This window comes from Carassius auratus, chromosome 11 (assembly GCF_003368295.1).
Source record: "Carassius auratus strain Wakin chromosome 11, ASM336829v1, whole genome shotgun sequence".
NCBI lineage: Eukaryota > Metazoa > Chordata > Actinopteri > Cypriniformes > Cyprinidae > Carassius > Carassius auratus.
In genome coordinates, this window is record NC_039253.1 from 5,921,216 (window position 1) to 6,065,394 (window position 144,179).

Below are 144,179 nucleotides of genomic sequence, written 5' to 3' on the forward strand. Positions count from 1 at the left end.
TTCTACCAGTGCCCATCCTTCACAGAACTTAATATCCACCACAAATGTAGGATGTTTCAATACAAGCATTTCAGTGAAATGTAATTTTTGCAATGTTTAAAACCTTTAAAATGAACCCAGTTCCGTGAAAAAAAAAGAAAAGAAAAAAAAAGTGGATTTGCAAACCCTGCATGCTATATGAGCTGAATTCAAAGGGATTTAAATACTCCACCACTGATAGTGGCTCCCTGATGCGCGATAGTTATATTCAATATCAGAATTGAAGCATCTTGGAGACATTGCCACAGATCTTCTGGATTGAGTCTCAGTTTGTTCTGTGTCTTCATGTTATGCCAGACAGACTGGATAATGATGAGATCAGATCTCTGTGTGGTGCACTGGCTGTTGTGCAAACAGAAATCTCTCTGGATTATTACAATTAATGGCAAAAATAATGTTTGGAAATGTCAATTGATATTTCCTACTGACACACTACGGCAAAAGATAGAAATAACTGACTTAAAACCATTTTTTGTTAGTGAAAATACTAGTGGCCAAAGACTTGTGCACAGTACTGTGTGTATATATATTGGACAGCTGACATGATGTGAGTAATTCCCGACACAATTTACATTTTTGATTGAACTATACCTTTAACAATGAATTCCTATTACGGACACATGAAAAGAAAGGAAATTATGGTGAGGATATTCAGGGATACATATATAGAAATGTTGATACTGCTGAATATTCCTACAGCGCTGGGGGTTTCCTATGAATAGTTATTTCATGTGCTGGATATTTGCATGCATGAATATGGTGAATCTGTGTTTGTCTTAACTTCCTGCGACCTCCTTTGCCCATTTACTGCAATCCATCTCCAATCTAAGCTCCTCTGGAATCGTTAAACATGACTCCAAAGGATTCCGTGCTACAAATATAGTGTCAGTTCATGGTACGTCCCGCAGCAGAACCACATTTCCATCATTGAAAGAGTCCAGTCGATACAGACATAGAGATCAGCAGTGGCCTGTCATTGTTGTGCTGTGCTTCTGACAGTCTTTAACACTCAAATGAATGACCCCTATATGGAATAAAGACCCATGGCACTCACAGCATTGGTGTGTCACTGTCTGGGTGTCAAGTCTTGTCAGTGATCTGGCACTGGGGATAACAACGCATGGGCAGAGAGACCAACACTGTCCATGAGATGTGCCTGCTGCCTGCACCCCAGACACTGTCATTGTGAATTTGCCAAGCAGCTTATACATGGGGCACAAATTGTGCAATGAATTGAGGCCAATGAGATGGATGATGAACAATGTTTTTTTTTTTTAGAGTCAACACAAAATACTCTCTTTGCTTCCATAATCTGATTCACAGTGTCTCCGAAAAGTATTCAGACACTTTTGCAAGCTTAATAATGTATTAAGTAGATTGAATTAGATTACTTAATGTAAATATATATGATTCAGAATGAATTCCTTATAGAATCCCCCAAACCATGACACTTCCTCCACCTTTTTTTTACGCACTTGGGCTTCAGTCTTTCCCCAGTTTGATGCCAGACAAAATATTTCAGATCCAAATAAATTAAACTGGCTCTCGTTACTGAAGTGAATGTTGGACCAGTTCTCCTCTCTCCACACAACATGCTCCTCAGCAAAGGTTAGTGGAGCTTTCAGTCTAACTTCTCTTAAACATGCCGAGACAGATAATGAACCTGTTCAGAACTGAACTGGAGAGCAATTCCAGCTGCAGTGCTGAACCGATTACCCATTAAAGGGGGCTGGGGGTGATATGCTATTTCATGCATACTGAGTTTTCTATACTGTTAAAGAGTTGGATTCCCATGCTAAACATGGACAAAGTTTCAAAAATTAAGTTGTACGTTTGAAGGAGTATTTTTGTTCCAAAAATACCTCTGCCGGTTTGTCGCAAGTTTCGGAAAGTTTTTTTCGTATGTTAGATGGAGCGGAATTTCCTTATATGGGTCCTAAGTCACGTCTGCTGGAAGAGCGCGCGCTCCCGTATAGCAGAGCACTGAGAGCACAACAGGCATTCACTGATCAGAGCAAGAGCGAAATGTCACAAAAGAAGTGTGTTTTTGGTTGCGAGGGCAAGACAACCCTGCACAGATTACCAAAAAAAAACAAAACATTAAGGGACCAGTGGATGGAGTTTATTTTTACAGAGCATCAATGAAGTTGTGCAAGTGTTTGTGTTTGTTCCCTGCATTTCGAAGATGCTTGTTTTACAAACAAGGCCCAGTTTGACACCGGATTTGCGTATTGTTTATTTCTTAAGGATGCATTCCCAACGAAAAAGGGTCACGATCGTGTGTTGGAACCGCATGCGGTGAGTAAAACTGCTTCAAATATCTCTGTGTTGTTAAATTAGCTATCGGCGCGAATGCAAATCAAGTAAACCTTGTATACCTTTAAAGAAAAAAAAAAAAAAGACGACATAAAGTGGAACTTAGTCATTTTCCAAAACCGCTAAGCAAATATATACAGTTTCAATACATACCACATAGAGACGTCGTTGCTGATGCTGGTCTTGTTAAATTTCAGCCTCTGGATCTAATTCTGGATCATAAATATACGCTGAATCTGACTGTTAGCCATGGTTTGTTTTGGATGATGGTTTTGTCCTCACGGTAATGTCACAGCTTCCACATGCTCTCAACGCAAAAGCCTACTCGCGCTCGTGATTCTTTAGCTCCGCCCACACGTCACGCCTCCAGCCGCTCGTGTTTTTTCCTGAAAATATCGGTACAGACTATCTTTCTCTTATAAATATAATAAAACTAAAGACTTTTTGGAGATATGAAGGATGCAGTACTACTCTATAGGTACTCAAGATTAACAGGAGATTGAGTGAAAATGAGCATTTCACCCCCCCCCCTTTAAGAGTCTCTACATTATCATATCTTCTCATTGTAAAACTGCAATATTTGAGAAATGACCAGCTTCTCTTGCAGTGGCTGAAAGGGCCATCATTTTGGCTTTCATATATATATATATATATATATATATATATATATATATATATATATATATATATATATATATATATATATATATAAACATTGAAAAATTGTGTATAGATAGACAGATACATAGATAATAATAATACAAATAATAATAAAAACACTTTTTATTGAAAATTTTTCACTGTAGTCCAAATACTTCTGTTTTCTCAAGTGAAACAGAATATTCAGTTTAGAAAAATAAAAAATAAGGCTGTAATCTGGGTTCTTTTTGATTTCATGTTGACCCAATCATTGTAAGGTTTTGACCTCTTCTGTCCCAGACATAGAAACACAGTTTAGTGTATCATCTGTTCCCCTTCCTTCTCTAGCCTTCGCCGTGTCCAATAACACACGTCACCTATTCAAATTTCCAGTCAGTGCACGGCTTGCTTGTACACTCTCTGAGGTTTTGTGTTCCTTCTCTTACAGTAGTGGAAGCCGGCGGACTCCTATCTTCAGCATTAGAGCTGGGAACAGAGATAAGCTGCTCTAAAATGCAGAGACAGATCGTCAGAGCTGCTCGTTGTTGTGAAAGATTAGGAACACCCATCCTCAGAGCCAGGCAAAGCTTTCATTTGTCCGCTGCGCTCGACCAGGGCCCCTTTTTCCCACTTGCAATTTCAACATTTGAGAAAAGTTCTGATTACAGCTGCCCAGGGTTTTTCTTTATCTTTTTGTTTCTGCAGCATGGGAAGAATGGGAAGAAAGGTCCTAATAATTGCAACTCGGCTGCTTTAATTACGGCAGAACGTTTGGCAGAGAATTCATAACATGCCTCCATCTTCTCCTTTTCAAGGTTTCAACAATGAAAACAACGATTCCTGTTTAATTGTTTTCCGAGTGGCGAAGCGTATTCATTAGTGATCCACATTCATTATATCCACACCTACAGTGCAAAATGCAATTTGAACCTCAAGATACAGAACGCATATTCAGAAATGGTCAATTTTATTCCTTTCAACCTTGAATAATACGATCACTCACTGCATTAGAAATCATAAGATGATGATATCAAAGCTTTCCTAACTTTCACACCTGGTACGCCACAATTACTCATCATGAGCACTGCATCTGAGCTTTATTCTCCCCAACAGACTGTAATCTAATGTTTCGTCTCCACACCAGCTTATGGGCCAGCAACAGCTGGTCAGATCATCTTGCTCCATCTGCCAAATGATGCTGGCTACTGCCCACAAGACCTTGGGCATTATTCTGTCTTCCTCTGTTTACGTACATAATGGTATTTATGAGTGCTTGGCTCCGTCTCAGATCAACAGTTTTGTGGCTGCCTCCCCACCAAAATCCATTTAGCTAAGATGTTTGTCGGCTTCTGTCCTTCTTGGATATTATGCTTAAGTTACTTCAGCTTCCGAAAGTTACAGGTGATCTTGCGGGAACCAATTAAATGGATTATTATTAGTATGTGTTTAGTAAGTCTTCTAGTTCTTTTAGCAGACTTAATAGTTCATATAATGAAGTATAATTTAGCCATGTTTCATGTATATGCATCCCCCCACTGGTTCATGCATGGTTCATAACTGATGTACCAAGTTTGAATATGAGCAAAATTGACTGAGATTTCCAAGATTTTCAGTGAATTTAAAGAACATAGTTTTGTTTGTTCTTTGGTGTGGGTTCAGACTTGAAAAATAATGCATAAAGTCATATAGATTACATTATGGTGACGTGCAACCAATACATTTTGCTTAACTGTCTCTAACAGTTAAACATTTTATGTGTTTGTTACAGTTTGACATGTTTCCATTGTATCTTTATTTGTGCTTTTATTTTCAGCAAGTAAAAGGAGGATCAAATGAGATTTTTTTGGGATCTGGATATTCTTCGATGCATCTCCTTTTGAGATCCCTTTGAGGAAGATATATTAAAAAAGCATAGCAGTTTGGAACAAAATAAGGATAAGTAAATGATTGATTTTTGCATTGTTTTTATTTTTTTAGGAGCGTTTTAGTCATGCTTTTCCCAAAAAATTTATATTTTTTCAATAGTCATTTCTCAAAAGATATCTTTTAAATTGAGTCAATATTCAATAACATTAAAAAAAAAAAAATGTGTTTAAATGGTAGTGTGTTCCACTCTAATTTTGGTTGATACAGTTTTAGTTGATGAAATTTTAAAGGAAAATGTAGAAAATTAAGTACAATTCTGTATTTACTGTCCATGTTTCAGTGCATTGTTGTGGAAGCAATATTTTTTTTTCCCAAATATTTTTGTCAACAGTATGTTTTAATTAAATTCAGTATCAAATTATATTCATATACAGTTCATTTTTTCATAGTAAGTAGTCATATTATATTTACCCATCTAATTTCAGTCAATGCAAATGTTAGATGAGAAAATACAAAAATTAGTACACAAATACAAATTCATTCATTTAAAAATAATAAAAAAATAATAATAAAACAATGTTTTGTTGTAGTTGTGTTTTAGTGGTATGCCGGCAGCGTGTTTTTCATTTCTGCTTTTTTCAACAGTATGTTTTTATTAAAATGGTTTCATATAATTTTTTGTTTTAAATTTAGTCAATATTTTGTCATTCATTAACTGTAGTCTATAGTCTAAATTCAGTCAATGAACAAAATGTTTAATACAAAATCAAGTATAAAAAGCTTATACTCAAACACTTTTTTTTTGCAGTCATTTAAACATTAATATTTAACAAAAATGTAAATGCTGAAGAAGTTACTGTCTGTGTTTCAGTATGTTGTTCAGGAAAAAGCACATATTTTATTTCTCTCATACATTATGATTGACAGAAACCCTTCGTCAACAAACATGTTTGTCAGTTATTTTGTTGTCGAGATTCCCTCTTTACAAAACCTCCCTTCCGTGATTTGAACCTGCAGCGTTTAGGTTAGAGTCCTGAAGTTTTAACCAATAAGCCACATGACCGCAAGCATCCGTTAAAGATTCAACCCCAGTCGAGTCTAATGAGTGATAACCATGACAATGCAAGTAATTAGAGAATGATGGGACATCAAAGACTTGCTTCAAAGGCTTTCGTGAGAGATTTGGAGGATGGCGCTTTGGGCGCTCGAGATGGATATCACACGGATGAGTCTCGCATCTGTCTCAGCTGCGCCAGCTGACGCAAGCCTTGTTTCTCAGAATAACCCTGACAGCTCAGCTCCATCCTGACACGCGTGTGCCACCGAGGAGGAGCAGCCTTTGCAGGAACAATGTTTCTGAACCAACTTATTGTTTTGGACTAGTGTGCATGGTAAAGTTCGAACTCCTATGCTGTCAAAGACTTGATTTGAAGAACCGAAGTATAACCTGTGTTCTTTCCCAGAGTTCTTCTAGCATGGCGCTCCGACCCGTCCGGCATAAACATGCGTGAAATCTTTCCATTTGACCCTTCAAGGCCGCGTTCCACTAGACCTGTCATATGAAAGACTCCTCAAATATTCCCATGTCGGAAAGGGTTGTCTTATCGGTGCAGAGGCTATTCCACAGTTCATGGGCCGTGTGACACTGTGTCTAAGGTTCTCATTTTCCTCTCACTTAAAGCAGCGCTACAGTGATGTCCCTGGTGGGTCCAGTCAGGGGAAAGCTGTCTGCTCCGAGGCCGGGGGTCGGCAGCTCCTTCAGACCACAACTGCCAGAACGCAATAGGGAAATGGCAACCCAGACAAGCGCCTGACTGAATACGCAATGAAGACGGCTGTGAGAAAGACATATATGTCAGATATTTGGGGATGTTAAAAACAAGTCGGCTGAATTTGACTGATTACGCCAGTGAAGACTGATCGTACGTGATGAGATTTACTTAACGGCGAAAAATCCCTTTAGTCATTTATGTTAAGGGAGCAGAATTAACGTTTAACCCTAACATGACAAAAAAAACAAAAAAAAACACAGATCCCGAGAGAGAGCGTGATGCATGTCAGAAGTTGCTAGGAAAAGTTGAGCTCTTAACCCAGAGGGAAATGGCATTGCTCATGGGTTGCTCAAGGAGTTTTATTGAAGTATAGATGCTGAGATTTAATAATAGACACAATTCTGTAGAGCTGTAAAGGTAAACGGTTAGACCTTAATCGGGTTAGATACTGTATTGAGTTTTATGTGGATGAAAATGAGGCTGTGAGGGCACGGACTGTACAAATCGTGTCATTTTAACAACTTTCAAGACTGTTTTATGGAGTTTTTGTCTACTGGAAGACTTTTAGAAAGATGCTTCATTAACTGAACAATCTGTATGTTGTTAAGCATTAGTACTAAAACGTGTACTTTTATCCATCAAAGCCTCCTTTTCAGTACTGTTAAAACTTTAGTAACACTTTAGTATAGAAACCATTGCCACTATTAACTAATTGCTTATTAGCATGTGCATTATTAACATATTGGATTAGGAAGCACATATTCTGCATGACTATATTCTACATCCCTAATCATACCTAATACCTACACATAACAACTACTTTATTAACTATTAATAAGCAGCAAGTTAGGAGGTTACTAAGGCAAAAATAGTTAATGGTTATATTAAAATTAGACCTGAAAATTAAGTGTGACCAAACTTACATATTGCGAAGACAAAGGTCTATAGCATAAGTTCACTTTAAAAAAACAAACAAAAAAACTTGCATCTGTTTTTGCTAGAACTTTACCATCACAGTTGTAGGTTTTACAAATTTAACCTAGAGTGCAAAGAAAAAGGAAAAAACTTTATTAAGTGAGATAATATACTAAAGTCTGTTCCAACCACATTAACTTAACTGTCACTCACATTTTTGAACATAGACTTTGTAGTGAACGATCCAAACTTACATTTTTATAATTCATGAATGAAAATATTTTTAACATGATATTGATGTACCATTATAGATTTTAAAATGGGTTTTAAAGGATGAATTTTGAGATTTTAAGTTTTCAGTTGATGTATAATTTCTGATGATTTCTAAAATGTGATAGAGAAAAAGGCAACAAAGAAGTCTTTTTTTTTTTAACAAAGGTCAGAACTCCTGTTATAATGTAGTTTTTGAGGGTGCACTCTTGTCATAAATACATTTTTAGTATTTTTCTTATATAATTTTTAACAAAAAACACTGGTAAAATATATATTTGGGAGTCTTAGACCTTTCTAACGATATATAGTTTGTCAAGATTATATTAGATTTAATTGTAATATAGTGAAGTAAATGTAGGTGTCCCGTATACGGGACGGGGTGACAGTAAAAGGGTTAAAACTCAGAAGATAAAGAGAAAGCCAAATGATAAATCAAAGTTGATCACAAGAAGTCTTTTATACTAATACATATACTTTATGGTACACATTACCATACAAATACAAAGTACAATAAAGTTAACGTGACAATATAAGCATTCATTCAACAAAATAAGATTTAACATAAAACCCTAATACACATAACTAATAAACTGAGAAAAAGAAAAAAAAAAACTAAGAAGAAACTTAGTTTTGAATGAAACCAATGAAAACCATTATATGTGAGCTACACAGTCTTTTATTATTATTATATTTTATTTTATTTATTTTTATTCATGTTTGCAGGAGAACAATCTGAAAAGTGGAAAATGTATGCTTGTCAACTCTTAATTTTCTGCCATTGTGTAGTAGAAAAACATTTAAGCCCTTCGTTGTAATTCACCTTTTTTTTTTTTTTTTTTTTTTTATAAAAAGGCCTCCTGTAACAAGAACAGAGATGTCTGATTGTGCCGGTGCTTAAAAAAGGTCAAATCAGGTGCACTTGTTGCAATAGAGAAAATTATTCATTGTGAAAACACAAATTTGAGTGTCATACTAGACTTTGTGCTCCATTCATATGCACTTGAAAATTAAGAGTCAGTATTTCACTGCATTCTGAAGTTCAGGTTGACCTGTGGATTTGTTTAGTTTACATTTGACCAATAGAAGCTCTAAACATCAAATATTGTCTTAATCTCAGGACTGAAATTGCTAACAAATGTGTTGAGTAATGAAGAGAAAAACATGAGAGTAAACATGCGTCATGGCAGTAAACAATTTTAAACATACTGTTGTTGAATATTATTTTTGTTGACGAAAATTGTATGTAATTTCAGTCTGAATAAAATGGATTGAAATCAACAAATATGGCATAACAAATACTATAAAAAATGCCCAACTACATATATATATATATATATATATATATATATATATATATATATATATATATATATATATATATATATATATATATATATATATATATATTCATTAAAAATGCAAACATTTACACTGCATCATATTCTTTTTGAGGTCCAAAGTATTTAGCAAGTTTAAATGCTGAACAATCAGGGCTGCATTTTCGAAAAGCGTCGTAAGCTTAAATACATCGTAGACCAATTAAAACCAACGGAGCTACGATCAACTTAGGCTTACGATGCTTTTGGGAAATGCAGCCCAGGACTCCCCATTCTCTTTGCCCACCAAAAGACCCACCCAACTTTAGTCTGAGGAGGAGCTCAATCACCCAAGCCCAATCTGAAAGCATTTTTACCTCTAGTTGCCATGGCAGCATCAGATCCAAAACCGTTTTGTTTTCAGCGGACATGAAAATCAATGTGAAAAGTTGCGTCTCTCACTCTTTCCTACCTGCCATCATACCATAGCCTCCATAAATAGTTCTTTTCATTTAGAGCTGATGGAACGAAGGGCAAAAGAAAGCATATTGGCCACTCCTAAACCCACCGCCTGAGCGGTCAAATCTCCAGCCTTAAGTATTTATCACCACCAATATCGATATGAAGTGAATTCAACAACTAGCTCTTTGTCATACGCCCCACATTATACCTGCCAGCGTGGTAAAATCCCGGTGTGCTACATCACGGATTCCCCTTTACTCCAACTCAGCCACTTTTGCTCCTTTATTCACCTCCTGTACCCATTTTATATCTAAATTTCCCCTCCCTCTTTGGTTTTTATATATTTCCCCATCTTTCCCCAGCGTTAATAGCCTTTAACATAGTACAGTGCTGCCCTGGTAACAAAGAGAGTCTTCCTCAAGCCATTAATCACGATGACAAGTCCTTTGTTGTCAGTTAGCAGCTGTGCGTGGAGGAACATTACTCTTCTATTCTGGCCTGCGGTGCCGAGTCGGCCCGCTCTGCTCCTCTATTCATGAGGAATCGGAAACTGGAGGGTCCAACCCCTGCTCGCTTATCAGCTGCTAATTGAACTCCCAGCTGTTAAGAAAATGGTCCCTGTGTGTATTTTCAGCCAAGATTTGGCAGATATAGCAGCCTGGAGTGAACTCGGGAATGTCTGCCAGCCGCGCTAGTTTTAAAGGTTAATAATTTGTTTTTGATGAAGGATGATGGCAAACTTTGAGTCGTGTGAAACACTATTTTAAATGACCGGCCCTCTGAGAATTCCCTGCGTGTTAACATCTCAACTTTATTTTTAGCTCTGGGGCTGTTTAGCAAACCTCTTCGTAGCAATAGTTATAGCTGTAGGCGCTAAAAAGCGCGGGCCTGTGTGACAGCTGTTATTTACTCGCCTGTTGGCTGGTGACTTTATTTGAGGTTGCGAACACTGCAGGTTTTAATTGCCAATTTTTGTATCTTGGATGCCTAATTTAGTTTCCCATTCCTACAGAACTGCATGTGTTGACACATTTGTGGGATATTCCTTGCATTAAACCCAAAATACAGTATGTGGAACAAAATCACTGTATGTCCTAATATTAGACATTGTGGGTCTGTGAGAATTATTATTATTATTTTAAGAAATTTAGTAATTGAATCCAGTCTGGTTCCAGAACACCTGAGAAGAGATGATGCTGACCCTCAGAGGACCTCAGATGATGCTAACCCTGAATCAACAAACAGAACTAACAATTATTGCTAAATGTGTGACTGAATCATATAATAACTTAACTAATAATATTGATAGTTCATCGTCTAGTTGACTACGTCTTGTATTATTATTATTATTATTATTATTTTTATTTTTTCTAAAATCCTGTCAAATGTGCACAAACTACTAGCTACTACTAAATATTGTAGAAACATAATTTTCTGTAAAGTTGCTTTGTAACGATTTGTTTTGTAAAAAGCTCTATACAAATAAACTTGAATTTAATTGAATTGAATTGAGGAGCCATTAAAGGGTTAGTTCACCCAAAAATGAAATTTCTGTCATTAATTACTCACCTTCATGTCATTCCAAACCGTAAGACCTTTGTTCATCTTCAGAATACAAATTAAGATATATTTTTATGAAATCCAAGAGCTTGACACTGTACAAAAAGTATTATCATAGCTTCATAAATTTAAGGTTGAACCACTGATGTAACAATATTCTTTTTTTAATCAGTTTTTTTTTTTTTTTTTTTTTTGGATGAACTTTTCCTTCAAATAATCAAAAGTTACGATAGATACATTTGTACAAAAATTCTGTTACAAAGGACTTGAATGCTATATTTATCAAATTCGGAAGGTGTGTAAAAACTGTATCATGTTTTCCATAATGATATTAAACATTACAACTTTGCTCAACATTGATAATAATAAGAAATATTTATTGAGCATCAAATCAGTATATTAGAATGATTTCTGAAGGATCGTGACACTGAAGACTTTCAATAATGATACTGGATTCAATTCATCTTTGAAACACAGGAATAAATGGTATTTTTAAATAAAACAGATGGGTTATATTATTTTGTAATAATATTTCACAATATCACTGATTACCGTGTGCTGTGTCAAATAAGTGCAGCCTTGGTGAGCATAAGAAACACTTTATTTTAAGGTGCTTACATGTAATTATGCATAATTTATGCATACTTTATTGTTATTAAAATAGTAAGCACATGTGCAACAAGGAAACCTTACAATACCAATAAAAAAAAAAAAAAAAAAAAGAGTCAAGTTTTGGAACAACATACGACTGAGTAAATAATAATAATAATAATAATAAATTATGATTCGTAAATTGAGTAAGGGTTCATTGATAAATGAATCCACAGAAATTAGTAGAATATGTAAAAAATGTGTTGGTGGTACAAGCGGTGTCACAATATACCAGTGTTGACAATAATTGTGATATTTAAATAATGAAATATCGTTATTGTGTTAATTAGGGGTGTCGCAAAATATGGGTATTGGCTATATTTAAAATTGAATAGTACACATACGATAAAATAATATAAAAATCCAGCACCAGTGCCATTATGGAGCATTAAAGTCTCACTTGTGAATAGTTTAATGTTTTATGTTGCAATGATAATCAACATAGCCTTTATCACTGTGTAGAATACTATAAAATAAGAATCAGTTCACAGGAAGAAAGTTCATTCAAACTCTCTATCATCAGAAATATTTCTAAATGGTAATTTTTCTCAATTTACCCCCCCATCGCAAGTGTAAATTAATTTCGGACTCTAACTGTGGACGGATGACCCACCTCACTATGTTGTAAAAAGCAAAAACAAATTCTAGCTAGTTTGCAGTGAACTCAAATTGACCGCCGAGTGTTTCACCAACCAAAAGTGCTGTCTCCTAATTGGCCCTGACATGTGGTTAGCGCTCCAGGTTTCCTCTCTACCATCATCAAACACGTGTGAAAAATAACCCCTAATGCGCAACAAAGCAACAAAACCAGCACGGCGATGTATAAACATGACTCATATTGCTGTTGTTTTGTCCTAACCGCTGTTGTTGTGAAGATTAGGTCTGTGAAAAGCACCGTGCGGCATTAGCCAGCTACGAGCTAACTGCTGTCGTACTGCCAAAAGCCTGGAGTCAACGCGGGTCTCTGGAGCTGTGTTTGGAGCTGAGCGCCTCCAGATGAACTTTCCCTCACCCTGCCTCCCACAACCGCTGTGACTGCCACTAGCTCGCTTACAGGCCTCCTCTGAAAGTGACAAAAAGCCTCTGCTGTGCGGTGACGGGCCTTGTTCTTTCTGTCTCCTTGTCCACCCCCATTTCCCATTCCCACTGTTTCTCTCACAAGATGGGAAGCACAAGAGTGTGTGCGTGTGTTTAAGACAGCGAGAGAGAGAATGAGAGAGAGCAGGGTGTCTCTGTCAGCTCAGCAGAAATCCTTCCCTAATGAAGTCCTTCCTGTCACCTATAGTGTCTGTTTACTTTGTTCTTCCTTTATTTTGCATAATATATGTGCATATAGGCTTGTTTGAGCGCGCATTTGAGTGTGTCTCGGCTCCAGCCATATGTGACTGAGATAACAAGTTCCACAAATTAATGATGCTGTCGTAAACAGATTTTTGGAGCCGTGCTAATTTCATATCATATAGTCTGCGTGTTTAAGTGTTCGGGTTCCAGAATGTTGCATTATATTAAGGAATGTTTTGTGAATTTTTTGACTGGTACTTGATCTGGTTTCTGTAACCCAAGAGGAAATCCTGATATAAACACTCAGAACAATGTTTTCATAACAACGCCATGAAAACCATTTGGAACACCTTAGCAACAGCAAAGCAACACCCTAATAAGCAGTCAGAACAACCTTTTCATAGCATCTCCGTGAAAACCATTTGGAAGACCTTCAACAACTTAACAACTTAATAGCAACCAAATAGCAACGCTCAGACAGCAGCTCGCAACATTTGAGTATTCTTGTTGGCAACTTTTTGTGTGGCAAACACCACTGACATTCCCTTTAGAAATTGTAAAACTGTACTAGTGGAGGCTACAGCTGCTGATAACATAAATGTAGGCAACAATGATTAATTACATCAGACAACAAAATAATCATGCCTTTCTGTCTGCTTCATAAGCTTGACTCATTAATGAAGAGTTCACAAGCTTTAGATCTTCTCTTGGGCTTTAGAGAGCTGTAATCGATAGGAAACAAGTCAGATAACCTCACATACACCCGTGAATGGCGGAAACATTAACTGTGCTAACATGTTGATGCTTCTGATATCTCTGATTCATAGAGTGAAGTAAATCTCACAATTCAGACTCTTTTGTTTTCTCGCAAATGTGAATTAATATCTTGCAGTTCTGACTTCTTTTCTCAGATTTGCGAGATCTACATTTGCAATTGAAAGTTTTAAAGTCAGAATTGCGAGATAGGAAATTGCAATTCTGACCTTTTTCTTGTACAGACTTTTTTTAATGCTCCCATGGGTTGCCAGATTGAAGACTTGCAACAGAAATGAGTGTAGACTATGGAAGGTGATGAGCCTTACGTTGTAAGTTGATGAGTCAATTCATTTGCATTTGAATGTTTCTGGTCATAGAGTTTTTTTTAGATAGTCGCCCAGGCTTTAGGTCCGGTAATCTGTGATCTTTGATCTCTGGCTTCCATGGCTGCAATACACTGTTTTCCAATAACTGGCAGCCCAGGGTATCAAAACACTATTGAATAAATTGGCAGTGGGTGGAGTCACACAGACCAAAACAAAAACAGACATTTTGACACAGATAACAAATTTTAAAGCCGAATAACTGGCTGTAGCATTGTTTTTTCCACAGGAACAAATATATGAGCTTAGCATGTTTCCAAATATCTGCAAATATATTATGGTAATTTTTTATGCTTTAGTACGATCGTAAAACTACATGCAGCACAAGTTTGCATATTTGAGGAGAGTATATATCTGGCCTTGTTTGTTCACCGGTGATAGGCTTTAGCATGCAGCACTATTTCTTCATTATGCCCAAAAGAACCAAAAGTTTCCAAGTGAATTTAATCAGAATAACTAGTTAAAGTAAATGTGTGGTTCTGTCCTAAAAAAGCTAATTGAAACTGTCTTTCTTAACCTGGATGAATGAATATGAAAGCTGTGTGTCATCTCAGAGTGATTAATCATAATTAGGAAGCTATTTAGTGGTTATACTTCATAGCAAGATGTCATGTCTCTGCCTTTGATAAAGTGATAATTAACCCCTAATCATCTTCTTTCTCAAGGAGCACCACCTTTATTATGATGAATATAAGGAAGTGGACAACTGGGATTGCATCCAAAAAAAAAAAAAAAAAAACCAAACAAACAGCAGAAGGTAAGAGAAGCGCCACGTGAGCAGAGTATAGTTTTGTCACCAGTGCATTGTATTGTGCCTTCCACATTAGTGCCAGACCAGGTCACTCTATATGAGATAAATATATAAAGTGCAATAAATACAAGGGCAACAATTTGTTTAATTCATACTGAATATGTAGAGTGACAATAATTACTTCGTCATTAAAATGTTTCCAACAAAGAAATGGATTGACAACAGTCAGCTTGTTGAACAAACACTTTATTGGGATAATCTACCTAATGTTGGCTGAAACAGTAGCATGTGTCCAGCGGGCAACACTGTTTTCAGGGTAATCAGATTAAAGTCAACGAAATTCTACAAAACTTAAGAGAAAAAATTATCATGTGTAGCGATAAAATAGCTTTCCTGCAAACGATCAAATGAAAAATGTGAATACTAAACATAAAGGCAAAATCAAAACAAAAGATTTACAGTTACAGTAAAAAAATAAATAAAGTTTGGTAATGGTGGAATTGAACCCGGTCGATCGCATCAAAAATGACTTTGGCACGCACATTACTATTTACGCCACTGGACTTGTTGATTAACTGTTGTTTTAATAGTGAACTGATGTTCAGCTGTTTTTTAAATAGTCAACTTATTTTCGAGTCATTGTCATAAAAGCTTTGTAAACACGGTCATGGACATGAAGATACATCTTTCGTTTCATCATGCTGAATGCTCAATAAATGACACGGTCATCACGTTTTCAGGCCATTGCAAGTTTAGTCGTTTAGCACAACCCTATAAACACACTCACTAGACCGAAAATCCAAGATGGCGGAGATGTGCAATTAGCCCATTACCCCCCTTTAACCCAAGTTCATTTTAATGACGCGTTCATAAATGAAGATCAGCGCAGACAAAGGCTGCAGACAGCACACCTTGTTTGTTGTCTTTATTTTATAAAAGCACAAAGTTTTGTTTTTATTATGTCTGTATACAAAAAAAGTAGACCCTTTACAGATTCGATTGATGTATTGCTCTTATCTGTACGATTAAAACTGAATGTGTAATTTTCAGTGTTATTTTATAGCAAGTTATTTTCAGGGTTACGAGGAGAAAATGCCTCATCATGCGTATACGCGTGAATTGACTCCAGAGGGTTAAATGGCTGGTAAGCATCAACTTGAGCATTTTGCAGTGTGCTTTCAGAGTCCATATGAAACCCTCCACCTTCCCCAGCTCCACTTGTCTAGGTCTGCTATGGGTTATTTCATCTGCTATTTGTGCAGCAGCAGTATCTCTTAAATACTCCCAGCACCGTAACACCAAAAGCACCGGCAGTACATTTCTGTACTCGATTGCAGCAGTAATCTACAACTACAGCAATAAACAACAGCAGCAGCAATCCAGCAGATCTATTCCGCCAAATACATTAACATTGTTAAATCAGTTAACATGCCGAAATCTTCCAAGTCTTGTCATGATAGAAATATATAAATATAAAACAAATGGACATTTATCTAAATATTGTTCTTGAATAAAGATTGATTTGGAAAAAAAAGAAGGAATTTACACCAATGTGATTTAAAAAAAAAACCATTTTTTTACCTGTTCATAAATTATCCATATGAACTCACTGAGAACAAAGAAATATGCCTTTACTCATATTTGGCTCTTAGGCATTAATTCTGAACCTTTTTTCCTGAAAGTCTTCAGCTGCACTGAATATTAAATTCCCAGGTGTGTCAGCTGAATCCATGAGGGGAACGGAGTTCGCAGACGAGCATGAATACGCCATATTTACAGTTTGTGAGGATTCTTCCCGAGTGCAGTATCACGTTCAGCAGAGCTGGGAGCTAATTTTCACAGTCTATGAGGAGGATGACCACATTAATCACTACTTTGAATTTTGAATCCTGGCACTTTCACGCAAGGCAGCTTTCCATGCCTTTGAGGGAGATAAGGCAATCTTTCACCATCTCTAATAGAAGGAAAAAAGAGAGGGGGTGAAGCAGATCGAAAAAGAGGGCGAGGGTGGGCGAGGAGTTTGTCCACCCTTGATTTGATCCAATCAGCCCAGTGGACCATTCATTTACAAAATAGCTAAAAATGTATATTACTCATAAAAGCAACCTTTAGTGCTTCGACGGACTTGCCGAAGAGAGACTCTATGCAAATGCGAAAGACAATAAGATAAAAAATTACATAAGAGAAAATCTCTGAACTCGGAGAGATAAGCCACTGATGGCTTAGCCAAAAAGAGAGGCTCATTTGCTGTGATGATTATTCACATTTCAACAACAAAAAGTTTCCCTTTTATAACTGAAACGTACAGTGAAAATACTCATTAATATGCATCAAAGAGAAAACTTAATAAAGCCACAGAATTCAGCTTATTTTCATAGACAGGTATGAACAAGGCTTTAACAAATAGTTTAGATAGGATTGAAGCAACATGCATTGTGCTTTTTTAATAATCTGCTTTTAAAAGATTTAATTTGTCTCTGCTATCTGCTTTTTTAAAAGACTGTTAAAAGGTTATTTGCCTCACAGAATAAAAATAAACCATAGGCTTTAACTTTACACTTATGATGAATAAGAAGAAGTAGTCAAATATTAAAGGATCACACGTTAATGAGAAACAAAGACGGTCTTATTATGATTAATTTCTGACTGAATAAGCAAAGTCCCTCTCGCTGTTGTTCCAGAGCTGAAGACAACATAATAAGATCAGCGGGCGGTAACCTGTCATGACTGTCGACTCACTTCATGCTTGGCCTCTAATGTGAGATGCTAGAGGTGTGGGATTTTTGCAGAGGGCTAAACTTTGAATGTCACATTGATCACACTTGCTGATTCGGCTGTCAGGATTGTAATTAATGTCGTTTTAGATGTTCTCAAACTGTCATCGCTGGTAAGAGTACAGATGTTCTGCATTGGGTCTGTGACTTGCGGTGTATTTTTACCACAGTGCCATTTATGTTTTAAAGGGCAGTTGACAGTCATATTAGCAGTTTATTTTAGGCATTTTGATACTTGGTTCCCAATAATGAGTTATAAGAAGTGGAAAATGAGGCCTTGTAGCAATGGGGATTAAAATCTAAATGCTATGTAGAGCAAATTATTAAAGAACAGTTATAAATGAAATAGATTAAACTAAAAATTTAAAATAAAATTAAAAAACTGTTACATAATTAAAAATATTACTATAAGTGGATTTTACAGTAAATAAACATTGAAGAGTAAACTAATATTATTTATGCACAGCAAATTATATACAAATAACTCAAATCAAAAACATTTGTTATTATATTAAAATGTTATTATTATATGAAATGACTTCAAATCAGAAAAAAATATTTTGTAAATACACAAATTATATATTTTAAAATTACATTTACAAATTCAGTGTATTAAAGTTATACACTGAACTTATGTTGAGAAAATTATAAAAGAAAAAATATAAATCAAAAAGATTAAACAGAAAATTATGAAAAATTATAAAATTAAACAATAGTGCATTTCTTTGTAAATACATTGAAGAGAATGTTAATATTGCTCATGTACAACAGATAATAAAATGACTAAAATATAAAATTATATAAAAAATACAGTGATGAGATAATATATGCACACACACACACACACACATGGGGTGTTGATGACACAGTGGATAAGACACATGCCTTTGGTGTGTATATATACAGTACAGACCAAAAGTTTGGACACGCCTTCTCATTCAAAGAGTTTTCTTTATTTTCATGACTATGAAAATTGTAGTCACACTGAAGGCATCAAGGGTTATTTGACCAAGAAGGAGAGTGATGGGGTGCTGCGCCAGATGACCTGGCCTCCACAGTCACCGGACCTGAACCCAATCGAGATGGTTTAGGGGTGAGCTGGACCGCAGACAGAAGGCAAAAGGGCCAACAAGTGCTAAGCATCTCTCGGGGAACTCCTTCAAGACTGTTGGAAGACCATTTCAGGTGACTACCTCTTGAAGCTCATCGAGAGAATGCCAAGAGTGTGCAAAGCAGTAATCAAAACAAAAGGTGGCTACTTTGAAGAACCTACAATATGACATATTTTCAGTTGTTTCAAACTTTTTTTGTTATGTATATAATTCCATATATAATTCCACGTGTGTTAATTCATAGTTTTGATGCCTTCATAGTGAATCTTTAATTTTCATAGTCATTAAAATAAAGAAAACTCTTTGAATGAGAAGGTGTGTCCAGACTTTCGGTCTGTACTGTATGTGGTTTTCATATCCTTTCAACAAACAAGTCAAAACTTCCATTTGTCTTTTTTCACCACTGAAATTAACAAAAATAAAAGACTTGCAGTAAATCAGCTTATTTACTTTGTTAAAGCCACTTGGCAAAAATGTGACTGAGTGTGTTATTTTTCCACTAACTTTGCATGTTTAGCACTAGCTTGTTTTGTGTGTCATAGCAAATTCTGGTGATTTTTGTACCTTCGTCATGGTTAGCAGAGCTGCAGGGTTTCCCAATGTGATTAGCTTAAAACTGGCTCTGAATCCTGCCATGGAGAAAGTGATTTGCTGGGGCGTTTGAAGTTGGCGGCAATTTTAGGAAGCCTTTGAGTGGCTGTTTGAACTGCATTTGACCCGTCCGTTCCATCCTTTCAGTGTTTGGTCTGGCATTCGGAGGGTGTTTGATTAAAACTTCACATTAGCCTTTGATGAGAACAGGCTTCTCCTTTGTAGTGCACTCTCCATCTGGCGCTCCGGCCACCATACGGCTGCCATCTTCATTGTGACATGCCCACATTCCCTCCAGTCACTGTTAAAGGGAGACTCCGCCCCCCCCCCCCCAAAAAAAAAATAGTGTCAATAGACTCACTCTCATTCTAAATCCATATGAAGTGTTCTTTTTGATTTTTTACACATTAATAATAGTATTATTATTATTATTATTATTATTATTATTATTATTTTAAAGGGGTCAAATGATGCAGTTTCACATTTTCCTTTCTCTTTGGAGTGTTTCAAGGTCTTGGTGTATAAAGAAGATCTGTAAAGTTACAAGACTAAAGTCTCAAATCCAAAGAGATATTTTTTATAAAAGTTAAGAGTCAACTATGGCCCCCAAAACACCCCCACATGTATACGTCACGATGTTGGAAGATTTGCATAATGCCGTCCATAACTTTTCGCTGTAGTATTGTTTTTGCCGCCATGTTGTTGAAAAGCTGTGTTTTGTTGTGAAAGCGAAACTACTTTGTTTGGTCTTCCAAAATAGGGTGATATCTGCTTTATCATGCCTAGAGCTGATCTGTGCTGGTCGCTGAGGAAATACATCAACTTCACGCTGTGAATTGCCAGAACGGCTTTCACCATGGAAGAGGTCCAGCCCCGGGGTCGTCAAATTTGCCTTTTGTTGAATCCTCTGGCCACACCGTTTTCTTACCCACCAGCCATTCCTCACTCAAGCCCACGGTGTGTGATGCATTTTACGGAGCTCTGAACCTGTAGACAAGCCTACAATGGGTTTGTGCTCAAAGGCTGTTCTATATAGTTTGCAAGGACAATCTAGCGCTTCTGACTCACAGTCTGTAAGTACTGTACATGTTTTATATTTAAAGAATTTGCCAATCACAATGAACTGGATAGCTGGCCAATCAGAGCACACCTTACTTTTCAGACCGATGAGCTTTGTAAATATCGACACGTTTCATAAAGGCGGGGCATAGAGCAGAAACAATAATGCACAGTATGTGGAAAATAATGTTTTTTTTTTCCTTGGTGGGGGGGGGGTGGGGTTGGGTGAAATGCTATTTCATGCATACTGTGTTTTTTACACTGTTGAAGAGTTTTGCAAGTGTTTTTGTTTGTTCCCTGCATTTCGAAGATGCTTGTTTTACAAACAAGGCCCAGTTTGACGCCTGATTTGCATATTGTTTATTTCTTAAGGATAATGCAGTCCCAACGAAAAAGGGTCACGATCGTGTGTTGGAACCGCAGGCGGTGAGTAAAACTGCTTCAAATATCTCTGTGTTGTTAACTTAGGTATCGGCGCGTAAGCACATCAAGTAAACAACATGCGATGTGGTCATCAAACTGCACGAGTAAAACTGCTTCAAATATCTCTGTGTTGTTAACTTAGCTATCAACGTGTAAGCACATCAAGTAAACAACATGCACTTTCCACATGTACACCTTAAAAAAAAAAAAAAAAAAAGACGACAAAGTGGAACTTTGTCATTTTCCAAAACCGCTAAGCAAATATATAGTTACAATACATACCACATAGAGACGTCCTGCTGTAGTCGTTGCTGTGGCTGCTGCTCTTGTTCAATTTCAGCCTCTGGATCTGATTCTTGATAATTAATATACGGATGAATCTGACTGTTAGCCATGCTTTGTTTTGGATGATGTTTTTTTCCTCACGGTTTCACAGCTTCCAGCTCTCAACGCAAAAGCCTACTCGCGCTCGTGATTCTTTAGCTCCGCCCACAAGTCACGCCTCCAGCCACTCGTGTTTTTCCGGGAAAAATCGGTACAGACTATCTTTATCTTATAAATATAATAAAACTAAAGATTTTTGGAGTTATGAAGGATGCAGTACTACTCTATAGGTACTCAAGATTAACAGGATATTGAGTGAAAATGAGCATTTCACCCCCCCTTTAAACAGCATAAACACATTGCATTACACCAAATACACAAAATAATGTTCTTTTTAGCGACATCATATTAACCCTTGATATACACTCACCTAAAGGATTATTAGGAACACCTGTTCAATTTCTCATTAATGCAATTATCTAATCAACCAATCAAATGGCAGTTGCTTCAATGCATTTAGGGGTGTGGTCCTTATCAAGACAATATCCTTAAGTCCAAACTGAATGTCAGAATGGGAAAGAAAGGTGATTTAAGCAATTCTGAGCGTGGCATGGTTGTTGGTGCCAGACGGGCTGGTCTGAGTATTTTACAATCTGCTCAGTTACTGGGATTTTCAGGCACAACCATTTCTAGGGTTTACAAAGAATGGTGTGAAAAGGGAAAACATCCAGTATGCAGCAGTCCTGTGGGCGAAAATGCCTTGTTGATGCTAGAAGTCAGAGATGAATGGGCCATCTGATTCAAGCTGATAGAAGAGCAACTTTGACTGAAATAACCACTCGTTACAACCGAGGTATGCAGCAAAGCATTAGTGAAGCCACAACATGCACAACCTTGAGGCGGATAGGCTACAACAGCAGAAGACCCCACTGGGTACCACTCATCTCCACTACAAATAGGAAAAAGAGGCTATAATTTGCACAAGGTCACCAAAATTGGACAGTTGAAGACTGGAAAAATGTTTCCTGGTCTGATGAGTCTCGATTTCTGTTGAGACATTCAGATGGTAGAGTCAGAATTTGTCGTGAACAGAATGAGAACATGTATCCATCATGCCTTGTCACCACTGTGCAGGCTGCTGGTGGTGGTGTAATGGTGTGGGAGGTGTTTTCTTGGCACACTTTAGGCCCCTTAGTGCCAATTGGGCATTGTTTCAATGCTACGGCCTACCTGAGCAATGTTTCTGACCATGTCCATCCCTTTATGACCACCATGTACCCATCCTCTGATGGCTACTTCCAGCAGATAATGCACCATGTCACAAAGCTCAAATCATTTCAAATTGGTTTCTTGAACATGACAGTGAGTTCACTGAACTAAAATGGCCTCCACAGTCACCAGATCTCAACCCAATAGAGCATCTTTGGGATGTGGTGGAACGGGAGCTTCATGCCCTGGATGTGCATCCCACAAATCTCCATCAACTGCAAGATGCTATCCTATGAATATGGGCCAAGATTTCTAAAGGATGCTTTCAGCACCTTGTTGAATCAATGCCACGTAAAATTGAGGCAGTTCTGGAGGCAAAAGGGGTTCAAACACAGTATTAGTATGGTGTTCCTAATAATCCTGTAGGTGAGTGTATATATCATGTCTGTGTGTGTGTGTGTGTTTGTGTGTGTGTGTATATATATATTGTCCGCATCCCAAGCAGCAAGCAGCCAAATGTCCCATCTCATCCCGTTTAATTCTTTTTTCTTTTTTTCTTTTTTTTTGTGAGATAATCATGTTTTTTTATAATTTAAAATTATTTTTGGATGAAATATTCCTTTAAATATTTTTCATACACCAGTCAAAAGTCTTTGAAAAGTGTATGTCTGCAAGGTTGTATCAGGAAAAAAAGAGCAAGAGATGATGTAATTGCAACAAGAGAACAACAAGTCCTGCCAAAAACAGATGACGTAAGACAACAATGTATGCCATGATGACTTAATACAGAGCAGTATTTTGCTAATACAATCATTTTTTTTTAAACCGTTATCCGTTATCTAGGCATGAGCATGATTTATCGCAATACTAATTATTACATTTATTACGTTTTCTCCATAAATAGGCGACTCCATTAGACTACACGTGAGTGCTGCTGCAGATTTATATATAGACCCGCATAGTGACCCTTACCATCTGCTGCCACATAGTGTCACAAAATGGCAGGCCGCGGGGAAGCCAGGCAGGTAATTCAAGGCTGTCGTGTGCCATACGCGCCACCCGAGCGTCCATCAAGCTCCCCAGCAGTGCCTCTCATGCTGCTGTATGTTGGAGTTTATGGAACACTTGGAGGCAGACACACGGCTGGTTAGTGCGGGCTGTCCCACATCACAGTGCAACAGGATGAGATGGGACATTTGACTGCTTGTTGCTTAAGGGATATGGACAAAGAAAATCTTTGTTTTAATTAGTACTGTCAAAAGATTAATCACGTCCAAAATAAACATTTTTGTTTACATAATATGTGTGTGTGAGGTGTATATCTACTATGTATATATAAATATAAAAAATTTGGTAGCACTTTATTTTACAGTCCTGTTACTCCTATTGTTAGTCCTATTGTTATAGTAATTACAATAACTATGTAATAACTAGGTACTAACCCTGAACCTACCCCTAAACCTAACCCTACCCCATGTAGTTACCTTGTATTACCAGAACTTTTTTTTAGATAAATATACTGTAAGTACACTATAAGTACATATTAGTACACATACTGTAAAATAAAGTGCAACCAAAAATCTTAAACATATTTACATGTATATACATTTATATATTTGTATTCTTATATTTTATATCATATAAACATTAAATATATAAAAATAACAGTTTTCTTAAATTTATACATGCATGTGTTTGTATGTACACTGAAAAAAATCATAAATGCAACACTTTAGTTTTTGCACCCCTTTTTCCTGAGCTGAACTCAAAGATATAAGACCTTTTCTATGTTGACAAAAGGCCTATTTCTCTAAAATATTGTTCACAAATCTGTCTAAATCTGTGTTAGTGAGCACTTCTCCTTTGCTCCACCTGGCATATCAAGATGCTGATTAGAGAGCATGATTATTACACAGGTGTGCCTTAAGCTGGCCACAATAAAAGGCCACTCTAAAATGTGTAGTTTTATCACACAGCACAATTCCACAGATGTCACAAGTTTTTTTAGGGAGCGTGCAATTGACATGCTGACTGCAGGAATGTCCACCAGAGCTGTTGCCTGTGAACTGAATGTTCATTTCTCTACCATAAGCTGTGTTCAAAGGCGTTTCAGGGAATTTGGCAGTACATCCAACTGGCCTTACAACCGCAGACCAAGTGTAACTGCACCATCCCAGGACCTCCACATCCAGCATTTTCACCTCCAAGATCATCTGAGACCTGCCATCCAGACAGCTGCTGGAACAATCAGTTTGCATAACCAAAGAATTTCTGCAAAAACTGTCAGAAACTGTCTCAGGGAAGCTCATCTTGCATGCTCATCGTCCTCATTGGGGTCTTGACCTGACTGCAGTCCGTCATTGTAACCGCCTTGAGCAGGCAAATGCTCACATTCGATGCCGTCTGCACTGGCTTGGTGCACTGGAGAGGTGTTCTCTTCCCAGATGAATCCTGGTTTTCACTGTAAAGGGTAGATGGCAGACAGCATGTATGGCTTTGTGTGGGTGAGTGGTTTGCTGATGTCAACATTGTGGATCGAGTGGCCCGTGTTGGTGGTGAGGTTATGGTTTGTCAGGTGTATGTTATGGACATCAAACACAGGTGCATTTTATTAATGGCATTTTGAATGCACAGAGATACAGTGACGAGATCCTGAGGCCCATTGTTGTACCATTCATCCACAACCATCACTTCATGTTGCAGCATGATAATACACGGCCCCATGTTGCAAGGACCTATAGACAGCATACTCACCAGACATGTCACCCATTGAGCATGTTTGGGATGCTCTTGATCGGCGTATACAACAGCGAGTCCAGTTCCTGCCAATATCCAGTGATAAAGTTAGAGTGTCAAATAAAGATGGAAGAGATGTGTTTTAAGCCGATTCTTGAAGATGGCTAAGGACTCAGCTGCTCGGATTGAGTTGGGAAGGTCATTCCACCAGGGGGGAACATTTAATTTAAAAGTCCGTAAAAGTGACTTTGTGCTTCTTTGGGATGGCACAATCAAGCGACGTTAACTTGCAGAACGCAAGCTTCTAGAGGGCACATAAGTCTGAATTAACAAATTTAGGTTAATGGCTGCAGAGCCAGTGGTATTTTTGTAGGCAATCATCAATGCCTTGAATTTTATGCGAGCAGCCATTGGAAGCCAGTGCAAATTGATAAACAGATGTGTGACATGTATTCTTTTTGGCTCATTAAAAATTATCTTTCTGCCGCGTTCTGAATTAATTGTAAATTATTGCAATATTCCAGCCTGGACAGAACAAGAGCTTGAACAAGGAGTTGTGCAGCATGTTCCGAAAGAAAGGGCTTGATCTTCTTGATGTTGAATAAAGCAAATCTGCAGGATTGGACAGTTTTAGCAATGTGGTCTGAGAAAGTCAGCTGATCATCAATCATAACTCCAAGGCTTCTAGCTGTTTTTGAAGGAGTTATGGTTGAAGTGCCTAACTTGATGGTGAAATTGTGATGGAACGATGGGTTTGCTGGAATCACAAGCAGTTCTGTCTTGGCAAGGTTGAGTTGAAGGTGATGGTCCATCATCCAGGAAGAAATGTCTGTTAGACAAGTTGAGATGCAAATAGCTACCGTCGGATCATCAGGATGGAATGAGAGGTAGAGTTGAGTGTCATCAGCATAGCAGTGGTATGAAAAGCCATGTTTCTGAATGACAGAACCTAATGATGCCATGTAGACAGAGAAGAGAAGAGGTCCAAGAACTGAGCCCTGAGGCACCTCTTTCAAGTGTTTTTGCAATGAAAGGAAGAAGAGAAACTGGAAAAACTGGAAAACACCAGTGTGGAGGGAAGTGTTGATGATGTGAGTGAGTGCAGGTATAACTGCAGGAGAAATGGCTTGAAGAAGATGAGATGGAATAGGATCAAGCGGGCAAGTAGTAGGGTGATTAGAAAGGATGAGTTTTGAGACTTCTGCCTCAGAGAGCGAAGAGAAGGATGTAAATGAGTGTAAGTTTGCTGGTGATATGAGCTTGAATGATTGTGGTGTGGAAAATTGTGCACTAATGTGTTTAATTTTATTAATGAAAAACGTTGCAAAGGCGTCAGCTATTAGAGATGAAGCAGGAGGGGGAGGAGGAGGACAAAGAAGTGAGGAAAATGTTTTAAAAAGCATGCGAGAGTTAGATGAATTGTTAATTTTGTTATGGTAGTATGTCTTTTTAGCAGAGAAAGAAGATAGGAGTGACTGATACACAATAAGGTCAGTAGTATTTTTGGACTATATATATATATATATATATATTGTTTTGGACATTTGTTTTGTAGATATGTTCTGCCAGGGAAACTACAGTAGCTTTATGAGGAAGAACAGACTCCATGTTGTGGCGGTGTTTACGAGAGACGTTTCAGTCCCACGTGATCCATCAATGTGTGATCACTTCTTCTTTCTTAGATCTCTTCAGCTCTTTCTCACAGAAGCACACAGTGTTTCTTCCACAAAATACCGCTTGTCGTATGTTATTTTGATCGTGCCTTAATGATGTCCCTTTGACAATTTCTTAGGAAACAAAGAGCTGCACTCGAAGAGAAAGGAAATATTCTTGATTTTAATGAGAGGTTTTGCTTATGAGCTATGAGATATATGGTTTACACTGATTACAAGTTCTATCACATTCTCTCTCTCTCTCTCTCACACACACACACACACACGCACACGCACACACACACCCACACCCACACACAAACAAAATGGCTGCTTTATTGTTATCTTAATTTTTTTTATTTATTAACCTAAAGTAGGGCAGACCTTGAAATAATAAAAATCCACCATATGTTCAGATTTGGGTACATCTGTATTTTTACTTAATTCTTTTTTGTGTGTTTTTGTTTTTGCTGTTAACTCAGAAGTCATGCAAATTATGTTTAACTTCAGTTATTGCTTATGCTAGCGTTAATAATGTAGAAATATATATCAAACAACCACTGAACTCTTTCATAATGCTGTAAACGCTACAGCAGCTTTGATGTTGAAATTTAGTTATATGCTTTAATCATGTGATTGTTCTTGTGGCACTTGTGGCAAGTTTTTATGGAGCATCATTTGTGTGTGTGTGTGATTCTCCACGTCTGGTGAAAGGCGAACAGCTGTAAAGCTCAGACGCCGGGCTGCTATCGTCTCCTCCTGAGGATTAGTAACTGGAGTGCTAAAGAAGCCTCTGCTGCTAAAACGCTAACGCTAGTGCATCTAAAAGCACACTGCAGAGGAAATGAAATCATTTTCTGTGCCTCTGTTAATCTGAACACTATCTGGATATTCTAGGTGCTAAAGGAGTCTATTTGAAAGTATGAAATCAATCCGTATGATTTAGTCACCCATCCTTAAAATGTTCTAGTCTCTTTACCACACCGCAGAGGCACAATAGATGTTCTTGACCTTAAAATAGGCATGTATAGAGGAAGGAGCCGTAAATGCTGCAAAAAGTATTGTTCCCTGTTAGAGCTTTGGTCTGGAAGATAGTGTATTATGTAATAAAGTTGTTTGCAATTTTTTTTCTTTGTCACAATACAGTTTGAATGAAAGTATATACGCAGCCATTTAAAAGTTTGAGGCTGGTAAGATTTATGAAGGAAATCTCTTATGACTTAAAGTCTTTTAGCTGATACTGTATATGAATGCTTTCTGCATTCATAATCATTTTTTTTTTTTTTTTTACAATTATAACAATTACCATCTTAACTCATGTATATTAATTACCTTACAGTATGTGACATTTACTCAGTAGTTGTACTTGATTTTGCTAAAAATCTATCTGACCAGTGCCACTCATTGCACATGTTACCATCTGGATGTTTTACATGCTCAGCTATTTGTTCCTTGTTGCCAAGCAACATGACACTTTTATAATATATTTGTGAAGGTTTATTGTTTGCCATCATTGAAGTCTGTTAAAAATGAACAGGAAAACCACAGTTTCAAGTGGCATGATTTGAGAAATCAAGATGTCTGCAGCACAGATGTTTAGTACTTTGAGTTATGGAATAGCTCAAGCACAAATGAACAGGCCATGCAAGAGGTAGATGAGTTTGTTTGTTGTTGAGAAATTGAGCATTACATCACTTGCTCACCAATTGTTATGAAGGGAGTCAGAGGCGTTCGGATCCAAATGTAGTATTTATTTAGCGAATGGCATCAGGGATAACCGGAATCGAAACCAGAAACAAGCAGAGATCGGGGCAGGCAGCAGAGAAATCAGAGTCAAACACACAGTCCAAAGGTCAAACATGGGAATAACAAACACAGGGGGAAAAAACGCTCGGAAATGTCAGACAGGCTAAATAAGACTTCACAGTGAGTGAAAGTAATTGTGCTGCTTTTATGTGTGTGTAAATGAGGTGCAGGTGTGGCAAGGAAATTGGCTGATGAATGAGGTGCAGGTGTGGCAAGGTGATTGTGATGCAGTGACTCATGGGGAATGTAGTTTGGGTGTGGTGCAACAGTATGAAAGGTGCTAGTGTCCAAGTGATGATATGGTGACATTTGGTGGTTGATGGGTGGAATGGTCCTGAGTGGAGTGCCCTCTACTGAAGTTCATGGGCACTCCATCTAATGATCGTGACACCAATGGATCCTCTCAGTTGCAGTAAATGGGTGCCATCAGAATGAGAGTCCAAACAGCTGATTTAAAAACAGATTATGGACTTATGTTTTAACCAGAAGAAACTTTTAAAGTTAAAAACATCTTAATGATGAGTTTGTTTATTGCAATCACAGCTTTTTTTTTTTTTTTTTTTTTTTTTTTTTTTTACCAGATGTTATCTGGAGTCGTGTGGAATACTGTGATGTTTTTTTGTTTTTTTGTTTTAGCTGTTTGGACTCTCATTCTTACAGCACCCATTCACTGCAGAGGATCCATTGGTAGGCAAGTGATGCAATGCAAAATTTCTCCAAATCTGTTTCAATGAAAAAAACTCATCTGTATTTTGGATGACCCGAGGATGAGAAAATTGTCTGCAAATGTTCATTTTGGGGTGAACTGTTCATTTATTTTTAAGTATGAGGAATAATAACTGAGCAAAAATAGCATTTGAACAACATATAAGCTCTAAATTGGCCTGGAGTTCTAAATAGAGACTCTAGACTCATCCAAATGTCTTGGCCCTCTTGCATGTAGGCATCTTGCTCACAGGAGCTAGCTGTGACCCAGCACAACATCTTCCCTGTGTTCTCAGCCTGAGCAGGAAAGACATTGGCAGGCGAAACGCAGACCCTCCCTTTGGCCCAGAATCCCCCCAGTGTCTCTCCTTCCCTCTTCCTCTCATCTTCTGTCAGTTTCTCTCGCCCAGCTGCAGAGCAAGAGATGGAGCAAGATCCATTTGTGGTAGCACTGCTTTACTACAAACTTTTATTAATGACATTTGAAAAATGCTTATTATAAAACAAATCATTCTAGTTCTGTTTAGAAGAACTGTATAATTCTACATGACCCTATGGAATACTTGACTTTGATCGGTCAATCGTAATATTATTTTTGTCAGATATTTTTATATAATGAAAAATTATTATAAAAAAATATAAAGATATACTGTATTTAAGTTTCATATCTCTCATGTGACTCGTGCACTTTCTTTTTGCATAGTGAAATAATTTGGTAACACTTTACAATAAAAAAAAAACACTTTACATCGATTCACATATGAATCCTGATTCTGCCTTCTAGCGATTAGCATCAATTCACAAATTTCTAAAATCGATTTTCTAGATAATATAATAATAATAAAAACATGATGTTGTCGGAAGAAAACAGCATCAGCAATGGAGGAGGTTTCAATGACTCGCAAATTAATAACCTCTCCCTCAGACAGGTGTGTTTTTATAACGAAATACTGGTGCGTTTGATGTCCACTGTGCACAAAAAATGGGATTAAAAATCGCAAATTTCTAAAAATGAATATAAATCGAATCATGAGGTACCGAAAGATTCCCACCTATACTTTCCACAAAGGTTCAGTTTATTAACATTAGTTAATTACATTACTTCTACATCATTTATTAATATTAACATCATTTATTAAAATTAATACATTTTTCAAAACAAAAGTTCTACAAAAATAGTTAACGCACTATAAACTAATTCAAATAAACAATGAATTCATATTTCCTCACTTAGAAATGTCAATAAACCATGATTTCGGGGGTTTTAATGACTTAATGAAAACAGAAAAAGTTACCAATTTTCTGTATTAGCCATACTGTATATGTACAATCAAACAGTCAAACATATTGGTTGATGGATTGTTTACATTTGAGAAGATGAGCTTTATGCATGAAGTAAATATGCTGCAAATAAGCATAATGTGTAAAAAATATATTTTCCAAAGCCAAAACGTTTGTGCATTTCAGCAGAAATCTGAAATCTGTTATGCAAAATGTGTTGATGCAGTGATACACTAGCAGAAAAGGAGTGTTCTGTAGTGAGAAATTGAGTTTTTTGTATGGATTAAGTTGAATCAATGTCAGCAAAGCAAATAGTGACTCCAGTTTGGAGGTTGGAGGTCTAACTGAATCAGATATTGCCATGAGAAATGCTCTGAGAAGAGATGAAGCTGCAAGCCGATACGCAGACATCATTTTATCAGCACCTGAAGCACTTAATCAGAAAATCCATCAGACGACGGCGACGGAGGTGGCCTCTTGTTCATAAATAATAACAGACTGATCTGAAATTGAATGTCCTGCTTTTTAAAAGGAGGGATGAAGGATTTTTGATATCCAATATGCAGCATCACTTTGAGATTTTAAAGATTATGAAAAAGTTGTACTATTCTTTACAGTACTATCACAGTAAACCAGTTTCGTTGACCATTAAATAATTAAAATTAGTGCTGTATTTTAAGCGTATTTGGAAAGAGTTGTACAGTAGATGCCATTTGAGATAAAAAAAAAAAAAAAAATACAAAATTATCTAGATATTGAAAATAAAGCAGGAAAATCTGAATACGGTATCTGGTTCTAATGTTTGCTATATTCAGTCAGATTAGACTGTGTGTATGTATAAGTGGGTTTAGTTAAAAAATGTAACATTGATATTTGCAGTGCTATATGCTGTCATAAAGGTAAAAAAAAAAATACCCCTTATATTTTATTATTAAATAATTATTTAGTATTATTTATTATTAATTAATTATTTACCTTGGTAAACTAAAAGTCTTTATTATGTAGAAAAAAAAAATAGAAATTATAATAAAACATATAACTGTCAAATGTATAATATATATGTACATATACATACATATACAATATATATTACACAATTGAAATTTTTTCTTATTAAAATCTGAAAGCAATCTTTTTTTTAAAACAAATAAAATAAATACATTCAAAATGTATTTATCAATTAAAATATGCATAGCAATGTGGCCAGAGATGTAGGAGGTGTGCGGGATGTAAAACTAGGGATGTGTATATTCCAAACCCTTGCCTTCTGATTGGCTGCTCTCTTTGACAGGCACTGCTGGACACGCCCCCATGCTGCGCCTGGTGGTGTTGCATGTGCCCAAGTGCAGGCAGGCAGTTTTGAAAGCAGTTTCTGATCGAGACTACTGCTCCGATTCTACACTGGCAGAGAACGAGAGAGGGAGTGAGCGAGGGCGAGGGGAGAGCGAACGAGAGAGAGACAGGGGGAGAGAGAGAGAGAGAGCTTTCTCCCCGTGCGCTGGGTCCACATTTGCACGATGGCATCAGATCCAGGGCTGCTGCCCCTCTTAGTGTGGACTATATCAATGCAGGTCCTGGGCTCCAGAGGAACATCTACCAATGAAGGTGAGCGTGGATGTGTGTGTGTGTGTGTGTGAGTGTGCAGCAAATAGAGACAGGAATTTATGTTGTCTTGCTTTCAGATTACAAATTGATATATATAGGGACACCGGGGCTAGTTGTCACAAGGGGAAGTTGTCACAAGCTTACTATGATTGTCAGTGTAAAGTTAATCAAATGTGTTTTATCTAGCAGAAGGTCTTGAATTTTAACAGTTTTTATTCTGCCCTCCAAACTAAAATTCCTTTATCATCTTATTTTTGTTACAGATGTTAGATAAATGCAGTAAAACAAGAGTGACATACATTAAGATAAAAGCCAGCTATATAATGAACATAGATTTGAATCATGCTTTTTAGGACAAGGTTGTTTTTCATAAACACTGTATGTAATTGGGGCAGGTTGTACCAAGTTGTTTAAATGTTGCAATAATTTAATATTTTTGCATTCTACGTTTTCTAGTTTTACATAATTTGGAATGAATTACACTGAAAAGCCTATAATAGGCTGTTTAAAGGTAGATTTCCGTTGTAACTATATAGTCTATAGTGTGACAACATGCCCCGCTATCACTAAAGGTAAATCTGTGTTCAGTAAACTGCCCAATTATGGTGCAAATGGCTTTTTATGTTTAAAAAATATTGATTTTCAAAAATCAACCTTCTTTGAGAAATATTCTATAAGTGTGACAACTAGCCCCGGTCTCTTCTTAGTGATACTTGGTGATGAAGTATTTGTATGCGTCAGTGCAAAAGCCAAGAAAACTTTATTTGAGAGAGACGTGCATGTCTGCGTATAAACGACAACAAAACGATTCTGATCATAGAAAGTCCTTGTAAGTCATATAATTAAATAGATGTGAGTGTGTGTGTGTGTGGGCTGATCTGTTGTTGTGAAAGAGGGAACACGCCGCCTGTTTGGATCTGTCATTGTGATTGAACTGATGCCGTCACTTTTTCTGAGTTCTGCTGGGCTCATCGGTGCGATGACATACACAGAGAGAGCGCTTCTGATTCTTCTCAGGGTTGCTGATGGAAGTCTACCATCATATCATACACTACATGTGATTCTTAATAGCAGCGATCCTATATTTTTAGCACTCAATTGCCAAAAAGAGCACTGTCTGGAAATATATTAGATGTACTAATGTTGTACAGCTTATCATACCTAACATCAGATCATCGCTTGAGTTGTTCTTTTACACACACACACACACAGACACACACACACACAGACATGCTGTGCATTGTTGTCTTGTTAAGTTGGCAGTGTCCTGTGTGCTCTGTCCGGCTCTGTCCAAAATAAAGGATGAAATAGTCTGGTGGAGGAAAAAAAGGTAGATAACCTCTGCTCTATACAAAAAACATTTACATTTGAAATGATTTAACAATAGCGTTACAGTCTGATGATGTCAGCATGCTAATCTCGTGCATAATGGAAGGTGTTTGTTCATAAAATGTGCATTTATCTTTTAGATAAACTAAAACAGAATCCTATGTACATATTTACATTCACCTATTTAATTAATCTCTTTTATTATAAATAAAGTATATTACAAATGATACATTCTGAATATATGTATATTTACTATGTATAAAAAGATATTTCTATGAATAAGTTTAATAATACCTAAATTGTTTTAGTTGATGTCAATAATTCTTTATTTAACTTCATTACATATTTACAATTACATATTTATTTAGCTTATTATGAAATACAATATATTCTTTATTAATATAAATCGCAAATTCATTATAAATTAATCTTATGTATTATTCTATTAATTTTCTGTTTACTAAAGTCTCAGATTCAGATTCACAAACAGTTGTACATACTGTATCTAAATTAGTTAAAGTAATACACAAAGTGTTTTAGTTGCTGTTAATAATTCTTTATTTATTATTTCATGAATTTAGTTTATTATGAAAAATATCATTAATTAAAATATATTACAAATATATTATGAATTCTATTCTATTCTTTGTAGAATGTAATCAGAGATCTGATTCAGATTCACAAACAGTTGTACATCTCTAGATTACTGTCAATATTTTGTTGTGATCAGTAAATAGATGTTAACCTACTGTATCTTTTTTTCTTAAATAACCATCCACAGACTCGCAACATTACTGTGGAGCATTGTTGAAAACCCAGGCTGTGGAATATTACAGTCGTCGGTGGTTGATTTCTGTTTTACTGTCATATCGTATTTGTTTACTATGAGGACAGGACACAGTTTTGACCTGGTGACCTCATCCAGCCTCTGGATACGTGACTGTTTTCCCCCGGTTTCCAGCCGTAGCATGTTTTTGATCTCAGGGAGAGGGTTTGCGTGTGTGACAACGGATGTTCTGCTCAGACACACTAAGTGAACACACGTTTCGCGTGATGTCTCTGCCTCCCCAGTCACTGTCACAGACGGTTCAATACAGCGTAAAGACCGCTGAGGTGAGAGAGAGCTCGAGAGGCAGTCTGGAAAACACTCCAGACGAGAGAATGGAGGACACGCAGGAAAGTTCTCACAGTGGCTTTATCTCTCCGTTTTTAAGACAGAAATCCAATGCATAAATGATATTTAAGATCAAGACTTGAAGTTGTGTGTCTTTACAGGAACTGGCTTTCAGAAACAAACCCATCCTTGAGAAATATCCACTGAAGAAAGATGTGTGACAACTAGCCCCGGTCTTCCTTATGCAGTATAAAAACAAATAAACCTTTCAATTTCAGCTTTCATTTAACACCCGATGCTTTCAAAGACTTCTCTCCTGAAATTTGGTGTGAACGAGTTGCAGTGACAAAAGAAAACAAGGCACCTATTTTGAGCTCTCAATTGATGAGACGCATGTTTGAAATTCAAAATAACTGTGTTCTTTAATGCTATGCCGTTCGGTGCATTACTGCTGATGCATTTGGTGTTTCGCCGAATTGTTCCATTAACCTACACAAAAGTCCTTTGAAAATTCCTGTCGAAATGCATTTTTACCTGCCCTAAAGTAATGTAGCTGTTGTGCGAGTGCAAAATTAAGCTGGAGATGTGCAGTGCAAGTGATTTTTCTCTGTCGTGACAATTGTTAAAGATGAATCGTTTGGTATGAGACGCTAAAACTCAATGCATGTTTTGTCATCATTTAAAAGGACATTAGAAAATGTTAACATCAAATACACTAACAAAGAGAGAGAGAGAGAGAGAGAGGAGTGGTTATGAACAGAGCAAAAAAATTTACTTTTAATTATATGTTTTAATCATCGGGAAACCAGTCAAATATACTTATAACTATAGATTTGGATAATTTTAGAGTTTGATTGATAAATTGACCCAGTTCTAAATCTTTCTTTCTTTGCTGAAAGACATTAACAGAGGAAGATATACCCAGTTAATTTCACATTTCTGTTGACGGAAGGACAAGTGCAAGGAAAAACATTATTAAGAGACAAAAAAAGTTTGGTTAAGTGCCTTCTTGTCTAGAGTTTAGTTCTCCGCTGTGTAATTTTCTAGATTGGCCCTTAATCCAGAACATCATTGGAATACTTATCAGCAGATCTGTGCAATCCATATTAGAAACCAAATCAATTTTAGTCAGACAGTTTCTCAAAGACTCCTTGCATGGTGATAAATGAATGAAATATTGTTTGAAGCTAGACCTTTTCCCCTACATGATTGGCACCTTTCTGATTAGAAAAGATTAGCGTCAATGTTGTTTCGTCTAATATTAATGCTCTGTTCATACACTGTAAAAAGATTATTTCAGTATTACATGCTTAATTTAATTGTTTACTTTTTTCAGTGTATATGAACTGCTCTTTTCTAAATCTTACTCTAGAAATTAACTGAATTTAATTCGGATGAAACTATCTCCTTTTATCCAAAGCAACTTACAAAAGAGGAAAATAGCAAGCGATTCATCATAAAGAGATAAATAAACATAAGAAGTGGTCACAAGTTTCGGACAAGCACTTAGATTAGTATTATTATGATATTTAAGCAGCACTGAGATATTATTATCGTTTGTATTAATATATTGAATTTTCTGTTTTCATTATAATTTTAGTTAAGTTTTAGGTTTGTTGTGTTTTTAACAGTTTTAATAGTTTTAGTGTTTTAATGTTTATTTTATGTAGACATAAAGTAAACACTAAAACACTTAAACTATTAACTATTAGTTTATTTAATAAAGTAAACCTATTAAAAACATTTTCAAGAATTGAAATTATATATATATATATATATATATATATATATATATATATATATATATATATATATATATATATATATATATATATATATATATATATATATTTTTTTTTTTTTTTTTTTTTTCAATTCATGAAAATGTTTTTGAATAGATTTAGTTTTAGTTTCTGTTTCAGTTAACTATTAACCCTGGATAGATTATAGTAAATATCACGAGTTCATGAGTCATGGTTATTTATTTTTTTATACATTAAACAAGTGTTTAATTCATAAAATCATAATTGATGTATTATGTCTGTAAAGTCTGAGTATTTTGTAAAAAAAAAAAAAAAAAAATGAATGCAAATTGTGTAAGGTGCTTTGTTTTCTAAACTTAAGTATAGACTTAAGTGAAAATTCTTCGAGTGCAACTAACAAAACAGAAAATTCTACTTTATATTTTCTACTTGTGCCGTGTGCGATCTAAATTCTACACGCTTCCATTTCTGCATGTAAGTTACATCAAAGCTTCGATGCCTTTAAAAGAGGGAAGAAAAGTGACTGTTGAAGTGTGACAGTGGGAAAGAAAAGATCCCAAAGCAAATCCTTATCTTCCCATGAAGGAAACAATAATTCCCGAACAAGACTGTCAAATCCCTTTCGTCTCTTTATATCCATGCGGGAGGCCGAGGAAAGAGACGGCAGTCCTGCTCTGTAATTGGGGTCTCAGCATCACAGGGTTCATGCACGATTTCAGGTGGGTTACGCACAATTTCCCCGATGTGTCCTGCTGTTTTGAGGTCTCGCACTGCCCTGCTTTTGCAGGATGCATTTGCTCTGATCTGTTTAGTGTTTTTTTACAGAGCGTCTTGTCTGAGATGCATTACGATTTCTTACATGTCCGTCCTCGGCGTTGAGAAAAAGCAGAGCCGAAAACCTGCATGTGGCTCTCGCCGTCTTGGGAATCTGATATTGATTGCGGTCCGTTTGTGACTTTGGTAAGTGTGAATTCGGCAATGGGTGAGAGACACTAGGCTTTTCAAGGGAGGCTGTAGTGCTTTACCATCTGACTGATAACACAAAAGGCTGTGGGTTCAGTTCCCAGAGGAGAACAAGAGGGACACTGAGAGCCTGTAAAGATTTACACTGCATATAATCATCTTACTCAGCCTGGGTTTTGCTTGCTGTTGCTCCAAAGTTTGGGGGAGTAATTTTAATGCAGTAAAATAGTGCTTTTACTCAAAAATTTAATAAAACAAATAAAAACAAAAAATAAAATAAAATAAAATAAAATAAAATAAAATAAAATAAATAAATAAATAAATAGAAAAGAATCATGTTTTCTACAAAAAATAAAAATCTAAATAAATAAATAAAATAAATAAATGAATAAATAAGAAGCACTACTGTTTTAACATGAATAATAATAACAATTACAAATGTTTATTTGCGCAGCCTTCTGAACGATCATGTGACACTGAAGACTGGAGGAATGATGCTGAAAAATCAGCTTTGCATCACAGGGATAAATGACCTTTTACAATATATTATAAATAATAGAAAAGCGTTATTTGAAATCGTAATGTTGTTTCAAAAATAGAATTGTTTTTACTGATTTTTGATGATATACATGCAGCCTTGGCGAGCATATATTTATTTATTTTTTTATTTAAAATAACAATCTAACCAATCCCATGCTTTTGAATAGAAGTGTAGATCATGAAAAAAACTTGCACGTAAGCAATTTGACTAAACCTGAGCAATTACAGTATGTATTTACTTCAAGTTCACCAGCCATTCAGGATCTTGCTTTGCTGAAACGTTTGTCTAAGGCACAGTGTTATCTGTGCAGCATCAACAGATAGAGAGCATCTTTAACAGACAACACTGTTGACTGTCTGGGTTTGCAGCTGTGTGTTTGCAGAACTGAACTTGTGTTACAAGGATTTCTAAATCAATACAGGCAGTTTGGCGCTCGTGTTCAGTGCAGCCAAGGCTTCAGATCGCGAAAAACAATGAGAAGACTCCAGTTTGGAGACTCGATTCACAGAAATAGCATACGTTATTTGATGTTGCTGAATGCGTTTTGCATTTGTTCCCGACCCTATAGTGAAATGATGTCAGTCTGTGCAATTTGCTCTCTGCCAGCTGCAGTACAAGCCTGACAGAGACGAACAGACCTGACAGGGAGAAAGAAAGAAAGAGCCACTTGCTGCTGTTTCTTAGGAGGAAGGGAAGGCGATAGAGAGTGTGAGAGCACTAGAACGAAAGGAGATAGATGGTGGAAAATGGAGTGGCCCACAGCAGACATAAACGAATGCCCGTGTTGAACTTTGTGGCAGTGCTTGTGCCGTGACAATCTACTGCTCCAGCCGGAGGGCCTGTTTCTGTCACGCTGACCAGATGCACCTCAGCCTCTCTGCGTGATGGAGAGCTCCTCAAATAGTGATTCTTCACCCCGCAGAGACGCTTCCTCCAACTAGAGATCAGCCCGCTCTTCGATGAAGGAACTAATCTGCTTTGAAATAATTGGATTAGGTTTCGTCCCAAACATTTATTAAACCGACAGTCGCCATTAATTGTGCCAGGCCAGGATTAGGCTTTATCTGAACGGACACCTTTTAAAGTTTGGTTTTTGCCAGAATTGGGCACAATCTCATTGATACACATTTATATACTGATTTTTATTTTTATTTTAATTATTGAAAACTTTAAGAATGCATTTTTTATGTATGATGACATACAATAAGAACATAAATACAATAAAAGTGTGTATGTTTTCATTCAATTCATGTATGTTTTCATTCAATTCATTCTTATATTTAATTAATAAAAAAAAATGTCGAGGGATTAAGAGATGTATTGCTCATAGTTTTTGAAAACACATTTAGATATATAGATACAATTTTAATACAATACTTCCATATTTTATTCGTTACAATCTAAATATTTTTCAATACAAATACAATACAATATATATATATAATTTATTTATTTATTTATAAATTCAACACTTTTACAATATTGTTAAATAAGCATCTACATTATTAGGAGAAAATTGATAGCCTGAATGCAATGTAAGTCACTTTGGATAAAAGCGTCTGCTAAATGCATCAATTTAATTTAATTTAATCTACATAAAATATTATTATCATTTAAATATTATTATTGTAATATATAGGAGTTCATGATGATGTTAAGATCGGTATGTTTCTTAAAAATGTCTCTCTCTCACTCACACACACACACACACACACACACATCCACACCCACATATTATAGATATTATTTTGAAATTATTTTATGATGTTTTCTTGAGGTCATACTATTTAGCCATGTTGGTAAAAAAATTTTTATATGAATATGTGTGTGTGTGTGTGTGTGTATGTATATATATATATATATATATATATATATATATATATATATATATATATATATAATTTGACTTTAAGAAAACATCATATAATGACTTGCATGTTTAAAATGAGAATATTCTGTTACATTACTTTTTTGCCTTTACAGTTTGACATTTGAGTGTTTTTTTTTTAGAGTTTAATAACTCTATGTGTTCAACATGAAAACAAATACTGAACTTCTAAGAACTAATTTCTAAGTACATTTTTCCTTTCTTTTCATCATCTTGGACGTCATTGACACGTTTATAAAGATTTGCAGATGCATGAAATGAGATTTGAGTTTAAATACGGATTTATTGTGACATCAAGTCCTATTTAGTCTTTTTTGGGGGGGGGGGGGGGGGATGTGGAGGGGCTCTTCAGGTGCTCTCTGCTGTCGGAGATTGAATTGGGGAATATTTTGAGTCTGGAAGATTCCTCTGTGTTCCACCGCGCTCTGCGTCGTAACGCCAAACAGTGTGATACAGCGTTCCTGAAACTCTCTCTGATCCTCGGTGATGGATCTCTCCCTCTTTTTTCATGGTGGAAATGTATTTTAAACCTCATAATCTGCACATAAATCAAAGGTTTAACCTAATTCAGTGATGGGGTGAAGGTGGTGGAAAGTCTACAGTGAGATCTCCACAACCAACACGCGCGCCGCAATATCGATGCTTCGCACTCTCGCACATTCATCACATTAAAAAGTGACGAATAAATTCATCATTTAAAGCAAGCGCAGATGCTACAGAAGGTAGAGAAATTAATAAAGATTATTTGAAGGAGAGAAGAGCAGCAAACGGAGCTCATTCTGAGGAAAAAGATTTATTTAATATCTCTTTCAACCCGTTGCATCAGCGTACAACAAGTTTTTCAGGCTGCGGCTCAGATTATTGGAGAAATTATGTAGCTTGCGCTCGAAAGGTTTGATAGAGGTCTAAACGTGGGGCTTGGTGTTTCTCACAAGCGAACGTGCGTTAAATAATCGCCTGTTTACGTAAACAGCACGCTTTTCTGAGGCCTGCTGGGAAATCAAGTTTAGGTGATGAAAGAAATAATCTCTTTTTCCAAGCGTCGAGTTTTTTTTTTTGTTGTGTCGTTCAATTTTAGCCGTTTTATAGTGTCATATTGTCATATCAGTGGTTTTGAAAGGCATTGGGCATTTTCAGTCGAGCGTGTCTTGTCATTTCACGGGGTACGGCTGAAACTGTCACACGCAGACGTGCCGTTCTATCAGCGAGCGATCGTTTAGTATCTGCTCTATTGTACTGGACTTATTTCCATTAAATGCTAGCAGAGTGTATAGATTCACCTCAGTGCTTCCGATGAATGGCAGCCCAACACTAAAACCTTTTATATGCATTAAAATATGTCTATCTATGACTGTCAAAGACTTATCGCTGTTCATCTGAGATAGACTCGTGTCGCGACTTATCCTGACATAATGCTAAATGAGAAATCCCACATTGCTGGGAAGGATTTACTCATTTGGACTAATAATTTTGGGCTTATGTTTGGAAACTGTGAGAGAGACGTGAAGTTTAAAAGAAGGCTTGTTTATGAATTTCTAAGCGATGCAGATGTCCGTCCCCCGCAGGGACACCGCAGGCCTGCGAGAGAGTGTAAAGATGATCACTCTGTGACTTTGAGGAGTATCTTTTAGAAACAGACGGACACATGAGTTATCAGAGAGCTTGGTGGGATCAGTTATTTGCCAGTGACATGGTAATGGTATCTATTTTATATATTGTTTTTGTTTAAATTAACGAAAAGTTACTGTATATGTTATACCAGCTTCATTTTTATCAACTTATTACTTTTTTTTCTTTTTTATGATTCATAAATACTCCCAGTAGGTTAACTTCTTTCAGCTATCTTTACATCTAATGTCAAGAGAAACTCTCTGTAATTCATCTAAGATGGTTCTTTCTAATAGTGATTCAGTAGATGCTAAGCGTGCAAAAATAAAACTTTTGAGTTAAATTATTGCTGATTTCTGTATTATAGAATATAATACAATATGATTTATTTCTATTAGACAGTATAAAGATGATATAGTGTTTTAAACTAGTACTCTGGCGTTGTAGTACCTTTTATCAACGTGTTTCATAGAGAAAAACAATACAACGTCTACAAACACACGCACGCACACACACACACACACACACACACACACACAAGTGTGCTGGTGTTATACAGAGTGAAACTAGTCCATAGTTTAACTTTGATAGTGTGATATTTATATGAAATGTGATTTGAAGAGGAAAGAAATCAAATATGCCCTTTGTCTGCAGGCAAGTGATTTAATTATGACTTTTACTTGTGTTGTTCTATTTGTTCTATTGCTTAAAGCCATGTTTAATTAAAAACATAAAGGAAACATGCATTTTATTTTATAATTAAATTAAATTTAAAATACCTGTAAAAAAAGAGAGGAAACTCATTTTTCTGTCTTCTAACATTTTCTTTCATTTAATTCTTACTTTCTTTTTTTATTAACATTTTGACTTCTATCATTTTTATTTCTTTAATTATTATTTTATAAAAATATTTCTGTTGATGTTTCTAATTTACATAAGTTATGAATAAGTTTACCCTTCTTTTTTTTAACTTTGTAAATAGTGTTCAATACTGTGGTATAGTGTATATTTTACCGGCATTAGAATAGAAATGTATATAAATTTCCACATTTTTATTTGATTTAATCTTTGTCTTGGTCTGATCAGTCGTATTGGAACAGTGTAGGCTGGGATTTAGGTTTATCCACCGAAAATTGATTGGCTTGTGCAAAGTGGGTGTTATTTTCTTAAATTGAACATGAGACGGTCAGTGGTCTGTACCGTTAAAACCTCTATGAACAATAGTGAACATTCATCCTCATCTCATCACTGCTAACTGACTCAAGTGATACTAACTGAACTGTGCTCCACACAGTAGTTCAGCTGTGCTTTCCCTCTTCCAAAAAATAGCTTCGCAGGTCTTTCCATCCCTCCAGCAAACAAGTGCGCAAACACACCTCAGGGACCGTCCGGCTTTGACGCCGCGTGGCCGTTTGTGCCACCGTGTCCTCCAGGGAGCGACGGCGCTTGTGTTCATGTATCTTCAGGTCTGCGCTCACCTCAGGCCGAGGAGAACACCAAGCGCTGGCATAAACCGATCCGTCAGACAGACAGTCTCCCAAAATAATTGAAGTGTCAGGAGAACAGACAGACGCATGTCGTACAGTGGGGGAATTTATCTCAGTTTCTGAACACCATCAACAATTCATTACAGTTCACTGAAGTAGTCCTGCAACTAAAAGCAGCCGGATATCAGACAAATAGTGGTGATATAATGACCGTTTCCTACAGGTGTGATGTGTTTTCAGCGGAGGGCCTCTTCGGGGCCTTGAAGAAAGATCATGAAATGAGTCTTCAAGGATTTCTCCGCTTCAGATGATAAGCTGAAGCAGAACGTTGTTTCAAATGCACGTGTCGTGTCGCTCGCAGACTCCCCGCAGCAGCTCTCTGTCGAGCACGAGGGTGTTTAGACGTCCTACCTTTGTTGTTTTCCTTCTGAAGTGTTGAAAGGATGTGTCATTTCAAACGGAGCGAGATGGCCGGTTTTCCGGCTGAGAAACAAAAGCACTGGCACATAGTCGCTGTGTGAAATCTGAAGTCAACTTAATTATAATGGAAAACAATATTTGTCAGATCGGCTTCCTGGTTAGGAGTCCTAACGTGAAATTTGCCTTAATCAGTCACAGCATGCTGAGAGGATAGATAACTAAGCAGCTGAAAACAACGGCCTGGTTAGGTAAGCCTGTTAAGTTGGTACCACGGCAAGGTTTTCTTAAACTTCTGAATGTTGATAATTTGGTCATTATGTTAGATACCTGGTTTACTGTTAGCAGTTTTGTCTGTCTGTGTGTGTATATATATATATATATATATATATATATATATATATATATATATATATATATATATATATATATATATATATATATATATAAAAAAAAAATTTTTTATTTTTTTTTATTATATATATTTTTTTATCAGCTGAATACAAAGGCCTTGACCAGTGGTTCTCAATTCTAGTCCTCGCGCCCCCTTGCTCTGTACATTTGGTATGTTTCTCTATCTTATCAAACGTATATGTTCCATTCAAAGTGCATTGAAGTGTGCGAGACGTGAATTTAAATTGTATTTATTTACACAGGCATATGATGTTACACTTGTCTGTGTGTGAAGATGTTGTGCAGCGCAAATCCGTGAATGAATGTTCCGAAGTGAGGTAAACTTGAACAGATTTCCCCTGCTTAGGGAGTAGGGAGCAATGAACACTGTGTAGGGACCATATCAATGGGAACACAGTTCATAAAACGGAGCTCATTTCTAATATAAACTTGTTTAGATTGTGACCAGATTAGTAACTAGTCAGGGTTTTCTTTTTTTTTAAGTTTAAAAAATTAAGTCCAGATGCTGTCTTATTTTTACGTATAATCAGCTTGGTTGTAGTCATTTCAACTTACATTACATTACACCAACTTAAAAGATCAAGTTGGAAAAAAAAAACTTTGGATGTTTCAATACTGGGTTAATATGTGTTCTTTCATTTTATTTGTTCAATTTTTTTAAAGGAATGTTTTATTAATTTATAAATATTTTATTTTATTTTTAATTCAATACTTGCCAAAATAAGGATCAATTTACATTATAATCTATTTTATTGTGTTTATTTGTTATATTTGCAATTATTTGAGAATCACTTATTTGAATTTATTTAACATGAAATATTTTATTTTATTTTATTTATTTTAATATATTGTTCTCCAATTATTGACAATGCTGTTAGATTCCTAATAATGTAAAAATCAATTTCCATTATAATCTGTCTTGTATTTTCTTTATTTGTTCTATTTGTAAACACTTGAATATTTTATTTCAATATTTAATAAAATATTTTTTGTGATGTTTCCTTCAAAATATTTCTCAATTAATTAAACATTGCTAATTTATTTAAATAATATTTGAAATGTCAAATTAAGAATTGTATTCAATATCATATTAGTTTTTGATACTTACATTTTTTATTACGAAAAAAATTACATTTCACCAGCGTTACATACTTCTGACATTTTCAATGTCGGCCTGAAATTGATTTTATTCATAGAGAATTGATTAGAAGTGAGTTGTGGTTGTAAAAAAACAACAACTGAACTTGTGCATCTAGAACAGAAGTAAGAGCTCAGGAGAAGTAACCATTGTCTCTAACCATGAACATGGCCAATTAGAAAGAAAGAAATATTAATAATTATAATAATTCATTACATTTATATAGCGCTTTTCTAGGCACTCAAAGCACTTAGGGGGTATCTCCTCATCCACCACCAGTGTGCAGCATTCACCAGGATGATGCGACGGCAGCCATATTGCGCCAGAACGCCCACCACACACCAGCTTCTTACTGGTGGAGAGGAGACAGAGTGATGAAGCCAATCAGCAGATATGGGGATTGTTAGGAGGCCATATAATGACATTTTCAACACGTTATCCCCAAGAAGGGATAAAACTACATCTTTGCTTATTTTTAAGGACTTTGCTTTTTCATGTGTTCCTTTCGTGGAGTAGAAGAGCAAAGGAAGAAGAGATAGATCAGTGATTTGACTGATCAGAATGGAATCAGTCAGCTGTGGAATTACAGCCATACGGACGTCCTGCCCATCAGAAGTCATCTTAAAACCTTCATCAGTACTTTGCAAAACTGCGTCTGTTGATGTTGCTCCATCTGGTGCAGACACGGAAGGAACAGATAGTTGGTTCAAAACTAGAATAATTTTTGCTCATCTTATTTATCTATGATTTATTTGAAAAAAGAAAGATCAGAGATTTATTCTGTACTTCTGAATAACATTGCAAGTCTGATCATTTGAGTTAGGTACCAAAGTTTAACATTTAGCATTAAACTTAATTCAAATCCCTAACCTTAAGCGTAAGCGATAATATTAGCGATTAGTGCTCAGAGAACTCCATTAATGTACTGCCCTACGTTGAGCATTTGAAAATATGCTTTGAGTAATAAAATATTCAAAAGAAAACAAACAAACACAGGTATATATTGTAGAATCCTCCTCTGTTTGCATCATTCACACGTCTGTTCATTAAAAATACATTCCATACTAATGATAAACATTATGGTCCTATTCCCATCAGGATGGCATGCTGTACATATTCCTGACTCATTAAGAAAAGCTTTACATTTCTCTCCCAAAATGCATTGTGCTCAGTAGTTCTGAGACTATGGTGATGCATTTTCTGAACTTGCTGAGACGAATGCTTCACCCTGTATCGTGTTAGACACTGTAATTTCTCCGTCAGTGACCCTGAGTGTTCGGGCAACAGCGGCCCTCCATCAATCCTCAGGTCTGATAGACACTTCCGCCTGAAAAGCCAGAAGGACTGAAAATTGAGAACAGTTTTCAGGGTGTAAAAAGAAAAGATGGAAAAGTTAACCACTGCCTGCGGGACGTCTCCGTTTGTGAATGAGCACAACTGTAAACTTATTTCACAACTGGTCTGTGACTTTTCTGGTTTTGATGGATAGACTCTTTAAAATTATATTTTCTGAGGGGGCAAAATATTAAAAATTGTTTTAAAAAATGTACACCTAATTCCCTGCAGAGATGCTTTTGTTGAGGAAAGGCATTTGTCACCGCTGACAGGCATCTCCATGTGTAAGTGGGACACGGGCTTCTGAAATTGGCTGTAGTAAACAGCAGGACATTGATATTAGAATTGGTGAAACTATCAGGGTAGTCTAAAATACCTGTAGAAATCACTTTACCCAGATATGCAATGTGATAAATCTGTCAGTATGAGGAAAATAACTATTGATTGGCTGATAGCACTACAAAAACACAAAGGTGAAAGGTACTTTTCTCTTTTTTTCTGTCTTACCTGGACTGAGAAATTTATGTTTAATTGCTAGCAAAAGTCTGCTGGTTGACACAAAACACAATATATTATATTAAACCAAATATGAATCCTCAGAAAGAGTCTTTAGATATGAACATGTTCTATGTTTCTCTGTGTGAATGAATGGCACGGTTTCGTCTACCACACATACTGTAGCATGCTGCTCTGAGAGCATTTTACCATTTCAGTGGACAAAAATGACCATCATAACGTTTATGCATAGAAACTTAGAGGTCTTAACGAAAACCAGTCAAAATAAAACCTCACTCCCAAGGATTTGACTCTGGTCAAGGCCTATCCAATAGGAGTAGACTGGGAGTGGCTTTGGGCAACAACGTGCCCAGTGCATTATGTGTCCTGAAATTTTCCTGTCTATATATATGCAGGATTGCTTGATTTATAGAAGTGTAATTATGTGTAACAATATAAGTTTATTCACTTTTGACCAGTTTAATACACCTTTGTTGAATGTTTTAATTAAAAAAGATATAATAATTCTTAAAAAAGAAATACAAAAAGGGAAAAAAATTCCACTTAAAATTATGTAATGCATTAAAATTATATTGTAGCTTTTACCAAAGTTTTACCAAAACTGTAAGTGGGAAAAAGAATAGATGTAAATCAATAAATTATGAATAATTTACTGCTACTATGAAATGTGAATAATTGTAATAATGCAATCCATAAAAAGTAACGTCTCGGTTACGTACGTAACCCTCGTTCCCTGATGGAGGGAACGGAGACGTTATGTCGACCGACAAATGGGGTCTCACTTGGGAGGCCAATCATCTCTGATTTTAAGAGAAAACGCCAATGAAATTGGCAAGTGGATTAACACACCTGAGCCACTCCCCGTGCCAGCGGGTATAAATAGGGCGACAGGTGCATCCACTCATTAGGTTTTACGCTGAGGAGCCGAGAACGTGTCCCGGCAACAGCGAATGGTTCAAGGTTGTGGCATGGGGACATAACGTCTCCGTTCCCTCCATCAGGGAACGAGGGTTACGTACGTAACCGAGACGTTCCCTATCTGTCGGTCACTACGAGTTATGTTGACCGACAAATGGGGTCCTATGGAAAACGCCATAACCTGAACCTCGTCACAACCCTGAGGCGCTGCAATTGTTGACAAGCCTTGGCGTGCCACAAAAGCTACGCTTAAGGTCGTAACCTTCCCAAAGCCCCAGCGCAAATTCACTGACCTTGGTACCGAAGGGGCCAAAGGGTGAAGTACATCGCTGCTGGAGAAGGCCATGCTGCTGTTCCGCCCACATAAAGTAAATGGAAGGGATTTCAACCTTCAGTGAAAGATTGCTTCAAATCTTATATATATACCGATATACAGATATACCGATATGGACTGACCCAGGGGGCAGTACTACATATGGAAAGGATCTCTGAGGCAGGTCCTACCTTGGAGTAGGGATGGAACGGCTGCCAGAAGAGACCGACAGAGCGATCTGTCAAGGGAAGACACGGGTTTGCCAAGAGGGAAACCTTACCGTGGAAGAATACACATATGGGATTACCCGCAGGGAACCCAGCCATATGGACACCTAGCCCAGTACAGGGGCTGACCGGCTCCGGGCATGCTAACGCCAGTACTGGGCCTGGCGACAGACTGCTCCGCCAAGTCTGACGCCGAGGGTGCTGGAGGATGCTCGACCAGGGTACGCCAACCGGGGAACTCTACTGGGAGAAGAAGGCGCTCACATCCCCGTGTTAGGGGGAATGGCGCAGCAAGCGAGACACCCAGCCAGCCCTTCCCGCCAATTACCTGTTACCCAACACACGGGAGGAAACTGGCTCTACACGGAGGTTGTAAAACCTCGCAAAGGTGTTAGGTGTCGCCCAGCCCGCAGCTCGACAAACGTCTGCCAGAGAGGTGCCGTGCGCCAACGCATAGGAGGAGGCCACACTCCGTGTGGAGTGGGCCCTCACCCCCAGGGGGCACGGCTCGCCTTGGGAATGGTAAGCCAAGGCGATGGCGTCCACTATCCAGTGGGCCAACCTCTGCTTAGAGACAGCCTTCCCCTTCTGCTGACCTCCAAAGCAGACCAGGAGCTGCTCAGAGCTTCTGAAGCTCTGGGTGCGGTCCACGTATATGCGAAGCGCTCTTACGGGACACAGCAACGACAAGGCTGGATCTGCCTCCTCCAGGGGCAGCGCTTGCAGGTTCACCACCTGGTCTCGGAAGGGAGTGGTGGGAACCTTGGGCACGTATCCAGGCCGGGGTCTCAGGACAACGTGAGAGTAGGCCGGCCCGAACACAAGGCACTCTTCACTTACCGAAAATGCTTGGAGGTCCCCGACCCTCTTGATGGAAGTGAGCGCGATCAGGAGCGCTGTCTTGAGAGACAGGAACTTCAGCTCAACCGAATCCAGCGGCTCAAAGGGACCCCTCTGAAGTCCCGCCAGGACAATAGAGAGGTCCCAGGAGGGAATCAGGGGTGTCCTAGGAGGATGTAACCTTCTGGCACCCCTCAGGAACCTAACAATCAGGTCATGCCTCCCCAGGGACCGGCCGTCCACTGCATCGTGATGTGCTGCAATGGCAGCCACATACACCTTCAGGGTGGAGGGTGACAGCCCACGCTCCAGCCTACCTTGCAGGAAAGAAAGCACGACTCTGACCGGGCATCTCCGGGGGTCTTCTCGGTGAGAAGAACACCAATTCGTGAACAGACTCCACTTCAGAGCATAGGCCTGCCTCGTAGAAGGGGCTCTAGCCTGAGTGATAGTGTCTACCACTGCTGGGGGCAGATCACTTAGGTCTGCCGCGTCCCGTCTAGAAGCCACACGTGGAGGTTCCAGAGATCTGGACGCGGGTGCCAAATGGTGCCAAGCCCCTGAGAGAGGAGGTCTCTCCTCAGGGGGATGCGCCAGGGAGGGGCTGTCACGAGGAGCATGAGTTCCGAAAACCAGGTCCGGGTGGGCCAGTAAGGCGCAACCAACAGGACCTGTTCCTCGTCCTCCCTGACCTTGCACAGTGTCTGTGCGAGCAGGCTCACTGGGGGAAACGCATACTTGCGTAAAGCCCGAGGCCAGCTGTGTGCCAGTGCATCTGTGCCCAGGGGGGCCTGGGACAGGGAATAGTACAGCTGGCAGTGGGAGGACTCGTGGGAAGCAAACAGGTCTACCTGGGCTTCCCCGAATCGACTCCAAATCAGCTGGACCGTCTGGGGATGGAGTCGCCATTCCCCGGGGAAAGTGAGCTGTCGTGAGAGCGCGTCGGCTGCACGATTGAGCTCCCCCGGGATGTGGACAGCGCGCAGCGACTTGAGCCACGTCTGACTCCAGAGGAGGAGATGACGGGCGAGTTGAGACATGCGACGTGATCGTAACCCGCCTTGTCGGTTGATGTACGAAACAGCCGCAGTGTTGTCCGTGCGGACCAACACGTGCTTGTCCAGCACTAGCGGACGAAACCGTCGCAAAGCTAGATGCACTGCCAGCAACTCCAGGCAGTTGATGTGCCAAAGCAGTCGAGGTCCTGTCCAGGACCCTGAGGCTGCCTGCCCGTTGCATGTCGCGCCCCAGCCCGAGTTGGAGGCATCTGTTGTGACAACAACGTGCCGGGACACTTGTTCTAAGGGCACGCCGGCCCGTAGAAAGGCAAGGTCCAACCAAGGACTGAATAGGCGGCGACACATCAGTGTGATGGTGACACGATGTGTACCGCGGCGCCATGCCCATCTCGGGACTCGGGAGTGTAACCAGTGCTGAAGTGGTCTCATATGAAGCAACCCGAGCGGCGTGACTGCGGCTGCGGATGCCATATGCCCCAGGAGCCTCTGAAAGTGTTTCAGCGGTACCACTGTCCTGCCTCTGAAGGAACTCAGGCAGTTCAGCACTGAGTGGGCACGCTCGCTGGTGAGACATGCCGTCATACTCACCGAGTCTAACTCCATACCGAGATAAGAGATTCTCTGCACAGGGGAGAGCTTGCTCTTCTCTCGGTTGACCTGAAGCCCCAACTGACTGAGGTGCCGAAGCACGAAGTCCCTGTGATCGCACAACTCTTCTCGGGACCGGGCCATAATGAGCCAGTCGTCGAGATAGTTGAGGATCCTGATGCCCACTTCCCAAAGTGGGGCAAGGGCGCCCTCCGCGACCTTCGTGAAGACACGGGGGGACAGGGAGAGCCCGAAGGGGAGGACCTTGTACTGCCATGCCTGACCCTCGAAAGCAAAGCGCAGGAACGGTCTGTGACGAGGGAGGATAGAGACATGAAAGTACGCGTCTTTCAGGTCGATCGCTGCAAACCAGTCCTGGGGCTGAACGCATTTGATAATGCGTTTCTGCGTCAACATCCTGAACGGGAGCTTGTGTAGGGCCCGATTCAAGACTCGCAGATCCAGGATAGGTCGAAGGCCACCGCTCTTCTTGGGCACGATGAAGTAAGGGCTGTAAAACCCCGTCCTCATCTCGGCTGGAGGGACCGGCTCGATTGCATCCTTCGCCAGGAGGACAGCAATCTCCTCGCGCAAGACAGGGGCGTCCTGGACTGCCACCGAAGTCTCGAGCACGCCATTGAACTTGGGGGGTCGCCGGGCGAATTGAATCGCATAGCCGAGTCGAACCGTCCGGATGAGCCAGCGTGACGGGTTGGGCAGCGCAAGCCACGCTCCCAGATACCGTACAAGTGGCACCAAAGGGACAGTCGACATACCCGCAGTGGTGCAGCGATGGGGAGTCGTGCCGGAAGGCCCAGAAGGCACAGCGTCCTGGGTCATCGCAACCACACTCCTCGTGTTCCCGGAGGAACTGGCCAGAGACGCGTGGAGAGGCGTTGCGTCTCCGAACCGCGACCTCTTGGCCGCTGGCGAAAGGAGGCGTCGTGGGTGAGAGTGAGGAAGCTGTGCGTCGCTCATTGTCAAGCCACGAGCCTTGCAACTCGGAGGAAGGAGAATTTGCTCTTTTATTGAAAATGTGGGTACCACTGGCCGTCCGGCCAGTGGCGGAACAAAACAAAACAGAAACTGAAGATTCTCCGCCCGGCCCTCCTCCGGGGGAAGGAGTGGCGCTGTCTTCGCCATCTCCTGAAGAGCAGTTCTCCGCATCTCCGAGTTGCCCGTGTCAGGGCCGCTTGGTCGACTTCTTGGAGGACTTCGCAGCCGGGAGTGACACGGGGGGCGCAGCTCTCCTGCGCGGGGCTTGACGCGCCGGCCTCGAAGAACTCTCAGCACGGGGCGGAGCTGGCGTAGAGGACGCAGGGGGGCGCCCACGGCGATGAGCAGGCTGAGGCGCTACCCGCGACGGAACGGTGGCAGGCGGAGAGACACGTCGGGGCAGGATGTGCTGGATGGCCTCAGTCTGCTTCTGTACCGCCGAGAACTGCTGGGCAAAGTCCTCGACAGTGTCGCCGAACAGGCCTGCCTGGGAGATGGGGGCGTCGAGAAAGCGCGCTTTGTCCATGTCCCTCATCTCAGCCAGGTTCAGCCAGAGATGCCACTCCTGGACCACCAGCGTGGACATCGCCTTCCCGAGGGACCGCGCCGTGACCTTCGTTGCCCGTAAGGCGAAGTCGGTCGCCGTGCGCAGCTCCTGCATCAACCCCGGGTCGGTACCACCCTCGTGCATGGTTTTGAGTGCCTTGGCTTGGTGTACCTGCAGGATAGCCATGGCATGCAGGGCAGAGGCAGCTTGGCCCGCAGCACTGTAAGCCTTGGCAGCGAGTGCGGCCGTCAGCTTACAGGCCTTGGACGGGAGGCGCGGACGATTCCTCCAAGTGGCGGCGTTTTGTGGGCACAAGTGCACCGCAACCGCCCTCTCCACCTGGGGAACCTCTACGTACCCCCTGGCTGCCCCGCCATCGAGGGTGGTGAGGATGGAAGAGGGAGAAGAGCGGCTTCTGGCCGTGAAAGGGGCCGTCCACGACTTCGTCACCTCTTCATGCACCTCCGGGAAGAAAGGCACCGGAGCAGAACGAGGTTGTGAGCCGCGTCCCGCGCCGAGAAACCAATCATCCAGCCGTGAGGGCTCGGGACTGGGCAGTGTAGTCACCTCCAGTCCGATACTCACGGCTGCCCGGGCAAGCATGGCCGACAACTCCAAGTCCGATTCGGCAGTAGCGACAACACCCGAGGGGGGCAGCCCCGCCGAACCTTCATCCTCAGAGGTCGATAACCCATCCCCCGATGCAGCAATCGACATCTGGTCCTCGGGCGGCGCACCGAAAGACACGCTGGGACCGCTGTGAGACGGCCCAGCAGAATCAATCGGCAGCTGCACGGGACAGTCGCTGCGTGAGGAGTGAGAGGTCCGTGGGGCGTGGCCCGGCGGAGAAGCTCTCACTGTGATCCTCAGATCTCCCAGAGCGCCAGCCGGCGGCCCTCTGCTCGAGCCAGAGAGACCGGGACGGGTGGCGACAGAGGGGTCTGCTGCACTCCCCTTGAGGAGTGAGAGACGCGATCGCAGCGCTGCCATGTTCATACGCCCACAGTAGACGCATGAATCATCCACGAGCGCAGCCTCAGCGTGTTGGACGCCCAGACACTGCAGACAACGCTCGTGACCGTCAACCGAAGACAGGAAACGACCGCATCCAGAGGGACACGGACGAAACGGCATCTTGAAAAAGACGCGAATCGTCCGTGATTTGCTCTTTTAGAACTGTCTCTTTTAGCCGAAGCGCCCAGGGGAATCGCCGACTCGCAGGGACACCGCTGTAATGCGCCGTCACACCGACCAGGAACAGTAGAACAAAACAAAGATGATGGCTTTGTAGAGGTTTCTTCATCCACTACTCGGCTCCGAAGCAAAAATCTAATGAGTGGATGCACCTGTCGCCCTATTTATACCCGCTGGCACGGGGAGTGGCTCAGGTGTGTTAATCCACTTGCCAATTTCATTGGCGTTTTCTCTTAAAATCAGAGATGATTGGCCTCCCAAGTGAGACCCCATTTGTCGGTCGACATAACTCGTAGTGACCGACAGATAGGGAACTGTAATATGATTATGAACATTTAAAATGTAATATAATTTAATTACAATTACATTATTTTTTTTTATTTTTTTATAAAGATAACGTTTATTTCAAAATTTGCTTTGATGTTTTCGGTGATGTGAGCTCCAAGGCGTCAGTTAAGAGCTTATGAGCCCATTGAGAGAAGACTAAGATCGGCCAGATCTTCTGAAACCTCTGGCTCTGATGTCTCTATAGTGGTTCAACATGAGATATAATCTGTTTTCTGTAAATCTAACGGGCAGTCTTTCGTCTCATCAATCTATTATTTTTATATCAGAGTGCTGCCTTTGTATTTTTGACTGAATTGCCTTGCAAGTTTAATGATGGCTGTTGTTGTTGTTTATTAAATAATTTAATTAAATAAATACTATTTTATATAAACAACGATAGTATTTAAAATTGAGAAATGTGTGTGTTCGTAATGGTTTAGTTCGTTCAGATTTTAGTTACAATTTTCTGCCCTTAGATGGCGACAAGAGACTTTTTATAAGTGAGTCACCAGTAAAGACTTTTATATTGAAAGAGACTGAAACAGGGTTGTAAACAAGGATGCTTATTTTACTTTTTTAATAACAGTAAGATGCAGCCGACACATGCACTGAGCCGCGCTGTCATCAGAAATCACTCATAACAGATGAAAGGATAGTATGACAAAGATATCGCTTTCCTCAGTGTACATTAAAACTGTTTTTTTTTTTTGAGAATATGAGATTGAGTTGAAGGATAAATGCTGGATCAGATACAGGTTATCAGTCACTCAGTCCATCTCTCTCTCTCATAATACTCTACTCCAAATACAGTAATATACTGTAAAATTGAGATTTAAAATTGAGATTTAAATCTGAGGTGGAAGGAAGTAGTTCTGCACAAAATAGGGTTTTTATAGACACGCCATCGTTGTCTCTTTTTTTATTTACATGCTTGTGCCATCAAGCTGTTGTATAAATGCAATACCACACTCGTAGCAGTGCAATATGGCTATATATTGGCATGCTGCATGTGCAAATTGTTTAATATTGTTCATAGATATTTCTAATTTTAGTATATGCAAAAAACTATAGCATAAATATGTATCAACTATATTGCATAAATGTAATAAAATAACTGCCAGCTATCTTTGAAGATCAGTAATAATGATTTTGCATAATAATCACATTTTATATACATTTCACTGTCAGAACTCATTTTAATTATAAAGTCAAGTTAGACGGTTAGACATTTTATGTATTGTCCCTTTTCAATGCAGTGTCATTACAAAATGACAAGGACTTATGCTGATATTGTCCCACTTTATAAATCCCATTTTGTCTATGGTATTTACGGACTTTTGGAGGTGACTCTATATGTATACAGTGTGTATGACAAACTAGTTTGCTTAAACAAAACCAGATTCCCAAAGTTTCAGGAGGTTGTGTTTGATTGTCATGTTGGATTCCTTGGCTGTAAAGCTGCATGTGCATAAAGCAGAGTGACAAAAAAGCAAGGTTTTGTCATGCTACATTGACACACACACACAAACACACACACACACAGAAGATTGTCACCCTCACTTTTTGTCACTTTTTGTTTTGACAAAAAGCCCCAGAATGTAGTTAACTTGCACAGTGTCATTGCCAGTGCACTTCCAGTGTATGAAACATGATGACATGCAGATGCTAGAGCTTCTGTCCTGTAGTGTGTACTTGGCATCGCTATTTTGAAAGCAGCTGTGCTACTGTCACACTACACTCCAAATACAGTATTTATAAATGTTAAATTTATAAAACTTAAATAAATGTTAAGTTAGTATCAGCACTACTTGTAGTTAGTACGGGTTTCTACGAAGGAGCCAAAGAGCGAGAAGGAAGGAAACCAAGAAGGAGAGAGAGAGAGGCCATCTGTTCTTACTTTCTGACCCAGTGCTCTCATCAGAAGCAGCCTTTCTAAATTAGAAATCCAATCACATGTGCACTAATACTGCTGATTACAGCCTGCAAGCGTGGGACAGAGACAGAGAGAGATCAGAGAGAGCTAAAATAAAGTTCTCTAAGTAGAAAATTAACCAGGGTGATGACATTTAAAAGAAACTGAAAGAAAAAAAAAAAAAAGAAAAATTGCACGGACAGCCTGTAAATGAACAAAATTTGAAAGGTTCCCTAGAGTGTTGTGTTGCTTTTACATGTAAAATACAAGAAAGAGAGCTCACCTATGGCCTGATGTACATGGGTGGTTCTTCTGTTATACAGTCAATTCACGTTCATGCATTCAGGCAAAGGCAAAGAACAAATCTAAATAACCTTAAATAAAGAGATTTTATCCCAACACCCCATCATGAAGACGTCTCCTATGACATTTGCTAGTGGTGGTATGTTTTTGCTGACTTTGAGGATTGCTTGGCTCATAACAGTTTCATAGTAAAAAGATTTTCCCTCAAATAAAGATCAGTCTGTTATGTTTGTTTCCCTGCATAATGACAGACACAGCAGTAGTCAGACAGATCACTGGTCTGTGGAAATGTCTCTTGATGGTTGTCTGGATAGGTTTGATGACATAGTCCTGTTGTGGTTGCACTTTATTTTACAGTACGTGTACTTACATGTACTTATAGTGTACGTACAGTGTATTTATCTTAGAAAGTTCTGGTAATACAAGGTAACTACATGGGGTAGGGTTAGGTTTAGGGGTAGGTTCCGGGTTAGTACCTAGTTATTACATAGTTATTGTAAATACTATAATAAGTACATAGTATGTACATGAGGAACAGGACTGTAAAATAAAGTGCTACCCCTGTTGTCAAGCAGGTGTGCTGTATTGTGAAAGTTTAGCATTAAACCAAAAAAAAATGAGTTCTTAAACCTTCAATTAAACCTGAAACTGATCACAACAATAACCCGAATGTGACCTCCACGATATTGTCCCCCCAAAAAAATCATTGTGTTTGAGCCACATATAGGCGTAATGAATGGAATGTGGAGGTAACGGCAAGCTTAATTTGTTGTTTTGTGGTACCTATGGGATGCTGAAGCCGGTTTGTGTTATCTGTTAGCGCTCTACCCGACACACGTCCATGTGGCAGTTGGCATTTTTTCAAATTGAAGGTGACTCCTTGTTTACCCATTTCCAACTAGATGGGTGCACTGAATGTAAAGCAGCATTCAGGGTGTCTGGGCTTATGGGGGTAAAACTGGGTCAGGTGAGTGGCTCACGCAGACTCCTCCTCGCGCACAGATGGGCGCATCTGTCACAGCTTCCCGCGTCAAGTGTCACGCCGGCAGCTCAGGGCCAGATGCGCAGCTCCTCTCGTGTTTCATAGATGGATGGGAGCAGGAAGATACAGTTTACAGTGTTTATCCGTGAAAGAAATGTAGCACGATTTGGCCCTCGGCTACAGTCACAGAGAAAAAAAAATGCTTGTTTTGTGGTGACCTTGATTCGTACCGAAAAACAGGCTGTAAGTGTCTGGTCATCAATAAAGCCGTGGGACGGCCCACTGCACATGCCAATGCTACAGCTTAACATACTTCATCATGCTACATGTGGACCCCTGTATAAACTACACTGCAAGAAATGATTATCTTAATTGTTATTTTGTCTTGTTATTGTGTTTTTTATTATTGTAGTAAATTTTCTTTAAAACAAGACAAACCTACTTAGGAGAAACTACATTATCTGTAAACAAACTAACTGTTGTTTTCATATAATACATCTTTATTAAGTTATTTTTTCATAGCCTTTTGGTAAATTCTTTCTAAGCAAAAAATAATTTGGAATATTTTAAACAGAAATTATGTTGTAATGGCGCTGACTCTTGCCTTGAGAGCATGATCCTTGTGACCCATTCTGTCCTGTACAGACAGTCAAGATCATGTGTTGAGGTCAAAGGTGAGCATTGTACGAGCAGTTTGTTTGAATGAGAAGTGTATCCTTGCAGTCTATCAAAATGAACTCAGATGTGCATCAGCTCATGTAACTGGGTGTGCTTCAAGATAATGGAGTACCAGGAATTATGATAAAACGTTCTTTTGAAAGCTGTTTGTAATGTGTTTTGTGTTCAATTTACAGTGAATCTCCTGGACACAACCAAAATATCAGGAGACTGGGGCTGGCTCACGTATCCTTCACATGGGGTAAGAGACGTGTGCTTCTTTATTATTGTATGTGTGTTGTGAAACGTTTTAAAACTGAAGTGTGTAGTTATTTATGATACGATGCGTCTGAAGAGTGCAAACATTGTGGCTCCATTCAACTCTCCAGCATGTCAAATTGTGCTTTAACCTGTGGTGTATGATTAGCAGGTGAAGTGTTTGCAATCAGAGATCCTTTGAAAACCACTAGTAAATGAACTTGCTCTTCCAGCTCAAGCCGGCTGGCTTTCAAATCGGCTTCTTTAGTCATTTTCATTTTCATTTGTTTGCCTTCGTCCATTTCTTTCTGGCACTAAACCTGCGGTTTTGTTGCACGATTTGCTGTAAGTTTTTTATGATGAGTACGCTATGTTATCAAAACTTATTGGCAGTGGTTTAGGCCGGTGGCACAGAAATTACATAAAGCAGCTTTAAAGTCAGCATGAAATAAAAAAAAATGACCTGTTTATGTTCTCAGTTCACAATATAATATGGTAATAATATATAATATGGTGCATATTATTCCAAAGAAATAATAATTTCAAAGGTCCTTGTAACCATTCATCAGAATCTAATTATTTGATTCACCTGTGAAACGGGGGTTAAATTGGGCCAGATTGTGTACATTAATATATAAAATATGCAAAAAAAATGCACTTATATAAATGTTTATTTTCAATTAGGCCATATTTAGACTCTAAATATATATAGGTTTTAAATTTATTTATTTATTTATTTTATTTTACATTTTAACGTCAAATATGTTCAAGACGCACCCTGTCAGCACATATGCAAACACACACACACACACACACACACTTTCCCTAATCCCAGACTCCTCTGTCCCACTTGTCCCTTTGACACATTATTCAACCACTCTCAGCCGTACCATGAGAGAGAGAGAGAGAGAGAGAGAGAGAGAGAGAGAGAGAGAGAGAGAGAGAGAGAGAGAGAGACAGAGGTGTGTTTGTGGGTGGCTGAGGAGAGGACAGAGCAGGAGAACAAAAAAGCAAGGTGATGTTCAGAGTTGGGTGCATTTGCATATTCTAATGGAGAAAATGATGCATGGGGTATTGAATTAGCGGCGCACAAAGTGATCTAAGTGTTGAACTGTCGCAATTAGCTTGGGTGGCTGTCAGAGTCTGATGGTGGTGTGATGTCCCTCAGAGCGAGGCAGTACATTGCAGCCGCTAAAGTAACAATCCCTCCAATATCGGCTCACATGTTTAACACTGGCGGACGCAAGTAAATTCCTCAAATCAAAGCAGGAGAGTCTTTCAACTGGAAATTAGAGGTTCTTAGATTGATCTGCTACCGATCGCTATTGGACGATAATCATGTTGGATTGATTGATTTTTTAGTCTCTAAAAATGCAGATCTGAAAGAAAAAAAAAGAGATCTCAAGCTGATGACGCTGCTGTGAGATGTTTGGCATGACATGCAGCGGCAATGTCTCTGTCTGGCACAAGTTAAATAATTATGCTGAAGGTGAGGTAATAACTTATAAAGTAATTTGAAAACCTTGTGTGAGACGTAATTTCACAAACAGCATGAGTGAATCTCTGCAAGCATGCTCTCTCTCTCTTTCGCTCTCAAAATACGCAAATGGCCATAAATCCGCACACATCGCGTCTGTCTATAAGCGAGCTGCACGCTGCACAGTTGACACACGAATTGTCACTTGCACAGTTGAAGAAATTGCACAGTTTATAAATCGCATTTCTTTTTAATTCTTGCCAGTGTTTAAAGGGGTGTGATTTCAATTTTTCCTTTCTCTTTGGAGTGTTACAAGCTCTTGGTGCATAAAGAAGATCTGGAAAGTTGCAAAGACTAAAGTCTCAAATCCAAAAAATATTCTTGATCAAGGTTAAGACTGCCACGCCCCCCTAAAACAGCTCATTCAAACACACCCCCACATGTCTACATCACTCTGTGGAAATATTTGCGTAATGCCACCCAACTGTTCACGCAAAGAAAGAAGGCATGGATTCAGTAGCAGTTAGTCATGAAGCAGCCATGTCAGGGAAATCCTGTGTATTATATATATATACGGACATGAATATGTATATATATATACAGACATGTGTGTCTGTATTTATATATACATAATAGATATACACAGTACACACACATATTTTGTACACAAAAACGTTTATTTTGGATGCGATTAAACGTGATTAATCAATTGACAGCATTATTATTTTTTTATTTTATTTTATCATAGTTACAGTCATTTTATTATTATTATTTTTAATTTTGAAGAAAAAGTGTGTATTTCTATAATTATTTACAGGTATGGTTGAGAATGTAATTTTTACAAAAGTCAGTATAAATGTAAGTTGCACTTGCTAATAAAGTTACCTGCAGAACTATTTTTACTCCAATTTGGCACTTAGTAAGTGCTAAGTCTGTTTCCTCCGTGAGAAAGAAAGAGAGAGACAGAGAGAGTTTCTGAATGACTATACAGTCATAAAGGTGCTCAGATGAAATGGATTTCCTCTTGTACAGAGAGCACATTTACTATGACCTGAAAGCTAGAAAATGGGACATACATAATTCACCGAAGAGCGCTTTCGATGCAAGTCAACAAGCCGTACCGCAGAAAAACTGCCAGATAACGAGCATCCCCGTTTGCATTTGCCCTCTAATTACTGTTTGTTAAATGTATTCTCAGTGAATAATGCAAGCTATTTACTTGAACTTTGCCACCTTTCTCCGTTCACATCCACTCAATCACGTAAATAGCGAAGGCCTGGAACAGCGATTAAACCATCTCTTGCGGGAAACAGGCAGTTATTTCCTCTTCTCTCAACTGTAAAAATTATTTCCACAAATAGATTATGGTAGTGTGCATATTCACACTGGAACTGCGAACACATCCTCCCCAATTATTACTTGACAACTCGCTAAAATTAGTGGCGTACTTTAACAGCTCGGCATTAGTTAATGTACCTGTCTGATGTGAGCCCCGACGAATGCATCTCATTTACACAACGCAACGCTCTGCTGCATGTTTGCTTCTCTAATCGCTGTACTTTGCTTTCTTGTGTAAGCATTCAACTTCAGATCTGTTGACTCCAAACACAAAGTCAGCAAAGAGGACGATGTCATATCTTTAAAATCTCAGTTCTTATAAGCTGGATGGCAATGAGATCAGGTGGAGAGCCATTCTGAGTTTTATTTCTAAGTGTGTGTGTGTGGGTTTGGTTTCAAGATAACAAAAGCTTCATATTAAGATCTCGGACTTTAGATTTTCATATTACGTGAGAAGCAGGACATCTCCAACGTTGTTACTCTTTTCTGTAGGTCTTTTAATAAGAGCCACGGTCATTTAGTCTTGACTGAATGAGAAATATTCCCAAATAAAAAATGATATAGTAATATTAATAGTAGTAATAAATATTACTGTTCATATTAATATATAATTAATATATAATTTATTATATAATATATATTCATGGACGCATAATGCAATGTTTTATTTTATTTATATTATATATATTTTATTTTACCAAAGTTATAATCAAGAGCCTTTCTTTCTCTTTTTAGTTTATTTGTTCTCCTTTAAGAAAATAATTTTATATTTATAAATATAAGTAGATCATATTGAGATCGCTTTTGTGTCCTAGCAAATGAGACTAAAGCATTTACATTTGTTCAGTTTAATCTCATAATTTATTTTAAGCAAAAGCAATTGAGATAATATTTAAAAAAAATCATATCAGTAATTTCATATTAAAAATATCATAGATAATTTATTCTGGAAAGTATTTGATGAGGGGAGTTTAAGGAAACATGATTTTTTTTTTCTTTATCTAACATCATTGCTATTTATAAATTATAATGTTCTAGATAATTTATTCCTTATATAATCTGATACTGATACAAACTAAGGTAGTGCTGAACGTAAAATAAAGTGCAAGAGGAAGATCTGGAATAAATGAGGAGTTTACTGACTACGAAGGGAGAATTCAGACAATATACTAGATAACATATAACATTAACATACAGATGCACATTCAGGTAAGGTTACAATACTTTTACATTCAGACATGCAAACATCTAAACAATCACGGAAGAGGGAGAACTCAACAGAATGGGTGTTTAAACAATCAGGAGGTGATGAGGGAACTGGAAACAGGTGGGAAGAATCAATTAACCAAAACTAGGAGGAAGGTGACCAAAAAAGGAAACAGATTCATTCATAAACGTTACAGATACGATGTGTATATATATATATATATATATATATATATATATATATATATATATATATTTTTTTTTTTTTTTTTTTCTCTCAATATAATCTTATTGGTTTTTAGAGAAAATAAGATATCTCATTAGTAATTTTTCAAAAATTAAACTTTCTATTTATATTTCCTAGATAATTTGGTTTTCAAACAATTTGATGAGGAGTATTCATTGGCCATTGTAACTTGAAAAAAAAGAAGAAACAATAGAAAGATTACTCATGAGATCTCATAATTTATTATTTAACTATTTATATTATCCTAAACGTTAATAAATATATGAAAGAATGAGTGAATGATCGGAGACATGCTCTACGCTTTCACTCTACACTTTTAAGCTCTAAACTCAACAGTTGCCTCATTTGTTTCTGCTCGGTGTAACACACATGTTGAGATCTCCATCTGAGCAGTTCATGATTCCTCCGAGACTCGACACACACTTCCTGTTGTTGGTCTGAACAAAACGCCTGTGCATGCCGATCACGTAGATAGTAAATACAGTTTGGTAGTCACAGGCCTGACCCTGATGTTAAAGCGCTACGCCGCTGTCTGCTGGAATCGCTATTGATGGATTAAATACTTCAGCCTGCATTGTGCCTCTGATTCCCATTTACAGAAGGATTTGCTGCATGGACACTTTCTTCTATATCCATCCGTCTTTTTCCAGGATTCGCCACTTCCATTTCCTTAAGATTCAGTCTTCCTCTGAATGCTGTGTGACTTGGGTGATGTGCGCCTTGCCTCACAATGCATGTTAACGTCAGGGACAAAAAGAGCAGAGCACAAAGAGATTGCACTTTCTATTTGACAGTTTTTTCCCGGTGTGTGCTTGTGACGTATTCATTGTCACCGCGGAGGGGCCGCGGCGGCGTGTGTGTCTCGTGGGTTTGATGATAAAACGTTTTCCGTGGCAGATTGTGTCTCGCGAGGAGGACTTCTGTAACTCCGGGTCGCTTTATACACTCGTTGAGCACAGCTAGGAGTAAATGTAGCATATGGTTAAAGAAAATCTGTCATGTGTCTTATCATGTACGTTGGGGTTGATGCTTGTTTGTACTTGATGAGAGTCTTAGAGACCAAAATGAGTTCACTTTCTCTGGTGTATAGTGCAAAATGATGTCTTGAACTACTAATCGTATGTAGTTCTTTGACTAGCGTGTACTGAAAGCATCATCTCACTCGTGATAGTAACTAATAGCATGTTGACAGCTGTTCAACGCATTTCATTTATATCTGCTTCTTGGCTCTTGGGAGGTCTAGAAGCTTGTCATATCTCAGTTTAGTGGGCCATATTTCAAAGCAGTTTCAGTGGAAGGCTAGAGCTTGATGATTTTATTAATGAAGACTGCCACATACAGTACATGAATGCCTTTGTATATCCTGCCTTTTTCTTTTCTTGCAAGAAATTGTACATGCAGTATTTATTTATTTTTTCGGTATATTATTGAAATATATTTTAATATAGTAAAATCATATATATATATATTATATATAAATTATATTATAATTTATATAATTATTATATATAAATATATATATATATATATTTGTCATTTATATATTTAATAATGATAATCATAATAATGATAATAATAATAATTTTTAATCTATACAACTTTACATACATTTTAACATATTTTTTTTTCTTTTTATTTAATTTGCACATTTATTTAAAATGTATAATTAAACATATCTAAATAATAACTAAATAAATTATAATTTGGATGTATTTAAATATATTTAATAAGTCAAATGTTTTTATTTATTTTTCTTCATTTAATATGCAAATTAAATGTAAATAAATAAATAAATAATGTTTACAAAGTTTAGTGCGTTTGTATATATATATATATATATATAAACAAAATAGATTTTCATACATTTAGATATTTAACAAATACAAATAAGAATATAAATACATAAAATTTATATAACGTTTTATGATTTAAATATTTTCTTTTTCTTTATTTAATATACAAATTTATGCAAACAAATAAAATGTATATAAAGCTTAGTATATCATTTAAATATATTTGAACATTAAAATAATTAATAAATAAATATAATTTTCATATATAATAGTCATATATTATATGTATTTTTCTTTAATATAATACAATTTTGAAAATGAATGAATGATTGTATGAATTAGTTAATGATATATACAAAGTTTAGTATATGATTTAAATATAATTTATAAAATGTTCATATTTAAATAAAATGTAACTAAAATTGATTTACATAAAATAAGGAAATAAAAATAAATATATCAAATTTATTCAAGGTTTTACATGATTATATTATTAAATATAATTAAATATTATCTTAAATCTTTTCTTTTTAACAGTTATATAAAACAAATTTGTTTACAAATATAGATTAAATATATACAGCATGTGGCTTGTTATATATATTATTATCAAGCTATTAAAACAAAATAATTATATATATATATATATATATATATATATATATATAATTATTTTGTTTTAATAGCTTGCACTACACTTATTAAATTAATTATTGTATATCTTTTAATGCACTTTTGTGTGCATTTTGTGTGCAACTCTTTTGTACACGTTAGTATGAATGAAAAATGAGAATGGGCTGCATTCTCAGCAGTAACCTGACAAAAGGAATAAAAGCCTTCTCAAACTCCGGCCCGGGGAGATGGATTAAAATTGGATTAAACCAGCACCTTGACTATGAAATCCATCACGTTCCTTCATGCAAGCAGGAGGCTTATGGAAGTTTGTGCGAGCATAAAGCAGAAAGAAGTGATGAGGAGCTGACATGGACTGAAAAGTGAAGAATCGGCGCTCTTTTTAACCTCCTCTTGTGTGTGCAGTTCACACCTGTTGCATGTGTGATTAACCTAGGGTTTGACATGGATCAAACCAGGAAATTTAATTACAAAAAAAAAATAAAAAAAATTAAAATCGTATAAAATACAAGAAAATAAGAATTAATCTCTATAATATTTTGAATTAGCTTCAGTTTTCATCTTAATTTTAGCCATTTTGTTATGTGCTTTTGTGATTTATATTAGTTTTATTATTATTATCATTTTTTTATTTTTTATTATTTTACATCTATTTCAGTTTCATTTTGAATAATGTTAGTACCTCAACTTATTTTACTTCAGTTAGCTGCCAAGACAATATTTCTCATTTTTGTGGTGATCAAGGTAGTGCTTTTCAATCTAATATTTATATTGATTTGTATTTGATTATCATTTACAACTGAATCGAGGATGCTTTTAAATTCCAGTTAATTTCCAGATTTCTAATTGAATTGGAATGGATTCCTAGCAGACATACATCATGCAGAATTTCAGAATGCAGCAAGTTGAAAAATATAGTACGTGTGACGTATTTTTTGGACTATAAGTTAAACCTAAGTATAAGTCGCATCAGTCCAAAAATACGTCATGACGAGGAAAAAAAAACATATATAAGTCGCACTGGACTATAAGTCGCATTTATTTAGAACCAAGCACCAAGAGAAAACATTACCGTCTACAGCCGCGAGAGGGCGCTATATATCTTCAGTGTAGACTACAGGAGCACTGAGCAGCACAGAGCAGATGGTAATGTTTTCTCTTGGTTCATTTCTCATTCATTTCTCTGGTTCATGTCAAATTAATTTTGGATAAATAAGTCGCACCTGACTATAAGTCGCAGGACCAGCCAAACTATGAAAAAAAATGCAGTGCTGAAAAAAATTCAGAAAATTCAGTGCGGATCATCGATAGTTATAGTCAGTGTTGGAAGTAAGGCATAACTAACACGAGTTACATCAGATTACTTTTTTTCAAGTAACTAGTAAAGTTATGCTTTACTTTTTAATTTACAAGAAAATATCTGAGATACTTTTTTTTTTTTTTTTAAGTAACGCCAGTTACTTTGTTTTACCATTTATTGACAGACAAGTCCCCATATTGGGATAAATCGAAAGTGTTCACTGTGTGAACATGATGTAGTCCTAGAGTAAATGTGAATGTGCATTAATTCATCTCACTCACAATTTAGATTTAGTATTCATCAGAATAAATTAAAACTGTGAAATGACGCACACCTGCAATAATTAAATATGTTAATTAACACAAGTGTCTAATCCCATTTATTAACCAGTGACTTTGCATCTGACCTTTGATGATCCAGTTCAACCATACTAATTAGACTTTAGATAAACCGACAATTGTGCTTCATTGTTTTTTATTGCTGAAGAGTGTTGAACCTTCTTCTCTTGTGTTACAGACGTGAACAATTTTTCCTTCAGCCTGAGGTTTATTCATTACACTTTTTAGTGTGAATGGGCTTTTGCATTTGCTATAAATATAACTTTTTATATTAAAAACAATCAAGCCCTACTCATAATTATAAAGTAATTTGAAAGTAACGTAAAACATTACTTTCCATTAAAAGTAACTAAGCAACATAATTAGTTACTTTTTTAGGGAGTAACGCAATATTGTAATGCATTACTTTTCAAAGTAACTTTCCCCAACACTGGTTATAGTGATGCTTACCTTAGCGGACGTTTTCTCAGTTGCTAGGCCAATCGAAGTATTAAATATTTAATCCAGGCTTACTAACATAAATGTGGCTCTAATGATAGATGCCTGGTGCTAGGTTTGTGTCTGAATGTATTGTTATGGATCCTCACCGCAGTCAGCCGGCCCTGAATCATTTATGGAGCTTCATGAACTCATAGTGAGATGTCTTTTTACAGTCCAATTGAAGCTGGCAGTGAGACGGCTGACCCCGCGCCGACCCCTGGCAGATATCTCAGCCTTCCGCACATTCCTGCAGGCCTCCAGTCGCCTTCGGCTGTCACTAAGCCAAATCAGTCAGGCCCTTGACAGCTGCTGTCCGATGACTTCATTATGCTCCTATCTGGCTCATGTTTGCCGTGACACGTCTATTGACACCCACCTCCTTTTCCACCCACCCACCACAATCGATAGCAGTGATAAGGCAGACGGAGACGATGAGAAATGGAGTTTGAGAGGGAGATGATATGGATGGATCTAGATGTCCGCCCACTCCCACCGTTCCCGCCAAACACGTCTCCAGATGTCACCCTGCGCTGTCGCATGGATACACAGCGTTACTTTGGGAGTGAATGCAGCACCTGAATGCCGTCGGAACAGTCATGCATGTTTCGCGTTCACAGACGCGCAATGATTGCATCATGCTGTATCCACGTCAGGGCTGCTTGCAAAGGACTAAGAAACACCCTCGGGTGCCACACAGCAAACTTTAATGCATTAAAAGTGAGTAAATGAATGCTGGGTAAATGCGTGACCAGCATTCAAACTAAGCAAGCAATAAACCATAGTCTCAGATAATAATAAATTGTAAAATATAATATGATTTTATGTTTTCTGAAAATATTTATATATATATATATATATTTATATATATATATATATATATATATATATATATATATATATATATATATATATATATATATATATATATATATATATATATATATATGTGTTTTTATATGCCTTGATAACCAATCATAGCCTTAGCATCATCAAATTTCAGTCAGAGTTGTGCGACATGCAATCGCCATTTTTTCAATTCAATTTGTGCTTTTTACGATACAAATCATTGCAAAGCATCTTTACAGAAAATGTAGTTATAAAATATACGATATTTAGTAGTATAAGTGGTGACTGTCAGTTTGTGCGCATATGACAGGAATTTTCAGAAAAAATGTATACAAGACGTGGTCAGCCAGACAATGGACATTATTAACAGCAATTATTATATGATTCATTCACACTTATAGCAATATTTGTTAGTTCTGTTTGTTGATTCAGGGTTAGCATCCTCTGGGGTCCTCTGAGGGTCAGCATCATCTCTTCTCAGGTGTTCTGGATCCAGACTGGAGCTTGTGTAAATCCCGTGGCAAAACATAGAAACAAAATAGAGACATCATTAGCATAGCTGCTGTTCCAACAACGTAAGATTAATTAGTTTAACCCAAGCTAAAGAATAAGAATGCACATTTGATCAGATGCAACTGCAGTCACAATTTAAGAGATACATTATTTGAATGCTTGGTGAAAGAGATGTGTTTTTAATCTAGATTTAAACAGAGAGAGTGTGTCTGAACCCCGAACATTATCAGGAAGCCTATTCCAGAGTTTAGGAGCCAAATGTGAGAAAGCTCTACCTCCTTTAGTGGACTTAGCTATCCGAGGAACTACCAAAAGTCCAGCGTTTTGTGACCTTAGGGAGAGTGATGGATTGTAGCATGGTATAAGGCTAGTTAGGTACGCAGGAGCTAAACCATTCAGGGCCTTATAGGTACGAATACCATAGGACCTGCCCCAGATTGCTCGCAGTCTTCATCGGAGTCCACACTTTTGGGATGAAATGTTGCTTTGACCATCGGGTAGAAGTCTGCCGTGGAGTATACAGAGTGCAGGGTGTGCATCGAGGGTGCACAACAGCCACAAAAGCAAGCAAAAATGATGAATTGGACACCCTATAGGCTTTGAAGACACTTGTTGTTGTTTCTTATGTATTTATAGACTTGTGCCATTGAACCGTTGTTTAAAAGCAATATCACACTTGCAGCTGTGAGATATGGCTGTATATTGGCATGCCGTGATTACCTCTTAATCACAGCAATAGCAATATACAGCCATATCGCATTGCTAAGAGTGTGATATTGCTCATATATGGTATGGAAATAATGTATGAATACACTATACAATTGTAAAAAGTAAATTTACTGTATTACTATGAAGGAATTTTCTGTAATGTTTTTTTTTTTTTTAACAGGTGTTTCATCTGTATTTTGAAGTTTAGATTTTTCTAAACTTACTGTATCTTGTCTAAACACAGGTCTGTGAGGTTCTGATAGTTTAATGGTGGTTCTCTTTTGGAGTAATTACATTGAGAAAAAAAAAAGTCTACTTATCTACCTGGAACAGCTTCATCTTATTAAAAGGAGCAGGACATCCTCTCTCTCTCTTTCCTTCTGTCTGCTCAGGAACACAGGAGCTTGAATAAATACTGATATTTCATCACCTCTGAAGTAGTGAAGGGAAAGCAAAGGTCTTGAGCAAATATTTAGTAGGGTCCAGAAGGTTGGTAGATGTTTGTTGTCAAGAAAATGTGTTTGTACAAGAGCATTATATCAGTGGTCAGTGAAGACATCTGCTCAGAGGAAAATTTAATTGCTATTTCATAGCACAGGAGACTTACTGGAGTTCTGTGTTTAAAATAATAGTTCACCCAAAAATAAACATTTACTGAGAGTTTACTCACCCTCAGGCCATCCAAGGTGTAAATAAATGTAATAAATGTATGCATTTAGCAGACACTTTCATCCAAAGTGACTTACAGTGCATTCAGACTATACATTTTTTCCTGTACGTGTATTCTCTGGATGAGTGTGTTTCTTCATCAGAACAGATTTGTAGAAATGTAGCACTGCATCATTTGCTCACCAATGGATCCTCTGCAGTGAATGGGTGCCGTCAGAATGAGAGTCCAAACGGCTGATAAAACATAATCCACAAGTACTGTAATCCACATGAATCCAACACGTAATGTCTCATAAAGGAAAAAGCCATATTTCCATCATTAGCAGTGTTTCCATCATTAAGATGTTAAAGTTTAAACCATTGTTTAAAGTTAAAATAAAAATTCTCTATCTATAATGCTTTCTTTAGTAAATAATCCGTTTAGTCTGAATCAGATGAGAACTTTGCACAGATCAAGCACGGTCTAGAAAACGAAACCATTTAAAACAGCTCTAAACAAATGGTGGATTTTGATTTGAGAGGAAAACAAGGGCTGGACTTTTTCCACTTGAGGAAGCTTTATTATTAATCATGGACTCATATTTTTGCCGAAAGTTTTATCTTTAAATGACATAATGATTTATTTGTTTCTTACAAACATGTAGATTTTTACTTTGAGGCATTAACTGATGGACTGGAGTGGTGCGGATTACTGTGGTGTTTTTATCAGCTGTTTGGACTCTCATTCTGACGGCACCCATTCACTGCAGAGGATCCACTGGTGAGCAAGGAAAGGAATTAATCTAAGTACAACTTAGAGAAATAAAAGCAATCTGTAATGAGTGAATAGTTGACATGCAATGTGAACATATAGCTCTAAAATAAATGTGGATAGCTGCATAAATCATTTAATGTTTGCACGAATGTAATATTGAGAGACTTTTGATGGCAGACTTTGGTATCTTAGCAAATCCGAGCACCTTATTTTCATTTAATAAAGCACTTTCAACATTGAGAAATGTCCCTAGAGAAAATAAAATCCCCACATTATTGGATAAGAATACACTGCAATCTGTTTTTGCCTGTTTTTACAGAGATAGTTCAACCAAAAAATACTTTTGTCATAATTTACTGACATTAATGTCATTTCAAACCTGTATGACTTTCTTTCTTACAGCTAAAAAAAATCTAAGAGTGTAGTAAAGGATGACAGAATTTTCATTTTTGGGTGAACTGTGCCTTTAAGTTAACCAGCCAAACCCTGACACCGTGGTACTTCTCAGTTAGTGTTATTTGCACATTATTTTGGGAAAATGCTTACTGTAGATTTGTACAGAAGAAGTGGGAACAAATGCTGTTTGTGTGAGTATTTTTGGTGACATCTTCCATGAATGACTCCTGGGATGTGTTTTTGAATTGCTTTAATTCTCTAATGACTGCATGTATGTCTGCAGCTGTTTGTTCAGTGCTGCGCTCGTTCCAGGAACAACGGCACGGATTATGAATGGATGTATTCAGGAGAACGATCTCCCCTGGTTCTGCACTGACGGCTTTGACATGTCCCATAAAAATAAACCAAAAAAAAAGAAAAAAAAATGAGACACTACAATATTTTATTCATACAAGGATGGCAAAAGTGAGTTAATGAGGGCCCCTGCATACATACATAGGGAGAATTTGGACCTATATTAGTTTTTTATTTTTTTTATTATAATTATATTTCTGTACATTATTGTGTTTAGTTTTATTATTATATTAATATAATTAGAAAAAAAAATGTAATCTATATTTTCTGTAAAGCTGTCATGAAGCTGTGAATAATTTATTTATAATCCATTTTTAATGTATAATATAATGTAATTATTTAATGAATATAAGTTAACATTACATTATTATACTAATAATATATAGTTAAACACATTTTATATATTAATTAATTTATAATGAATTTATAATGTAAAGTATTTTTTATGAATTATAATTTTTTTTTGTTTTGTAATTCTTTGTAATAATGTTCTTCAAGTGTGAGTTTCTCATTGAATAAAAGTTTTTTGTTTCCCATGATCTGAGAAGCCATGGATCTGCATTTAAATAATACCTTTATATCGATATGGAGATTATGCAGATTAGTTCAATTTACATAAAAAGTGTCTCTATTAGATGAAAAATATCGGAGCAGCAGGATTTCCATTGTGGCTCATTGTACCGTCACTTTGATTCATTTCAATCATTTTCTCTCACTGATCGTCTAATATGTGATGTAGCTAAAACAAAAAGCAGACTTTTATCGGAAACCTCATGAAAGAACTAAGCGAATTACCCGCAGCCCTCGAGCCGACCTGCAAAGTGTTAGATTTGAACAGACTCTCTAATCTAATCATTAGTGAAAGGACAAATTAAATTTAACTGCTAAAGACTCAAAGTGGGAGGCTGGTTACGGTGTTCGCTCGAATCCAACATTTTAATTACCGCATCGGGCTTTTCCTAGTTTCCCCATGGGAAGCGTGGGCCGAGGTGAGGCCAGGGAAGCGAGGAAATCTGCTGCTTTGGAAGATGTTCTCGTGAGGAGAGGCCAAGTTCACGGTGGCCGAGCTCAAGGCTCCTCTGAGGTCAGCGGTTTCCCTTTCAATTAGGACGGTCCTGTCCGTAATGTATTCAGAGGAGGAGATCTACCCAAGGCCAGTGGGAGCTGAATGCTAGTGTACTGGCTTTACTCTGACGGCCTTAAACCTCTGCTTTTTCAACCACTGTTTATACATTAACACTTTTGCCCTTGTTAGCAATGAAACGATTTAGTAAAACATGTTTTGACTGATAAAAAAGCAATGTATGATTTTTACATTTTAGATTTCCATTTTTCTTTCTTCCTTTCTTCCAGTTTTCGCATTTATTTTAGTACTTCAACTTTTTTTCTCCGTTTGGTTGTCAAGGTCATTGCCAATAGCAAATTTTTCTTAAGGGGTTTGAAAATATCATATATATATACATATATATATATATATATATATATATATATATATATATATATATATATATATATATATATATATATATATATATATATATATATATAATTTCAGTTTTATTTTGAATTAACTAAACTACTTTTAATAATATATTATGATGCCTTGCCCACTTGTAGTATCTGTTTAAACACATCCCAGCCTTGTTTTATGTCTCCTGATATTTATCTGGCTGTATATCATGTAAGGGTTTGTAATAATATCCATAGATGAGAAAATAGATGTGAGATTAGCCTTGAAGAGTATCAGGCTAATAACAGAACATCCCGAGGCTCTCCACAGGCCGCAAAACCATAATTTTGTCATAACAACATAATGCTACGTGATGCTATTTTGCTGCTACTACTACGACTAAGGCCATAAGTGCACAGATGCAGATGTGAAACCTTAACCATTATTTTAGTATTGTTTATATAATATTATTATATGTATTAATATTTTGATTTAGTTTTTTTTTAAATGTATTCATTTATAGAATGACAAATTTTCTGTTTTTATTTTAATTGTTGTTTTTAAATTAACTTATTTAATTATTTATTTATTTATTTATTTATTTTAGTGCTGTCACATGATTAATCGTGATTAATTGCATCCAAAATAAGTTTTTGTTTACAGTACATAATGAATGTGTATACTGTGTATATTTATTATCCACACATAATTACACACAAAATGAAAATTTGAAAATAATTTCCATGTATTTCCATGTATATATTTATATTAATATAATTGATATTATATATAAATATTTGAAATGTAAAAACATAATATATTTTTCTTAAATATATACATGCATGTGTGTGTATTTATATATAAATAAAAATATACACATTACACACATATATATTCTCTAAACAATTTTTTTTTATTTTATTTTGGATGTGATCATGAATAATCTTGACAGCATTAATTTATTTTGATTTAATTTATCTATAAGTTTTAGTTGCTTATTTTATTTCAGTTGGTAGCCAAGGCATTGGACAACTGGCAATTTTCACTTTTTTATTTACAATTATTTATATTTACATTTAATTTCAGTGTTATTTCAATTTTAATTGTATTATTTTAATTAATTAATTGAATTGAATTTTAATATTTTTTTTAAGCACCAAAAACAAATGTATGGTAAATAAACTGGCAGCTGTGCCTGTCAGAACTTTACTGTAAAAAATACAGTAGCAATATTTTAAAATATTACAGATTACATTTTTTTTTAAATATTTTTAACTGTGTGCATAAAAAAAAAAAAGTTGCAGTTAAACTGACAGCCAAAAGATGTAGCACAAAAACACATTTGTTTCAATTAAAAACAATCTACAAATGTGAGCAGTCACATACTGTAGGCAGTTCTGGGAATTTTCGCTGCAAATTATAAGATGACTTGCTCTTTTTCACTTCCAAAAACTGTACATTTAAGAATATTTTACTCTAAAACTATGTGGATGTATTTTAATTCAAAGTTGCTAGCTATAAACATTTAGTTTTAATCATTAGTAACTAATCAGAAACCTAACCACAGAAGATGTCATATTGTTTGCACATTGTAATACAGCAATATTCATTCTTCACAGTTTTCCTATAGTTTTCTGAGCTTCATCATCTGTCCACTCAGTCTATCCAGCAGCGCTCTGTTTGTAATTAGCAGTGAATATTCATTGCTGGCTCGCAGAGCTCCAGAGATGAAAGCCGTGCTGTGTGGCGGCACGTAGTGGTCCTCCTCACGAGGCTCTACGCAGTCGACTGGATGTCTTTCACAGCGCCGCTAGCCTTCAACTCTCTGCTTCACTATTTCATGAGCAGGACCAAAGAGAAGAGCTAAATACCCACAGACAGCTCTATCAAAATAAGGCCTTCACAGAGGACGGCCGTCCATACACTCTGCTTACACCGAGGAGAGAAGACTGCTGTTGTTCTTGACCGTCTACCTGAAAGTCACTTGTGTTCACGCTCATGGAAGCTGTAAAGCATATTTCAGCAGTGTTTCTGGAAGTCTCGAGGAACCCAGATTTTAATTATTTATCATCAGTGTTGAGGAAGCTGCTTCATGAATGGCAAGCTCCTGTATTTATTTCAAGCAGGGATAGAGAATAGTTACATGCTGCTGTTTTTGACTCTGTATATCCTGTGAAGTGGCATATTTTCTTATTAATTTATAATAAGATATATATACTGCAAGGGAAGGGAGGCAGTGTCTCCTCAAAAAGTTGGATAAGAAAGGAATCGATATAATAAAATGGCTCAAACATGACTAAATATGACATTAAAAGTCTAAAAGTCACTTGTTTTTATAAAGTAACACTGTCCAACAGTGAAACCAGCAGGTATAGTTACAGCGGAGTCTTGTCTCCCTTCGGTCCATTGACTTTCTTCATAGACCCTGAAGCTGGAGGCTCATTGAGATGAATGGAGAGAAGTCACATGAGAGGAGGCAATGCCTTCGTCGCGCTATAGTTGGATATGTTCGGTTATGTTGGTTCCTGCAATTTTTGTGTGAGCTTTTGGTCTGAATTAAGAAAATTATGCCGTTATTGGCTAATTATAAAGTAAGTAAACAACTAAATATCACTACTTTGTGTCACGTCAAAATAAAACTTGAAATGGTCTGAAAACGTGATGACTGCATCAGTTTTAGAGAGCATTCAGTATGATGAAATGAAAGATGTATCTTTGTGTCTGTGGCACAAAGCTTTTATGATGATGACCCGAAAATGAGTTGACTATTAAAAAGAACAGCTGAACATCAGTTCACAAATAAATTATATATATATTGGTAACATTTTACAATAAGGTGTCATTTAATGAGTTAATTAACATGAAGAAACAATGAACATTTATTACAGTATTTATTAATCTGTTTACATTAGTTAATACAAATACATTTGTTCATTGTTAGTTCATGTTAGTTCACAGTGCACAGACTAATGTTCAGAAACACAACTTTGCATTTTAATAATGCATTAGTAAATGTTTAAACTAATATTAACTAAGATTAATAAATGCTGTAGAAGTAGGCTATTGTTTATTCGTAGTTCATGTTAACTAAAGTCGTTAACTAATGTTAACTAATCAAACCTTATTTTAAACTGTTTCCAGAATATTTTTCAAAATGTTACTGCCTTTATTATTTTGGAGTAAATATAAAAGTGCAAAAAACACTATAAAATATATAATTATTATTAAAATATTAAATTAAATAAAATATATATTAATAAAATGCAAAATATAATTATATTTGTTAAATTTTTTATGTAATGTGTATATATATATATATATATATATATATATATATATATATATATATATATATATATAAAAATAAATGCTGCTGTTTAGCTTTGCATTTGCTGTTGTGTATTCTGTATACTACTTTATTGTCTTTTTACAGTATTTTAGTGTAAATTTAATTACGAGTTTAATTCTGTAACCTGAGATTTATTTATTCAATAACCCTTATTGTTTCTGAACCAGAACTTTGCAGCGCTTGCAAGTTTTCAATTGAATATTTATAATATAATATAAGCTTTCTTAAATAGCTTCTTTGTAGTTAGTTTCAAGTAAGAACTATTTGCATTACAAACAATTATTATGATAATAAATTTAAATAATATGATTACAAAAAGTAGTAAAATAACTGGATTTTGGATTTTAGTATTTTGAAAACAGCTCATGCTACTGAATAGTGTAGCAACAACTTTTAGTTATTTTGTCATCTGGCACAGTCATGTATTGGTTTGGTGTTCTGTGACCAATACAGTTGATATTGTGGACGGCTTCATTCACATTGTTCAGCATTTCCAGTTTTGCTTCAGGCTCATGATATGAATTTTTAAGTTCATTTGCAACTCATAATAAAATATTTATTCATGCCTGATTATTTGCACTGCATAAGAAACTGCTTAAACCGCACAAAACCACCCATGAATAACAAGGGATTCTGAACGTTATTAAGGAAATGCAGGCCACATTCATCATGATATTAATCTTATGCACTGCAATGCATATGTAAACGTTTTAAAGAAGCTCTCACGCAGGTTCGTGTGAAAAGTGATATGCTGCTGAAATAATAATGGACTGATTTGTAAGAATCTTCACACTGTAAATAAGTAAATCCACGAATAAGTCCTCTGTCATCTTAAAGAGATGTTTTGCAAACAACACATTTCGAGCGTGTAGGTTCACTTTTTTTCTATATTCCACTGGCTTTATTTTATTTTATTTTATTTTATTTTATTTTATTTTATTTTATTTTATTTTATTTTATTTTATTTTATTTTATTTATTAAGATTTGATAGATAGATAGATAGATAGATAGATAGATAGATAGATAGATAGATAGATAGATAGATAGATAGATAGATAGATAGATAGATAGATAGATAGATGCTTTATTTGTTTATTATGTTTTGAGCACTGCCTAAAATAACTATACACACACACACACACACGCACACACACACACACACATACATATATACACGTACACACACACACACACGCACACACACACACACACACACAAACACACATATATATTGTTTTAGGCAGTGATCAAATCATAAACAGTTTAATATTTAAACAAATTAATCATCTATCTATCTATCTATCTATCTATAAAAAACTATAAAATAAATAAAATAAAACTTAATTGTAATAACAAAATACAACAAAATTAATTTTAATAATCAAAAATTAATTTTAATAATGAATTATATATATATATATATATATATATATATATATATATATATATATATATATATATATATATATATATATATATATATATATAAATCAAAAAATGAAATAAATCTGAATTAAATTAAAAATTAAATTTTTTATTGATTTTAATTTTATTTATTTATTTATATGCTATTATACTATTATTGTTAATATTTTCTGTTATCTTATTTTGATCTTTTTTGTTTTTATTTAAAGTTTTAGTAATTTTGCTTTGTGTTATTGGCATTTTTTTATAATTATTACTTTTTAATTTTTATTTAAAGTTATTTGTGAACTTTAACGAAAACGGAAATGTTGCAATGCCAACTAGCTGAAAAAAATACTTTTTTAAAATCTGTTTTTTAAATGTATGTTTATTTCATTTAAAGTAACGATAAAAAAAAAATATATATATTTTTTTTAGTTTTAGTTAGTGCTAACAACCCTAATTATCTTTGTTTCTTTGCCAGTGGGATGCGATCAATGAAATGGACGAGTATTTCAGCCCCATCCACACGTACCAGGTGTGCAACGTTATGAGCCCGAGTCAGAACAACTGGCTCCGGACCAACTGGATCCAACGAGACGGCGCGCGGCGCATCTACATCGAGATGAAGTTCACGCTGCGAGACTGCAATAGCATGCCAGGCGTGCTCGGTACCTGCAAGGAGACCTTTAACCTCTACTACTACGAGACCGACCGCGATGTTGGCACCACCATCTGGGAGAGTCAGTTTTCCAAGATCGACACCATCGCGGCCGACGAGAGTTTCACCAACGTGGACCTGGGGGTGAGGAGACTCAAGCTCAACACTGAGATCCGCGGCGTCGGGCCGCTCAGCAAACGTGGCTTCTACTTGGCCTTCCAGGATATAGGAGCCTGCATCGCAGTCGTGTCCGTCCGAGTCTATTACAAACGCTGCACGGGAATGGCTCGCAACCTGGCCATCTTCACGGACGTAGTCACGGGGGCAGACTCGTCCTCGCTGGTGGAGGTCAGAGGTCAGTGCGTGGACCACGCCGAGGAGAGGGACACTCCTAAGATGTACTGCAGCGCTGAAGGCGAGTGGCTCGTTCCTATTGGACGATGTGTGTGCAGCGCCGGCTTTGAGGAGCACAGAGACAACTGCATTGGTGAGTGACAATATTATTTTGCATACATTTTGAATAACTCAGACCAATGGATTTTTTTACATTACCCAGTCCAACTGATGATATTCTGGTCACTAGATGCAGCTTGAGTCTCTTCTTCAGCTGAAGGAAATTGTTTCTGCCCGTTATATTATCTGCTAGGATAGGAGGGTGTGAGGATGTTGAGGATGTTGCATGTGTTTGATAATTAGGGATAGAGGTTTGTAAAAATCAGTAGACTTAGTCTATATGTGTGGGTGTGGGTATACACATTTGTGTGTGGATGAAAATGTCTTGTTGATGTCGGAGGTCAGAGGAGAATGGGCAGATTGGTTAAAGATGATAGAAAGGTAACAGATGGGCTGCAGCAGCAGAAGACCACACCGGGAGCTGCTCCTGTCAGCTAAGAACAGAAAACAGAGGCTACAATTGACACAGGCTCACCAAAACTAGACAATAGAAGATTGAAAAAGTGTTCCCTGGTCTGATGAGTCTAGATTTCTGCTGCGATTCAGATGGTAGGGTCAGAACTTGGCGTAAAGAACATGAAAGTATGGATCCATCCTGCCTTGTCTCAATGGTTCAGGCTGGTTGTGGTGTAATGGATTGGGGGATAATTTCTTGGCACACTTTGGGCCCCTTAGTCCCAACTGATCATTGTTTATACACCACAGCCTACCAGAGTATTGTTGCTGCTGACCATGTCCATCTCCAATTTCCCAGATTCAAATTGTTATCTTTAATTATTTTATAGCTACTGAATTCAGTTACTTATCCTATAGTTACATCATTAAGCCTGGAACCATCAACATTATCTATGAGGTTTCTAAGGCTTATTTCATTTTGTAATCAGAGAGAAAAGACTCCCAAAAACTTTCTGAGCATAAGTTTATCATAAAAAAACTAAATGTCTCTACAGTCTACTCAGACTCTCAGTGCTTTTTGTAAACTCGACCCACTGGCATAAAGTTGGTTTTACGCTAGACGCTCGATATTCGCAAGTTTTATATCTCAAAGGTTACATACGACATTGGTATATGCATTATAGATTTTTTATATTTATAAAATAACCTCAAATCATATGTAAATATTACTGAATATACCTGACTCATAAAGGAACACTTTACGGTTGGTTTTGTGACTGTAAGCTATTCTCTTAAAATGCTATTGGAATTAGAAACGTGTATACTAATGGCATATTTAACTTTAGAGATGGTCCCTGAATTTGCAAATACTGAGAGTCTAATATCAAGCCAACTTTATGTCAGTGGGTCGTGTTTCCAAAAAGAGTAGACCATAGAAGTATAATTGGTTTACGATAAACTTATGATTACAATGTTTTTGGGAATGAAGATTTTCTCTGTGATTACAAAATGAACACACGTCGTAGAGACCTCCTCTGATCGTGTCTAGAGGCGTCATCAACTTACACCATTGACTAATGACCAATGTTGATGGTTCCGGGCTTAATGATGTAACTATGAGGATAAGTAACTAAATTCAGTCGCTATTAAATAATTCAACATAATAAATGGGAATCTGTGAAATTATATTGGAACTCTTCAGTTAATCTGGCACATTCCACTCTCAAACTCTGATCTCTATTATTAGTGTAATCTGAGGCTTCTGCGTGAGCTCTCAACCAATGATTCACCTGCGATCCACAGGGATTACCTCCCTCATTTAGCAAAGTAAAAATAAATAAATGAATAAATAAATAAATCTGGAAATAAATACACGTGGGAATAAATAAATACGTAAAGTAAATAAATACATGAACAAATACATTTAAAAATAAATTAATTAATTATTTAAATATGAATGAAAGTATAAGTAAATAAAAGTTGAAAAGAATAAAAATAAATGTAAAATAAATACATAAAGGAAAAAAGTATTTTAATATAATTCAGGATTAAATTTTATTTCAAATGAGCTATTTTTGTTTTTATCACATCATTTATGTATTTATTTTCCTTTTAATACATTTATTTATTTTTTTATTTCTGCAGGTTTGGTCCTCCATAATAATGATGCCCATGTAATTATATTATATTATATTATATTATATTATATTATATTATATTATATTATATTATATTATATTATATTATATTATATTATATTATATTATATTATATTATATTATATTATATTATATTAATTTTGGTCCTAATTTATAAGACTTTTATTTTGTCATTATCTAGTTTATCAGTTATAGTTACCAGCTAATTTTTGCAGTTTTCATTGCACTAGAATGAGCAGTCACTGTATATTTTAGAGGAAACATGACTAAATGCTGTGGAATTGTTAGTAATTCAATTTCTCTCGTGTTGCCAGTACCGCTGCATTCTGTTTTGACCATATTACTCAAACCGTCTCAAACTCATAGTTTGTCAGGTAATTTTCTGCTCGATCTGTGGCTAATAGCACCCACGGCAATCCATTTCCTTTTCCTCTGCCTCCTTTCTAAAGGGCTGCTGCTGTCTGCGCGTGTCAGTGAAGGTTAAGTGTCTGAGCCGCAGAGTCAGGCTTTTGGTGTCTAAACTGGGTTGCTGTGCTAATTCTCTCGGCGAACGTGGCCTCCTCTAGTCACGCACATCTCAGGGACAAACCCGGCACAGCAAACTGGGCTGATCTTGGAAACCGCAAAAAAAAAAAAACACAAAAAAAAACCCTCAAAGTCTTTGGCGCAGACCACCATGGACGGATTGCATGTCGGCGCAATAGAAAATGTCAAAAGGCTTCCTGTTTTCTTTGGCCGAGAGTCAAGCGATGGGCTTTAAGTGGCGATCAAAACAGAGCTGTAACTTTACGTCTCATTCCTGTCTGTTTCATTTTGGGTTTCTAGTGGCAGCCATTGCTCCCGGGCCTTCCGGTACAGCGTGAAAATGTAGGAAATATCCATTTCGGAGGCGATGAGATAGTTCATGCTCATTGGGGTAGCAGGAGCCTTGTCAAATCCACTCCATTTGGTAACTTGATTTAACCTACTTAGATTCAAGGGAGAGCATCTTCCCCACATGTTCAGCCACCGCTGTGGGCTAACTTATTCATGAGTGCTTGTAAACAGGCTTCTATGCAAAACAAGTGTGTTTGGAGGGCTGATGATGCTGTGCTGGGGTCAACAATCAGAAATTACTGTTGGCTCCAGAGGTCTCAGTTCATGCTTACTGTCAGGGATTGAAAATCCTGTATATCATTTTCTTATTCCTGTTCTTATTTGTACTTGAGTTATGTGTCAGAGATCATATGTTATTATTGGGGACTTTCACCAGCTTTGGACTGATTTTTTTTCTAAGGCTTTAAAATACAAAATGGTATTTCATATTTCACATACTGTATGTGCCAGTTTGGAATCACTGAGTATGTTAGAAAAACGGCATTGATTTTAAATTGAAATCTTTTTGTGACTTTTAAAATGTCTTTACTTAATTCGATGTGTCCTTGCTAAATATATGAATATAAATGAAGTATTAATTTCATTTTTAATTGCTTCACCTAAAATATCTTAAACTAAAACGGAAAAAAAAATCGTAGACATATTTTATGTCAATCATAAAACACATGACTACGGAGCCCCGTACATGACATGCAAGAAAAAAAAAAAAAAATTGTGTGCACGATTTACTAATTCGTTCCCTCAATGTACTAAAACGTGCACACAATTACTATTGCGTTCCCTCGATTTACTATTTACACGATTTACTAATTTGTTCAGTCGATTTGCTAAATCGTGCGCACGATTTAGCAAATCGCTTGAACGAATTAGTAAATCGTGCGCACAATTTATAAATAGAGTGAACAAAATAGTTAATCGAGGGAATGCAATAGTAATCGTGTGCATGTTTTAATTCAATGAGGGAACGAATTAGTAAATCGTGCACATGATTTAGCCTACTATTTTTTCCTGCAGGTCATGTGAGGGCACCAAGTGAAGCTTAACAAGAATGCCGTACGTTGCCTAAGAAGAAATAGCGTTTTTTTTTTTTTATTCGAAGGGCTTCAGAGTTCAGAGTTCTTTATTCAAGTCTTTTGTTTGTCGTTGAGTTTTGTAAAAAGCTTACAAGTCTGACTTCGTAACATTTCCTGACATTAGATGATTTCAAAGCCAATCAAAAGCTACTGTACATTGTTGAAGAGGCCAGCTTTTCACAATCCAAGCCACCAATTTCCACTTTTCTTGCACTCACAGATTATAATTATAAACTCCTCCATACAATCTAGTGTGTGCTAGTGATTGTTAGGCATCTCGCTGGCTTTCATGAGGCGACACATCAGCAGCCCGCTGGCGTAAGGGAATTTCAGAACGCTTTAGTCTGTCACTCTTAGATAATGATATTTATTTTCTGACAGCGTACAATCGAATGAAAAGGAAATCAAGAGAGCTGTAGAGTTTTAATATATATTGCATTAGATTATACGTCTGAAAGCAGTCAATCAGTTTATGGATTTATGTCACATAGACACTTAATAGACCTCCAGCTGTAAGTTATTTATTTGCATGTGTCATCTTTGTTGTTTTAGGTTTCTGTTCACTGTAATACACATCTCACAGATCGGTTTTATGTGGCGCGATGAAGTCTGTTTACATAGGAGGACACCATATGTGCTCAAACAGTAAATAAATCAGCTGTATAAATGTATTTTGCAACACACTTCGTTTGAAAATGTAATAATCAGAAATATTTCTTGAGCAGCAAATTATCATGTTAGAATGATTTCTGAAGGATCATGTTACACAGAAGACATGATGCTGAAAATTAAGCTTTGTGTCGCAGGAATAAATTACATTTTAAAATATATTAAACTACAAAAAGTTATTTGAAACTGTAAAAAAAAAATGTTTCTCAAAATTACTATTTTTACTGTATTATTTATATAAAAGCAAAGACCATTTTTTAAACCTCATTCAAAAACTTTTGAACTACTGTATAGTGTACATATTTTTTCCCTTTATGGATAAAATGGGAAAAAAGTTTCTATGGATGAACTTTGTTATGTAAAAGTCCACTAGTTGTCTTAAAACTACTAAACAGTTTCGTTCGGCTATTTTTTGCATGTCATCCAAAAGTGACCTGGACCTGACATTTTACATTGATTGCATTACACTGCTTATTGTCTTTTGTAAAAGTTAAACATGTTTTTCTCCACATTTTACTGACAGAAGAGTCCAGACAGTGGCAATCAGCAGCATGTCACAGAACTTATATTGAGCCCAGAATGTGTCTATATGTCTGTCGGCTCGTAGTTAATATCCTACATGCAAGTAGTAATTTACTGTTTCATTTGAGCCACATTATATGTCAAATAAAGCAAAACAATAGCAGCCAACAACACATTGGTGGCCATGATAACAAACCCAGATACTGCGGCAGTAAATGGAAAGAATGAGGATTTGTGAGAGGGGGCGGAGTGGTAGGGTGGGCGACTAATTAGCCTTTTTTGTGTCTTAGCTGGGCGTGCATTGTGTACAGCATGAGGGTTTTCTGGCCAACATATTACATGGGGATTAAATGAGGAAACGGGGGTCTCCAGTGGACAATATTAAAGCCCTGCACGCAACTATGCCATTGTGGTGACGCCGTTTAATCTGTCAGACCACCACGCAGGCGGGCGGACGGAGGAATAGTGCTGGAGAAAGGCAGAGGAAAGGGCTTTTTCCTGATAAAGGGATGAATTTTATCTCGGTAAGACTGAGCCACACCATGTCACTAAAAATCTCGGCCCCCTCCCCAACCATCAACATTGGCACTTGTATCAGAAATAGTGAGAAACAGTTGGCAAACAAAAGCTACGTACATTTATTCCATGCAGTTGCCATCCATATATTGAGAGATAATTTATGGGGCTCTGTAGATTCAAATTCATGTGTTTGCCAATGTAATGACACTGGAGGGACGTGAATGACAGTGTGGTGCTGATAATGAGAGAAAATTATTAAACACGTTATATAATCTGATTTTTAGATTGTGATTTTCTTTCTCGCACCCTCTTTTTTTTTTTTTTTTGCAGTTAATTTAAACCAAACTCTGCAGACGTGAAAAAAACAGGCCTGCCTCCCCGTTCGCATCCCAAAACCGAATGTCTTATCAGCCTATTTGCATTGCCATTGTTCTCACACAACAAACGGGCCGTGTGATAAAAATCCACAAAGCTGCAGCATCACAGCAACTTCATAAGATAGATCAAGTCTGTGTAAAGCCTAGAGAACAAGAAAAGCATGCTCGGCTTTTCTCTGGTAATTGCCACACACAAAACATCAGAGTTTCTCATTCAGATGACTTCTTCTTGTCAGAGGCACTGTAAGAGCCTCACTCCGCATGCTTCAATTAGACACGCTTAGATAGGTGACAGCAATTCAATCAAACAATTAGCAGCCATTTAATGCTCATTAACAGACATGCGTTTGTCTCATTTGATGTGGCTGCACAATATTTCCAAAGGAAAATGCTGTTGGATTTTTGCCGTACGCTTACTGTTACACAAAACCAACATGAACACCTATTGAACAACACACTTTTAATAAGTTATTCCCATCAAATACAAAATGTGAGAAAAAAAATTGACATGCTACGATGAATTAGATGAGTTAAACATTTAACAAAATATTATTTTCAAATGTAATAATATTAGAATGAGATCTATAGCTAATATAACACAACAAAATGACATATTTTTTATTATAGAATTTGTATAAAATAATATTAAATTAGAAATAAATGCTAAATATTTAGACTTTTGGACTCCACTGTGCATAATAATTGAAAATAAATCATGATTCTTTCTCTTCTCTTCTAAGGAAAAAAGTGAATATTATGGCAAGATATAATAAAGGTTATTTAAATCAACTGAGTGACTAGTTTTGCTAAGCCTATTGCACCAGAAATGGAGATAAATGCTCTTTACGCTCTGTGCCAAGTGGGGCGGCATCTAATCATGGACTCGCTTTGCTACATAGCTTACACACTTCCATAGCTACTAAAATTAATGCCAGCCCGTGAAGATTTTAATATCTGTGCTGAGGTCCCTTCTTCCACCAGGATTTGTTAACGTGGTGCCATGTTTCATTTTTGCCTATTAGTGCATGTAAGAGACGTTTAAGAACATAATTAAAGTGGGACGCCCCTGTGGGAGCGTTCAGGTAGATTAAACGACTTCATTAGCTTCACGCTACAGCAAGTGTGCGATGTAGCCACCGGACAGAAGCAGTGGTCCGAGGTGCAGGGCTTCCCTGCTGGGAGTCGACTGTCAAGGATCGCACAGCACGTGCACATGCATCTCGTTAGTGAGAGTTTCGACGGCCAAGCAAATTATTACCTCGCTGGTTGAGATATTTTTGAGAACTTTTCAAACCAGTTTGGACTAGTTTATAGCATTTTAAATGGCCAGTGCTGGCCCGTTCAGAATTTAAAAATAAATAAATAAAATGCCTAAGGTGGTTTGCTGGTCTTAAAAGGTTTGATTTAAAGGGCTAGTTCACCCAAAAATGAAAATTCTCTTATAAAAGTTTCTTTCTTATGTTTAACACACAAGAAGCTTTTTTGGTAACCAAAAAGTTGGTGGTAGCCATTGACTTTCATAGTATGGAAAAAATAAAATAATCAATGGCTATAAACTTTTTGGTTACCAATATTCTTTAATATATCTTTTGTATATGTGTGTGTGTGTGTGTGTGTGTGCGCGTGTGTGTGTTCAACTTCATAGAGGTTTGGAACAACTTGGGTAAGCAATGATGACAGAAATTGTCATTTTGGGTTGTACTGTTCCAGTAATGGTTCTATAGGGGTTTGGAGCAGACTGGGAGATCAGCTAGACTATAGCTAAAATCACATAAAACCAGCAAACCACCTTTGGCTGGTTTAAGCAGTTTACAGCAGGTTTACTGAAACACGTTCTTCCATGCATGGGACAATTTTTTGATATTAGGCTGGCTTTTCATTGCATGTTTTTTTTTTAGACTAAATGAAAACCTAAAAAATTTTGTTCCCCTTTATGTTTTTGTATTTGCAAAAGTAATTTTTCAAAATGAGTCATAATTCTCCACTTCAGTAGCACTTACATCCATCAGACTTTACAGTTTTATTCTTAACTATATTCTGAAGGTTTTTACAGAGGGGTTAGTTCATGCATCAGTTGCCTGCTTTTACTCAATTTTACAACTTATTTTATTTAACTGTCTGTTGACAGTATTTTATGATTTATAGAGTGATAAAAACTATTAACAATCCTTTTTGTAAAAACCTTTAACTCTAGTATGGTATAATAATTTAATAATACTTTTTGGTAGCACTTTATTTTTCAGTCCTGTTCCTAATGTACATACTATGTACTTATTATAGTAATTACAATAACTATGTAATAACTAGGTACTAACCCTGAACCTACCCCTAAACCTAACCCTACCCCATTGTAGTTACCAGAACTTTCTTAGATAAATACACTGTAAGTACACTATAAGTACATGTTAGTACACGTACTGTAAAATAAAGTGCAACCGACTTTTGAACCTTGCTTTATCTCATGTTCAGATTAGATACCTTGTAATCAATCAACTGGGGAAGAATGGTAATTTCTATTAGTAAAAAAAATAACTTTATTCACCTGGGGTGTTTTCCTGAAAATGTACTCTGTCTCAGGCCATCCAGGATGTAGATGACTTCATTCATTACATCATTTTCTCACCAATAAATCCTCTGCAGTGAATGGGTGCTGTCAAAATGAGTCCAAACAGCTGATAAAAAAAAAAAAAAAAAAAAAAAAAAAAAAAAAAAAAAAAAAAAATACTTCACTATAATTCTTAAGTAATCCACACAATCTTGTGAAGTGAAAAGTTCCATGTTTGTAAGAAACTAATACTGGTATTTTCAAACCTAAAAAACTTGTCTGAATCAGGAGGGAAATATGCACAGATATATATTGGTAGAATTACTGTAGATTTTTGAGTGAACTGTGCCTTTAAGATGGATTTTGTTTCCATAAGCCCAACTTGACCAGTCAAAAGTCTTTTTAGTCTTTTTAGCTCATCCAGGTTTTTTTTCTTTAGTCAGTAAGTAGGAATGATGTTAAATGTTTAGCATTACATTTCAAATGAATTTGTAACAAATCATTTGAATTCTGTTAAATCATTTATTCAAGTCTTTTTGCATATCACTGGCAGTCGAGTCTATCTGCGCAATCACAAGGATTCTCCAAGTCAATAAAGTCACCGGCCGCATTTCTCCTTCTACTGTTAATGACTCTTCAAGGTCGCCCCCAATTTAGACAAGTTGGTCTCCATCTATCAAGCACTTAGAAACAGGCGCCACTTTTCTTGAGTAAATTGATCTGATAGCAATTACCCTCCTGCGCTTGGAAAGTTTAAGATGAGATCTTTGGAGGACACAGCCTAACCACAACTACAGACAATAAGATTAAGAGCCAAAATAGAAAACCGAAGCAAAATTGGATGCACGTCCACACAGACCCACACACACATATATCTATGTGTATTAATGCAAGTATTTGAGAGTAAACTAGATAATAGACTTCTCTGCCCTCGTGCTCTATGCCACACAGTGTAGTTAATATCAGATTGCGAGCCACAAACAATTAACTCCTTACGGCCCTCTTATATATCCATTAAAAGCCTCCCTCTGGGATAAACAGACATTTTTACACATGGCCGGTTTCGAATTAGGCTGCTTTCTTCAGGCCAGCACAAGCCATTTTCACAAATTAAGATATGCTTGTGTGTCAAAGGTATATGGCTATTTTATGCATAGGGGGTTGTGTTTATTGGCTTTATAACTCATGTACTTCTTCTTCTTATAGCCTTGGGATCAATTAAAGGAATAGTTCAATGAAAGTTTGTCCTCTTTTAGCCCTTTATTACCCCAATCCTGTATTAGTTCCTTTTTTTTATAGATGTACATATACGCATACATTTAAGATTTATCTATATGAATTGCATAAAAAAATAATTTAAAAATTATATTCTATCTGGATTACAAAAATTTTAACATAAACCTATCAAATTAATGTAATGCAGATACTGTAAAATAAATAAATAAAAGATTGTCAAGTTATGAATAATAATGAAAAATATTCTCTTTCTAATTTAATTTGTCACATTAAATTAATTTTCTGTAATTATTTGTCAAATTTCTTTGTATAAAATGGTTTCTATACCATTTTTATTTCCAGTCATAAATAAATGAAACATTTGCAGCTATTTGACAAACCAAATGCATTTTGGAAATATTCATATTTTAAATAGTCAAAATATTTCCAAAATGCATTTGATTAATGTAACAAAATAATAATAATAATAATAATAATAATAATAATAATAATAATAATAATAATAATAATAATAATAATAATAATTAAATTCAATTATATGTAAAAAAAAAATTGTGAAAACAATTACATTTATTTATTTAAAAGTATGAACATAATTAAAATATGGATATCATTTTATGCATTAGTGACAAATATGCATTAAAATGAGTTTATTAGTTTATGTTAAAACTGTCTAATCCAAATGAGTATGCAAATTTTAATTCATAAATCATAAATATTGTTTAAAGTGTATGTGAATGTTACAGAGCCTGGCCCAGACGTCCACTCAATGAGAAAGAGAAACCAGAGTTGGATGGTTTTTTTTTACCGGTTCTCTGTCTTGTTTTGATAAAAATTTACTTCTATTAAAATAATTTGTGGTCAGAATGAAAATGGGGTGGATAACAAAATGTATTTTTTGAGTGCACTGTGCCTTTAAATCCACAGACGATATATTTAATAAAACCGCAGACGTTATTATGACTGAAGTCTAATATGCAGGTAAATCCTTGTATTGTAATGCAAAATACGATCCACGCTTTTTGAAATCAAAGACCTGTCTATTTAATGACTATCAAAAGGTCATGTCTGTATTCGCTGTTATTGTACTCTTGGTTCTGCTTGAATTTCATGCATGAATTGGCCTTTTGATAGTCAAAGACGAAGCTTGAAGGCCCAACCGTTTGCGAGCAATTCATCTTCTCCCCTTCTTATCCGTCCTTATTTATTTCTTTATTTATTTTTGCCCTCTGGATGTTCGATCTTGAGACGCGTTCCCTTGTGGTTTGAGGGCCAGTCGGCATTAGGTCTTATCGTGGCTGCACGGCTTCGGGATCTGGACGGTGCCAGTCATGCTCGGTATCACTGTTGCTGCTGGGATTTTTGCCTGGGGACGGATTGGCCGGCTCCAAATGTCACTAACCTTGAATAATGTCACCCCTAAAATTGCTGTCATGGAAAAAAATGGCAGAAGCTTATGCTTTATGATTTGGGAGAAATAATACAGCAGGTGCACAACCTGTGGAAAATCTTTTTACCTTTTGATAGTTAAAAGACAATGTGCATCGCAATGCAGCTTCCTCTTCAGTCCATCCAGGAGTTAACTCGGCATCAACAACGGGTCTTTCAGGAATCTGCTTCATGGTAAATGCTCCAGAGAGAATAGATTTTTAATGATAACATTCAGTGGGTTCAAGGATTTCAGTCTTGACATGAGCATGAGCTGATATGCCTCAGAGGAGCATTTATTTCTGTAGGTATGAGATTCTAAATGTTTTAAAGTAAATAAAAATATGTTTTTGCTTGTATACGCAAGTGTCATTCAAAAGTTTTTTTATAAAATGTGTTTTTTTTTTTTTTAAGTAAATCCTGTCCTTTTGAACTTTCTATTCAAAGAAACTAGTATTGTAGAAAATATTGCACAAAAGTTTGAACCGATAATAAATTAGAAATGTTTATTAGCATATTAGAATGATTTCTGAAGGATAATGTGACACTGAAGACTGGAGTAACGATGCTGATTGAGTTTTATCACAATAAATAAATTATATTGCATTAAATTGTATACAGAGTTGGGTTATATGTTATAGGTTATAGTTTACAAGTTACCCTATTTAAAATGTAATAAGTAGCGTAACTGTTTTAATGACTTCATTAAAGTAATGTACATCTGACTACTTTTTTATTATTTTTTAATTGTTTATAATAAATAAGGAAAAGCATTTATTTTGTTTATAGGCTTATATTCATTATATTTAGTAAGCCACTGTTTATTAATATATTCCATATTATTTCTTTAGCTGTGTCTTGTACCTATTTGTTCTTTCCCCAGTTTTCTAACACTTGAACTTTTTAAAATCGAAAATATAACTAAAAATATTACTTTTATGAAATCGCATGGAAAAATACATTCAAAACTCTGAAAGTTCACTGTTGTTCTCTACATTATTCATAAGCTCATTAACATATGACCGCCCGCTTTAGATATTTATGCCTATTCAGCAACTACTACTATGGTTGTGATGGGTTATCCAATCATGACAAAGGTTATTTAAATATTTTAAAGGATTCTTAAATGTACAGTAACTGTTTAATAGAGTAAAAAAATGCATTAAGAAATTATAACTTATTGGACTTAATAACAGTGCACTTTTGTATGGCTTTTAAGGATTTAGCCGTTATGTCATGTTAAAACAACACAGCAGAAGTGTCTGCCTTGTAAATAAAAGGCTGAATGGGAACATCTGTTTTATGGCTCTCACAGGAAACAATCATTACAGTAACAGTACAGCAGGTCTCCATGCATCTTTAAAATGGTACACTGCTGTGCTGTACATGTGGCTGGTCCAAATCTAAAGGAGGACAGCAAGTACAAGGCGAATGACACACTAACATGAGTGTACTGGATGCGTCTGGACCCTGAGCAATCAGTAACCCCTTCAGTGGAGATGGGGACATTTACAACACGTGTGTTTGGAGGACCTGTGATGGAGTGCCCCATTTCCAGCTATGATTTCACAGACAGAATCATTCATCACTCAGACAATCCTCCCAGCTCATTAGCAGCTGTTGTTTGGCTCCCATAAGTGTTCTGAGCTGTTTGTGAGGAAGAAGAGTGTTTCCGTGTGTGTTTTTGTGTGTTTTCAAGGATACTCATTGTTAGTCTCTTAAAGAAACTGTTTGCCCAAATTAAAGTCCTATAGTTATTTATTCACACTCATGTCACTGCTTTTGTGTTCCACAGAAGAGAGAAAGTTTGAAACAACATGAGGGTGTGCATGATATATAGTATTTTGACGAGATAATTTTCATTTTGGGTGAACTATGCCTTTAAAATTATATGGTCAGATATTTGACCTGTTAACTCTAAATTTGGAAATTCACAGTTTCAGGACATTTTTAGATTTATAATCAGACATAATCTTTTGCGTAACACCACATCTTGTAATCATTGGCCAAAACAAAACAAAACAAAAAAAAACAAAAAAAAAAATTAAAAAAAAAAAAAAAAATATATATATATATATATATATATATATATATATATATATATATATATATATATATATATTATTTATTATTATTACTATTATTATTATTATTACTATTATTATTACTGTTGTTGTTTTCAATGATTTACGTTATTTTGGACAAAAAAATACATTTATTGAATTAAATGTATTGTATTTCTGCAGTGTAATTGTGGACATGTAAACGCATATATTATATTATATTATATTATATTATATTGTGATTTATATACTTTTTAGTACTGATTAATCTTTATCAGTTGTATTTTTTTATTTTAACATTTGTTATCTTTTTTCTATAATAAGGATAATAAGTAAACAGTAAGAAAATATTTTTTTAAGTTTTATTTACAAGTTTTAACAATAATGATATTATATTGTATACTGATTAATCTTAAAAGTTGTCTGATATAGTGCATCTCTTTCAGTCTTGTGATTTTTTAAAAATATCTTTTATTATGCTTAAAAAAATCAAGATAAGTAAACAATAAGTCAGTTCTAGTCAAAATTGTAGCTAAATTCTGTTGTTGGGGTTGCATTTTTAATGTAATTAGATTATTTTCAAGTTTTATATTATTGTTACGGTGTGTGGCTGTACAAAAGCGCACGACTCAGAAACAGTCTTTAATTCCAACTAAAACTCAATAGACAGGAGATCTAACAACTATTATATTATATTATATTATATTATATTATATTATATTATATTATATTATATTATATTATATTATATTATATTATATTATATTATATTATATTATATTATATTATATTATATTATATTATATTATATTATATTGCTTTTTCTAATCTTGACATCCAATCCATTAGTAAGGAGAATAGGATATTTATTAATGAAATATATAATTCCACCACAGTTTTCAACACTTACTATGGAAAGGCACCCATTCATGACCTTTTAGTTGAGCGTGTGATGTCACTCTATGGTTAATAAAAATATTGTACGTTTTGATGCTTTAATCACCTTGTTCTGCTACAAGACCTTGCATAGTCTGGTAATGAAAAACACATTGGCGGTTATTATTTTCAAACCATATTTATTTTACCGTCTACGCAAAGAGTAAAAATCAAGGTCAGTATACAATGGCTGTAAATATTCATTAAAATTCATTGTAATGCAAATGTGGATGCAATGAGAGCGGTGCTCTGACAGGGGCTGACAAACCAAACAGTGTGCCAATGTGCAGGAAAACTAAACAAAATACCAGAGAACAGCAGCCCTTATGTAGTGTATGTAAACACTGCTGAGTCTCTTCTCACCCCTCAGGCTTTTTTCTTATCTTATCTGCTTTGAAAAAAAAGAGTTACTAAGTAGAAAGAGTCCTAAAAGAAGGATTTCAGCCCAAACAGAAAAGGTCACCGAAGTTCATCATGATTAAGTCACGTCTGTCTGTCGGTGTGTATGTCGAATGTGTGCTTCTGATTGCGTTGCCAGAGGTATTCTGTCAAAAACTTCAAAGCGCTTAGACGTCACTGTACTCCATGAGCGTACGGCCCCAATGTTTATCTTGACCTGCTTTTCAACTCAGGAGCTTTTCAAAAAAACATCAAGGGAGGGAAGGATTAATCGGATCAAGCCAAAAGAAGAAAAAAGAAAAAAAAAAAATACAAGAATAAATACTGCAAGAAGGAATACTTTTTGGACTCCCTGGGGTTTCTGTCAGTGGAGATAAAGAACTTGCTATCACTCGATGTTAATTCTCGATTCTTCCACTCCCCAAAGCTCAGATTCCTCACCCTTGTACTTGTTGTCCTCACTTGAACATTCGTTTTGCAAACTCTGAACCGCTGCACTTGAGAGTGACTGTGCTTGCTCACAACCTGTTGCATTTCATTTCGTTCAAATAATGTTCAAAACGATAAAAAATGGCAATTTCAACCCTTTTTTACTTGCATAATGTGATGTATTTCTGGGTTAAACAGGATATTCAAATGACAAAGCATGTACAAATAAAGGTTCATCATTTCTCCAATCAAATAAAAAAAATAGTTCAAAGCAATTGCAACTTTTTAATCTCACAATTCTTTTTATTCTTGGAATTGCAAGTTTATATCTTGCAATTTGGACTTTATTTTTCACAATTGTGACTCCATTTCTCAGAATTGCGGGTTTATATCCAACCCATGGCAATTTGTACATATTTTACAAGGTGGCAAATTTTTGCTAAGTCATATGTATTTTACAAGTTCCCAAATTCATATGAATTTGTATGAATGACGTACCTCTTACCCCTGTTACTGGGATCTGGACAAATTGTGTGAAAAAACACAATTGTGTGGGATCTGGACAAAAGTGTGAGGTGAGGTCGTACGAATTAGCAAATTCATAAAATATGTAAGAACTGGTTGTGAGAGAGCATTGTTATATCTCAAAGTTCTTGAAGAACCAGAGTGAACCTTTCAGTGAACCATTGTTGAAAGAACCAATTTAATTTATATATGTATTTATTTTAATTGTTAAAGGCCCCCCCCCCCCTTTTTTTTTTTTCACTGCAAACAACATTTCGTGTAAAGGTTCCATGGATTCTTTAAGGAAACACCTTTATTTTTAACACCTTAAAAAATGTTAGTGTATCTTGTATTTTTAACACACTAACCTCTAACCCAAACCCTTGTCATCCAAGATGTTCATGTCTTTCTTTCTTCAGTCGAAAAGGAATTAAGGTTTTTGAGAAAAACATTGCAGGACTTTACTCCATATAGTGGACTTTAATGGTTGATGGGTTAAATTGCAGTTTCAGTGCAGCTTTAAAGAGCCAGTAAGATGAAAATTATAAGCTTCCTATCACTGTTTATAAGTCCTGTACATTAGGTTTAAATCCATCCAAGGTTAAAAAACATTGTCATTTTGTCAAAATTATCATTTTAAAATTACCTCAATTCTCAGAGATCCCCAAACGGTTCACACAAAGCTGTTCAAAAGATTCAGTTTCCTTAAACCCCACCTTTCGGTAGCATACTGTGTTCTGATTGGTCAACTGACATAGTTTTGTTCCGCACACAACTTCACGGTAAACAATCCATTACCGTCTTTTTGGGGTGAATTATGTCTTATTCCTCTCATCGCGAAGCAAACAGTAAAATAAAAAAACTTGAACAGTCTCGATGCTTTTTCTTCTGTGTGGGTGTATTCAAGTTATTCATTCTGGAAGTGAACTAATCCTTTAAACCTGTAACAGAACATCTGTCATTTTAATTTTATGTTGACTTTAAAATACTTTAGGAATATCTAAGTGGCAAAAAAGCAGATTGTGCTGAGTTAAACTCTGTTTTTGTGTTTCTATTAGCATGTGAGGTGGGTTTCTACAAGCCGGTGGCAGGAGATCAGCTCTGTGGGAAATGTCCACTCCACAGTCACTCTGAGACACGAGCAGCTCTGACCTGCCCCTGTGATGCCAACTTCTATCGTTCCTCTACAGATCCATCTTCATCTCCCTGCACAAGTGAGTCTTCATGTTTGCAAATCATTAGATCAAGAAATCTTCAAACTTTACATTTCTTTAGAGACCGTGGCCTAGAAAAGCATTTGAAAATCCATATCTGCACTCAAAAAAATGATTTTTCACATTTGTTCACTTTACCTGAACAATTCATGTTGAATTAATGCCATTTTGGCTATTTTTCAGTTCAACATGATTGTGTCATGTTAAACTGACTTAAAACTGTGACTCGTTGGTTTAATATAAAGTTTTCATTTTGAAAGAACATGTTTCAATCAAGTACCTCAAAATAAGTTTTACACTTCCCATCATGCTTTGCACAGGACTGGATATGGGGAGAGAAAATGTTGAAATAAAGTGTTATTTTATGCAGTTTTTAGTAAAATGTGATAATGAGACTTTTTCATGTCTAATACTCTATTATATTGGCATTTTAAAAGACTTTATATTGGTGTATTTTGTGCGAGTTACCGTTGTGGTGAAGTGTGGAGCTTGTGGTTGGGTTGAGGACCTGCCAAGTTAGCTAAAATTATAAAAATAGGGAAGTTGCGGCCCAATGGTTAGAGTCGAACTGGCAATCAAAAAGTTGTGAGTTCGAGTCCCGGGCCTGCAGGAATTGTGGGTGGGGGGAGGGCATGTACAGTTCTCTCTCCACCTTCAATACCACGACTTAGGTGCCCTTGAGCAAGGCATCGAACCCCCAACTGCCACCCCGGGTACCGCAGCATAAATGGCTGCCCACTGCTCCGTGTGTGTGTTCACTGCTCTGTGTGTGTGCACTTCCCCCACTGCTCCGTGTGTGTGCATATCGTATGGGTTAAATGCAGAGCACAAATTCTGAGTATGGGTCACCATACTTGGCTGAATGTCACGTCACTTTCACTTTTGTCACTTTCAATTACAACAATAAAGGTTTGAAAATGTAACATGTTTTGTCCATTTATTCAATAGAATTAAGAAAATGTAAGGTGCTTATATAAAGCAAGTAACAATAAGTTATTGAAAATTAGTAAAGTTTATGTATTATACAAGCTTAAATCACAGTTCATCAGTTTTCATAAAATGTATTTAATTCATTTACGTTAACTGAACATGAAAAGGTGAAGCTTAAACAAATATTAACTTTTGCGTTGGATTTATGTGATTACATTGGATGGAAAATTGACATCTAATTGAATTAAATAAGTTTTAACTTTTGGGGTTAAATATTTTTTTGAGTGTGGATGCCGATCCGTAATATACATAATATATAAAACATTTAAAATGCTGCAGGATTTTTTTCTCTTTACTCTCTGCACTTTATCATTTTTTAAGCCTCAGTGTATTTTAATCGTCTGGTGTTTTGTTGGTTTTTAGAAGATGTACCGGTGTAGATTATTGGATTAACTATGTACTTTATTTTATTTTATTAAATGTATTTTATACATCATATAGCTGCCGTATTACGTAAGTAATTTTGATCAGCCTGATGAAAGAAACAAAACAAAATAAATAGATAACATAAAATTAAGTAAAATAAAAAATGATTTTATTTTATTTTATTATTTTTTTATACATTATGTACGTAGTATATAAATAATTGTTATCAGCATGTCTGAAGAAATAAAATTATAAAAATATAAAAAGATAAAATTAAGCATATGTCTAATTTTATTTTTATTTGTATTTCCTCTTATTCTATAATTTATATAAATGTCTTATTATATACATCATTTTGATCAGCATGCATGGTGCAATCAATTAAATAAAAAATTAAAAATAGAATTAAAAAAAATTATCTTATTTTTTATTTTCATTAATTCATTTTTAATTCATCTGTAATTTATATTTTACATTAAAAAATGTGTGCTTGTGCAGTCTGCAAAACAAACAGAAATATTTTAAATCTAATTTAATCATAATAGTATTTTTTTAACTGCTTTGAGATTCCAAATACCTTCTGGTACCATACATCTAACTCGTTTTCTTTTTCTTTTTTTTTTTTTACTTTTAATGAGTGGAAAAATCGTAAGGCAAGATTACTTGTTGAACCGTGGTCGCGCGGTTACTGAAGTGCAAATTCAATCATTCTCTTTTGATCAGCTAGCCCAATAACCACCAATTCCCTCAACCCCACTGATTAACCTATAATTAAGAACTGCCTAACTTCATCCTCCCCGCAGGACCTCCGTCAGCTCCGGTAAACATCATCTCATCTGTGAACGGCACCTCGGTCAGTCTGGAGTGGGGTTCACCTCTGGACACAGGAGGCCGCAGTGACATCATCTATGACGTCCTTTGTCAGAAGTGTGACAAAGTTGGGGCGCAGTGTGAGGACTGTCGGGTGGGTGCCGGAGGGGGTAACGGGGCGGGGAACAGCAATGGGGGTGTTGCAGACACCAATGGAGCTGTTAGCGGGACAGTTGGAGGAGGAGGAATCATGAATGGACTGGTGGTGTCCCGGACAGGAGTGGCCCTGGTTCGCTTTATCCCTCAGCAGACAGGACTGACAGAACCATGGGTGACGGTGCTGAATCTCGCAGCTCACAGTAACTACACCTTCCGTATTGTTGCTCTAAATGGAGTCACGCACCTGAGCAACGAGCCGCCACACTCTGTGACGGTCAATATCACCACAAACCAGGCAGGTAGGAGACTCTACTGGGTCATTAAAGTTTGATTCCATTAACTCTTCGCATAATTCCTAAAACACTACTGCTCAAAAATCAAGGTCTTACTAGCCTATGACGTGTAGTCTAGTCTAGGCTTTAGCTTACTTGCCTAGTCAAACCTTAACTGACTAGTCCATGATTTGTTTTGAACCTTGGTCAACCTCAGTCAAAGTTTTCTAAAAAGATTGAAATAGGCCCTACCAGCTAGTAATCTAACTTATTAACCACCTAAACTAATTTGAACATGCTAATGACCATATTGACCAGTTTTAAATAGAATAGTCAATGTAATCTAACCAGGTGGTCCTCCAATAAACCAGCTGTTAATCTAATTGATCTAGCTCTTAGACAAGTTTAAACTAGCCAAAGATCATGAGTAACCAGTTTTGAACAGCTCAGTCAAGTTTGTCCACCAGTTTAGGCACCAGTTTAGACATCAGCCCTAACAACATTGAACTTAAAGTAGTTTGAACCACATAATTAGCATAAATAACTAGTTTTGAAACCATCTAAAGCTGGTTTGAATAAACAGTTTTGAACTGCTTAGTCAAGGTTGTCTACCATTCCTAAGAAGGATGACCTATGGTCCTTCAGTAAGCTAGTCTAGCAGACTAACCCGTTGAAAAAACAAACAAAAAAACAGCATATGCTAGTAGGTACTGTATGTTTTGAGGCATGTTAGCTGGTTTGAGCTGGTTTAAGCCTTAGCAACTATGCTCAGGACCAGTTCATTACCAGTTTATAACCAGCTCATGAACAACTAAGGACCAGCTTAAGTCAGCAAATCTCAGCTGCCATGCTTCAAAACAAACCTAACCAGCACATGCTGTTTTTGTTTTGTTATTTTTTTTCACCTAACCACCTATAGTTTTAATCACCTAATAACTATAAATAGTAAGTTTAAACAGTTTAGGTACCAGTTTAGGCATCAGCCCTAACCAGGTTGACCTCTGGCCATCAGCAAACTAGTCTAGGTGATCTGCTAATCCTAAACACATTCATCTTGACAGAGCAGTGGGCAGCCATTTATTCTGCGGCGCCCGGGGAGCAGTTGGGGTTCGGTGCCTTTCTCAAGGGCACCTCAGTCTTGGTATTGAAGGTGGAGAGAGGGCTGGACATTCACTCCCCCCACCTACAATTCCTGCCGGCCTGAGACTCGAACTCGCAACCTCACTGAAGGGCCCTTCATGTCTTTGTTTTCACAGCTCCGTCTCAAGTGATGGCCATCCGACAAGAAAACGCCAGTCAGAACAGCGTCACTCTTTTCTGGCATGAACCAGCGCAGCCCAATGGAGTCATATTAGAATATGACATTAAATATTATGAAAAGGTAATTTCTTTATCTTTGTGATTACACTCCAGGTCCCAAAAGAGTGATATTTATTCATTAACTGAGAAGGTCTCATCACTGAATGGCTTAAATGCTTAATGAAGGTTCACATTTTATAGACTAGCCTGGAGTCAAATATCTCAGTTTAACCACTCGGTTTATTGGCAGCTCAGGCTAATTGAAAGGAAATTACCAACCAATAGTGCTCTCAGACTGATTCGGCGAGATTATTTAAAGTGACATTGAAGGCAAACACAGAGAGCCCTGCCAAACAATGGAGGGAAGTTAATTGTTGCGTGAGCTGGGAGCTTTGCTGCCTAATGGTGAAAAAAGAGATCTCAGCTGTGACAGAGAATTAGTATACAGTGCCTAGTCAACAATGTCGCTATGTAAATGTGATTTACGTGCATTCCCTGTATGTGCTGGATCCTGGGGAATGGTGCTTAACAAAGACCACGCAGTGGTTTTTGATGGATATACGGCGCTGGCAGTCTCCTCAGGGGACAGAGGAGCATCAAAGGCTTTTTAACAAAGCGAAATGCTTCGGAGGGGACAGAGTTCACGGACGCAATGGGGTGAAGCGGAGAATGCTAACAGATTAGTGAGCACTTCAGTTTAATCGGTCCAATCCTCCAGCATGGGTCTCAAAACAATGATTTTGTCAGGTCCTGGTGTGAATTGTCCATTATTGTCTATATTTATGGATTCAATGACCTTCAATAGAATCTTTATTTGAACATAACCACTCACTGACTTACTGGTCCGTTTTCACAGGACAATGAACAGCAAAGTTATGCTACGCTGAAGTCAAAGAACACTAGCGCTAAAGTGTCAGGTTTGAAGCCAGGTACGAGCTACATCTTTCAGATTCGGGCCAGAACCTCGGCTGGCTGTGGACGATTCAGCCAATCAGTGGAGATACAGACTGGTAAAGCACGTGAGTGTTAAATTATTACTAGTGCCTAGTGCTACGGAAATAAATAATACTTAAGTCATGTGTATTGTTGAGGAGAGATGTGCCATGTATATATAGATAGATACGTGTGTGTATGTATGTATGTATATATGTTTAATATTTTTAATGCATAAACCTGACACATGAAAATGTAAAATAATGAGTTAGAAAGAGTGAGTTAGAATAGTAATACAAATTGAGTCAGTAAACAGAAAATCCAATGAAATACATTTCATTTAATTTTGTTACATTTAATCTCTTCTTAATCAGCATATATTTATAATTGTTATTTGTTTTGTGTACATATTTATATTTGTTTATGATCATTTCTTAAAATATATATTTTAATGTTTTAATTTATTTATGTATAAATTAGTTTATTTTTTAAATTATAATTTTAAATCATCAAAATTGTGTTTTATATTTAATTCTTTAAAAATATGAATTTAATATAAATATATTATATATCCTGTGATTCAGTGTCATTGCGTTAGCAGCGCAAAAGGTTGTGGGTTCGATTCCCAGGGAACACGTTAGATAAAAAATATTAGCCTGATTGCACTGTTAGTAGCTTTTAATTTTAATGAAATTTAATATTTAAAATGTTGGCATGAATATATATTGGAAGAAGTGAGCTTTGATATAATGTCAGCGTTTTATTTATAATTGTATTATATGGTATATTTGTGTTTAGAAAACTAGTATTTCTCATTAATCTCAAAGTGTCTCAAATCAGTGTCCTATAACAGACACCAAAAATGATTTGAAAAGTACAAATGTGTACAGTATACATTCAGTTTGCATATTCGTGATGCACCGCATACTGATGGTTTCATGCTGATTTAGTTGTACACAAACATGCCAATTCTGTCCGAAAGTCTCCTGCAGTGAGAAAACTGGCGATGATTCAGAGTGTTTAATGACGCGTTTGTGTTGATATTTGGGTTCTGTTTTTCTTCGCCAGCTCCCCTGCGAAATACCAACATGACGATTATCTGGATCTGCATGGCTTCAGTAACGGGACTGGTGACATTTCTAGCCGTTGTCATCTGCAGAAAACGGCAAGAGGAGTACTTTGAATTGTCTGCATTCATTTTCCCTGCTATATTCTGTTACATATGTTAAAGGGATAGTTCATCTAAAAATACATTCTCTCATTAGTTACCCACGCTCACGTCTTCCAAACCTGTATCACTGAATCACTGACTGAATGAGCTGAATTTTGAATTATTCTGAACTGAAGCAAACGATTACAAAAAAAAAAACAAATGAAACATCTCTAATAAATGCTTCAAGAAGAGTAGGGTGGATGTTTAGATTTTAGTTAAAATATTTTCTGTTGCCATTGCAGAAGTAATACAGGTTTAGGACAATGTGAGTGTGAGTACAGTTGTCATTGTGAATTGTTCGTGTAAAAGAACATTCTTGCCAGCGTCCCATCCTGAAATGATCCCACTTAAACCCCTCTATGACTCATTCTGTAATTATCTATGAAAGGGGCTATATTTAGGTATGTGTACACCCTCACAGAGGAAACTTGACTTAATTGATTTTGGACTAATAACACTGCAAAAATATCCTTAAGTCACATATAGCATAGAAATAAATTATAAATCATTTTCTCCATATAAAAAGAAGCTGCAAAATATCACTAAAATCCTGAAGCACTGTGAATGATTCAAAGTAATGCTTGCGTAAGTTTGAATATTCTGTTATTAAGTTCTAATGTATTTCATACATGCAATAGTATTCCCAATAGTTCGGTTTTATACCATTGTTTCTGATTTAATCATTTCTTTCATCATTTAAAATACTTTTTTTGCTTCAAAACATATGATTCATCTCAGAGCTGCTTGATTTGGCTCATAACTTGAACTCTATTGAAGAAGTTTATGGAATCTCAGTGGAGAAAACGAATTTGAAAACGCTGAAAAGTGGGTGGTTTCTGTTGCTCTGTTGCTTTTTGATGACCGCAACTTAAAGTTTGTGTTATTATTACACTTTATAATCACTTACTTCAATGGACGGACACTTTCTCAGTTTGTTTGATATCTATAAGGCACTGGATTAAGTCACAGAAGATGTCTGGTATCCACATGTGAAGCAAAAATGGCTTGAAGTTCTTTGTTAATTAAACATCGAGTTAATTAAGTTTTATTACATTCTTTATTATTAACATGTGGGTTGTAAACCACAAGGCTCTTTAAAAAAAAAAACACTATTTCTGTTTCTTCTTCTGGTTTGCGTTACAGACGTTGTGGATACAGCAAAGCTTTCCAGGACTCAGACGAGGAGAAAATGCACTACCAAAATGGCCATGGTACGAGAGACACACTTTTCCCCCATGATTTCTCTTTTAATGAATTTTAGGCAGGAAACTATTGCTTTTTTGGTCCAATATCTTGCTGTAGCTGCTGTCTGGGCCCTTCAGAGATTGTGGCTGTGACTGAAAATTGCTTTCATGCCGCAATATGTGACCAAATGCTAATTCTGTTTATTCTAGTATCATTTCCAGAAGCCAGATTTTATATTGATCCCCACACATATGAGGACCCCTGCCAGGCTGTCCACGAATTTGCCAGAGAAATTGAAGCGTCCAGGATCAAAATAGAGAAAATCATCGGTTCAGGTACAGCTGTCCTCTGTGATTGCGTGAAATACACCTGGGCATCTGGGGAATACGTGAGGAATGTTTGGAATAAGATCAACAGAATATAAAGTTCTGCTCAAAGAATATGCAAGATGCTTATCAATTTTATTTGAAAAGGGACAAAAAGCCATGGAAGAAAAATATGTTACTTGAAATAAAATAAACATTAACTGCAATAAAATACAGTATATAAAAAACATATGCAGCTTCATCAGGGCAGTAATAAAACAACAACAACATATTTTTTGCAATTTCTATGATTTGTTTCTTATTTAAAAATGCTTAACATCTCGTGAGAACCAGTGTGTTTAAATGTATCGTTTTGGTATCAATATTAAAGCGGTCAGAAATCATGAGTTTCATTGTGAAGGTGTTTGAATGTAAACCCAGCACAAGTGGACACTGTCCAGTGTCTGATCTTCTTTTCTGGCACACTTCAGGGGAGTTTGGGGAAGTGTGTTACGGCCGGATGAAGCTCCCGGGGAAACGTGATATCCCGGTGGCTCTGAAGACTCTTAAAGCTGGCTACACCGAGAAACAGAGGAGAGATTTCCTGGGAGAAGCCAGCATCATGGCACAGTTCGATCATCCCAACGTCATCCACCTGGAGGGAGTTGTTACCCGCAGTGAGCACTTTACAACACTATCAGTGAAGGGCACTTATTAATGGAAACCCTTTGAAACGCATTATTGTGTGCAAATGTATTCTCTACATCTCAAACACATTATTTGATTTTGATTCTGATTCTATTATTGAATAAAATATAAATAGATTTTATAAGAATATAGGTTAAAACTTTAGTATAGGGACCAATTATCACTATTAAGTTCCTTATTAGCATGCCTATTATTAACACACAGTATTAGCTGTTTATTAGCGATTATAAAGCACATATTCTACATGACCATTATTCTACATCCCTAATCATACCCAATACCTTAATAACTACCTTACTAAAACTAATCGTTAATGGTTTGTTAATAGCAAGAATTGGACCTTAAAATAAAGTGTTACCAAAATATATAATACAATTATTATACAAATTCTGTTTTTATTATTGATTAAATAAAAGTTTCATTAGTACAAAAAAATGAAGATGATGGGTTTTACAATTGTGAAATAAATAATAAATATTTTATATAATTATATAATATACAATTATTTAAAAAAAAAATTATAATTTACAAATAATTCTATACTATTTAGTAGTAATTCAATTTACGTTAAAAACATATATTCTTTTTTATGACTTTGTATATATTTTAATATACATTTTATGAGAATTATATATATATATTATTATTTTTTTTTATAATTTTATAATCAGTGTTGTATCTTTTTACCAAATTAGTTTTGTGTATTTTATATAAATAATGTGTATAAAAATAAGAAAATATATAGTTTATAAGATATTAAATGCAATAGTATATATCATTAATAGCTAATTTATTTAATCATTTTTATTACATTTTCTTATTAGAATAAGATATATATTACAATATTTTATGTGTTTGTGTGTTTAAAATATTATATTTCTTCTGTGTGTGCATGTATGTGTGTGTGTGTGTATATATATATATATATATATATATATATATATATATATATATATATATATATATATATATATATACATATATACATACATACATACATACATACATACATACATACATACAAATATACATATATTCTGAATAACTTTTTAAATATATATTTATTCTCACACACTCAAGCCAGTTTATCTGTGTGTATTTATTGATGTATGTATTTTGTAAGTAGTCTATCCCTTGAAGTTGATATAGACCACTTCACCTCACACTGGGGTCCTGATCACCCTGTCAAGGTTTTTTTCACAATAACAATCTGATAAATGTACATCACTACTTCACCCAGTAAATAATTCACCCAGAGTTGGGTAAAAAGAAAAGAAAACCCACAGTTCTGTTTCTCTTCATTCAAACTTGCATCACCTCTAGCATCTCTTGACAACTTTCTCTCGTTCTTGTTCTACCAAGGCAAACCGGTAATGATCATCACAGAGTACATGGAGAACGGCTCTTTGGACTCTTTCCTGAGGGTGTGTAAACATGTTTGTGTTTGTTCTCGTATATCTCTGTAGTTCCGCATTGCCTTGCTGAACCGCCCTGACTTCACAGATCTCTCTTCCTCTTCCTGTTTCCCCCCCCCCACCCCCCCCCCCCCCCCCCCCCGAAACAGAGACATGACGGTCAGTTCACCATCATCCAGCTGGTGGGGATTCTGCGTGGCATAGCAGCTGGCATGACATACTTGGCTGATCTGGGGTATGTCCACCGGGACCTGGCTGCCAGGAATGTTCTGGTCAACAGTAATCTGGTGTGTAAGATTTCCGACTTCGGTCTGTCACGCGTGCTGGAGGACGACCCTGATGCGGCCTACACCACCAGCGTGAGTTACTCTACAATGCCTGGTGTTTTTCAGACAGGCTTTGGTTGTGTTTTCTCCCTAATCGTTGTGGTCTTCTGTCTTCACTGGATTTTAGGGAGGGAAGATCCCGATTCGCTGGACGGCGCCGGAGGCCATCACATATCGGAAGTTCTCCTCCTCCAGTGACGTGTGGAGTTATGGAGTGGTGATGTGGGAAGTGATGTCATATGGAGAACGGCCATATTGGAACTTGACCAACAGAGATGTGGGTCTAAACTACACTACTGACTACATATATGTTCAGAATAATGCAGAGTTATTATAGTTACAAAATAAACATTACCTTAAATAAACAAACATAACTATATAAATAAACATTCCCTGGGCAGTGATGATTAGCGTTTCTCCTTTCAGGCCGGAACTTTGGAGCCCAGCTAGACTGTATTACAATATTAAAATAAGAAAATTCAAAATATTAATAAAAACAATAGCATCTCAGATATACTAAAATAACACTTAATAAACTGCAAAAAAAACAAACAAATCTTAATGAGTATTTTAAAATTTAGCGTACTTTTTTAAATATTTCAACTAAAATGCTATTTCTATTCTATTTGGCCATTCTGAGTTCAAAACCTGACTTGAGGACCTTTCCCGACCCCCCACACTTCCTATCTTAATAAAGATCATAATCATAATCATAAATCATAATCATAATAGTAATTAAAAGCATATATTGCATGAAACTGCATTTCCAGTGTAATCCAGAAGTAATATCTGCTGCAATTTATTGCATTTTGACTAATACCATTTAAGACGTGTAGACAAATATTTGATCAAACAAATACACACCTTTTAAATGAAATTAGCATAAAGTGATATTATAGCAGTATACTGCTCTTTGTTAATTATTGATCATTGCACAATACAGAGTGCTGCTCATATTATATATATATATATATTGTGGCGAGTGGGGCGGGGCCGAGAGGTGTGGGAACGAGGAGTGAGGCCAGGTGTAGTGAATGAAGATGACCTGCACCTGCGCCCCACTGCCGGTATCGAGTCCCACGTAGGAGATGGAAGGATATAAAACTTGAGCGACTATAGTGAAGGGAGAGAGGACCAGGCCTGGGACATTATTTTATGTTTGCTTTTTATTTATGCGCACCAGTCGTCCGTGAGGGGCTGGTGCGCTGTTTTGTATGTATTTTTGATTATTAAAATGTTTTGATTGTCCGCCAGTTCCCTCCTTCTTCCTGATGAGTATGGAGTGTGAATATCGTTATATATATATATATATATATATATATATATATATATATATATATATATATATAATTTTTTTTTTTTTTTTAATAGGTATTTAGTGTACTTTGTACTGTGCAGCAAGCAGTGTAGTAATTCCATTCCAGACATAGCGAAACATCAGCCATAGTGGAATCACTTTGGCAAGACAAACAGGCAAATCAGTGCAATTCCCCAACTTTTAATTCAGTCTGATTGTTTTTTTTTCTGCAGGTGATCAAGTCCGTAGAGGAGGGCTACCGGCTCCCGGCCCCCATGGGCTGCCCCGGTGCCCTCCACACCCTAATGCTGGACTGCTGGCAGAAAGACCGCAACGAAAGGCCCAGATTCTGCCAGATCGTCACGGTCCTGGACAAACTGATCCGGAACCCCGAGAACCTCAAGTCAATGGACACATTATGCAGGTGAGCGGCCAGCAATCGATGCGCAGCCTTGAGAGGGATTTACCCGACAAATGCACTTTGTCTGCGTAAGATACGATCCGTTTTGAAAGTCTTGCAAAGTTGACAAGAAAGTTTGATCTGAGTGGCTGGGAATAAGGCGGGCTGCTTTAAGACGCAAGTGTAGATTTTCCAATAAGCTCATCTCAAATAGATGTGTTCGCTGTTAAATAAAAGACCTCTGCGCTATATTGACATTGATCTGCCAAGAACCGAAAAAGAACGCTTCTGCTTTCACAATTGGACTTGTATAAATTGCTCAGCTCGGAGCGCATGTCCTGTCAAGTTGCCGGTGCATATCCAGATGTGCTGATGGGAAGAAATAGGGATTTCATCCCTTTATTAATCTACCCAAACCGGCCAAATCTACAGCCCCCCCCCTCCCCCACAACTTCTCTATCATTTTAACTCGTATTGATTTTCTGCCCACGCTTGCCGCATTTCAAAGGTACATCTCGTACACGCCTCCTCACTGCTCCTGCTCTCATTTCAGACTAAACAGTCCTTTGATGAACAGAAGTATTCCTGATTTCACCAGCTGCAGATCTGTGGACGAGTGGTTGGACACCATTAAGATGGGCCGTTATAAGGACCACTTTGCCGCAGGGGGGTATCTAACTCTAGGACATGTGATGAGCATGAAACAACAGTGAGTTGATTGAGTTCTTACTCTGTAACACGATGGAGCGCTTTAGATTGCTAATGCAGAAATGAAGCCTTTGAGATGCATCATCACTGGGTTCCAGCTGGCTACATGGATTTTAGCGGAGAGGTAGCTAGAGGACAGATTGGAGGTGGCTTAAAGCCTTTGATTTATCGTCACCTCCTAAAGTCAGATTAATGAGCATTAGATGCAGTTTCAGGACTGTGCGACTGTCCAATGGGTCAGTCAATGCTAAACCTGTAGGTCCAGTTTTAGTAGATACATTGCAGCCTTCAATCAAAGGTTTTAACGGATGATTTCACGTTCTCAGACCTCTGCTGTTGATTTGATTTGTTTCAGAGGTAAACATTTACTATATATCCTAAGTCCAAACTCATATGGAGTCATTTCTTTCTACTTTTTCACTATATGCCAAGTCTTCTAAAGCCATTTGAAAGGTTAATGTAAGGGAAAAAAAGCTTGGTAAATCACAGTGTTGTTACTGTTATCTAATACTAAATTAAAGTAATATATTCTAAAATATTAGATGAAAACTTTAACCAAATGAAAAATGAAAATAAAAAAGTTAAATGGAATATAGAAATGTTGCCTTGCCAACTAATTGAAAATAGTTAAGAATAAAGTTGAAATATTCAAAAAAAATAAGGCTACAACTGAAATTTTGTAAAGACAAACTAAAAATAAAATGAAAATAATGCTAAAATCTAATTCAAAATATTAACCCAATATGAACAATTTATTAATTACCACCATAGCATTAAAATTATACTTAAATAGCACTGTTTAATAAATAAATTAAACAACCTTTTGCACTGTTAACGCAATGCTCTACCACTGAGCCACAGGAACACTACACAGCATGGAGCAGTGGTTCAACCGTATGTACATGTATACGTTGTTTATGGATTGATCTGAACGTAAACAACGTATAGTGTATTCGTATACATATGTTGCATATGTTGTTTACATATGTGATACTCTCCAAAACGGCACTACAGGGTGACACGGTGGAGACGAATTGTTGAATAAAGTTGTTATTTTGTTTTCTTTGCGCACAAAGCATTCTTGTAGCTTAGTGAAATTATTTTTGAACCACTGATGTCACATGGATTATTTTAACAATCTCCTTGCTACGTTTCTGAGCCTTGATCATGTTTGGTCTGTGCTGTCTATGGTAGGGTCAGAGAGCTCTCAGAATGCATCAACAATATCTTAATTTGTGTTTAGAAGATGAACAAAGGTCTTACAGGTTTGGAACGACATGACGTTGAGTAATTAATGACAGAAATCTCATTTTTGGGTGAACTATCCCTTTAACCAGGCAATGTGTCTTTGCCATCCCGGTGGTCAATTTTGAATCAAATGCTCTATTTTGCTCAGCAAAATGCAGCTAGCTCATGTTTCTTTATTATATGTGGTTATAAAATCATCCATAATGTCTTCAGGGTTTATGTTGTGTATAAAACATTCTTCCTTGACCAGCTGCGACTGTGCTGTTTGCAAATCATTTGTTTGTTTCAAAGGTTTTTAATTAATCTTTTAACATAAAAAGCTTCTAATTGGAGCGGCACAGTTAATTGCATAATTAATCATGTTTATGGTTACAATGGCCATGATTAACTAATCTTGAAAAGGGTCAATTACTGCAATAGAAAGGTTTGTGTAGCATTTAACGAATCGTTCCAGTAACTGTGGAAGATTGTGGAAGCCATGGGATAAATGTAAAAATAAAAAAGTAAATAGGTAATTTGGGAGTTTTTGTTCCATTTCCTAGTTAATCAGAATTGCTTTATAAACTCACAGTTCTGAGAAAAAAGTCAGAATTTTGAGACCCATTTTTAATAATAAAAATCAGAAGTAGAATCAGAATTCAGGTAAAAAAAATAAAAAAAATAAAAAAAATATAATATATATATATATATATATATATATATATATATATATATATATATATATATATATATATATATATATATATATATATATATATAAATGTGTGTGTGTGTGTGTTGAATTTTTTTTTTTTCAGAATTTTTAGTTTATATCTGTAGTTAATTACTTTTTAAGTTTTTACATTTCTATGTTTTTTGCATTTCTTGTTTTCAGAATTGGAAGGAAATAAGTCAGAATTGTTAGATAAAAAGTAGCAAATATCTCTTATGTTTTATTCTGTGGCAAATAATAATAATAATAATAATAATAAATTGTATATATACATTTATTTATTTATTTATTTTGTGTGTGTGGTGGAAATAGGATTCAATAATGAATTTATATATCTGCTTAAAATTTGTCTGCAGCCCACAAATAATGAGTGTGTTTTAAGTGTACTGAACACATTCCTCAGCTCGTATTGGATGTTTACATTCAAAATACATTTTATGAATCAGATATAATAATCAAAATTATGATGGAAATAAACCAGACTCCCCAACACCAGCATCTAATCCCATTTCTTTGTCCACTTGTGTCTCAGTGACATCCAGAGGTTGGGAGTCACATTAATGGGCCATCAGAAGAAGATCATGACCAGCGTCCAGATGATGAGAGCCCAGGTACTGAACCAGAGCGTGCCGTCAGTGCACATATAATCACGGACCTCGCAAGAACACAAGAACATATTGATCTGATACATGTTTGGGTCTTGTGTATGTACTCCAAACGACTGTCCCTTCCTAAACGAAAGCTGACATGGACTCTTGTTACCGGGATAAGGATGGGGTTTTTCTTCTTCGGCGGGACTTTCTGCAATTATCTCTTTTACTTTCTTTTGTAAATGTTTGGACTGCCTTAAATGACACATTATTTAAATATTGTTGTACATGGATAAAGATTTTATGAATTATAGAGTCATGAATATGTAAAGAGTGGACCTAGTCATGAATATTAAAAAGATGGAAATGAATATGCATAGTGTATAATTTTCGCCACGCCCACCGCAGCAGCACAACGGCATGGATGAAACTCCACGAGTGCCTCGAGTGCTGAGACATGACGCTGAATAAAAGACGAAATTAAAGACGAAACAATGAGACGCCACAGGAGAACGCGTGTTAAGCTACAAGCATATAATCTACGACGAACCGAGACCCTCAAGAGGAAACATTTGGGCTCCTGACAAAAGCTGCAGAGCGCACAAGAATACGGACAAACGCTGAATTAGTCTCTGTTTTGTCTCTGTGGTCATAAAATGGGAAAGAGGCAATTATGTATGTCATGTGTTTGATTAAACACTCTGAAACTCAACCTGCTGTTATTTATTGCGTGCAGAACGGCGCCGGGTCCCTCTGGAAATGGGAGGAATACATATGTGCAAATGTTGGTCTGCGCGAAACCAGAAATACTTTTAACTTTTCCTTAGACTTGAAATCTGTCTGAAATGGAATCTGTGTCGCTGGATTCAGAGTTCAGCCCAGTTTAAAATATATTTATTGGAAGGCCTACCCTAAGAAAATCATTGAGTATTCTCAGTGTTTGGGGTGTTTTATATCAAATAAATCATTGGCTTTGCTAAAACGAACACATTAAAGATACAGAAATGAACTTGTGTCGTGGTAAAAGGCATATTGCACATAATTGTGTGGATGTTGAAATAGTGGGACTAGCTAATTAAAGTCAGCATGAAATCAAAACTGACCCTGTTTACTTGGCTAGATTTTGTTGGTCTTATTACGAACGATTCATCGGTGCATGTTTTTCCAAAAATGTTTGTTTTTGTGTCTTTCACCAGCTGAAAGGACGTCCTCCGCAACCACTTTTCATTATTCTATAGAAAAAATTAATAAATAAATGAAATAAAGGGATTTGCGATTATCTTCTTTTCTCACTTTTATTTCAAAAGTCTGACAGAATTGTGAGAAAAAAGTATATAAAGTCAGCATTGTGAAATATAAACAATAAACAACAATTCTCATAAGAAAAGTAAGAAATATAAACTCAGAATTGTGAAACAAAAGTGTGAAAGATGAAGTAATTTCCCTTTTTCATTTATTTTTAGAAAAGATCCCGCCATACATTCAATTTTCTTGTTGAGTTTCCTTTTCAGAGAAGTAAAATGGGTTTTGAAAGCCATTTCATGTTGACTTTACAAAAACACTGGACCTCATTTAATTTTGAAAACAGGGTATTGTCAGTATTTTCATCTTTTTATTTATTAAATTATAATTATTCAGTTTTAATTATTAAAATACCTAACTGTGCATTTGTTTGTAAGACAAAGATGAATGGAGGGAGTTTCCCATGAATCATATATGTAAATATTAATAAAATAAAGTTTTTTTCGCTCTCTCTATATCTCTCTCAGTTTCTTTGTAAAAGAGCAATATCTATAAGCAAACTGGACTGTGCAAACTGTGCAAATAAAAACAAAACACTCCTATATTGTAATGATTGTAATCAATCAGAGAGGACATTTAAATGTAGCATGTCCTTATTATCTATATCATAATTTTTTTAATCCCCCCATTCAGAATAATCCATGTCAACGCAACAAGAGTAAATCTGAGTTATAAAGCATTTTACCACAAATATTATATTTACATATATTATTTTTTTTTATTTCCTTCATTGTGAGATTGTTGCATTTGTTTAATTAAATATATTTATTTTTCTATTATTATTAATAATATTATGACTTTTCATTATGGTAATGGGAAAAAATGTTGTGCGCACAATTTTTTAAATTCAAAAATATGAATTATCTATTAAAATAATTATGCATTGCAAATAAATAAATAAATATATATATATATATATATATATATTATTTTCTTAAGTATGCATTGTTTTTGTTTTTTTCCTGTTGATCATGGTACATTTTGACACTTCTTGACAGTTTTTGTGGCATTCACCCACACAGGTATTTGGTGGATCATTATCATGCATTATCATGTGTTTGTGCATATTCTGTCCCATCTCTCCGATCTGAACTGCAAGCCGACAGCACTTCAGTGACAGCAGAGCAATTGCTTTTAATGTCCGCTGGGCTTTAGCGCTTTCCTCTGAGAGGTTTCTTCATTACTTTAACATAAATCTGTGAATTTAATGTCTTAAAAATGAATCATGACTACACTGCATATATCAAGACACTGTCAGCTTGCATTGTCACATTATGAAAGTTGTCATCTACACGGAGACCAAATATTAGCAACTGTTTTGTTTGTGTTTGCCTTTGCCAAGAGTATAACTTGCCCATTTGGATGGTTCTCTGCACGCTGAAACCATTCGTGCGCAAATGTCACCTTGAAGCGGATTATACCCAGAATTCATTTCAGGTGAATGATCACATTTACAGAACCTGTACATGCCCAACAAGCATCATTATACTGCAAAAACACTTCACTGCATAAAAAAATATAACTGTGACATTTTAAAAGTTTATAATTTTAGAATATAAGTTTAGAATAAGTAGAATGGAACACAACATGTCAATATGATTTTAAATGTAAATGTTGGATATTAGCAACACTTCGTAGTTTGAATATATTATATATATCTATATATATATACTTTAAACTCCTTTGACATAAATAAAATACTATTTTGTTTCGTTGTCCAGTGCAAACATCCTTAAATCAAGAAGATACACTTCAGAAGAAAAATCACATCAAATAAGAGGCATTGTTTTCTGAGAAACTGATCAAAATTAAGTAGCTTTATGATTAAAAAAAGAACAAATATCTGCCAACGTCTCAGAAAATCAACTTAATTCAAAAAGAAAACTAATTTGCATTCCCCACACGTTAGTTCTTTTTTTAAGCATAAACTTAATTGATTTTGTTCAATTTCTCAGAAAACAAAATGCCATATTTGCATCTCAAGTAAATATATTAACAGCTTTAATATATTTAATGAATGCTTAAACACCATTAACAGCTCCTGCAACCCATCCTGAACACCTCTCCAATCAAGCACTCTCACCATTCTCACCTCCTGCATCCCCCCTCTCCCCCACACCTGCAATTCAGATCAGCGAGGATGCGGTGCGCCAGGTCTTCCGGAAGCAGAAAAGGAAAAAAGCACCAGGCCCAGATTGTGTTACACCAGCCTGTCTGAAATCCTGTGCTGACCAGCTGGCCCCCATCTTCACACAGATCTTCAACAGATCCCTGGAGCTGTGCGAAGTCCCTTCATGCCTCAAACGTTCCACCATCATCCCCATCCCTAAGAAACCCAAAATTACAGGACTAAATGACTACAGGCCTGTGGCTCTAACGTCTGTAGTCATGAAGTCATTTGAAAAACTGGTGCTGGGCCACCTGAAGGACATCACTGGACACTTGCTGGATCCTCTTCAGTTTGCCTACAGAGCAAACCGGTCTGTGGACGATGCAGTAAACATTGGACTGCATTATGTTCTGCAACACCTAGACAGACCGGGGACTTATGTGAGGATCCTGTTTGTGGACTTCAGCTCGGCCTTCAACACGATCATCCCAAACCTCCTCCTGCCCAAACTAAATCAGCTCTCCGTGCCCACCTCCATCTGTCAGTGGATCAACAGCTTCCTGACAGACAGGCAGCAGCTAGTGAGGCTGGGAAAATACACATCCAGCACCCGTACAATCAGCACCGGAGCTCCCCAGGGCTGTGTTCTCTCCCCACTGCTCTTCTCCCTGTACACTAATGATTGCACGTCTAAGGACCCCTCTGTCAAGCTCCTGAAGTTTGCAGATGACACCACACTCATCGGCCTCATTCAGGACGGTGACGAGTCTGCTTACAGACAGGAGGTAAAAGAGCTGGCTGTCTGGTGCACTCTAAACAACCTGGAGCTTAACACGCTCAAAACAGTGGAGATGATCGTGGACTTCAGGAGAGACCCCCCTGCACTCCCCCCACTCACCATCATGAACAGCACTGTGACTGCAGTGGAGTCATTCAGGTTCCTGGGCACCTCTATCTCTCAGGACCTGAAGTGGGACATTCACATTGACTCCATTGTGAAAAAGGCCCAGCAGAGGTTGTACTTTCTCCGCCAGCTGAGGAAGTTTAACCTGCCACAGGAGCTGCTGAAACAGTTCTACTCCACCATCATTGAATCCATCCTCTGCACTTCAGTAACTGTCTGGTTCAGCTCAGCTTCTAAATCTGACCTCAGAAGACTACAGAGGGTAGTCCGGACTGCTGAGCGAATCATTGGTACAACCCTCCCATCTATTCAAGAACTGTACTTATCCAGAGTGAGAAAAAGGGCTGTCAAAATCACTCTGGACCCCTCACATCCAGCACACTCCCTCTTTGAACTGTTGCCATCTGGTCGACGCTACAGAGCACTGAGCACTAGAACGACCAGACACAGGAACAGTTTTTTCCCTCAGGCAATCTATCTTATGAACAGCTTATAATAACGGCGGACACACTACACTTTATATTTATATACACACACACTTTATTTATCTAACACACATACTTAGTATACACTTAAATTTTGCACACAATATATATGTACATACATAACTTCATTTTGTAATATACTTGCCTACAATTGTCATTTGTATATTGTTATTCACTCTCTACTTATTTGTATTTTTTATTCTTTATTATGTGTTTTATGTTCTGTCGCTGTCATTCTGTTGTACTGCGGAGCTTCTGTCACGAAAACAAATTCCTCGTATGTGTACATACCTGGCAATAAAGCTCATTCTGATTCTGATTCTGATTCTATATCTAAGAAATTTGTACTAGAAAACAAACGACGAAGATATTCCTTTTTTTGCAGTACATGTAACATTTAATTTCATGTTAGCTTGTATTTCAATGTGATTAGCTTTTAATTTAAAATAACAATAGATGTGTTGTTAAAAATGTGGATTTGGAGACTTAGTGGTCATTGATGTTAAATGATGAAGAAAGTAAACTTAAACTTTGTTATTTAATGCAAAGACTTTCAGATAGTTTTTTTTTTTTTTTTACATGTCCAAATGCATTTACGGCTTCTTCTTGACTATAAAGAAACAAATTGTCAACACTGAACTGATTTGCACTTCCCACAGACAGTTAAAGTGACTTTCTTCTGCAGTTAGATGTCAAATATTACTCTGTCCCACAAAAGTCTTAGATGAGACGCATTCGATTCAAAGACAGCCTCGTTTCACAGCCTGAGCCTGTCAGCGATAACGGAGTTCACTGTTGTGGCGATGCACGAAACTTGTCCTCCGTCACTTTCTCATTCCTGTTGAGTGAGCACAGTCAGATAGTACACCGGGAGGTCACACAACAAGCTGTCCCACAATGCGCCGCCCTCCCACACTACATAATGCAGACTACTAGAATCAGATTATGTCACAGATTATGTTTCAAAAACAGCAAAAACTTTACCTTCTGGCCACCAAACCCTATAATTTAACCTGAAATCTTTAAAGACCAAGGTCCCTGACCACCTATAAATAATGTATAAAAATAAAATAATAATACAAAATAATGAAATCAAATAAATAAATAATGTTTTGTTTGGATGTCACAGCAACTGCAAGTCATAAAAAATGATCCTGATGTCAGAATTCAGGATGCAAAGCATGCTCATTATTAATTTGGAAACTGTAAACAACACCATAAATTGCTTTTGTCACCAACTGAGTTTAAAACAAATACAATTCAGTACGAGTGTCCACAGTTATCCGAAGGAACAAGCTGCAAACAGTGGCCTTCTTGTTGTTTCCCAAACATTTGCAATACGTGCAGTTTATACAAACTCCTTGATTAAAAATGCATGAGCACCTTGAATGTGGTTGTGTTTGCATCGGGTCTGTTGTAGTCTCAGTACATACGTTCGAAAAGAAGTCCACATGACCCACTTGTACAATGGAAAAGGTGAACTTGTGGCAACAATAACATGTAAGAAAAAGGAAAAGATCACAAATAAGCTGAAAGGAACGTAATTAAAAATGTATGTCCTACAAATATATTCTGCATGCTTCTGTGATGTGTGTAAGCGGCTCTTAATTAGCCTAATGAATCTAATGACTATAGCATGAGTCATAACACTCTCACCCTTGCATGCATAAAGAATTCAAGAGATGCACAGCGAGTGACCTAATTACCTGAACAAGTCGAATAAGGATTTCCCTACCCTGAGAGCAGATATTCATAAGTTACTAATAAAATGTAATAGTGCCCTCATTAGCATATATGCAAATCGGCATCATTTCAATGCAAAACCTTTACTCTGCTGGCCTCGGCGTGCACCCTAACCACTCAAACTTTCCCTTTGATGTTATAAGCAAAGTCTGTCACCGATGATCCTTATTTGCATGAATCTGATACAATCCATGCCTTGCAAATTATCATGCCCCCGGAGATATCAACCAGACAGAGGAGAAATTAAGCTCTAATTCCGACGATAAGATGTTTTAAGGGCCGAGAAAATGCATATGGTACGGGCTGAATGCTGAATCAGGCGGTTCTGTGGTGTTGTTGGCCCAGATTAAACCTTGTTAGTCACAGAGAGGCCTGACCGGCGATTCAACTTCACGGAGCTTATTACCGGAAAAAGATTCGCACAATAGAGCTCAAAGCGTTTCCATCAGTTCTCAGATTTACTGTGCCGGGATCTTCTGGAGGGCTAATTCAATGAGTAATGAATGCATTCCGCTGTTGTCGTTACCCTAAGACAGGGGTGCCCAAACTCGGTCCTGGAGGGCTGGTGTCCTGCAGAGTTTAGCTCCAACCCCAATTAGACACACCTGAACCAGCTAATCAAGCTCTAAGGCACACTAGATACTTCCCAGCAGGTGTGTTGAGGAAAGTTGGAGCTAAACACTGCAGGACACCGGCCTTCCAGGACCGAGTTTGGACACCTCTGCCCTAGGAGATTGTTTTGAACACTGAAATAAAATGTTATTATCAATTTTTTATCGTTCTTGTGGGTGTTTTAAATAACAAGAGACGGCATAAAACACATCAGTCACATCAAAACCTTAATTATTATTTTTCATTCCAGCATGCTCAGCAAGACCAAAGTCAGACAAAAAACAAAAACAAAAAAACAGTAAAGCTAACAAAGTAGGCTACACTTCATATTTGCTCAGACAAATAAGAAAACAAAATAAAGTCTTTCTATTCATTAATAAGCACCGATTAGCTTATTCCTTTATGAGTGAGTCATTTGAATCATTCACTAAAACAATTCGTTCAAAATGCTGATTCATTCAGGATAGAAATGGGAGTGTGCTAATTGTTTTTGGCTGAGAAAATAACTGGCGATACTGGGTCTAAAATGTTTCTCGGCTTTTTCTTCTTGATGTACAAAAAATCTTTTCTCCCTCAAAATTGTGATTCCTATTATAGGCCTACTCCATGTTTTCGTTATTTTTGTCATGAAAAAAAAAAAAAAAAAACACAATAGGCATTGGACAATGATATTTATTAGTATTATTGTTTGTTTAGGGTGGTATTTGACCCACACTGGATTTGAGATCTATTCTTGAATCTATAGTAGCAGGCTACAAAATCTAAAAAAAAAAATTAAACTTGGCCATAACAATTTATGCATAAACCCTAACAATGTCCCCTTCAGTTACATCTTTTCTCTTCCAAGGCTGCGTGTTTGGAAAGCAGTGTGACTATTTGAAAAGTTTGGAACCGTCCTAGTTAACGCACTGATCTTGCCTGTGGATTGTTTTCCCAGCATGCCGTAGCTCCCCACCGTTGTAGTACAAGGGGGCAGCAGCATGTTTTCAGGCGCAGCAATGGGTGCGTTACCCCAGACGGAGTGTCTGTCTATTCCTTTCAACATTTCTGAAATTCAGATCCATGGATGTGACCTAAACATTTCAGACTTTCAGAAATCAAACAGAACATGAGATTTGAAAAGTTTTTGAGTTAATCCATTAAACCAGTGTGTTGCTATGCAATTTCTAAGGTGTTCTATTGATGGGCCTCTTTATCCATGTCACTATGGGACTTTTAACTTGTTTTTCTTTGATTGATTGATTAGAAAAGTGCCATACCTCTCTTTATGCTTGTTTTGCTATTGACAAAACAGTCATATGCCCACCACATAGTTGAATTACACTGCAATTCAGTGACCCAAATAGAAATTAATAGATGTAAATCCACATATGGCTGTAGTTATGGATAAAAAAGAAGGCAAGCGAGAGTTGCCGGCAAAATTTCACACCTGTATCGCCGTGCATGTTTGTGTGGACAACAACTAAGCAAGACTGATTACCGTTCTGATTACTCTATGCAAATTACACTAATGTCCATGCCAAAAATAAATTTCAGGGAATCAGCACGTTTCAATCCGGCTCTCATTAAGAACTCCAATGAGGAAGAGAGGTGGGAAAATACACGTGTGGAAATGGAGCACAGAATTTCTGTGCATTGATCTCCGAACCCCTGGAGCCTCAGTCGAGCCCTAGCCTGATTTTCTCCTCCGGTCCGTCCTCTGGGCGCACATGTTCGCTGGCTGAACCTCTCACCGCTGGTCTGACTCTCCCGTGTGTAATCTACAGGCCAGCGAGCTTCCTCACGGGTTTTGAGCAACAGTGCTTGTGTCTGATAACATCTTCGACCAATTTGAAGGGAAATAAAAGTTCAGCACTATGGATGAAAGCGAGCCGCTTCTGTCTTTACGCAAACGAATTCTGCAGTCAAATTAATAACACAATATGTGAGGTCTGAACCCTTACACTTTCTCACCTTCAAAACCTGAAAACGTCCTCAAGAGAGACGACCATGGCAGCAAAATAAATTAGGCATCACGGTAGCAGTCTAACTGATGTGTACAATATTATAGTCCATACTACATCTATTAGAACCCTGTAGTCCTATATGTTAGAACAGGGGTTCCCAGTCGAACCCCTTTCATCTAAATGATTTACTTGAACTATCCCTGAGATAATAATATGTTCTAGCTTAAAAAAGAAATTTTTTTAAATTGGTGTTTTTATTGTTTTGATAGAGTATGTGGTTGCTAGGGTGTTTTGGGTCGTTACTAAGGTGTTGCTAGGTGAATGCATAATTTTTTTATATAATTTTATGTCTGTAACTTAGTCATTGTCCCGAATGTGTTTAGCACCAATGTCTTCTAACTTGTACTGCAGCTGTAATATACGTAAAAATGATAAAAAAAAAAGTTGTAGCTCAATTTAAAAAACTACTTTTAAATTTCATGCCATTTTATCTAACTTGCCATTTCTATGCGATCAGTTGTGGAATTTAAAACTATTTCTACAACCAAATTTTCAGTGTATATAATATTTATGAAAGTGTTACACTATAAAGATGACATTTTGAAAAATTATTGCAAAAATAATCTGGAAATGTTCATTTTAAAAAGATCAGAGAATAGTTTTTTTTTTTTAGTTTTATTTTACAATTTAAATTTTACAATATATGTTCATATTTTGCACTCTCTATTTGTACAGTATTAGGTAATTTTTAAAAAACATAAATGATTTTGCCTATATGAATGTTATTTTCAGTTTTCAGACCTGAACCTGACCCAAACCCACCAGTTTGTATGTAGGTCCCATTAAGCTCGGGTTTGTTTGCAGATCTCTAATTAGAAAAATACAGATGGAGCACTGATTAATCAAAAATGATTCCAGGTGGAGGTCAGAGAATGGAGTTTGTTCCTCGTGCATGGTCTGTTTTTCTTTTAAACTTTATTCAATCTGAGTCACGCAGACTTCAGAACAGCAGCAAGGCCTCATGGGTCGCTCTGCCTGTGAGACCGCCGGAGCTGCACGCACATTCAGACCGCACCAGTTTTGCATGAAAACGACCGAGTGCCATCACTCCATCACCTGGTCTTGCCATCCAGCCTCACTAATTCCATGCTCTAGCCACCACCAACTCTCAATAGAGAAAATATTACTTACATATATATTTTTTCAGCATCATATAAATGGGCTGCCTTTGCATGTCGTGCTGCATGTGAAGTGTGTTTGTGTCTGTGTGCTTGAGCGTGTGAGCCTGTGGAAGTGAAGCGGCTCGTTTCATTAGCCATGATGTTTCATTCATGAGAGAGCTTTTCACTCAGCCTACACACCGCAAGACTCAGAGTCACGAAATGAGCTGCACATGCAAACTCGCATGAATTCAGACCCACAGCACTTTGATCCACGGCTTTCTGTGTCTGGCTTTGCTGATGTTGTTAGACCAGAGCATCATCTGTCCATTCCCTTGATGAAAAGCATTCATCTGTAGTATTAGTATTGCTATAAAAATTTGATTTGTTTTATAGATTAGACATTTTAAATATTTTATTCACATGGTACAAAACCCTGTAAACAGGATTCTTAGCTATCACAAATTAAGTCTTTTCACAAACAGGGAAAATGCAAAAATATAATAAATGAATTAAAGTCATGCAAATCAGAACGTCATTATTATAATTAAATCAATTATAAAAGCATAAGCAACATATAACAAGATATTTTATTAATGTAATTTTTCTCATCCATACACAGACGTTTCAATAAAATGCCAAAATGCTTTATAGATTTTGTATTATCTGTACATACGTTTAAAACCTGTCCTGTCTCAGCTGAAATGTTCAGCATTTAGTGTGTAAATATTACAAAAAAATTTCAAAAAATGTCACCTATTTCAATATAAAAACGTAAGTTAATTTGCTGCCTTTATTTTTAAAAGTATAATCAACTTGATCGCATATGTAATTAAAACGTGTATGTACTGTATATGTAACTGAACTTATTTTGAGGAGCTAAAGTAAAGTAGTTTCCATGACTGATCATTTTTTACAATCTCTCAATTCAGATAAACCTTTCAGTCATGGTGCATTTTATTTCTGTGGTTGTTAATTTAGCAGTTTTAAACTTGGTAAATATGTAATCTTGTTACTTTATACAATGACACTGTCTAAATATTAACTTTCGAAGTGGTACACTCCTAAAAATAAAGGTTCTTTATTGGCATCGATGGTTCCATTAGGGACCTTTAACATGCATGGAATCTTTCCTTTCCACAAAATAATCTTAATAAAAGTTCTTTAGGTTATTATAATGGTCTCTAAGCTCAAAAAAATAAAATTACTGAAAAAAAAAGATTCTTTGGGGAGCTAAAAATAGTTCTTCTATTCTATTGCATCATCACTCCCGCTTTTTTAAGAACCGTTGAGTTTATATTACTTTTTTCAGCTAACAATCGAAGTTCCAGATGTTGTTTGCCATTTGCTTCCTTTAAGCCGAGTCTTAAAATGATAAGAAAGTCACCACGAGAGAATAGGAGAAACAATTTCAGCAGTGCCACATCTGTGTAGTACGGCTAAATTGAAGAGGCTACGTGAAAGCGCCATTTGATTTGATTGCTTCTGTAGATAGAGCTGGCAAAATGTTTCCTCGGAGCCTGTTTGCACAGACTTGAGGCAGAAGTAAATCCTGTCTGTGTCTACAGCACTCGGAGGAAGACAGAAATGCATTACTCATGCGGCACCTTATCAGCTAAAAGAGTTTGGCTATTGGTGCGCAATTAGACGTGCTAATCCTTTACTTAAGAAAGAGTAGTGAAACAGTCGCCATGTTGGGTGGGCTCTGACAGTCTCAGCCTTACCCGAGTTACTAATGTTTTTGTTTGTGGAATGAAACCCAAGCCCTAAATACCACCAGGAACGCCCATAAAAATTACATTTGTGATTTTTGTCAAAATATACAGGTGTTAACATTTAGAAGATTGCACAGATAGGTAAAATAGCTAACAATAATAATAATAAAAGATGTAGAAGCAGTTTTCACTCAGAAATTGCTAGTACATTTCACAATAATTAATAAAGTAGTCACACAAGTAACACATTGAATTAACACAATCCAATCAAGGGCTGCCCTGTATTACGTCGCACTGAATAATCTTTATCCTGACTTAGTAATACCTCCCATGAAGCTAAATGTGTTGCAATCTTTATTTGTTTTTTGTGTGTTTGTGATTTATTTTAAGTTAAAAGGCATTATTTGGTTTTGTCGTTTGATACTGGCTGATAACCCAATGGTTGTAGGTTCAAATCCTGGAAATCTTCAACAGTACCTATCACTTTTAAAAATATGTTTATTTTAAATCAGAATTAATATGTAAAAAAACAAAGGACAAGACACTAATATAATGACTTAAGCAAATATTTATTTTATCCTTATGTAATATATGAACATCATTAACTGGGCAGTTTAAGTTTTAGATCCCACAAGGTTGATGACAGGAATGTGTTTTAGGGCGAGACTCTTGCCTGACAAATATTAGCGTGTGGTGAAGAAGACACACTGACTTGAGTCGACTGCTGAGAACAACAGATGTCACTGCTGGAGACGTCCTTGAAATGACACCAGGATTACAAAATTACTTTGCTCGGATTTGCCCTATTCAGGGGTGAACCAATTAGTAACACTGTTCTTTAAAATGCAACTTACTTACAGTACCTTTGCCCTCTTGCACTTTGACCCTGAACATCCATTAGGCACAGTGAGTTTATGCTGTCATTAGCAATACACATATTTTAGAAGAATTTATTTTAAGGTCGCACTACAAATCATACATTTCAGCATAATATATTCTTAAAAAGTGTGTAAGTAACGAGCTGTCAACTTTTGGGATCTAATGAACCTACCTGATCATTTATAATATAATATAATATAATATAAATTATTTGCAAACCATTTCTCTTCCATAATGTTTAATTTCAGAGTAAAAAAAAAAACTAAAACTATATAAACAATAACTGATTTGATCATACAAAAGGAGTGTTTTCAATATGGCTTTTTTTAGTGGCAAAATGTACTGTATGTAGAGTATATTCCTAATATGTTTTAAACAGCATGGCTTTAAAATAAAGCTTTAGGGTAATTTAAATATTGACATTCAAAATTGTTCAACAAATATATATACGAATATATGTACATTTTAAGATATGTTTGAAAATTTATATCGCATAAGAGTCCATGTGGCTTGGGACACGTCGACCAAAATTGCTTTAGAGACTTGCGGTTTCAAAGACACATTTTTGTCTCAGAAAACTACATTTTGATTTAATATTATGAAGACAAATTGTAAATGTGGTCTGTTTTTTAATTTTATGTTGAATTTAAAATCATATATAATGGCCATAGTTTGTGCATTATAATGCAACGTGTCCAATTCCTCAAACAAGATCTCATTCACTCCTCTTCTTCCAAATATTTCCTCTCTTCTTTCCACTATTCTTCCCACTGTCAAAGAGATGCCAAGTAAGACATTCATTTGATGAAACGTGCTTGTTATTGCAGTAAATATACAAGGCCTGATTAATGACTTGGTTTATTGAAGTGTTACCTGCAGATCCTGCCCTCATTTGCATTATTGTGCTCTTACTAGGATGCCATTGCTTTGGCTGCTGCCCAGCATACACTTAGCTTGGGAAAAGTCTGGAGCTCCTCCAGCGCCTCCGTACGGCTGGCAGCCGGGTGCTTCTGGGAGTCAGGATTGTGTGATAACACTTTGAAATGATAGTTTAGCCCAGGAGAGCACTTGACACGCAATATCTTCCCCGCTCCGATCGACAGGCAAAGCAAGCTTAGAGCAGGGTAAACATCGGCTCAAGGCGAAGACACACGGAGAGATCCAGAGGAAAGAGCGCTCATCACACGCCGAGATGCAGGAACGCATCCGGTCTGCTGCACAATTACCACTCTGTCCATCATGGGTCTCATCACCGGAGGCTTTTCTCACCCACCGTAGACGCATTTATTCTCCTCTTGGCCTGTCTGTGTATTCAGCCTCGACAGCTGCAAATAGACAGCAGGTAATGTATTGACAGTCTAATAAAGAGTGTTGTCACTGGATATAAATCACACAGTGCTGCATGTTTATTTGTGGGGGCGACTCTCACCTCTTTGTCATATTAATAGTTATCCAGATGAGACAAAGAAGGTGTCAAGGGAAGGACGAAAGGTGTACTGGCACTGAGAAAACAACCAATTGTGAGTTTACTCTGTTTTCTTCGTATCTCGTGAACAAGTCGAGCCGTCGCTCTCGCTAGACAAAGACTGTTAGGCTCAAAATGACTCAACTGATGGGTCACAAGCTGTTTTCTGGTCTGAAATGTGTCATGGACAGCTGGGGAAAACAATGCTATATATAAAATCACTACACTATTATTTTATAATAATCTATATATTTTATTAAGTCTATTTATTTGATAAAAAATGCAGTAAAAAACTATGGTGGTCAAGTAGTGCACAACCAGTGTTGAGTGAGTTACTCTGAAAATGTAATCAAATTACTGATTACTGATTACATCTTTTAAAAGTAATTGCGTTACTGTTCTGATTACTTTACTTCAAAAGTATTTAGTTACATTAGTAGTTACGTTACCTTTTTCTCCATGAAATCCCAGCATACATGCTCCTGATAAATGTGTTACAAAAGCATCAATATTCTCAGAACACAATAAATATATGCATAATGAATCTTTCATAATGGCTACAATGAGAGGATTCGCGAGCATGCAAATTTCAGCACTAGCCTAAATAGAAACTCTGCATACGCTTGCACATGTTAATCGTTTATATTTTTTTATTAGTTCATGTTGCTTTTGTGCAACTTATTTATTTGAGATATTGTATGTTTAAATATTTCTATTTTGCAGGAGTCCTGTGAATCATTTCATCATCGACTGCCTACCCGCCCGCACCAGCATCTTGTCCCGTGCGCTGCACTCCATTGTGTCGGGTCTCGTGGGAGCAGGTTTCTAATCCGTTGGCACTTGACTCGACAGTGCATGTGCTACATCTTTTTTACAATCTGTAGATTAAAAAACACTGCATTCTGTCAGCAATGTAACATGGTAGTAACATATAGAGACCTCAGCTTGCAACTATACTCTAATTACTATTTTGAAAATTATAATATGTTAAATTACTCCATTAGGTCTACTAAAAAAGTAAGTTATACTAAGTAATGTGTCACTGCCCAACAATGTGAACAGCACAGCAAAATCTCCATAACACAGGGGAAACAAGACGCAACAAAATGAAATTAGCATAACGCAACAAAAACAAGTCGCAACACAAGGAAGTCGACACAACAAAGGAAAAAAGCTGCAACGCAATAGAAATAAGTCACAACAATGAAATTAGCATAACACAATGGACACAAGTTGCAACACTGCGAAATTAGCTCAACATTAATGAAAAAAAATGCAATGTCTCAAGCCTCATCAAATCCAGTTAATAGTACATAATCACTTGGCCAGCAGTGATGCTTAACTGACCACTGTTTCTTTCGGCAAATAAAAAAAAAAATAATAATAATAATTTATATATATATAAATAAGTACTATACTTATGGTACAAAAAATATATATATATTATTAAATAAGTACTACTTGGAGCACTGTTCCAGACTAATGTTGTGCAGCACTCTTTAAACTTTCAGTGTGAATTTTCCCAGATGTTTTATTTGAGAAGGGTCTGTCTGAGACTTCGGTCGACCTTCACAGCACAGAAACAACCACAGCAGCGGTGAGGGTGGGCTGAGAGTGTTTGACAGCTTACATTTAAGGAGATCACAGCAACCTTGGCTGTGTGCAATCATCACACCAAGGACTTTACTGCTCCACAATCCATACAAAGTATAGAAACAACTCAAAAGAGTGCCCAGAATAGTTTAAAGAAATGGAAGAATATTACAATACTGTACATTAGAATTTATTATATTCACTGAATAAGAATCTCATAGAGGTGAATGGGAATGCTAACAGCTAGATTACAATAAGATCGACCTTTTTTAGTTAAATGATAAAATAAATGATCATCACTTGGCAGAAACAAGCTTCCACGCTTTTATGAATTCCAGCACAGCTCAACCAATGGTGTGAGTCTGGGGCGGGACTATCTGTTTGCCTGACCAATAGCAGATGGGAGGAGTGTTCATCTGAAACCATTTGAAAAACAGTGACCATTTTTAGATTACACAAAATTTATTTTAGAGAAGTTCAGGTAGGAAACCCATTATTTTGAGAAGTCTAGCCAATAACCGTTACTTTGATACCTCTGACAGCTTATTAGCACCACAACAATGATTTGGAGTATATCTGAGGTGGATTTGCCATAATTAGATTGTCTCCTTCTCTCTCTCTCTCGCCCTCCTGCTGCACTCTTTCATTTGAGTGAAAGATACACATTTTCACTTGTTCCTCTACAGCCCATAAATACGTTATTAATGAGAGAATAATTTTTTATGGCATGTCATGATAGCAATAAGTGACAGAATTAGTTACTGCCAGGAACACTTGCGGCCAGATGGCTGGTTTTTCTAAAAAAAAAAAAAAAAAAAAAAAAAGGATATTAAATAATTAAGTATGGAGAAGAAACAACAAGACATGCTGCAAGGACACAAAACCTGCCTATTTTTTATTTTTTTTATTTTTTTTTATCAATTAGTTTTTTCAGCATGTTTTACGTTATGTTTGTCAATTAAGAACACTTAGCAGTAATGGTGTCACACGCTAACCTCTGATAACATTTACTCTCGCTTCTCAATAATTAACAGAGTTCTTGCTATCTGTCCCCGTGGAGCATTTGCACATTATAGCTAACAGCATTTTAATTATCCTTCATTAAAATATATGACAGTTTAAAAAAAAAAAAAAGTTCTCATTGGTATTTATAGTTATTTAACACATGTTCATTTTAGTAAAATTAAATAGGCACTGAAATATATGCTGTAACCCAGTTTAAAATATAAATGTAAAAGAATGGGATCTAAATGTTATTCATTGTGTTTGGATTATGTTTATGGTAATTGAGTATTAAAAATTGCATTTTGTAATTTGAATAAAATATTAATATTAAATAAATAAGAAATTAAAAACAACAAATGTTTGTCAAATAACTGAAATAAGCTAAATAATAAAATTGCTAAAAATTAAAACTGATAGAAAATTTTTTAAAACAGCAAGAAAAAATCAAATTAAATCGAAAACCGAAATTATTATATACTAATATATTATATAATAAATGTATAAAACCTTTTTTTTTTCAATATATGGTGCTTATTTCATACTATTACAAGAGCAACAAAGGCAGCATAATTTTTATCAATATTATTTATAATCTGGATTATATTAAACCTCTCTCTCTTGTAATCTATAATAACTGTTTCCACCCTTTTGTCATCATACAGCTGTGTTATTGTTTTTGTTTATATTTTTCTCCCAATTTCTAGAGGACCACAAGATGCCATAATTCTGTATCCATAAGCCAGCTGTCCCAAGATCTTGCAAAACTTCCTGGCACTCAAGTTCGGTTCATTTGTATTTGACACGTGCCTCGTTTTAACCGTACGCACTGGGCTATGTAATGAGAGGCGGCTGTATGAACGGCTGATTGTCTCCCAAAGTTGATGTATTCTTCTGGGAGGGCAGGAGGTGAAGATCCCATTGCTGTTACACCTGAGGCAGCTGGTTAAACCCCTTCAGCTGTGGAAGTTACGACGCCTCCTCCTCTGACAGGAGCAAACTCCTGATTGAGCTGCACTTTTGTGTGCCATCATTATCGTTAAGTAAGCTGCTGTCTCCCTGCCTAATGAAGACTGAGATCATTCAAGCAGGACATTATGAATAAGGTAATCAAAACTGAAGCGACGCCCTCTCTAAAATGATTTCACGAATGGGTCACATTTATTTATGGATATGAATATGGCAAATTAACAAGTGCGTGTGTTAATTTTGTCTCATAATTGTCCTTTTATTGCAAGTTGCCTCCGTTTACAGATCCTTAAACAGACTCCAAAGATGACTTAAAGTTGATTAGTACTTGTTAGAAAAGCTACATCCTCCTCTAGATTCCCTTATCTTGTCTCTTATTGTTTTCTAATTGTCGTTATGCATCCTAACCACAGATTATACATTCATTCACTCCTCAAAATAAAGCAGATGCTTTCAGATACTCAAAACACCTGCTGGCCACAATTCCTCAATTAGTGGCGATGAGTGTACAAGCCTAACTGAATAATACACAATCTAATGCCACATTCAAGTCAGAAATGGAAACAGTGACTGGAGTTGAAATGCCATTAAATTCATGCATTTGTAAACATAGGAATTCAATATATTTGAGTGCCTAATCTTACCTCCACCCTTCTAACATTTATCCATTTAGAAGACTTAAAGATTGGCTTACAAAGTGACTAACAAATATGGAATACAATCAATTCAACTGAAAGAGACTATAGTAATATTGTGAGTAATGCAAAATTTTAGACATTAATTAGAAGAGTGCAGCTAGAACATGAAGCCATTAAAGGGACAGTTTCCCCCAGAATTACCCTATTGTTTACTCACCGTCAAATCATTCTAGGTGTACATGACTTTCTTCTTTCAGATTGATACACTTGTTTATATATATATATATATATATATATATATATATATATATATATAGAAAATTCCTGGCTCTTCTTAGTTTAAAAATGCGAGTGAATAGCTGTTGATATTCAATAGTTTATAGAGGTCTAATAAAGTGCATTCACGTCATATGCTGGAATGCCACTCTCTGGTGAACACGGGTATGACAAATAGCTGAAGCTTACGGTGGCCGAGAGAACTCAACACACTGCAATTTAAGAAAACACATGCAAATAGAAAAAACACCAGCAAATAATAAAAAAAAAAAAAACATCTTCATCAGTTTGACAACACAAGTGTTGCAAATCCTCACAATACATGCATATAACGAAACACGCTGCAAATAATCACAACACATGCATATAACGAAAAACGCTGCAAATCCTCACAACACATGCATATAACGAAAAACGCTGCAAATCCTCACAACACATGCATATAACGAAATGTGCTGCAAATCCTCACAACACATGCATATAACGAAACACGCTGCAAATCATCACAACACATGCATATAACGAAATGTGCTGCAAATCCTCACAACACATGCATATAACGAAATGTGCTGCAAATCCTCACAACACATGCATATAACGAAATGTGCTGCAAATCCTCACAACACATGCATATAACGAAACACGCTGCAAATCATCACAACACATGCATATAACGAAATGTGCTGCAAATCCTCACAACACATGCATATAACGAAACGCGCTGCAAATCATCACAACACATGCATATAACGAAATGTGCTGCAAATCCTCACAACACATGCATATAACGAAACACGCTGCAAATCATCACAACACATGCATATAACGAAAAACGCTGCAAATCATCACAACACATGCATATAACGAAAAACGCTGCAAATCCTCACAACACATGCATATAACGAAATGTGCTGCAAATCCTCACAACACATGCATATAACGAAACGCTGCAAATCCTCACAACACATGCATATAACGAAACGCTGCAAATCCTCACAAATGCATATAACGAAACGCGCTGCAAATCCTCACAACACATGCGTATAACGAAACACTGAAAATCCTCACAACACATGCATATAACGAAACACGCTGCAAATCCTCACAACACATGCATATAACGAAACACGCTGCAAATCCTCACAACACATGCATATAACGAAACACGCTGCAAATCATCACAACACATGCATATAACGAAATGTGCTGCAAATCCTCACAACACATGCATATAACGAAACACGCTGCAAATCATCACAACACATGCATATAACGAAAAACGCTGCAAATCATCACAACACATGCATATAACGAAAAACGCTGCAAATCCTCACAACACATGCATATAACGAAATGTGCTGCAAATCCTCACAACACATGGATATAAGGAAACGCTGCAAATCCTCACAAATGCATATAACGAAACGCGCTGCAAATCCTCACAACACATGCGTATAACGAAACACTGCAAATCCTCACAACACATGCATATAACGAAACACGCTGCAAATCCTCACAACACATGCATATAACGAAACACGCTGCAAATCCTCACAACACATGCATATAACGAAACACGCTGCAAATCCTCACAACACATGCATATAACGAAACACGCTGCAAATCCTCACAACACATGCATATAACGAAACGCTGCAAATCCTCACAACACATGCATATAACGAAACACGCTGCAAAATCTCACAAACACATGTATGTAACGAAACCAAAATAAAATGTTGCAAGCATTATTTTTCATTTCAATATTCATGGTATTCTTGGAATTCCAATTTAGTTAACTTTAGTTATTTAGTTAAATTTAGTTATCAAGTTAACTTCTCCCGTGTTGTTGTTTGGTCGTAGTTCAAATAGGATGTAGTGGACGGTTGGTCGGTGAGGTATTTGTCCTGGCCCTCTCCCACTGTGTTTGGATGGCTCAATATTAAGAGACAGTGGTGTGTTTTACCCAAGTAAACATTTTTAAACTCTGAGCAGTGAGAGAAAAAAGAACAGTGAAAGCAAATAGTTTATTCATTTATTTATTTATTTTTTTTCAGCAGGATGCAGGAAGTGCTGACTGAAGAGATGAGTTTTCTGCTGAATATTGAAAAATGTTCTCGATTTGGTGTTCTGGATAAGGTTGGGATGATCACTCCTCCAGTAAGGAACCGTGAATGAGAATTTTCTGGAAGGTGTTTTATGTCCCTTTCTGTGATGATACTAAGAGGCGTCAAGTGGTGGCATATGGGGCTGTTGAGCCTGTGGCTGTTCTGTATGCAAGCATCAATGTCTTGAACTTGATGTGAGTCGCAGACAGTAGCCAGTATAGAGATAAACAAAGGACTGACATGGGCTCTCTTGCACTCACTGAACACTAATTCTGCTGCATTCTGAATCAAACACACACACATACATGTATATTCATATAATACTGAATAAATGAGTCACAAACCTGTATATGCAAGCTGTATGTTCAGGCTTGCATATGTATATTTTCAATCACATACTCAACGTTTTAAAAATTCATTAAATAAATGAAATTAAGTTTAAATGGTGGTCACAGAGCTTTGCATTCAACAAATGGCTTTTCCCAGGTGTTGATCGATAAAAGAACATGCTCATAAAAACATAATTTCAAAGCCATGCTTATGGTTTGGACCCTAGAGGTTTTTTGCTGTGTAGCTCTCTCAATGTCATCATAAAAGAAGCTCAAGCTCCCTGCTTGGTTTGAGTCCGAGTCAGAGGTCAAGTGTTTGAAGTGAAAAGCCATGTGAAAATCTCTATTGTATGTAGAAGGGCGAAGCGGACTGACAGTCTTTAACAGTTAGCAGAGTTGGTTCAAGGTTTTTCCTTGACATCTGAGAAGCATAGAGAAGGATTTTTTTTTTTTTTAAGAAAACTAAAAGAAGAATGGCACAACTCTTTCTCTGTCTTTAATACATGTTAGGTTTATCTTACAAGAGAAATACAATATTTGCTTGTTCTAGAAGTTCTAGAACATTAGTATGTTTGAATGAATTTTAGTTTAATTCAATCTTATTTTTATATATTTTACATGCATATAATTTTATATGAATGTATTATGTAATGAAAATCAATTTAAAAACCTTTAGGTAAAGGCAAAGTGTAAAAACGGTCATCATACAATGGTGCAAGTAACCTGTCTAACTTTTTAAAATAAACTTAAGAAAATAACAAATTTTGAAAACGTACTGTACATTGCAATTTGCATCGTAAATCATTGCCTTTTAAAATGTTTAGAAGAGAAATGAAACAGTCTAGTTGGACTATTTTGGCATATATATTATGGCGTGCAAAAACAGTCTGACCTCTGAAATTAAGGTGACTGACTCGAAGATATGCATTGATGTTTATAATATTCCTTTAGCGCAGTGAAGCTCGTGTCCCTGGAATTGACTTCTCAAAAACAGATTAGTGTGGGTTGACTGCATCAGAAAATTGCTGACCTTTCCCACCTTGTAGCAACTAACACAGTTCTGTCACTGTAACATCTGAAGTGGCCAATAAAGTTTAATCATCCAAACATTCATTCTTCCATTAACAAAGTGCAGAGTCGCCTCTAATGGAGTGAGGGTCAGTATTCTCTGCTTGTGTCTCTATGCAAGATCTTTCTTCAACACAATGATACACACACACACACACACACACACGTTGTGTTTACATGTTTTATGGGGACATTCCATAGGCGTAATGCTTTTTATACTCTACAAAACAATTTTTAATCGCTATACATCTACACCTAAATCTATCCCTCATAGGAAACATTCTGCATTTTTAGATAAAAAAAAAAATTATATATATATATATATATATATATATATATATATATATATAATTTTTTTTTTTTTTTTTTTATAAGCTTGTTTCTTCAAGGGGACCTTAAAAATGTCCCCAAAAGATCAAAATTCACTGGTATCACTATCCTTGTGGTCACAATAACGTACAGTACCACGTACACAAACATAATCACACGAAACACTCTAAAACATACACTCACATAGAAAGACTTATAAAGCTGCCTTTAAAATCTAGATGAGCTATGTTTAGAGCTGTTGATTTAAGTTATTAACATTAGCAAGTTATTTTATAAAATGCCAGCAACAGCAATTTCAGTGTTGAGTGCAGAGTTATTACACTATTATTACATTAATTTACAATAGACACTTACAATAGACATTTATATGCCAAACATTATTGTTCTACAACTCCGAATAGCAGCAAGATGCACTGCAACAATAATACATTAGCATTAATACTAAGGTATTCTTTGACCATTTGACCTAAGCTTTTTTTTAGCAATCCTATAAGATTATTGCATGTCACACTGTGACATGGATCTAAAAAACTTGGCTAGGACATGGTTGTAGGAGGATGACATATATCGCCTTGTATGCAACAAAAAGCATGAAAAATCACTCTTTAGCAGTTGTTGTTTTTATGTGTGCTAAGAAAAGTGGAAGTGGTGAAGGAGGAAGGGATAAGAGCTTGAGGTGAGCAGTTTTATGTTTTACTGCCATGTCATGTTGATGCCACATTTTTATTGGTTGGTCAGTTACGTGGATCGTACCAGCACACTGTGCGTTGATCATGCTGTATTGTAGGCTATCTTTGGTCGCGAGACCATGACAGTGGTTGTTTGTTTTTTTTACTTCCTCACCGTGTGACACAGGACCACTTTTAAGGAGCCACGATCACAGGAATCGCCACGATTGTTTCACATTGCCTATTTTCCATCTGGGACAGCTGAAAATCGTGCAGTATTTGTCAGGCTTAAGGCCATTACTCTGAATACTGGTCTAATGTACAAAGTTCAAAGTATTAAAAAAAAATTGTGTACATTCCACAAACCCTCAAAGGGCTCAGGTGCAGGACAAAAACAATAACAAAATATCAAATATTACTGCTCCATAAGAAATATTACAAAGTTTCGACCTTCAGGTCTTCTTCTGGAACAAATTACGTTAAATGAAGGACAACACCTTATAAGTAACGTGTTTATCCTAATTAGACACGTTCAATCATATAAGGAAAGAGAGAGAGAGAAAGAGAGAAAGAGAGAGAGAGAGAGAATATAGTTGGGAGTACACCTTTATAGTGATTGAAGGTGTCTAATTGACCTATCGGTAAGCCCCGCCCCCCCTTAGTTACTGTTGCAAACTTGGACAAACAAACATAGTTGCTAATTGTCTTACAATGACAGCTGTCAGTGTGAAAGCCTTAAATGATAAAGTCTCAAACCCAAAGAGATTAAAAGTTAAAGGTCATGTTTTTCATGTTTTTTTTTTTTTTTTTTTTTTTTGAAGCTTTGATTGTTTTACAGTGTGCAATATAACGTGTTCGTGTTTCGCCTGTAAAAAAAAACACAGTATTTTTCACACAATTCACTTATCTGTATACCGCCGTTTTCACTGTCATAAAAATGGGCTGATGACTTCCTTGTTCTATAAAGTCCCTCCTTCAGAAATACTTAACGAGTTCTGATTGGGCCAGCGGTTCCTGTGTTGTGATTCGACACCAGCTTAGAGAATGCTGCCCTCCTGGAAACGCCCCTGAAAAGTTTTTTTTTGAGAAGCAAGTGGGCAGGATTTGTTTTGAAAACCTGGCAATCCTGATCTGAACGCATGTGATGGAGATGTACTTCTAATCACAGAACGCCTTTACTGACGAGATGCGCGTGAAAATCGCATTCAATTTTTTTGAACAGCCCTACCATCTAGTTAACAAAGCTAAACAGCGTTGCCCTTTGTGTAATAAGTTGCAGAAACTGTTAAACACACCAACTTAAATAATAAAATACACTTACCGGTTATGGTCCATAAACAATGCCTTCTCCAGACAAAGAGGGAACTGCTCCATCTTTCAAGAATAATCTTTGTGCGAATCCGTCATTAAACTGATTGAGATTGAGGAAGCTGTCCTCAGCAAAATGTGCTGCATATAGTTTTACATCTGGATTTTCGCGAACCGAGTTAAACATAAATTGTAATCATTAATCTCTAAGTACAGCGTCCCTGGGAAGGCCAAACAAAGATGATTGGACTCCGAGATGAAAATAACAGCGTTTTGACGACATGGCGACAAACACACTCTACAAACTCAACTCTTCATTCTTCTCCGTCGGAGCGCAACAAGACCACACCCCTTTTTTGTGTATTCATGTGGGCAGAGGTTAGTCAAAAAACTGTTCTAGTGACGTCATAGTGCAGGAAGTAAAGGGATGTAGTCCAAACGAGTCGTTCGATGTAGGCAAATTTTGTTAAATAAAATATCTCGCTTGGCATTGAACTTTGAGCTTTAGAATTTTACAGATATTATTTATACTCTAACAACAACATGACACACTAACTAAAGTTTAAAACATGGGATCATGAAGAACGTGACCTTTAAGACTCATCCACTCATCCTTAAAACACCTCGTTTAAACACGCCCACACATGTCTACATCACTGTGTGTGAAGATTTGCATAACACCACCCTAATTTGTTCACGCAAAGAAACAAGGAGTAATGTTGATTCTCGCTGTAGTATTGTTGCTGCTGCTGTCATGTTGTGGAGATGCTATGTTTCATTGTGAAAGTGAAAATACTATGTTTGGCCTTCCAAAAGAGGGCACAACTAGAAATCGGTGGTTAGTCAGATGTCCGGATTCCGCTTCCCATGCAACTGATACTCAACTGCCATTGGCTCATCTGCCTCTGAAGTGAAGGGCTTACTGATAGGTCAATTAGGATGACTACCTGTTACTTATAAGGAGTTGTACCTCAGTTCACATAATTTGTGCCTGACGAAGACCTGATGGTCGAAACATTGCAATGAATATTTCTTATGGAGCAGTTATATCAGTGTGCAGACAATACGTTTGTTCTAATATACAAAGTTGCCAATGAATATTAGGTGAATATTAGAAAATAAATAAACACTACTACTTGTGTATATATATATATATATATATATATATATATATATATATATATATATATATATATAATATTTAATTACATTAATAAATTAAAAGAACATTTTCAAATAGGTACCCGAATAAAACTGAAATAAAATAAATGCTGTTGTATATATAAATAAAAAACAAAAAATGGTCAAAGGAACATAATTACTAAAGTTAATTCTACCAAAATTCTACAATTCCATTCCACAACGCTTGACGTCACTCCATTCAAAGTAAATGAGAGGCGTTGACGTTGATGCTTCGTGTGAATGGGGCATAAGACCTTTCTGCCCTTTTACAAAAGCAGCAAGGCAATCAAGACCACGTGCTAGTGATTCTATGATAGTTTAGTGCTTTTCTGTACCAAACAACATTTTTCTCCATTCTCCTCTTATGCATTTCATCCCTTTTTGTCATATAATTATTGACCTGGCTCCCTGAAAATTCTCCCTCCCTGCACTCCTCTCCATTTCCCTTTCCTTTATTCAGTGCATAATCAGAGTGCCGTTAAACAATCCATCCTCTGGTCTGAAGGAGGTCTGGGTTGGCCACAGCCAGCCGAGGCTGTGATGGAAACAGTGATTATCTCAGTGGGACGCCCTCTTAGAGCGAGTCAGACCAGACCCTTGATGACCCGTGCAGCCCGTCTGTCTCTGTTTGTAGGGCAGCTGAAGTCAATCTCCATTCGAAGATGTGGAAATTACAGATGAAGGAAGACGTGCTTCAAATTTACTTGCATTTGCTGAGGTTGATGTGTCCCCTTTGCAGATTCTCCTTTCATCTTTGGCACACAACTTTTGGAGTCTGTTTGAGTGATGATGAGTGGCAGGTGGTGATGGACGGAGGAGAATAAACACTGGTTGAGATGCGGGGCAGTTCTTATGTTGTGTTTGGGGGTGAGAGAAAGTGGTTTGGATAAGTTTAGTGTTGGCAGGCTGCCTTTAGGGCAGAGCTGTGATCAAAGACTAGACGGCAGGTCAGGAAGAAAAACAAAGCTCGGAGCGCTGAAGTCAAAGATGCAGTTAGGAGAATAGACAGACTGAGATGTTAAGAGGATGGGGTCACATTGAGGCCACGGAGATCAGGTGTGGTTTAGTAAACAAGAATAACACACTTAATCATAAATATGTTCATAATATAATTTCAATTTTACAGAATAATTGTCTGTATTTGCATAAATTGAGAATTGTGTTATTAGTTTAAATTATTTATATGACGACATGACTGTGAAACGCTAAAATAACTTTAAAAAAAAACTGTTAAAAACTGATTAATCACAATTAAAATAAAATTTAAATTTTCATCCAAAATAAAAGTTTTTGTTTACATAATGTGTATACTGTGTACATTTATTATGTATATTTAGAAAATATTTACATTTATTTACGTGTGTGTGTACTGCGTATATGTATGTATGTGTCTAATCGTGTCTAATCGTTGCCCATCTGAAATATTACAATTATTGTAACAAGAGTTTATGGTTACTCTTTATTTTAAGGTGTCATTGTTACAGTGTAATTTTACATTTCAGTACTGTGTAATATTAATTAAATACATGTACTTACTGTATAGTTAGGGTTATGATTAGGGATTGGCTGAGTGTTACTTGCCTGTATTTATGCATAATTATTTGTTATTGTAATCGTTAGTACATGTCAAAAACTACTTAAAATTTTATTAATTAATCATTTTTGCTTTTATTCAAATCTTTTAAAGATCTTTAACCACTAAGCCACATCGTAAATGACTGATTCACTAAAGATAATTTAAACACAAGTTTTCTCAAGTTTATGTTTCTTTGGTCAAGATATATATACATATTATTCTTACTCTGTGTCGGACAGAATTGTCCTTTTTCAGTGTAAAGTGCCTTGCAGTGCAACCATCTGGTATGAAGACCTCGTCATTTTCAGACACAGCGGGTTGTTTGTTAAAGCTACACTTTGTCAGATGAATTATGATATAATATATTCAAAACACCTGTGGTGTTACGGAATAACTAGATAATTGAGGGCAAATAACAAAACTACATCCGTCGTCGTTCCACACCTTATTACTATGAATTATTATTCATAGCAAGTGATATTCAGTGGAGTTGAATGATTCGGGTCTGATAATGTATTTCCCTTATGGAATAATTATTTCTTGATCTTTTTTTGTTTGTTAAATTTAGAAAATATACCTGCCAGTCAGTTACAGTTATTTTACTGATTTGCAACTAGCACTCACGAAGATTAGCGATCAATGCACATCACTCAGAATGATTAATTAGTCATAAAGGAAAAGAAAAAGGTGGAAAGGCTGAATTGACTTAGCAAGACGGTCAGAGCCAGTTAGATGCATTATTGTGATTGGTTAAGAAAATGATTTAATTAGACTTAAAGGGATAGTTCACCCAAAAATGAATATTATGTTGCATGCATGTTCACGAGGGGAAGTGCAGCATAAAGTCCAGTGAGAATAGGCATTTATTAAACCCCCAGAGCCGTGTGGTGCACTTTATATGATGGGTGGATGCACTTTATTGGACTTCTATAGTACTATTGAATATCATTACCCATTCACTATCATTATAAAGCTTGGAAGAACCAGGACATTTTTTAATATAACTCTGGTTGTATTCGTCTGAAAGTAGAAAGTCATAAACAGCTAGGATGGCTTGAGGGTGAGCAAATCATGGGGTAATTTTTATTTTTGGGTGAACTATCCCTTTAAAAGGCTTGCAGGACGGTAATAGGTGTAGGTAAATTGCTGTAGGAAATCATTTTCAAACAGAAACAATTTCAAAGAAACAGCAAGTAACACATTAATCAAATTTAATTTTGAAGAAGATAGGCTAATATATATATATATATATATATATATATAATCTTTATCTCTAGATCCTAATGGTAGTTCCAACATCTACCAGGAGGGACTTACCAACAAAACCTTAATTTAGAAAAAAATAACTAGTGCTAATGAATGTGTAGTTGCAGTTATTTTGATGCATCAGTCAGCTCAGACAGACACAAACACATTTGAGAAGTGTTCAGACAGACTGTCAAGGTGGTTGATCCTGAGGTCCGGAGGGAGCGCTGGTATACGGATATGACTGCAACTCACTGTGACGACTCCCATACAATACGATACAATGAAAACCCTGCAATCAAACAATGACCATTGTTCATATTGATATGTAAATATAATATCCTTGTGTGCCTCTAACAAAAATGTCACATTCTCAGCTCAGTCCCGGCGATTGCACTGTGCACTCTTCTGTGATCACTGTGTGAATGCCATATTGTCTGAGCGTGTCTGTCTCTGTGCATCCTTGTCAACGGAGCTGGAACTAGCTGGGTCACGTAGACCAGGCTCAGCCCAAACCAGCTGTCAGCTGTGGGGTTTGGCTCCAGCTGCCGTGAGCCGTTCTGGGCCCGAGCTGCAGGGGTTTTTCTGCCGATAGCTCCTGGAAGCCGCAGTCGCTCTCGCAGATGCCTAACTAGGATCTCACCATGCATTGTCTTTCTCCCATTTGGGTGATGTCTGCGCTGCATGTTAATTGCGAACGTTTATTTTCATCTCAGAATAAAGTATAATTATGTTTCCCTCCCCCCTGTTTGCATTGCACTTGCTATTGTGGACAAGATGTTTGACTATTTGACAGTTTTAGAAATAATTGGCAAGTAATTTTAATGAAAAGTCTCGTCGTCACTGAACTGAATGTGACAGATGTTTCAAACTACTGATCAGCCCATGAGCTTCAAGGTTTTTTTTTTTTTTTTTTCTAAATTTATGCGAATCTCTAGAAAACATGTCTGGATTATATAGATATTCCCTAACATTTAAAAGGAAAAATATAAAATGTATATTTTGCATTAAGAGATTTAAGTTGAGGAGAACTTTGACCCTGTTCTTTAACCCGGTTTAAGGTCATTTTGAACTTGTTGATTTTTTATTTTTATTCAAGTAAAGTAAAATGTACTACAAGAAGCATTCTAAATAAAAAAAAAATATATATTTTATGCATAAAAAGCAGTAGCTAATAAGTTTTAATGATGTAAGAAAATCATAAATATGTTTGATCCTGTAATAGCCACAATACATCTTCAATGATAACTGCATTAAATGATTAAAACCTAATTTCTCATTCCTATATTTTTTTATTTAATTATTAATCAAGGCATTTCTTTAATTCACAGTGATAATACTGTCTTTGAAACTTCTAACTCAGAATTAAATTATGGAAAAGCAGCCCACACAGTTCAGAGCTGCAACAAACGTATTATGCACTTTTTTTCCACTTTCAGACAGGTCTGCTGATATAAAGAAATACTGAACAGATACAGTCCTGAGACCCTGGCCCTGTTTTGTTTACACCTGTTCCTGGTTTTTAACACCGCATGACAGGCATCCCGCCAGGAAATTAGCTAAAGATAAACACCTCAGCAAGCAGGTGAGCCATTTCTCTCTGGACTGCTTGATTAATGAAGCTTGCGCTGAGATGGAGCACAAAACCAACAGCTCAGAAAGAATAAAAAACACATAATAACAGGAAACGTCATTTAAGAGCAGGATTCATTCAGACATGGGGGTGAAATATAGTTCCTGTTTTTCAACAGATGCCTGCTGGGGGAAAAAAGTGTGGAAGGTGGAAAACAGTATAAGATTTTCAAGTCATTTCAGCAGCTATGAGATTTACATCCCCAGAAAGATCCAGGTATTTCTTCAACTATGACCACGTTTGGCCATGTAGAAAAACTCATAAAATGCTGCTTGCACTCTATCACCAGTATAAATTATGTGGACAAACATGGATCATGAGAGAATTTTTTATTTTACTTTTATTTTATTTTACTACATCTTTAATAGCACTCTGTAATTAAAATCACAGTGGAAATTACTTATACTAAATCAAATGGATGTCTCTTAATTAATTAGCTGTCACACCTCTTTAGTTGTGCTTTCTTCCTTATGTGCTCTGTGTGACCTAATTTTCCCTCATGTCTGATTATTGTCATTTTGGCTCAGGTGTGTGCCATTAATTACCCTCATCAGCCATCCTATTTAAGTTGTATCCAGTTCACTGTTTGCTATGTCCATACTTTGTGCTAAGTGTGTTTTGGGATTACCCTCTTGTGGATTAATTAAAGACTATTTGCATTCATCCGCATCTTCTTTGTGCGTTTATCTCACCGTAGCATGACAGAAGACCAACACAAAAGTGATAATAAGTATGTGGTGCCTTTCCCCACATTTTCTTTTTGTTTTTGTTCTAATGGAGAATGCCGCAATATTCACCACTCTGGCTCGGATGCCAGACCAACGAGCCATGGCCAAAGACCGTGATAGTACTGAGGATCTCCCTGGAATTTAGAGCCCAACACATCTGTCCAGGTAAAAGAGCCAGCTACAGAACTCGCCAAGGGGGAAAGCATCATGGACAGTGAGAGCGTGGTGGAAGGCTCCTTCCACTGCACCATGGTTGAGGGTGAGCCGAGCTCAGTGGACTGTAATTATGATAGCAGACATGCCCCCTCTTCGCCTACGTCTAACTGTCTGTCTGCCCTGAACTTTCTGCCTCCCATGAACTGTCTGCCAATCCTGAAATGACCATGGAGGTTGTTTCCATAACGCTGGCACTTCTGGTGCTGGGAGTGGCTTTGTGGTGCGTTTGGGCAGCACACAACGTTCCTAAACACCCAGAACATTCTGTACTCCCTCCCAGCCTCCCTTTATGACCTTCTTTATAACAGTCCTCACCATCGCCCCTCTGCTCACCCTCAGTCCACCATCTGTGCGTTGGGATCACAGATGGTTTGCCCATCTCCATCGGCATCATGGCTGGAGGTTTCCTTGTCTCTGCCTCCAGCCTCTGAATCCTGGAATCCGCTTCAGCCCTTTGACCCAGCAGCTCCACCATGGCTCCTAGCTCCCTCCTTTCCACTGTGGCCCGTCAGTCCACCAACTCCACCGGGCTCCCTTGTCTCTCTGGCTTCGTCTTGGTCTGCCATCAACCATCCACCGCCTCAACTCCACTCCTCCGGCTACACCTTGTCCCTCCATCCCTCTGGCTCTGTCAGGCTCCTCCTTCCCTCCAACTCCACCACGGCCCGCAGACTCCTCCCCGTTGTCCTGCCTGTCTCCAACTTGGACTCCACCTGCTCCACAGCCATCGGTTGGCCCCCTGTAGTCATCAGCCTTCTTCCTTCATGGCTTCTACCTCTGTTTCCTCCACTGTGGGCCACCATCATAGCTGTGACTTGGGTCCCTCCTAGCTCCTCCTGCTCCCGTCTCTCTGGTCCGCTGGTTGCCGTGATTTTGCCAAGTAAGACATGTTCCTGGATCAACATATTTTGTTGATCCTGGATCAACATTACTGTCAAAAAATACAGACTTAGCCCAATCCCCAACCCTAAACCTAACCTTACCCATAATTTTTTCCTAAGATCAGAGGGAAATAATAGCTGCTTAACAAGGGTGTAGAAGCACTGACATTTCCTGAAAAGTTATATCTCTATTCTGATTGGTTGATTGGAATCATGTTCCAGGATCAACAAGGATGTTGATCCAGGAACATGTTGTACTTGGTGAAATCAAGTTCGCCCTGGTCCTTCCTGGCTCCTGCTGTCTTCTTCCTGGATCTTCCCTCCATCATCACCACCCTGCTTGGTTGGTCATCCTCCTCCCAGTCACCTGGCCACCTCCTAAACCATGTCCTGCCTGCCTTCCTGCCAGCACTTTGTGATCACGTCACTATCCCACATCCACTCCTTTGTCCTCCTCCTGAGTCCCCCTCTGTCCTTCCATTTGTTCCTGTGGCGTGAGGTCGCGCATTCCGGGAGGTGGGTGAACTGTCACAACTCAAGGACCTGTTTTGTTTTGATTCCTTCCCCATGTGCTCTGTGTGACTTAATTTTCTCTCACGTCTGATTATTGTCATTTTGGCGCAGGTGTGGGTCATTAATTACCCTCATCAGCCCTTCCTATTTAAGTTGTGTTCAATTCACTGTTTGTCATCAGGTCTACTATTGCCGCATTTCCACCGAGATTACCCAGAACAATTGTACCAGGAACTTTTTTCCCCAGGAACTATCTTCCCCCCAGACCTGTTGTGTTCTGCGTTTCCACCACGGTCTAAAGTACCAGGAAGATTAAGCAAATAGTCTGGTGACGTAGGTCTTTGCTCATTTCTCAATACAAAGTACACTGATTTTGGACTTGCATCCTCAGTCGTTCAGACTTTGCACAGTCGACTCAGGAGTGTGATGTCTACGACGAGGCAAATCCTGTAATTCTGCAAACAGCAGCGCACTTAATAACATCAGTCAGCTTGCCTTGGCTACTGCAATTTTCCTCACTGTATATTTACAATAATACGAAATAAGATATCAAATACCACTGCCTCCTTTCCTTTTCATTTAAATATAATAATAGCCGCAGAAATGTACTTAGTTCAGGGAAATGTGCATGTATACAGCCATTACAATGAAATGAAATATTATATCAATAGCCTCTGTTTTTTTATTTATTTTAACATATAGATAAATTGAATACAGACCAAAGATTACCTGTTAGATTAACCCAAAACGAATTATATGTTGTTACCCACTAAAGAGACATCAGAGCCAGCGGCACATATCAGAATGACTAGCTGAGTAGAGACTGCTCTAGCCGGATACATGAGCACTAAGATCCTGCTGATCACGTGGAGCTGACCATCTCCAAAATCGGTGAAACGCCATTTTTAAATGGGCCCTGTCTTTATAAATAAACCGCAGATTTGAGTTTTAGACAATTATATTCTCACCTGAAATACTTTTAAAATGACATTTCATGACACAATAACAGTAATATTTTGAAAATGATCCAAATAAACAGTGGTTGAAATCACAATGCTGCATGAACTCAACCAATCAGCATGTTTAGAGCCCAAGTCCCACCCCCAAAAGTTCAGAAACTTTGAAAAAATACTACCTCGCCAGCAGGGACTTTCTGAGGGGCAATTTTTTTTTACCCGGAAATTTATTTAGTTCCTGGTTCATGCAGTGGAAACACACCGAGTACCAGCCCAAAGTCCCTAGTTCCTGGGTAAAGTTCCAGCGGTGGAAACGTGGCTTAAGTCCTTTGTGCTTTGTTTGTTCCTGCCTGTGTGTTTTGGAATTACCCTCTTGTAGATTAATTAAAGACTATTTGCAGGGGCTCAAAAACCCTGCCCCATAATCACAGATGCATTTATTATAATTTGAAGTTTCAAATTCTTGTCTGGGGTATAAAGAAAAGTTTCCAAGACTGTACCTTAATGTAAAAAAGGTTTAAACTGGTCATTTGATGCAATTGAAATTTTTCCTTTCTCTTTGGAGTGTTACAAGCTCTTGGTGCGTAAAAACGATCTGTAAAGTCTCCAGTCCAAAGAGGGGGGTGAAATGCTCGTTT

At 36.8% G+C, this 144,179-nt stretch overlaps 1 protein-coding gene and 1 long non-coding RNA gene across 5 annotated transcripts; both read left to right on the forward strand.

The window, feature by feature from the left end:
- The first annotated feature begins 31,965 nt into the window (after positions 1-31,965).
- On the forward strand, positions 31,966-110,711 carry LOC113110855 (ephrin type-A receptor 8-like). 4 transcript variants are annotated; one of them, XM_026275085.1, is made up of 17 exons: positions 31,967-32,257; positions 57,791-57,855; positions 77,592-78,255; positions 94,910-95,065; positions 97,225-97,689; positions 98,919-99,043; positions 99,818-99,980; positions 100,963-101,080; positions 102,251-102,318; positions 102,502-102,627; positions 103,089-103,274; positions 104,668-104,729; positions 104,870-105,079; positions 105,174-105,323; positions 106,577-106,767; positions 107,297-107,452; positions 109,944-110,711. In XM_026275085.1, the coding sequence occupies exons 1-17, from the start codon at positions 32,170-32,172 to the stop codon at positions 110,056-110,058; spliced, it is 3,108 nt and encodes a 1,035-aa protein (XP_026130870.1). In that variant the 5' UTR covers positions 31,967-32,169; the 3' UTR covers positions 110,059-110,711. The 4 variants fall into 4 exon arrangements, with proteins under 4 accessions (XP_026130873.1, XP_026130870.1, XP_026130871.1 ...); XM_026275086.1 differs by having other exon boundaries at positions 100,963-101,068; XM_026275087.1 differs by having other exon boundaries at positions 31,968-32,257; positions 100,963-101,059.
- A 17,004-nt stretch (positions 110,712-127,715) lies between these two features.
- On the forward strand, positions 127,716-140,830 carry LOC113111333 (uncharacterized). The gene is made up of 4 exons (XR_003293297.1): positions 127,716-128,023; positions 130,858-130,960; positions 140,054-140,199; positions 140,366-140,830. It is a non-coding gene; the product is annotated as an uncharacterized LOC113111333 (long non-coding RNA).
- The last annotated feature ends 3,349 nt before the right edge of the window (positions 140,831-144,179 follow it).

Bases quoted from the DNA above. Each gene is read 5' to 3' on its own strand.
- LOC113110855 (XM_026275085.1), top strand. From the start codon at position 32,170: ATGGCATCAGATCCAGGGCTGCTGCCCCTCTTAGTGTGGACTATATCA. The intron at 32,258-57,790 runs GTGAGCGTGGAT...TTCAATTTACAG, and splicing joins AGGAACATCTACCAATGAAG to TGAATCTCCTGGACACAACC. The intron at 105,080-105,173 runs GTGAGTTACTCT...ACTGGATTTTAG, and splicing joins ATGCGGCCTACACCACCAGC to GGAGGGAAGATCCCGATTCG.